Source organism: Pagrus pagrus (assembly GCF_965226575.1).
Source record: "Pagrus pagrus genome assembly, chromosome: 7".
Lineage (NCBI taxonomy): Eukaryota > Metazoa > Chordata > Actinopteri > Spariformes > Sparidae > Pagrus > Pagrus pagrus.
This window is the reverse complement of record NC_140191.1, coordinates 16,205,623-16,345,927: the sequence shown is the minus strand read 5'-3', so window position 1 is coordinate 16,345,927 and position 140,305 is coordinate 16,205,623. Positions and strand designations below refer to the sequence as shown.

At 42.0% G+C, this 140,305-nt stretch overlaps 10 protein-coding genes across 20 annotated transcripts; 6 read left to right on the top strand and 4 right to left on the bottom strand.

Annotated features, from left to right (window-relative positions):
- Positions 1-236: 236 nt before the first annotated feature.
- nkd2b (NKD inhibitor of WNT signaling pathway 2b) lies at positions 237-25,048 on the bottom strand. 2 transcript variants are annotated; one of them, XM_084356963.1, is made up of 10 exons: positions 24,743-25,048; positions 24,611-24,637; positions 24,434-24,525; positions 4,645-4,705; positions 4,018-4,145; positions 2,739-2,834; positions 2,402-2,543; positions 1,835-1,892; positions 1,583-1,710; positions 237-1,406 (listed from the first exon to the last, which is right to left on the bottom strand). In XM_084356963.1, the coding sequence occupies exons 1-10, from the start codon at positions 24,765-24,767 to the stop codon at positions 787-789; spliced, it is 1,377 nt and encodes a 458-aa protein (XP_084213089.1). In that variant the 5' UTR covers positions 24,768-25,048; the 3' UTR covers positions 237-786. The 2 variants fall into 2 exon arrangements, with proteins under 2 accessions (XP_084213089.1, XP_084213090.1); XM_084356964.1 differs by having other exon boundaries at positions 1,583-1,707.
- Positions 25,049-30,754: 5,706 nt separating this feature from the next.
- Positions 30,755-36,978, bottom strand: trip13 (thyroid hormone receptor interactor 13). The gene is made up of 14 exons (XM_084358040.1): positions 36,865-36,978; positions 36,569-36,652; positions 35,562-35,712; positions 35,327-35,453; positions 34,357-34,412; positions 34,163-34,253; positions 33,987-34,059; positions 33,844-33,907; positions 33,657-33,743; positions 33,374-33,480; positions 33,038-33,191; positions 32,058-32,170; positions 31,857-31,926; positions 30,755-31,773 (listed from the first exon to the last, which is right to left on the bottom strand). Exons 2-14 carry the CDS (start codon positions 36,640-36,642, stop codon positions 31,678-31,680), a joined length of 1,263 nt encoding a protein of 420 aa, XP_084214166.1. The 5' UTR covers positions 36,643-36,652; positions 36,865-36,978; the 3' UTR covers positions 30,755-31,677.
- A 48-nt stretch (positions 36,979-37,026) lies between these two features.
- On the top strand, positions 37,027-44,358 carry brd9 (bromodomain containing 9). 2 transcript variants are annotated; one of them, XM_084358039.1, is made up of 17 exons: positions 37,027-37,176; positions 39,000-39,220; positions 39,315-39,443; positions 39,537-39,681; positions 39,780-39,837; positions 40,635-40,779; positions 40,886-40,996; positions 41,564-41,751; positions 41,883-42,015; positions 42,144-42,219; positions 42,323-42,418; positions 42,559-42,691; positions 42,796-42,907; positions 43,042-43,098; positions 43,182-43,287; positions 43,719-43,884; positions 44,060-44,358. In XM_084358039.1, exons 1-17 carry the CDS (start codon positions 37,128-37,130, stop codon positions 44,094-44,096), a joined length of 1,962 nt encoding a protein of 653 aa, XP_084214165.1. In that variant the 5' UTR covers positions 37,027-37,127; the 3' UTR covers positions 44,097-44,358. The 2 variants fall into 2 exon arrangements, with proteins under 2 accessions (XP_084214165.1, XP_084214164.1); XM_084358038.1 differs by having other exon boundaries at positions 37,028-37,176; positions 43,719-43,889.
- A 551-nt stretch (positions 44,359-44,909) lies between these two features.
- On the top strand, positions 44,910-50,622 carry zdhhc11 (zDHHC palmitoyltransferase 11). The gene is made up of 11 exons (XM_084356592.1): positions 44,910-45,174; positions 46,519-46,737; positions 47,203-47,381; positions 47,747-47,848; positions 47,955-48,079; positions 48,188-48,343; positions 48,448-48,566; positions 48,651-48,700; positions 48,789-48,849; positions 48,940-49,018; positions 49,856-50,622. The coding sequence occupies exons 2-11, from the start codon at positions 46,519-46,521 to the stop codon at positions 49,993-49,995; spliced, it is 1,230 nt and encodes a 409-aa protein (XP_084212718.1). The 5' UTR covers positions 44,910-45,174; the 3' UTR covers positions 49,996-50,622.
- Positions 50,623-52,636: 2,014 nt separating this feature from the next.
- tppp (tubulin polymerization promoting protein) lies at positions 52,637-69,916 on the top strand. Of its 3 annotated transcripts, none has more exons than XM_084358538.1 (5): positions 52,637-52,731; positions 61,008-61,088; positions 61,627-61,962; positions 67,528-67,681; positions 67,765-69,916. In XM_084358538.1, exons 2-5 carry the CDS (start codon positions 61,075-61,077, stop codon positions 67,972-67,974), a joined length of 714 nt encoding a protein of 237 aa, XP_084214664.1. In that variant the 5' UTR covers positions 52,637-52,731; positions 61,008-61,074; the 3' UTR covers positions 67,975-69,916. The 3 variants fall into 3 exon arrangements, with proteins under 3 accessions (XP_084214664.1, XP_084214665.1, XP_084214663.1); XM_084358539.1 differs by lacking the exon at positions 52,637-52,731 and adding an exon at positions 60,173-60,277; XM_084358537.1 differs by lacking the exon at positions 52,637-52,731 and adding an exon at positions 60,356-60,480.
- Positions 69,917-70,493: 577 nt separating this feature from the next.
- Positions 70,494-75,247, bottom strand: cep72 (centrosomal protein 72). Of its 3 annotated transcripts, none has more exons than XM_084358536.1 (14): positions 75,145-75,247; positions 74,787-74,914; positions 74,382-74,574; positions 74,195-74,303; positions 73,002-73,159; positions 72,844-72,893; positions 72,718-72,760; positions 72,281-72,484; positions 72,007-72,188; positions 71,832-71,925; positions 71,560-71,738; positions 71,346-71,472; positions 71,154-71,265; positions 70,494-70,692 (listed from the first exon to the last, which is right to left on the bottom strand). In XM_084358536.1, the coding sequence occupies exons 1-14, from the start codon at positions 75,218-75,220 to the stop codon at positions 70,620-70,622; spliced, it is 1,728 nt and encodes a 575-aa protein (XP_084214662.1). In that variant the 5' UTR covers positions 75,221-75,247; the 3' UTR covers positions 70,494-70,619. The 3 variants fall into 3 exon arrangements, with proteins under 3 accessions (XP_084214662.1, XP_084214660.1, XP_084214661.1); XM_084358534.1 differs by having other exon boundaries at positions 72,281-72,481; positions 75,145-75,230; XM_084358535.1 differs by having other exon boundaries at positions 71,346-71,738; positions 72,281-72,481.
- A 295-nt stretch (positions 75,248-75,542) lies between these two features.
- On the top strand, positions 75,543-89,858 carry LOC311260368 (kinesin-like protein KIFC3). Its single transcript, XM_084358102.1, has 22 exons — positions 75,543-75,852; positions 76,014-78,535; positions 78,977-79,262; positions 79,466-79,583; positions 79,830-79,926; positions 80,082-80,239; positions 80,326-80,578; positions 82,637-82,809; positions 83,787-83,852; positions 84,138-84,275; positions 84,385-84,582; positions 84,687-84,860; positions 85,411-85,558; positions 85,979-86,109; positions 86,216-86,327; positions 86,399-86,580; positions 86,654-86,758; positions 86,847-86,977; positions 87,069-87,189; positions 87,934-88,063; positions 88,353-88,582; positions 88,665-89,858. Exons 4-22 carry the CDS (start codon positions 79,485-79,487, stop codon positions 88,788-88,790), a joined length of 2,772 nt encoding a protein of 923 aa, XP_084214228.1. The 5' UTR covers positions 75,543-75,852; positions 76,014-78,535; positions 78,977-79,262; positions 79,466-79,484; the 3' UTR covers positions 88,791-89,858.
- On the top strand, positions 75,763-76,553 carry LOC311260127 (transmembrane protein 276-like; the record flags this gene model as incomplete). Its single annotated transcript, XM_084357642.1, has 2 exons — positions 75,763-75,852; positions 76,014-76,553. The coding sequence occupies 2 exons, from the start codon at positions 75,763-75,765 to the stop codon at positions 76,551-76,553; spliced, it is 630 nt and encodes a 209-aa protein (XP_084213768.1).
- A 616-nt stretch (positions 89,859-90,474) lies between the features above and the next one.
- ccdc12 (coiled-coil domain containing 12) lies at positions 90,475-98,313 on the bottom strand. The gene is made up of 7 exons (XM_084358103.1): positions 98,178-98,313; positions 95,101-95,174; positions 91,987-92,066; positions 91,691-91,752; positions 91,569-91,603; positions 91,403-91,479; positions 90,475-90,931 (listed from the first exon to the last, which is right to left on the bottom strand). Exons 1-7 carry the CDS (start codon positions 98,295-98,297, stop codon positions 90,852-90,854), a joined length of 528 nt encoding a protein of 175 aa, XP_084214229.1. The 5' UTR covers positions 98,298-98,313; the 3' UTR covers positions 90,475-90,851.
- A 1,861-nt stretch (positions 98,314-100,174) lies between these two features.
- On the top strand, positions 100,175-139,935 carry nbeal2 (neurobeachin-like 2). 5 transcript variants are annotated; one of them, XM_084358080.1, is made up of 55 exons: positions 100,175-100,526; positions 108,419-108,507; positions 108,741-108,905; positions 109,535-109,616; positions 109,990-110,102; positions 110,368-110,450; positions 111,236-111,321; positions 111,435-111,738; positions 111,873-111,979; positions 112,619-112,705; positions 113,610-113,693; positions 114,154-114,252; positions 114,427-115,052; positions 116,078-116,210; positions 116,570-116,689; positions 116,788-117,121; positions 117,283-117,365; positions 117,485-117,577; positions 118,406-118,577; positions 119,278-119,411; positions 120,767-120,926; positions 121,226-121,328; positions 121,478-121,628; positions 121,869-122,024; positions 122,143-122,302; positions 122,633-122,721; positions 122,841-123,551; positions 123,644-123,825; positions 123,944-124,100; positions 125,886-126,029; positions 127,313-127,636; positions 128,559-128,708; positions 128,812-128,969; positions 129,321-129,445; positions 129,548-129,665; positions 129,806-129,963; positions 130,052-130,185; positions 130,285-130,392; positions 130,490-130,585; positions 130,687-130,811; positions 130,967-131,107; positions 131,193-131,323; positions 131,474-131,583; positions 131,827-131,944; positions 132,102-132,199; positions 132,364-132,477; positions 132,572-132,658; positions 132,787-132,896; positions 133,781-133,953; positions 134,049-134,143; positions 134,229-134,345; positions 135,613-135,774; positions 135,873-136,021; positions 137,086-137,221; positions 137,422-139,935. In XM_084358080.1, the coding sequence occupies exons 1-55, from the start codon at positions 100,452-100,454 to the stop codon at positions 137,527-137,529; spliced, it is 8,427 nt and encodes a 2,808-aa protein (XP_084214206.1). In that variant the 5' UTR covers positions 100,175-100,451; the 3' UTR covers positions 137,530-139,935. The 5 variants fall into 5 exon arrangements, with proteins under 5 accessions (XP_084214206.1, XP_084214202.1, XP_084214205.1 ...); XM_084358076.1 differs by having other exon boundaries at positions 123,641-123,825; XM_084358077.1 differs by lacking the exon at positions 100,175-100,526 and adding an exon at positions 107,149-107,272 and having other exon boundaries at positions 123,641-123,825.
- Positions 139,936-140,305: the final 370 nt, after the last annotated feature.

Sequence of the window (140,305 nt, the reverse complement as noted above, 5' to 3'; positions counted from 1 at the left end):
AAAAGACTGTCGCTGATATAATATAAATGAACTATATAACGTTTATTAAAATATATAAAAGACAAAATACATATATGCATAATTATATCCATGATGAAATATGCATATACAGTATAATAATTATACAGTAAAATGTGTTTACATATATAGATTTTTTATACATATAGCGAGATATTTTTGCATTAAAACTGGCAGTGGTGATTTCATACCCTCCCCCCTCCCTCCCTCCCCGACAGGAAACCCCTCAGTCCACATCAGGCCTCCCAGAGGAAGCGGCCTCTGTGAAAAGCTTGAGAGCAGCAGCACCTTTACACCTGAGATCCATGTTTTGGAAAAGGTCTCGCACAGAACAACACACCTACTCTGACAAATAGCTTCTAGGGACTTGAGCCAACGGCATCAGGAGGAAAACGATGTTACGTCAAAAAGAAAACCTCTGATCTGTTCCTCTCTGGCATCAGTACCCTAACTGAACATGGGTAACGATCGCAGCAGTCCCAGCAGAAAATCTACAAAAACTTCAAAACTGTGCCACGCGTCACTTTGTTATTACACAATAACTTCAGAAAAACATCCTTCCGGTCCAATATCATCTGCAGTCGCACTACACGATTTCCTCAATACGTCTAATCTCAGGATATATCTGTATAGCTTGTAGGAGGAGAATAAAAAGATCCTGGACAGAGTGTGAGAAACTCCTGTGGGATGATGTTAAGTCCTTCAGACTGGTGTGGTTGGTTGTGGTTGGTCCTGTACAGTTTCAGTCACTGCACACACTAAAGGCGGTCATGTCTGATGGTAATGATGGTAGTGGTGGTGGTGGTGGTGTTCATGGTGATGGTGGTGCTCATGACGCTGGACCACAGGAACCACAAACCCTGGGCTCCCGGGTGGACCAGACGCCTGCTCTCTCTCCAGGCTCGGCAGTACAGAGGGCACAGGGGGCTGCTGGGGGTGGGACTGAGGGGACAGCGGGGTTTTGGATGGGGACATGGCCTCTCGGGCTTTTGCCCTCAGGCGTTTGCTGTGGCTGTATTGCAGCGGGTGCTGGTGGTGGCTGGAGGATTGGGCTTGGTGTGGCAAGTGGTACACATCCTGACCCCCATGTCCTGCTGCGCTGCCACTGTGCAGCATGGTCTGCAGAGGCGGGTGGTAGCCGTGGCATTTAGTGGATTTGCCACCTCCGCTGCCCCCGTTATTCCCTCCACTTCCCTTGTAGGTTCCTTTGGGGGATTTGAGGAACTGTGTGCCCTTGCTTCGAGACTCTGTAGGGTTGTAGCTATCGCTGATGACTTGTGAGCGGCGCTGGTGCACAACTTGGGTTTCTGGTTCTTGGGAGCGTGAGCGGCTCTGGCTCTGTGAGCTACGACCATGAGCCTCCTGAGGTGGGTTGGAAGGGTTGGTTCCTGAAGGACAGGTGAGAGGCACAGGGTCAGTGGTTCATACAGATATGATTTATAACATGGAGCTTGAACTGTTTTCACATGCATAGTCAACGTTCAACTTGCCGTTGTCATATAATAATGCAAATTTGAGTCTACAACAACAAGCCGGCTGTGAAACAGAATAAAAAGACATTTACCTTCAAATCTGGAGGTGTAGTTCTCTATACCAGCCAGGTCCAGGTAGTGATTCCTCCTCTCTGTGTTCTCATCCACACAGTAATGCTGCCCTTCAGCGGCTGGCGCCTCATTGCTCTGCCCTTTGCTGCTAAAAAATGTGTAAAACCATCATGATAAGTGGACGAATGCACACAGGGGCCAGCCTCAAAGCAAAATATACTTTGCTAGAAGAGATTACATTAGAGAGATAGGGTAGATGTTGTTGTACTAACCTGATGTAGGAGGAGAGCCGCTTGTCAGCTGAACGCCCCTCTTCCTGATGACAGCGATCTGAAGTGGGAAAGTACAAGAACTCAGAGCAGGAAAAGTGCTCAGCAACATCTATACTTACAGACTGAGGTGGATGTACTTTTACAGTTTGCTACTTCTGCTGATTTACACAATCCATATGATGGGAGTAATTGTCATTTTGAGTGTTATGAAATCTACAATTTAAATGATTTGTTTGCATTTTATAGATTAACAAGTATTTAGCAAGTCAAGAAATATTCATAGACTGTGAGCATCTGAAATATGCAGAAAAATACATTGCAGTAATAGCTGCACTGTTTGACTGACAAGTGCACTGCAAAAACATCGCAGCACGAACACTCGTTTATCATCAAAGATGCTGCTAAGACAAGAACAGCTTGTGAATTATCACTTCAAACTGCATCAGTGATTGAACTGAACCAACAATTGACCCAAAGAGAGCGAATCTAAGTGTCAACAAATATGCAGGAAACACTAAGTGGGCTCACAGCATTCTGAGGCTCGACGCTGCTTTTGTTGTCATTTACCTGTTCCTGTTTCTCGTCGGTGGCACCGGGGCTCTGGAGTGACGGTCAGCTTGACACGCAGAGTCTTGCTTTTGTTATGGCAGGAGTGATTCACAGAGGCGTCCACCACATCATAGATTGTGTGCATCAGACTGGACATGTCCTATAGTGACAGATAAAACACGCTCAGTACAGTCTGCAGTCCTACCGTACGACTATATGTATGTTAAGGAAAAGCCCGTAGCCAGTACTACAAGTTCTTTAAATGAAATTATTGAATTCCACCGTGGAAATTACGAAGTTACGAAGACATAGCACAGATAGGCACGGCAGCTAACATACACACACACACACACACCTCTTTTGTAACTTTCCCACTGTTGTCAAAGTCGTAAAGAGTGAAGATCCACTCCTGACGGTTGTCATCTTCCACAGAAACGTCACACTCCAAGTCCTGTGAATACAAAGAATTGAATCATACTTAATGCACATCATGTCAACAACGAGCAAAGCAAAAGTACATCTGCAACAACCGAAACAAAACACAGCAGCGTTCATGACAACAGGGGGCAGCAAAGTACGTCTTATTTAATTGGCTCGGTCACTGTCTTCAGTGTGATTCATGAACATTTTTCAAACGGATCTGAGTGTCGTTTTCCTTCATTCTGCATGGGAACCTGTTAACAACAGTGATTCATGACACTATCTTCTCCGATCACATTCAACTCGAACGTTGCATGAATCAACACGTACTTTATCAGAAGGTACATTTAAAGGTTGCAGGGGAAAAAAGTGTAGGAGCCTTAAAAAAAAAAAAAAAAACCTATTTTTTTTAATAATTGAATACATCTTAAGAAAACTAGAACACAGCCAAGTGATATCCACGTTTCTTACATGTAAACTGATCACTTCTCAGCTGCCTTTACATTGTGTGGGGGAGTCAGAGGGTGGACCCTGCCTCTGTGACCTCGTCTTTGTACCTTCTTCCAGGAAAAATGAGCGCACCCACTATTCTCTGTTACAACTTTTTGGCAGGAACCTTGATTCAGATGTATCTAGTAACACGGCCATAATTGGAAAAATAAACATCTGGAATATAGGCTGTGCTCCAGGCATGGTGGAGAGCTGACACTGTGCGAAAGGCAGCTTGCATTGACATGGGAGGAGACCCCGGGGAGAGAGGCGGCCCTTTACGGTTCTATAATATCTCCTCAGCTCACATAACGAGGAGTGATCACCGAAGGGCAGATCTGAGCAGTTCTTTAAAACATGCAAGTCTTAACATCACAATCTATTTATTTTATTATTTTAGTCCCTAAATTCAATCAGGATGTGGTCTGGAGCGTCAGTGTCAACATACAGACACATGTTCTGTGCACAGGTTGAAGGCATAAAGCGGTGGCCAGCAGGTTACCCACCATGAATTTATATTCTAACCTGCATTTGAATCCTTTTTAGTCACTGGAACACAAAACCATTTCAGCACTCTTAAGAGAGACCTTTTTCTGACCCCTAAAAATCCTTGTCAAGTGAAGCAAAATGTGGAAACACCACATTCAGGTCCACAGTTGTGAGTTGAGATATATTCATGTTATAAACTCGGGAGAGCAATGTTGCCAGGTAGTTAAAGTGCTTACATCCAGACTGATGCGTTTCTTCCCGGTAGCTTTGGTCGTGTCTCTGAGTATCTCCCGCTCTCCTTCCTCTGAGTGCAGGTACTGTAGGTAGCTCTCACAGCCCTCTGCCTTCTCCGGAGGAAGAACCACTGACGACACAAGATGACACGTTCAAGTTAGATTTCTCACACAGAAATTAGGCGACATTTTTATGTATTTCAATCAAGAAATTTCAATATGTAAACAGAGATCACAGGTTACAGAGAGATTTCTAAACGTGAATGTGATGCTCAGGCTTGTTCGTCACAGTTTTACAGGTATTTGGTTTGTTTTTGGTATCACGTGGCCTGCATTTGAATTTGGCCACTACGTTAAATATCAGTCCACAGAATGGTGTCCATGAAGTTTGGTAAACTCTAATGAAAGCATGGTAATAATCCAAAATGTCTGCCACACACTTTTTGCAGAATAAACATCAAATTGAAGACTATAATCTAATTCCACTTGACTTATAAATCAACTAGAGGAGAATCATCCATCATGCAAATTCAATATGAAAGTAGCTTGTAGCAATAAATGCACACAGTGATAACATACATCATATCTGTCATACAGCTTTAGAGTGCAAACACATCCTTCTCAACCTACCCTCTAGGGGACAGTGTTGATCTGTGAATTGTCCTTCCTTCAGCTCACCATTTGGAAACTCCTGAGACAAGAGAGAGAGAGGGAGAGAGAGAGAGAGAGAGAGAGAGAAGAGGAGGGGAGGGGGGTCAGAGATGTAAGTGAATCTACAGTTCAGACCACAGACACAAAGAAAACAAACAGTTCCAGCTAAAGCATTTCCTACTCAGATGAGAGGGAGAGGGCTGGAGGCTCCAGCGCGGCCAAACACTTTGAACATCTGCACGCTTATTGTGTTTCACTGTCTGGGACACAGCGAGCGCGGGCCACAGCCAAGCTTTCAAGATTCCTCCAAGCCCTTCAAACGCACCCCTTGCATCCATCAAAAACCCCCATAATGCACTTCATCATCTGAGCTCGCTCTCTCTCTCTCTTTCTGGTTTAGCCAACCTGTTTATTCTCATCCTGCTTGACAAGGAACCCAGTGAGGAAAGTTTGATGGAAGAAGCCCAGAGTTTAGGGGAAAGGTTTTGTTGTATTTCATCACTGAAAGCTGGACTCGCAGAAGAAGTTTGGTTTATATAAAACAAAACCCCACAATGAGCTCTCAGCAACATGTGTGTATTTATTTTGAATGGAGAATAATTGCCAGATGGAAATTTCCATGCAGATAGGATGGGGCTGATTAAATACACAATTCCATAGCCATAAAACAAAAGCAGGACAAAGGCGGCGGAAGGGGAAAAAACGCTCTCCTGTCATATGTGAATAATCTATATCCTGCATAAAACAGAACCGCAGTGTATTCATAACCATCCCACACATGTGCTAATGCAGAGGCACACAGGGGCAAAGGCAACAGGGTGCGCGCGCACACACACACACACACACACAGCCATTCTTTAATTACAACTGGATTGTGGAAACAATGAAAATTAAGTGCAGCACAGGCCCTAAACCACAAGTATTTAAACAACAAATGATTCATCTTATTTACGTCATTCTCGGTCCTCTAAGCTGCTCCACACACACTTTGAAATAAAATCTCACCAGATTGAATCAAGGAGGCCCACTGAAACGAGACAAATAAAAAACAGATAGATGCTCGAAAACAAAAGAACTCCATGTACCTTCAACAGAGCCGAGGCTCAAGCGAGAGTCTGAACATCTGCATGCGTTTAGGTGAACGAGCCCCCCTTTCCTTTACCCTTCCCCTTCTTTCTCAGAGTAATGACAGCGCCAGGGCCTGTGGTTCTATTTAACAATCTCAGAGAACCGTGATTATTCCTCACTTCAGAGGATGATACCTCCGGCCTGTAATCTGGTTCTGACCTTCACCGCTTGAAAAGGTGGCGGTGGGGTGGAGCCGGTTGAGTGTCAGGGTCAAGGCTCGGACACCCCCCTGCAAATTGGCCACCGGAGACATTGAGAGAAAACAGCGGAGGAATGGGAGTCTTGGGGAGAGGCGGAGATGGGAACAGGAGTGTGGCAGGAAGTGAGCGGGAGGAATAAAGAAGTCAGAGAGGAGCGGAGGCAAAGAGGGCACAAATGAGGGAAGGAAAGATAAGAGGAGAGAGGAGAAAAGCAGATAGAGGCAGAGGAGGATGTGGTTTGTTAAAGAGGAGATAGGGCCTATCTCGTCTTACTGGTGGGGGAAGTGGAGGTGGGTTTTTACAGACGTTGGAAGGCTTCTGGGAAAGGTGGAGACAACTGGTACCGCTCCCTGGGCTCCAAACAAGCTGCAAAAACACACGCGAGAAACCAGGCGAGTATAAGTGCACCCCTACACACAGTTTCCATCTTTTGTGGTTTCAGCAGCCAAGTTGTTGATTCCTTTCCGCAGTGGATGCTTTTATCTCCCCGCTTTGTACCGCAGTCCCTTAATGAAGGGCAGTATGTAAGGAAGAAGGAGTTCACACAGACACACTGCTCCGCAGCACAGAGGAACATCAAAGAACCATCGAGTCTTTCTCATCCTCGGTCCCATGAGGACGCAGAGCAAGGTATAAGCACCTCTAAATGAAAGACCGGATTCGACGTTAAATATCATGAAACAAATCAATCAGCCAGCTGCCAAAAGTGAATCTCGTCTCTAATTAAAATTCAGATATCAGGGGACGTCTTGCTGAGTGCGCAAGGAGGGGACCAGCAGGGCTTGTGTTGAACACATGGCTCCCACCCCACCACCGCTACCTCCATGCTCATTACATCCATCGGGGGAGCTAATGAGAGAGCAGGCTGGGTCTGACCGCAGTCTGCAGTTTAACGTCTAAACACATGGCATCTCCATCCACATCGCCCACGGTGTCGGGCTCAAATCTGCCCACCACATGTGTAATTAACTGCTTTCTGGCATCTAGCAGCTCTCATTCCTTCACTATCAGATCACAAAGTGCTCTGCAGGCAAATGTGTTAGCAGTTTTGGAGCAGTTTTTTTTTTTTTTTTCGACCAGCAGCGGTGTACACCTGAAACCCGTGATATACACATCTACACCATCTACTCAGTGTGTGATGTTATGTATGAGGAAGACAGATGGGAAACAGCATGTGTGGGACAGGAACGACAAGGAGATGATAACGTATTAGATCTCCGTTGTCTTAAAAGACAGTGCATTGGAAATATGTGCTGTCAGTGTTCCATGTAAACAGGTTCTGTCTCCCAGATGCCTTGACATAAGAGACAGACAGAGAGGTGTGTGATGTTTGTTCCTGTTTAATGCAGCACTTCTGCCAAGCTTCCCTAAAGCCTCAGCCTACTGCCAGACTTTTATGTGGGATAGGGTAACCAGGGGAAGCTTTCATAGCTCCCTACCAGGTGACATCAGACATCCCCCAGCAGTCTCTCTCCCTCTCTGCCTGCCTACCACCCATCCTCCCGCTGGAAAACACTGCACATCTTTGTTCTCACACCCCCCTCCTCAAGCTCAACCCCTAAATATAAGTACACGCGCTTCTTTTAGTCCATTCTTCAAACCGTACGATGCAACACTGATTTTGAAAATCGCATCTTCAAAAACAGGGGAGGCTAACATGAGGAGTGTTTACACAGTTCCTCTGGCCTTGGGGTATGAAAAATGGCGACTTGATCAGATGTCTGGATGCGTATCCAAGCACAAACATATGCTGGAAAAAGCACAAACACAGGATGCTGTCTGGATGCTTCTTCAGATAGCTTGTTTTTGATATAAAGTCATAATTAGTTTACAGAGAACTTTTAGAGTACAATTTAATTCTGAGTTTGTGCCTCTACTTTTTTTTTTGTGAGATGAGTGAGTGAGATGTGAGATGGTGTATTGTACTGTTCCTCATCCAAACCAGACCAACAATCCCATTTAATTTGATGGAGAGAGTGTCATGGGAGACAATTAATGAGCGGCTAACAGTTTGAGCTCTCCAGGATGTACACAGTTTCTAGAAATACAAAGTCACCTGGAACTGACATTAAAGTAGGGCGCCAAAGTAAAGCCTTGGTGACCACCAGCCGACCAGCATTCCCGCTCCCGCTGGCCATTAATTGGGGATGATTGTGGGGTTCCCCGGTGATGAAAATGAGGATTGAGTAGAATCAATACGAAGAAAGGGACACCAGTCCGTAAACAAACTGCATACTCTTCACCGCAGAATGAAACTGGAGAGGGAGTGGGGCCATTGAGAAATAAAAGCCCTCCATTCCACAAGAAACCAACCTGGCCTTGACTCAAAACCAGATGTGAGCGGTTATACTCAAGAGAGGCAGAGTAAAAAAGAGAGGGAGACGAGGGGTGGAGAGAGAGAAGGGGGAAGGGGCTGTGGCTGAAAATATGGGGAGCTAGAGAGAGAGAGAGAGAGAGGGCCCGTTGCACAACTTCTGTCTCTTCTCTCGCAAGACAGTAAAAGAACAATATGTTGGTCTCTTGGCTCTCCATCCCTCCGGTTCATCGGGCCTCAGCTTTCAGTCCAAGTCAGGGTAATTATGGTGCTCAGAGTCAACAGAGCAGATTGGCTTCAGCTAGTATTGAGTAGCAATATTAAAACAAACAGCACTGCAAATACTGCTGGATTTGAGTTAGCCTTTGTCAATAATGCTTATCATGATCACAATAAAAACACAAGCTAAACGCATGTTTTTATTGTTCAGTTTCTAACCATGCACTGTTATCATGTCTGAGCCAAGGACCCTCAAGGACCCTTCCTGATACCGATTCCGATACCGTCACACAGGTCTACGGGACACTGCTGGGAAGTAGCGTTAAATAAATAATGTGGTATTGGATTGTGTAAAGTTTCGGGCATTTTACGCCGTATCAGAGGCATTTCTGACACTGGTACCAGTATTAGAACCAGGGATAGACTGATTATTGGCTCTAATGCAACATCTTCTCACTCGTGTCCTGCCCACAAGACTGTCTGACTGACAACGCATCACAATTAATAGCCTATAAACAATAAAATAACATGAATCTGCAAACTACAGCAGTAACTAAATGTAGTGGAGAGAAAGTATAAAGTTGCAGAAAAAGAAAATACTCAAGTCAAGTACCTCAAGATTGTACTTCAGAACAGTACTTTACTGCAAATGAATATTGGTTTCAAATATCGGTTATCGGTCTCCTTGATTTCTAATAATTGGTATCGGTATCAGCCCTGAAAAAGCCTCAGCGGTCGACCCCTAATTAAAACCCTAGTTTGGAGCATTTTTAAGTTCATCCTCAAAAAACACAACCTTACTCTTTCATGACTCTTGTCATTACTACACAGCTAAAACATGCCTTTGTCCACTAATTATGCTATTTTATCTATGTATCAGGGTGCCATGACATGCCTGTCTATGAATGGAAATAAGATCAGAGCAGAATGCCAGCCTGTCATCTGGACTGGTCCCATGTGGCCAAGATGGCCCAGATACGGCCCTTTTCAGGATAGCGGGACTCTCTCTGAGGTCAAACAAGAGGCAAGACCTCTCCCTTGGCAGGACATGAATCACAGGGGCGAAGCCTCTTCGGTGCTAGTATAACAACAGCTGTGGGGAGAGATGAGCATGCTTGCCTGTCTATGTAAGAGCAGCACGTAAACCACTGAAAGTCACCCGCTCCCCTTCAATCAGGAGAGACTATCTCCTAAACTCTGCACGCCCCTCCAGCCCCCTCCTCAGCCTCTCGCTGATCTTTCTCTCACTTTGATTATGACCCGCTGGATGGCATAAACAAAGATTAGCATCACTGGCTGACCACCCTGCATCTGTCACCAGTGCTGTAATCAGCTTGCCTTCATTAAAGTGGGCTTTGATAGGAGTCTGATGTAATGTGGTGCCCTCCTCTCAGCTGTCACACAGGCAGCTACTGTAGGGACTTGGAAACCATGTGCTTCATACCAGTCACTGGAATCACGCTCATGAATCTGGGTTAGGCAAATGTATTAAATTATAGAGGTAGTAGGTCATAAGACCGTTAATGTATTTTATTAGTTACTGGAAAGAGAAAAACACAAAGCGCCTGTCATGATTCACTATATTCAAAAAACAAAAAAGTGAGTTTAAGGTTAAAATGTGGTGCCACACACATTACGACTGCACCACAGAGAGCATGTTGCTTTAATTCAGAGCTAACAGGGCTTGCTGGTGTAATGCAATAGTCTCTGCATGGACTTTTATACGACCAATGCCATGTGTTATTTGCACTCAAACATTTAATGATCTACTTGAACAAAAGTACAATAAAAAGTGTTCTTTTAAGAGTCAGAAGTGGTGCTGTCTTTTTACTATTTTGTTGAGGGATTTTAACAGGTAAAAACTCAAGACTTGAAGGTTTTTACTTGAAAGTTTTACCTGAAAGGATAAGCCTCGTAGTGGCCACTTCAATGTCTCAAGTATGGCAAGGTATAAAGAATTAAAACTATATTAATATGTTGGATAATTGCAAAAAAATAAGTCCAAGTCCAAAGTCCACACCAACGCTCTTCTCTCCCATAGAAAACACTGATCCTGAAACGCCTCGTCAGTAGTCCACCCTTTAATTTTGTGACTTTGTGACATCACACTACATCACCATGTCAAACATTTGCATCATTTATACCTGCCGCTTAGTTTGGCACATAAGAATTGATTTAACACAGCTGATTTGTTGTTGTTAGCGGTGCTGGGTCAGGTGAGCTGACCAATCAGAGCAGACTGGAAAAAAGAAAAAAAAAAACAGACAGAGGAGGAATACAGTGCTGCAGCACTGGACAGTATGAGAAAAATGATGTGTTTAAGTATGGAAACTTATTCTAGTAGTAACCCAAAGAAATCTTGTGAACCTTAAAATGAGCATAATACTGTACGTCTCCTTCAAAATGTCTTACTGCCTAATCAGCAGTCCAAACCCACAGATATTCAATTAACAATGATATAACACAGAGAAAAATAACAAGTCCTTGCATGTGAGAAGCTGTAGCCAGGAAGTGTTTTGATGAATATGCTTGATAGATTGCTTAAATAACTAATTGATAAATTCCTGAATCATTTCAGCTACAAATGAAATACACCATGCAGCACCAGGCGTCAAAAGAAAAGACAGCACACAGAAACTCGACAGAACATACACAGTCCAGATTTCAAACAGGCACGCACAACCTGACAAACAAGAAAGAGGCGAGTGCACAAGGCGACGGCATATCAAAGCGAGTGTGGGACAGGCGGTTAGACTCAAACAGGATGTTCCTCTGTTTCTGGCCTCCATGTGAAATTCTGTAAGCTCCCGCGCAGGCCCCTGGCTCTTAAGCCCAGCCAATGGGGAGCGCGCCCAGGCCGATAAAGCTGAGGGGATTTGTTCCACATTCCTCAGGCCCTTTAAACAACACACTGGATCTCAGAATGCCAGGTTGTGGGTGAGGTGGCTGCGACGCCAATCCCATCTCACGCAGTCATGTACCGCTCTCCACAAGTGTCCAGCTGAGTATTTTGGAAGCGATCGGCTGAACGTCACGTCACCAGGGGTTTAGTATAAATCAGCTCTTCAAACTGACTGACTGTCAGGTACAGTCAACGAGGCTCTGTAAGAACCTTTTGTCCGCCTCGTCTGCTCCTCCTGGGTGAAAACCATTTCAACACAATTACTCTCACCTGTGAGGGCGCTTCTTTTTGTGCACTGTAGTTCGTGTCAGGTTGCAGCTGTCTGCCTAGAATGGAGATGTCAGTTATAATTGCTCTCACCTGTGAGATAACCACCAACACCGCTGTTTTCACTGCTCGTTTTGTTAAGCTGTAAGGGATTTGAGTCACAGCTTTTGAAAACCAGGCCTGGCAGTTCATAGGGGCGAGGCTCTGTGGTTGGAGGCTGGTGGAGCTACAGGCGTTACAGTGCTCCTGTGGGTGACTGAGAAATGTAAACAAACCATGTTGGGGAAGGACAGCTGCACGCCAGTGTGGAAGAGCCGCAACACTGGCCGAACTTTAGCGGATCCTGACCTTTGTAGTCTGATAACCCCACAGCCCCGTCAGGTGAAGTACCTCTTCATCAACATCACATCAAGAGCCTACTTTTAGCGAAGAATCTCAACCGTTTCTATATAGTTAGCTAATTATGTCACTATTTATCCATTTACTCTTTGCTATTTCAACAGTTTAGCCAGGTTTCCTATTTCAACTTCTACTTTTCACTTGTGAACTGGCTTTTATTCATTCAAATGTGATATAACAAAACATCAGAACCACACCGAGGCTATTTTAATCCTAGTTGGCTGATTATTTTACTCCTTAACAGAAATATGTGGATATTGGCTGTATTTCTTGACCAAATTACAACTTCTACATTTCCCCAATGTGTGACCATTGGGGTACAAGTATCAGGAGTACACACTTGAATGATGTCTATCTAATCCATGACTTTTTGCTGCTCACTTAAATCTGAGGCACTCCTTCTCCTAAGGGCTAGTGGGTAAACTGCCTGCTGGGTTTCCTGAACTCGTCTTCCAGCAGGATAAGAACATGTTCAGGGTCAAAACCACAGCTATACAGTCCACTAGTTACTGCTCCCTTTGGAGAACTTACACAGAGAAGTACAGATCCATATGACTGACCACGATAAGAGGAGCTTTGGCTGCCGTGACCAATCAGCCAGTAATGTAGCATGAACTCTCAACGCATCCATCTGGGAGGCATATTGAGCAAACAGAGACGGACGGCTGTTGTACTGTACTATTACTGCGTTCAGCCCTCAGGGGGAACACAATACAGAGTTCCTTGCAGTTCAGGAGGATGCAACAAATATGCACACAGGCAGAGCCCCTAATAACTCATCTGCTATGTCCTAACTATTCTCAGTGACACTTGCCAAACCTCAGGTCCTGGGAGAAACCACTTGTTTACATAATTGGTACTGTTCTCCTTTCTATGAATTATTTAAGGCTTGAGGCGATCCTGCCAACATTGTTTGGGGAAAAAATGTCTTGGCTTTGCAGACTGATGCAGTTTTTGACACTAAATATCCTAAATCTGACATGGGCTTACAGAAAAAAAGAGCTGCTGCATACCAGTGTTCAAAGTGGCAGCAGCTCATTTTATCTCCTGTCTCTCTCTGTGTTGTTGTATAACTCCCTGACGGTCCGGTACCACTGCCACTTCCAGCAGATAGGGATTGCCAGTCTCAAAGACCACGCGAATTCTTGACACTGCAAGAACAGGCTTAATTCCAAGCTGTGAAGTTCCTCACAGGCCTGGAACTGGACAGGGGGTCATCCCAGGGTCAACACCAAGCGTTTTCCTGAGGATTCCTCAAAATACACTCACGCTGGGCTCAGGAAGCAGAGGAGACTCCACGATCCTGAGACCATGTGAAGAAAGTCTGGATATGTGAAAAGGATCATTGCTAAAGGGCCACTGGCTGTAATGCTTCGGCACATGAGACACAACTTCCCGTGAAAAAGGGGACAAAGTTGAAGAACAGATGAGACGGAGAAGAAAGAAAGTAGCACATGGGCCAATTACTGATGCACCAAAATCATGCAAAGCTCATTCATATTTCTGTTGAATTATTCTCAAAGGAAATTACTGGTCGAAAAAATAAAAAGGATGTGGGGGTATGCGTATGATGAATTACTTTTGAAAACGCAGCTACAAGACAAGAATTTTAAAGCCTTGTGGTGCAAACCATGAATTATAATCTTTACTTGTGACACATCAGACACACAGAAATACGGCCAGTAGAGATTTTGAGGCCACGGTCTGCGAGACTGCAACATCTGTGCTTCTTCCTTTTGGACCGAAGCCGCCATGTGTGCACTTTAGTGACCTGACAGACTAGCTGTGTGTGTGTCTGAAACACTGTTCCCCAGTGTGAAATTCTGCAACGTAATTCATCCATGGCACAAGCTGAGATCAAAAGGCTATGGTGCAGAGGGCAGCTCAGCAGAGCGCACAGAGAGCTGCTGCTTTCACAGCCATAATTACTGGAAACCACGGCTGCGAGGCTATATGAAGTGAGTGCGAGTACTTAAACATGAGCTGAGTTAGCTTAGCTCGGCTGCTTGTGTATTCTTATCTTATCTCAGGTATTAAGCTACAAGTCTGATGGAGTCTCGCTCTCTATCACACAAGTCTGGAGTCCACTTGAAAGCACTAAGTGTGGCACTCGATGTTCGATAAAAGTCCTTGAAAGACGATTTATGCTTCAAAAGGCAGAAGGGGCTGATGTACAATAACACCTTAAATGCTATGAGATAATCAGGTGCTAGAGAAGTTCTCAAAGCTGAGCACATGACACTGTGGGTCAAAGTTCAGATATTCTGATACACTGGCATTCTTGAAGTGATAGGATCAGTCGGCCCCTATCAACACGAAGAAGTAGGCGCTGGTTACAGAGAAAGAGCTACTATATCTGAGAAGATGGCAGGTCACATATATGCAAATCTTTTACTTTCAGCTTTCAAAAGCAGATTTTTTATGAGCTAAAGGCGTTTCTGTCTTAATTTTTCAACAGCAATCTCAACCCTTTTTGCTTCACTGCAAGGTGACTACTATTTTCTAAAGCTGCATGCTGCAAAAGTCACTCCGCGGCGATATCGTGAAATAAAATCCTGATTTAGAAAAGTGCGCCTTCTTTGTGAAGCACCTCCTATGAGCAGATGGTGTCTCTGAAAGGCTCTCAGTGAGGGGGGCAGGCATCACAAGGAGAACTGCTGTTTATTTGAAATGAGCCTTTAGGTAAACATGTTACACGGCACACAGGGCCAGGTCAGCTTTTGAAGTGGACGGGCTCAGGAAAGAAATGGGTGGGGGGAAGAAAAGAAGGCTGCCTTCAGAGGAAATGAGAACAGTGGCCTCTTTCAGCACTGTTTCATCCTCTCCCCTCCCTTTCTGTCACATATAGAAAGAGCACAAAAGGTGTTTGGGTATATAAATACACCAGCGCTGAATGCGAGAACCACTGGATTTCTTATTTCCTCTGCACACATACGTTGGATCGTTCCACAGTCATTCTTTTTCCCGAATTAAATCCCCCTGAAAAATTACCACCCGTGACAAAAATAAACCACTTCCTTTCAATGGAGACTCATTGAGGGTTTTGATGACGGGAACAGGTTTGTGTAACAAAAGCAAGTTTGCAGCCATTCCCCATCGGAGAGGAATGTGATGTGCAGAAGGACGGCCAGGCCTGCGCTGTCTGCCGAGCCTGGATCCAAGCTTTGAAGCTGCGAGTGTGTTTCAACGGCTAACCACTTTCAGATGGAACTGTGGCGTTTTATGAGCTGAGTAATAGCGATACCTACACATGTGCAGGCTTGGGGTCCCAAAGAGGGGGAGGCTCAGCTCAGAGCAGAGAGAGATGCCTAACTCCTCTGGGGTCTGGGTTTTGGGTGTGTTTGATAAATCCCATGCTTTGGCATTCTGTGTATGAAACTGGAGGACAGGAAGATGGATGTTGTGTAAAGTCCGTTCACCTTTGAACACATTTCTGCTATAAATTCCACATTTCTGTCAGGGTTCACGGGCATAAAAAGAGCTTAAGATACTGAGTCCTTCTATGGAATAAACACTCAAAATCATGGCAATGCTCCTAAATCTCACGAGGGACACCTGGAGTGTACACTATTAGCGAAGCACCCCCGCGGACTGCTTGATCTAGATGTAAAAAATAACCACAGCATCACAACAGTGAGAAACAATGCCAGCAATGCCCTCTGTCTTTTTTGTTTTTTTTGGATACAGGAAGCCAGGCTTTGTGGTGTGTGGCGTTTCACTCTCCAGTCTCAAACCTAGTAGGGCGTCAGGTTCAGGAATGTGGAACAAGGATGAAGTTTCGAAGCATTCAGGGGTGACTCCAAAGTCCTTCTTTTTTTCTAACACAGAAAGCAAATGTAATCTACCAAATGGCACGTGGCGTCACAACATGTGTGTGGATGAGAATCGCAAAAAACACCAAACTCCAGCTAATATTTACACACATTTAGCCGATAATTGGCCTTATTCTATTCTGTCCTCACGCATTTGTTTCTTGTGTTTTTCTCACGCTACCTACAGAAGTAGAAGAACTCACACCACAGATTTATGTTCCGAGTCATTCATAGCTTGCAGTGTATTGTGCCGCACACTGCTATTTAGTTTCCACTGTGCTTGTATTGTGGAATATATGTCAGGTCAGCATCTGACCTCCGTGGAGACAATCTCAAGTTTCCACTGGCTGAATTCATAGGATAACAAACTTGTGTCCAGAAGAGGAATCCCCAATCCTCTTTAAACAAACAAGCAAAACCTCTGTCTCCCTTTCAATCTGCAAATATTTAAAAGCAACCAAATATTGAACAGAATAGATCTGTAATGTCTCTTCTCGTCATGTGTAAATTAAACATTTTGAGTCTGAAGCTTCCTGTGTCCTCCCCGAGCTCCTCACATGAACTATGCTCACTGAAAATGTCATTTAAACAATGTAATCAATTAACAATGGTTGTAATGACAGCATATAATAACACCACCAACAACCATAACTGAAAAAATATGATATTCCCCTGGCTGGTCTAAGGCTTGCGAAATGAAGTCCACTTGGAAAAGAGCTAAAGCTTTCTAAGGGGGAACAGGGGTTTATGTGGAAACATACCTTACACACTAAAATGTAATAACCTTTGAGTCTCCCGGTGTTTTACTTGGCTGGGAGAAGCATAAGATCAAACACAGACTTGGATCCAGCAGCCTTTGCCAAAAATGTCAGCGCTAAGCACTGGGCTCCAGCTTCAGGTATTTTCTTTCCCCTGGCAGGGAGCGAGTGCAAAGACACAGACCAGTGTTAACCCTCGGCAGGGCTGCCCCGAACAGCCACCAGCACGCTCGCCGATGAAGGGGAAGTGAGGTCTCCCTGCTGTCATCAGTGACCACGCATGTCTAGGTCATGTAGTGTCCCTGAAAACCTGGGATGGGCTCCAGTCAGGAAGTTGAGATATTCACTGAGATTGCATGCCTGATGAGTCGCTGCAATCCGGTCCTGTACAGCTACACTGATGTCTCTCAAGCACACAAACAGATATCTCATAAATATCTTTGAAAAGCAGAGACTTCAAAGCGGCGATGACGGGACTGAGATAACTCCAAAGGCGACAGAACTTCATTCTGTACGTCTGCAGATAAGAGCTCCAGTAATGAAAGAAGCTGAGCGTTTGCCACTTCCCTTGTCTAAATGTATACTTTTCTCTTTTGAACTGTAGGAGGAATTTAAATTGTTATTCATGACATCACATATGTGAATTAAACGCTATATGGTACAGCTGTCGCAAGGTTGTCTCTTTAAAACCAAAAGATCCAAAGTAACCGCGTATAGATATTTTTATGATACCCTTGGCAAAACGAGTATTGAGTATGCTTTTTTCATGCTTTCAGGTTATTGATTGATTGAATGTCATGTACAGCAGATATGAAGCCAAAGCCAAGACCTGAAATTGGGAAACAGCTAGCTTGGCTCTTTCCAAGCGTAATGAAATCTGTGTATTATCACCTCTCGCTTGGCAGGGACTATTTTTTGGCAGGGAGCAGTGACTTCCTAAACAAACAAGATATAACATGTTGAGTTGTAGCGGGCGTTCAGACCGAAATCAGCCCTGTGTTAAAACGATGCGAGAGGCTCCATTGGTAGGGGCGTGTTGCCTCAGGTACTGGTGACGCATGAAATCCAATCCAAGAAGTCCAGTTTGAGTAACAGATCTGTGAATGTGAAGGTTTCTCATGCGCCAAAACACTGCAGGATGGTTTGTAATACCAACAGGATTTTACAACTCATGTTGCAAAGGAATCCACAAAACATATCTGATCAGCCTTGTCATATGACTTTGCGTGGCATCAAAAGTTGAGCGGGGTTCAACTTTTTTGCCAGACAACCCTGAACGTGTTGGCACCTTCACTGCATCCACCAGACTGGAACGTTTTTTTCACGCAGGAAAACTGTCAGACTTAACGTGCAAGGCTCTTTGCTGCTGCCGAGTTTATGATGGTCTGTGACGATAAACAATGTTTTTGATTGCAGTTGGCAAAACTTGCTTTAACAATTGTGTCTTAGCTGCACGATGAGATTATACTAGGTGGATCATGACCTCTGATTGGCTTCTGTTGGTTGCTTGATTAGGGTTGGATGGTTAAGTTAGATGATGGCAGTGCAGTTGCGGGTCATTGTGGAATAATGCAGGGAATCTGAAAAATGGGCTGTTGGAACAATGGCATTGGCACCCTGCTTCCAGTAAGCCTCCAGGGACAGCGCCAGGCTTTAAAGCCAAATGTCATAGTGGCCAACCGAGCAATTACAACGTCACGTGATGCACTGGGGCCCAGGAAAACCATTTCCCATACAAACCCCATGAAATGACTCGTTTCACCATCAGAGTTGGAGCCATTTGGTCAGATAACATTTGGGAAGTCTAGAAGAGCCGCACGATTAAACAATTTTGTCCCCATTCAAGTTAGGAGGGGTCTAAACTGGAAGTTAGCCTGCTCGGTCAGCCGAAGTCTCTAGTGCGCACGCTCTATAGGCCCCAAAACACAGAAGATCCAGGTAACTTTAAACCCAAGAAGTCAAGCTTTTGTGGCCTCAAGCGCCACTGAACAGCTTTGCCGACAATGGTGTATCCAGATTTCCCTTGTTATATCCATGGTTTACAGTCTTTATGCTGAGCTAAACTGCCGGCTTTGGCTTCATATTTACTGTACAGACATGAGAGTGGTATCCATCGTCTCATCTAACTCTCAGTACGAAGGCGTATCAGTGTGTTTCCCAAAATGTCTTACTATTCCTTGAAGAGACAGACTTAAGATTCCTAACTGGGTTAAATGGACAACTGCCCTCAGGCTAAATGCCTCAGGATCTCTGTGTGACGTGCTATGGCTCTCTGATTCCTCCTGATGGTCAGAGAGAGGCCTCGCTCCCTCCATGAGCGCAGATCACGGGGGAATAAAAATGAGAAAGTGAGCAAACTGCTTCAAAGTACTTCAGACAGTATAAATATCCTCAGGAAAATAAACATTTAATCTGCTGGCAGTGTTCTAATGTCTTTCTCCAATAGGCGCAGGCCACACAAACCACTCTTTGCCTCTCACTCAGTCATCCACTCACAAACACACAGACAGCAAGAGAGGGACTCGACCTCTGGCTCAGAGGTGAAGCCATGTGGAGATGCACGCTGAAACCCTCCGACATGAAAGAAGGGATTACAAAGAAGCATCTCGCACTTGTGACGAGTGTCGAAGCCGACCAGGTGATGATGTTTACACTGACAGAGAAGTGAATGTTTGTTCTGGACAAATGGAAACTAACGTAGAAGAAGAGTCCCAAGAGGAGAGGGGTGTGATTTGCATGTTCAAAAGTTAACAAGCAAGTTAATGTAGAGGGAAAGGTGAGATCAATGGTCAGCTCGACAATGCAGCGGACAAGGCGGATGAGGCTCTCCATTACGCCCCCTCCCCCCACTACCTTTAAAAACCCCTCAAATATCTCCCCCATGAAAAAAAACAACCCCTCCTCCTCTTTTCCTCTTCCCCGCCACCCTCTCCCACCCCATTTCCACCACAGCCCCTCTCCCTGCTCCAGGATTTTGCTGTACAAACCAGGAACAGATGTCTGCCGGGGCCGTGCTGAAAGACCCCGCTGTTCTGGATGCCAGCCACATGCTTTTCATTCAGAGATGAAGGCTCACAGCTCGCCTTCTTGTGAAGCCAATTTCAAAAAAAAAAAAGAGAGAGAGAGAGAGAGAGAGAGGGAGAGGTGGAAAAAAACAAACTCTCCAAATGCCTTCAAGTCCCTTCAAAAGCAGTACATATATGAGCGCACCTTTTTGTCTCCTCTCTGCAAGAGCCGCATCAGCGACAGGCTCTTTTTTTTTCTTTTCTTTTTTTGTCATTTGTAAGAGAGGCGGAGGGGAAAAGTGACGAGATGTTGTTGACGAGAACATTTCTTGAAAGGAGCCTTCAAGTGCTCCTCAGGAGCTTGTATCCACACACAAGTCCAAACTCAAAAGAAATGACCTCAGTTTGAAACTTGTGGCTGTGTACTGAAAAATAAAATGTCATTTCGGGTCGCAGCCTCATGATTACACAGATATCCCAGCCTGAGATCCAAATCAAATACTGCTCACTCAAAATTAACATGGTGACTCGAAGATATACCCGAATGCCCAGCGGCGAAATTGTCCAAACATAACATCCATTTCGAGCAGCGTCGCCAAATGAGGATTTTTATATAAGGGGAAAGTCTTATTCACAGATTCCAAATGAATGTTAAAAAAACATTAGCTTACAATTAGTTTAGTGAGCTGCTTGGGAACTCTGCTCTTAAACTAAATTTATTATTGAGGGCTGAGTGCTGTGTAACTCTCCGAAAGTCAAAATAAATTTGCGTCTCGGAGCTTTTGGCACATCATTACACCCCAAGCTGAATCCCCTAACCGAGCCCTTTTTACTTCGAGTGTGATATTATTAACCTTTCAAGCGGGAATAATAAAGGCCTTTGTTGTGTAATTTAAAATGTTGACACACTCGCTCCTCACGGGCCAAGTCTGCGGGAAGTTTTGAGACAAAAGATGGTGCTGAAAGGCTGAATTAGCCTGTCATTATTTGGGCATCCAAGCATGTCTGTTTGAAGCTCCAAAATGAAGCACTGTGGGTGTGTGTGTGTGTGGGTGTGTGTGTGTGTGTGTCTGTGTGTGTGTGTGTGTGTGCAGGTCTGGACTGTTGATGTGTTGATGTTTCCAGAGGTGAAACACAGTGAACCTTCACAGAGCTCTTCAACTAATGAACACAGGTTGGGGGGATAAGTACAGGGTAAGGCGTTTTCTGCATTTTACATATTCAATAACTACAGACTAGCCTCATTTTTCTGCGGGGGCGGGGCGGGTGACTAAGCCTCGGAGTGCCACTTTGATCCCCACTGCAATATCTCTACATTACACCAGGTGCTCGGACAGGTAAGACTTGTCTCGAACACCTGCATCTAAGTGTCAAGATCTCGATGACTGTAGCCGGGATGAGCCAAGTCATCCTGCTGAATCACGCACTCTTTGTCCACTCAGACCACACTCATTAACTCCTGAAGGATGACACGCAGAAGGCCGGCTGCCAGCTGCGATCTTGAATCGTGTTTTGCAGCAATATCAATATTTAAACAGGTCTTCGCGTCCTTTGATCTTTTGTTATTTCTTGCGAAAGCGCGGCAAAGCATTCATAATTTCTTGGACTGCTTTATTGAGGAGATTCGCAGGTTTACACGAACCCATCTTGGGCTATGTTAGCGCTTGTCTCCCCCCTCCCTGGTTGTGCTCCATCCCTCAGCCCATCCCCCAGGACAGGGCAGGGGGATAGAGGGGTGAGGGTTCGGAGGCTCCACTGATATCAGAGCCCTTTTATAACTCCCAGCTCTGCGCTTTGAAGTCGCAGCCAGACAGCTCAGGAATCCTACTCCCCCGTTTGACAATGAGGAGGGGGATGGTCAGAGCTAAACAGTGAGTTTGGCCAATCTCCTCCTGTACCAGATCATAAGTCATCTTAACTGTCCCCGCTGCTCATCAGCCAGGAGGAACTACTATCTGTTGAGAGCCATATGCTGAAAATGAGGCTGAAATTGATCTAAAAACTTCAAATCCCCTTAAAAAAAAAAAAGAAGATATAACAACTGCTATTTTCTATTCGACTTGCACTTGTTTAATCTTGGTCTAAACCCCACACATCTAACAAGCCATGATCCAATAATTATATCTGGAAATGTGACAATGTAATCCGATCCCAGCGAAGAATTAATTAACAGTGTGGGAGATCAAACGTGGAAATGGTGTTATTACTGTCTTGCAGCAGAGATAAATTCTATCTGCACTGAGTCAGTCTGTGAGATGGGAAACTATACGGCATGAAAAGCGTCTCCTGGGACCTCATCCATCTCTACATTAATGCAGGCACAGGCTCATTTCAAACAGCATGAATAGAGCTGTCACTGCATACGAGCAGGCAGTCACATATTGCCTCAGCGATACAATCGCGAGCATATAGGCAACGAAACGTCATCGCATCAATTTCATTCACGATGCTGTATTTCCATTATTTGGCTGCAGCTAACAAGTATTTTATCAGGTAAAGGTGCACTACGTAGTTTTGGGAAATACATTTTAATCGGAAGAGAAAGATCTTCATTGACTGATCAAACCCTCTTTGTTTTTATGACTGAATAAACTGAATTAACAAACTGACCTTAAAGGATACTTTATACTGTTTCACTTTGTTTATATTTGGCGGACCCTGCCACCTCTCTAGCTTCAAAACAGTGTTCTGGGGACCTTATTTTCCTCTGAGAACTGCTTGTTTTATCAGTTATGGAAAAAACAAATATTTGAGTTGTATTGTATTGAGTATTATTACCTCAATCATATTGTAAATATCAAAACTTTGAGTTTTAATTTCTTTCCAAATTGATGTATTGTCATTTTGGTCTATAAAATGTCATAAAATACAGAAAAATGCAGAAAGCAACGTCTTCAAATAGCTTTGTTTGTCCAACCAACAGTACCAAACTCAAAGATATGTCACACTGGATGAAGAAAAGCATCAAATCTTCATGATCGAGAAGCTGGATGTAGAGGATGTTTGGTATTTATGCTTGAAAAACGACTTAAACATAATAATAATAATGATCAATAGACTAATCGTTCCAGTTTGCATCATGCTATCTTATTATCACTCCTGGAAACATGTGATGTATAAACATTGCTCCTGGTTACAGTCACATACTTTGTTTCCCCAATACAAGAATTTGGAAAATGCTTTGTTCTTTCTTACATACTAGAGCTGCAAGTCAAGACTATATTCACTATTGATTAATCTGAGGGTTGTTTTTACAATCAACCAGTATTGCTTAGTCTATAAAGTGTCAACAAAATTGCAGAAAATGTTCATCACAAGGCCAAAAGTGACGTCTTCAAAGTCTTCAAAGTCACGTCTTCAAGTCTAAAACCCCCAAACTCTTCATTTACTGTCATATAAGACACAGAAAAGCAGCAAATCATCACATTTAAGAAGCTGGAACCAGCAACTGTTTGACACCAGAATACGCTGTCACAGATGTGACTGCAGTGCGGTTTGTCCACCCCCTCTCATCAATCAATCCTACGTTAGTCTCAAAGGAAGCAGGAAAAGTTACGGGCTGGTTAGCTAAAGGCTGATAGTTATCCACTTCTGGTCTGTGAACGAGCCTCTAACGCAGCCAACCAATGACGCAAAATAAATCAGAAGTGAGGGTGGGGCCCTACAACTAATAAGTGTCAAGCGTATGCCTTTGGTGGTTTCCCTTCAGGGGAGTGTGAACTCAGCCTCCTCTGAAGCAGAGTAAAGTTCTCCTTTAATTTGCCATGAGTGGGCGGTTTATGGCCCTGATATAATCTATAACTCTTCCACTATTACAACCACCCACCTCACAGATCGTCAGTGCCTCTGCGCGCACCTCTCGCAGTTTGTGTCTGAGGGCTCGCGGGCCCTCGTGCCCCTCAGAGCTAATTGAAGTGATGTAATGTTATGCCACAGAGGTCTGCCCGCTGGGAGCTGCGCTAGAATGGGAGGCATTGAGGAAAAAGACACAGCCCAGAGTCATGATGCCAGCAGCCACAAGAGCAAACTTTATATCCCTCAGTCTGAGAAACGACTACCTTTCCATCCAGTCTGTGTCTCTGAGTGTGTGGGTGTGTGTCTCTGTGTGCGTGTGCTGCCTTGCCAAGCCGCTTCACACACGGGGCTCATGGCTGTCATAACCCCGTCCAATGATGCTGGCAGGGGAATAACCGCTGCAGTGTTGTGCCGGAGCCAGACATGACAGAAAGAACAACAACCTACAACTCGGCAAAGACATCAGCATGTCTTCACACATGCTTCGTGAATACACTTGGCTTCCCCTAAGATCTTTGAAGCGCCTGGCAGACTCATGCCATCAGCAATGCAAACACACACACATATACGCACACCTGGCACACTTTTTTTTCTGATAATGACTTAATGGTAAACTGTTAAATAAACATGAATACAGCACAGAAAGAGGTGATGCAATGATTATTTCTAAGAGTGTTTCACCACTTAGAAAGAGCAGGATTAAAGAATCTCCTCTGCCAAAATAAATCAGAGAGCTTCTTTGAGTTTTTATTGAATCCATATTTTCTTTTTTGTTTTTTTTTGTTTGACTCTTGAAAATGCTTTGAAGTCAGTATTTCGAGTCATTAAAGGGAAAACTCAATAGCCTCGCAGCCTTTTCATTTAATTTTAATCAAAACGGGGCATCCGTATGAGTTGATTTTGTTGTCAGCGAGAGGAAAGAGGGAAATAAAACGTGAAGCGGAGACGTGAGAAAAGCCTGAGAGCTACCTGCATGTTCTTCAGCTTGTGATCCGTCGCGCTGTACCTCTCACATTCCTCCATCCCTCTCCGGAGGAAGGCGTTCACGACGAAACTGTCTCCTGAGACGTGGAGAAAACACACCGATCAGCAGGTGCTTTGTCAGATTGTACGTTTTTAAGATTATGCAAAATGATCTATGCTCACCTTCGGGGTTTTCTCTGCGCTTACACGCTGCAGATCCATCACAAACAGGGATGCAAAGCACACAGTTAGTTTTTCAATCAGAATACTTTCAGATCGGCTCATTCTTTGCTTTCAGCTGCAACATTTTCTTACCATGTTTGGACTGAAGTTTCCCCATTGTTAAGTCCCTCTATCCCTGGATCAATACAAGGTACTCCGAAATCGGACAAGGATAACACAGTCACTGACTCAACATGGTCACATTGTGTTTGCTTGGCGAGAAGAAAACTCCAACTTCGTCCAGAGGAAGGTGATTAAACCGCGTGTTCATTGAGGCATCAGTCGTCTCTGAGCGGGAGCGAGATAAGTGTGTGAAAGTGATGCGCGAGGGAGACAGGACGCGCTGTCAGCCTGTCTGTCTGTGTGTCTGTCTGTCTGTCTGTCTCCGGGCTTCCCTTCACTTCAACTGACTGTGGGAGCGCGGTGAACACAGCAGAGATCACACAGTCAGTGTCAACACCAGGCAGGACATGTGCGGTGCTTCCGGTTAGTGCTTCTACAAAATAAAACGTCTCGGTGAATGATTCAAGATGTTTGTTGTCACTGGTTGTACACTCGTGTGAAAATATTTTGCTTAGAGACTCCACTAATAATAATAATGATGATAATAATAATAATAATAATAACAGTAATGATAATAATAATGATAATAAAAGCTACTAACAATAGTAATAAGTATACAGAATAAAATATAGGACAGCAGGGATGAGGTGCATGTGTATATACTATCTGTACATGTATGCAGATGAGACACGAATATAATTACAGAATGTAAAGTCAAAGGGTGTACTGTTGTTGTGCAAAGACAATAAGTGCAAAACGGTATAAAAACAGCAATAAAAGTGATCACAGTGTACTGATTGTTTGATTGAAGGTGCAGCAGCGACGGTGGCAGTAAGGTGCATGATGTACATCCATTTGATATCAATCAAGTAAAAAAAATGTTTCATGTAATGAAACATTCAAATATGTATGGAATATGTGTAAAACATGTATGTAATTAAAAAAACAAAGCATCTAGAAATTATAAAGTTTGACCAAAACCAGACAAACACATCTGGATTTAATTTTGCCCTCTCTGTCGACTACAGGTTGAGGTTTTATGAACACCACATATTTATATTCTTTTTTACTTAAATCAAAATTATTTAATAATGAATCTACTAAACAATAATGAAAGATTCCAGCATTATTTTCTTCATTTGATGATCGTTAATCTCAGCCAATTGATTGTTTTTATTAATTGATTACTCACCAAGTCACCAAGAAAAATAGCAACAAATGTCGAACACAATCTTCCAGATTTTTTCTTTTTTTTCATTAGCCATTATTTAACCAGGTTAGTCCCAGTGAGATTATGTTCTCCTTTTCAGGGGAGACCTGGAGTTACGACTGCAAATTAACAGAAAAAGCACATTGAAATGATCAGATGAAACATTTGCACACAGACAACCTGGAATCAATGGATTTCACCATAGTTTTAAAATTGTTCAGTCGTACATTATTCTGAAGTTTGTGTTCAGTCTGGTTGTTCAATGCAGTGGGTGCTGAAACCCTAAAAGCTTTCTTACCCATTAAATAGACAGATAGACCTACGATTAGTCTTTAACTTGTTTATGGCATATTATAGGGGAACAAACATTGGAGTAAACTCACTGTTTTATAACGTTTAGTAGTGCAAGTCTTTGCAATATCAAGGTCAAACATAATGATAGGCCATCACTACTAAAGACTGCAAATCAGTCAGTGTGCTCCTGAATTGTTTTTCCTCTAAAATTATTGTCTTTGATTTGAGAAGTGTCTAATTCAGCTGGATGATAGAGTACTACCCAAAATCTTTAACCAAGTAAATAACAGTAATGTATTATAACCTCTTAATAGACTATTTAATCTGGGATTTATTCTGCTTCACCTAATTATGGTTTTATCTGTAGTTTTACAAACTGTACTTTTATTTTGAAAAGCACACTCGTTCATTTTCCGGCTGTAGGTTCGTTAGTTTGACGCACTGAAGTCTGGTTTGGCAGCTCGTGCGTCGCTGAACGTAAAACCGCGTCCTCTGTTGGTGTAATTTTCCGAACAGCTCCATTCATGGTTTTCAAAGTAGATTTTAGATTTATGACCAAGACACTTTTATTATCTTGTTTTCCCTAATTCATTTCTCAGTCGCAGTATTTTGTGGGCCTGTTTGCATCACAAGTTCTTCTGAGTCAAACTCACATGAAAACCAAAAGTTAAAGGTTTGAATTTATTAGAAAACAAAACATGAGCCCACGATCAAATATAAACCAGAATAACAGTAACATGATTTGTGCCCGACCGCTGCAACCCAAGTTAGAAGCTGGTTTGTTAAAGAACTGAAGTTCCCCACATTTTCTGGTGGACAGGAAAAAAACACACAAGGTGCAATTAATGACATGGCTGTTTAATGAATGATTGTACTATTGTTCTGTGTGCTGACCACACACTAACAGGCCGCCCATTGTCATTTCAGCTATTTGTTTGAAGTTTCTTCCCAACAGATGCTGAAGATAAACCTTTGTTTATAAAAGAGAACCAGGAAGAACATGCTGTACTTTAACCCAGCAGACATCAAAAGCTCCTCAGCAGTTTTACAGTTTGTTTTCTTTGGCAGGGTGTTAAAGCAGGGCCCGGTGCACATGCCAAGTGTTATGAATATTCATTTACACAGGCAACCTTATGAAAACATGAGTGTGATGGTTGTGTTTTGTACATATTCCACTCCTGCTCGGATTATATTCAAAATGCTGAGAGACGTCACTTTGATCTTCTCGTGTTATCAAGGCATAAAACTGTTATTACAAAGTCGGAGTCAATCTCTCACACTCTCGAAGTGCTGCTGTCACAGAAGAAATTACAGTCCGTGCACTAAACCTTATCTTTATCCTTTATTACCTAAACAGAGGAGCTCTGCCTGGAGCAACATGGGAGACATGTATTCTCTGTGCTACTGGAAGAACATCTTATTTTCTGACTGAATGGTACTACATGATAGTGTCCCAGTTTCACTGCCATACCATGAGGAGTGCGTAGTGCTGCTATACTGCTCTTCCTGTCAATTTGTCTGCTGTTTGACTTCTCATAGACACAGGACCCTCAGATCACTGTCTGTGGCTGACAGGATGAGCAGACATTTGCATAGCTCGTTGATGGCAGCTTTCTTTGATCCTACTTGCTGTGCCTAATTATCACCACCTCTTTATGCAGACTGGCTCCCAGGATTCTGCCTCTTTACAAGGTGTCTCTCCCTCATCCTCGTCCTCTTTCTCCCGCTCCCTCTAACATCCCGCTTTAATAGATGACATACATATGGGCTGCAAAGAAAAAAGATCTCAGAGCTCATGCAGAAAAAAAAAAAAAAAAACCTGCTCGGACAGTTTCTGACAGGATAGTTTAGACGGGGAACGCAGAGAGAAGAGAGGGAGCTGGAGCTGTCTTTTAAGGGCAATGTTCACTTGGATAAAAGTCCTGGTTTATCATCAAAGGCTGTCATGTGGATGAAGAACTGAGACGCTTTGACACAGCACAAGTTTTATGGGCTCTTATTGCGCATTTGCACAGAGGATGCAGATCATTATACTGATGAAAGCGCAGGGTTTGCTAAACCTTAAAATCATCCCAGAGATAATGTCGATGTAAACCTCTTTAAAGCTTAAAGATCCTCTCTATTGAGGGATGCATTCAAATGATTTTATATGTGTGTATGACATGGTTTTTGCAGAAAGAAGTATAATTAACTTAAGTAGATTGGGATTTGTTTTAAAAGGTAAAAAAGTGAAAAAACACACAGATCATCTGGCGTAATCCAACTCTGGAAGCCGTAAGATCCCAAATTCTTTTCAAAAGTCGTATTTACACCTTTGATGCGCGGTTGAGCTTGTGCACCCACTTCAGACAGGCTGTGCGCTATAGCTTTTGGCTTAGCAGCTACAGCAAAGACTTTGCCTTTAAAAAGGGTGTAAGTAACGTATTTTCATATCAATGTGGGATGTCTAGGGCTTCTGGAGACTTGGATTACGCCGGAAGAGCTGCATGGAGCCATTTTTCTGATGTACAGTTTTTTTTTTTTAAGGTTTTAAACGAGTCCTTATCTTTTGTAGACTCATCTTAAACTTCTTCTTTAAAATACTTAAAATGGCACCAGTCCCTTCTCCTTCTCCCTTTACAAGTTTAACTTCTGGACACAAGATGCCTCCTACTTAACTGTAGAGTCAATTCTCAGTGTATGAGCACTGGAGGCTTCAAGTTTCCACATCGCCCCTGTGTTTGCTGACCAGGATTGGCTTCCATCACTACTAGTGATGTCACAAATCGTGCTTGTAGGCCCGCCTCTTGAAATCAGATTTTCGGTGCTCACAGAGAAACTTTATACTTAGAGCAATTAATGTGAAAACAGCCTTCTCGTGTCAAACTCTGCACATTCATCATTGTGCACAGTGAAGCTCAAACATTCAACTGCAGGAACAAGAAGAAAAATCCGCCTGTGACTGGAGGGGGACTTTAAGTTCAATCTGCAATTTTATACTCAGAGAAATGAGCGATAGTTTCCATGGTTTTGTGCGCAGCTCTGCTCGGTTTCTTCTGAACATGCCTATAAGTACGTGTGTAAGTTAATTCCCCTCTCTATGTGAATCACCGTTGGCACATACAACGATATTCCATTGCTTCCTGCCATGTACCTGAACAACGGTTGAGAGGATAAACATCAGACTGTTTGTTTTGTTTGGAGTTTTCTGACATTTTCAAGCTGCCTGAAACTGTGATAAAACCCTGTAACAATAAGGCTTTTGACTTTTCTTCTTTCTCCGTCTTGATTGCCTTTTAACAGCCGCTTGGTTTTGGACCAACTACAGTCAAAAGAAAAAAGGCCTCCAGACAGAGCAATTATGGTTTTATTTACTATGCCCGTTCTTACAGCTCTCCCTTTCTCTATCTTCCTTTTTTTTCTCTCCACTTTGTGATCATTGATCAGATTAGCGAAAAGTACAGCTTCCTTGTGCAATTCATCTCACATAAAAACTTCATTGACGTATGAAAATAGCGGGCGCCAAACAATTAGGTGTAAAAAGATACTGTGGCATTAAAGGGATAATTCAAACAAACAACAGCCATGTTTCTTTAATGAAATGGGGGCTTTATGTGGAAGGGAAAATCCAGTCAAGGTTTCTTGTAAAACCCAATACTTATGAAAAATCTGCCCTTGAAGGTCTTGATTAGATTATAAAGAGAGTATTTTTCTTTTGCTTGATCTTAATGACAGACTTTAGACGGCAAAAAATCAAATCCAGAAACATTTCTTGTGAACCGTGCTCAACAAAACACCCACAAAAGGTCATTTTAAGGGTGACAGTGATTATGATTGAGCAGGAACGAAGCGTGTGAATGGAGATGAACTCGATGTTTGCTTTCCTTTTACATTCAGGAACAGCCTACAGAATCCACCTTTGAAGTGGAGTGAAAAAGCTGTTGCCCAACAACAAACAAAGGGCACATTGTCTGAACCCGGCAGCTGACATGCAAAGCGGCAGAGCATTCACAGAATGCAAAACATGTTCATACAAACAATGGAGCCACTGATCTGTCCATGTAAACTGTGCGTATGACTGATAAAACTGAATCATCTTTCGACAATTTTGATTTTACGTTAAATTAGTGGCAGCGACAGGCAAACACACACTGTCAGATGGTATAATCATACATCACTTTGAGTCCCCATGCAGGGGCTTGTTTCATAAAGGACGTCTGTTTTAGCTGCACAATTGCACTCCAAGTATAATCTGAGAGTCCTTTTGACTTCCAGATTGGAAAATGTACATTTATTTAACAGCTGTGAGGGTTTCAGGTTTTACTCAGGAAGGTGATTTAGATAACTGAGCTGAAATGTGCTCAAGGTTAACTTCAATGTGGTTTTATCGCTGTTGGGATTTTCACTTACCGCCCTTATCACCATTATCATGTATCTCATAAAATACACTATATATAATTCAGTCTTTCCATGTGTAAAACTGTGTGACAGCATCTGTACGCCACCAAGTGGTGGATCAGAGGCTTTGTTAAGATCTCAGGAATGCATCTACAAACAAACACACTACAATAGTGTTTATTACAACGTTATATGTACACAAATAAAGTTGTCACGAACATAAGTGCGATAGAGGACTTACTGTTAGCATAAATAAAGAACTGACAATATAACTGAACATGTTCAACTGAAGGGGAAGGAGGAACATCCATTTAAAACATAAGAGACATGAACAGAGTACAAAAAAAAGCATGTTTAAAAAAGGGACAGTTCACATTTTTTCAACTTAAATTGGTATTGTACATGAACATTAGCTTATTCTACAGATCCTGTGGATGGAGGTGCCTGTGAACAGCTGGGCATACTACAGAAGATGAAACCAGTCCACAAAACACCAAAAACCACAACACAACAAAACCAACTGCATGTTCTTTACTGTATTTCTGTTGCTTCATTGTCCACTGAGGGACCGCTTTTAATTCTGTCTGACGAGCTGTGATTTTAAAAGGGAAATTTCCAACGAAATCCACAGGCTGAGCTAATGTCCATCGAGTGATAAACACAAAAAGTAACTACAGCCAAAAATATATGCTAAAACAAACCTGAACTCTCCCTTTAAACATGCGAACAAAAAGAAGCTGGTACTGTTAAAGCTTCATGTTATATAAAAATAACACTTTGACACCAAGAACAGAGTAAACAATCGGGTTAAACACGTATAGAGAATTCAAGCACCGGGTACTCCATCTTAAACCAAACTATTTTGGTCTTTAAGGTAGAAGCTCCAAGAAAATTACCTGAATAAAGAGTTATGTTAAAGAAGGTATTTGTTAATTCCTGACAATATATTCAACACAGTGCTGCCAAATTAACTGAACAAGCTTTGTAAAACCATTGCAGTTGTTGTTTTCCCAGCTACAAACCATTTATGGGATGTGACAGCTGATAAACAATCATGTGTCACGCTTTGGTTATTGTAATAAGTTCAAACACCGTTGACCAGGTTAGCTTTTTCCTCCTTCTGTTTATCCACTGCTTGCCCCATAGCCTCCAGAAACCTCTCAAGAGTCACTGTCGGTGTCTGCAGGCAAACAAACATGCATTAAAAAACAGCATGACTCGTTTTTTTCCTACACTCACCGTAGAAGAGAATAAAATACTCACCTTAACAAACAGTGCATGGGCTAGAAACGGTAACTTCCTGAGCGCTCTTCCACTCAAACCTTTGCTTTTTCTGGGAATGAACAGAAAAAAACAAAACGTTAGCTGCTGGCTGTTTCAATTCTCACCGCCAATTGAGGTTATGATTAGAGCACGGAGACAGTGTGGTTTGATTGCTATTGCATTGTGGGAGTCTCTACTCACAGAGCAATGTTCCTAAGGTGCAGGCTGTGTTCGGACACCTCACTCTCTGCAAAGCCCATGGTCTTGAGCTCAAATATGGTGAACAGCTGCTGCCGGGGGTAGATGATCTGGCACTGCACATCACATATCATGAAGCACAGATATAAAGGACACTGTAATTTATCTAAAACCATGCAAGGTGCTGGCCCAACTATCCAGAGGAATTTGAGTCACGCTTCTTGCTCAAGGACACTTCAACATGTGGACAGGATAAGCTGGGGATCAAACTGCCAACCTCCTACCCGCAGAGCCTTGCAACTCATGGCCACCATAATACTGTCTTGCGTCAAGATATTGAACCTAATTATTAATGGTCAAGTGTCAGTGTCAAAGGAAATAGGTACTTGTCTTCATATATTGTGGGACTGTTTTTGTTTGTTTCTCCTTTCTTATAAAGAAGTAGTCAAAAGTACTGGAGAGTGGTTGCATAATCCATTTCCAGAGTCCCCCAGCTATTGGAAGACTGATCTCTGAGCTTTAGTGGTGCTTCAATGATTGTTCCTCGCCATTGGAAGAGTCCTACAAAGCCTGTTTTAGATTAAAGGTTAGAGGTGATAACAGACATTGCCTCTTTCAAACTGTTAATTGCAAAGGCCAATAATTACCATGGGAAGTTTAATGACGTCTGGTCTAATTTTTTAATTTACGTTAAGACAGAAACAAAAGGAATACCAAGATTATTCTTGTCTGAAGGAAAATGTGCTACTTCACTTATGTTGTACTCATGTGGTATGTTAGTTTAATTACACTTTGAATACCTTTTAATACATTTGAAAACTTCAATTACAAAAAGTTCCCCAAACAAAGACAAACTCCTGTAAACTAGTAGAATCATCATACCCACACAATGAGCCCCAACATTTCAACATGCAAGTAAAAGACTTGTTAAGTCACATATGTTGACATCATAAATGCAAAAAGTTGCTAGATTATTCAGTCACCTTCATCAGCTCCTCCAGGCAGGAGAGGTAGATGCTGTAGATGCCGTCTGCTGACGGAGGTCCGATGTATTGCTTGATATCAGCTCTGTCAACAAACGCCAAGTCTATCTTTTCCGTCACATTGGAGGTCGTCAGGATCACGACGTTGGAATGTCTGAAATAAAAGTCAACACAAAACAAACCTCAGTAAACAGGACAAAATTAAAGTCTGATGATATATTTTCTAGTGAAAACAGTAATTAAGAGTGGTTGTATAAATACAAATTAAGGCTTCTGGTGCCCTATGTTATAAGAGAGAAGTTTTAAAATAGTATAGAGACTGCTTTGCTTCCTGACCGTTTGATCTGGTCCAGTTGAGTGAGAACGGAGTTGACCACTCGGATGGCGTCGGAGGGCTCCGTTCCCGCCTGGGAGGCATTTCTAGCTGCTGTCAGACTTTCCACCTACGCGCCGTAAAACAGTTTCACATAAGGACAGCGGAGACACTCCTGATTATAGGTTAATTAAGGTACAACAAGTGCACAAGAAAGTCCTTTTTTATTTAGTGACTCTGGAAGCAAATCAATGACTGAATCAACTCAAGTTATAATTGATAATGGTTCATTTCCAAGATTTTTACCTCATCAATCAGAACAAACACAAGAGCATCTTTGTCATCAATCAGTTGTTGGATCTTCTGAAACATCTTTGTGACCAGCTTACCGCTCTGTAACAAAGAGCCATTATTTAATTAGCGGCCAAAATGTTATCAGTTCAATCTAGAACCTCCTCAAACTCAACACTTTCACATAAAAAGCCAGGTGTACCTCTGAGAACCACTTCGAGAACAAGCTGTGGCTGTTTATCTCGACAAATTGCCCATAGGAATACCTGCAGGGAGAGGAGTGTAGGTGAGAGCAGAGCAGGTGTAACTGCTAAAGTGGTTTCGCTAAAATGAGGATTGTCTTACCGACTCGACAGTCTGATTGACAGCTTCTGGGCAAGAGCTTTGCAAAGTGACGTTTTCCCTGTGCCTGGAGGTCCTGAATGCGGGCATACACAAAGTGATTACTGAGTTATTTTACTCGCATCTCTCTGACAGGCTCATCCTTGAAATGTTATTATGATTGATACTGTGATAGTTACCATGAAGCAGAACAACACGGTTCCATGAAATCAGGTTGCTGTCGACATTTTTGTCGGAGAAGTAAATTGTTGTTGTTACGTAATCCAGGAGCTAAGGAAGGAAATGAAAACACTGTGCAGTTCAGCAGCGTGAAAAGGTTATGTAATCATTTTCTTTCATCTCTTAACTGCCATTACATTTTTTTTTTTTTTACCTGAGTTTTGACTCCAGTGTCATACACCAGACTCTCCCAGATGCCGTGGAATTCAACTGTTAAAACAAACAGGTCCAGTCATTTTTAGGGAACATTAGGCCAAAATAAAAGGTTAATGAGCCAAAGGGAAAAGACGGTCTTTAGAGTGGCACATGAGAAAGAGGAAAAAAACAAACCCATACAGGATGTTGACTATGCTAATCAAAATCATTTGTCATTATGTTAACTGTGCCTTGACCCAGCCTTGATTTATCTTTTGGTTATATAATACTTATCCCTTGGAAGCTTAAAAAGGTGGTTATAAAACAAGTGGATTTCTCTAATACAAAGAAAGGAGGCTTTGGTGAGGAATTCACAGATGTTTAGAGCTGCAATAAATAAACAATTAGTTGTCAACTATTAAATGTATTAATATTAATAATATATTAATATTTTGTTAATAAAATAATCAATTAGAGTAATATCAAAGGAAGAAAGTCAAAATTCTGATCCCAGCTTCTGAAATGTGAATATGTTCTGGTCTCTTTACTCCTCTATGACAGCGGCCCTTTGTTATCTCGACAAGTTCATGCATGAGGACTGAGACAGAGGCAGTGTATTGACAGTTTGTTACATTTGAGCATACAGATGGAAAACATGAACACATGAATCCATCTTGAGCACAGCGTCTCTTCTCTAATAAGAACTACAGTCTTTTTACAGCCACCTTTGAAGTCAAGAGGGAGTGTCAATTGGGGTTCATGTGTTCTGAGAAGCACATTGCTGGAAGATGTGCAGAGAACTCCTTCTTGTCTACAGTGGTTTGTTTAACACTCAAAGACATTTTGGGTTTAGTGTCACATGAAGCAATACTAAAAAATATACTGTATGCCTAAAAGATATATATACATATAAATTAAACTAAGAAAGAAGGATTTTTGCAATATAATGTTCTACTCAATGTGCTGTCCTCCACAATGTCTGGTGTCACCTGCTGGCAGCAACCAGTGGTTAGCTGCTGAAAGCTCCTCATCCTCCTCCAGACTTAGCGTGCTGGGCCCGTCCTCATTCAGCGTGAAGATGTGAACGGACAGAGAGCAGCTCTTCAGATCAACGGGCTGAGTGATGAAAAAGTTTATGAAAAAAATAAAATAAAATGAGTGCATGTCATTATTTTTTTCAATTAATAGAACAAGACAAAAAATAAAACAACCACAATGTGTTACCATTTCATCGAGATCGACCAGAACCACAGATTCCACATGCTTCTGTAGGAAGTCTTCATCAAACTCTGTCCATCTGTAGTTTCCAAAAACCAGGCTGTGGCGATTCAGGAGAGCCAGAACATGCATCTTCACATCAGACTGTTTAGCTGTGCTGAAACATGAACAAGAATAGGAAAACAAAGAGGTATATAATTATGTTATCATCAGGATAAAAACTGATTATTTGAGCCTGTAATGGCTGACACAGTATCAAATCAATATGAATCAAAATGAGTTATGGGCGACATCCAAATTGCTGAAGCTGCTTTTAAATAAAAGGTGAAATGTGTGACAAAACAATATTATAGTGAACTGTTGTATTGCTGCAGAGATGCCCTAGCCTATAAATGTTGTCCTCCAGATGTAAGAAAACATCTTTGTTTGGAACAGACCCCAACAAATGTCACATAATCATAATCTAAATGGACCCTGTGTGTAGTTTTGGAGAGATACCCGTTCAGAATTTTAATATTTACAATATTAATAAGGTAATAATAGAAAATCAGAAATGATTTTTTTTTTCAATAACTGAATAAACAAGCTGATCTCAGAGGAATGTAAGGTCCCCAGAACACTGTTTGAAGCTAGAGAGGTGGCAGGGTCCGCCACATATAAACAAAGTGAAACAGTATGAACTTGTGTTGTCCTTTAAGGTCAGTTTGTTTATTCAGTTTCTTCCGTGGAATAGTTTTTCTGATTAAAAGTCCCTCCCAAAAACTACATAGTGGACCTTTAATAGCGTTTTTCGGTTAATTTGTCAAAACAATCGCAAAAATAAGTTTAACACGTACACGTACATGTATATAAATGTTTAGAAAGAGGACCTTTACTGACAAAAATAAAACAACTCAAAAAACATTTTATTCATTTGCATACTCCCTTGAAGGTTGTGGTCATTTAACTGCACCTGAGCGTGTGTGTGACTTTTCTGCATACCTGTATTCACTGACATGTTTTGAACTCCTCACCTGTGAGATTTAACATGGACCTCCACATGGATGTTTGGTTTCTGGTTTCCCACCTCCATTCTGTCACCCTCCATGCCGTTAAAGCTGCGGACAACACAACAGCATGCATCACGTATAACTCAGTCGATAACTTAGCTAATGTTCAGTCCGGTAAACAACGGGTAAAGACACTTTTCTACTTCGTTAGCTAGGTCAGTTAGCGATGTTGTAGCTAGCTAACATAGCTGGCTAACGTCAACATCCCTCAAAGAATAAGAGAACAGCTTGTTCCTTCATCGACAAAACTGCAACCGTACCTTACACCATCTACGTTATCAGTCAGATTACTTGAAACAACCAAAAGTCTGGTTCCCGAGAAACTATCGTGAGTCCGCTGTGCTGTCAGAGATCCGACAATCACTCGAATTCACCGCGCTGATTTGTTACACCGGAAATACATCATTTATTTTGGGGAAGAACTTCCGCCTGCCGCGAGCGTTCTTGTTGCGGGGATTTGCTACAACAACCAGCGACAACATTGTCGAAATAAGCACAAGACCTCGGATATAAACACGGAGAGATGGGGAAAAAGCACAAGAAACATAAACCGGAGTGGAGAACAGTCGATGGTACCTGAATGCATATTTTACTTTTAGCTACTGCATCGCTTTTGTTCCAGGTATCCTCTGTTAGCTGCGTTAGCTTAGCCTAGCTGGCTCGTTCAAAGACAGCAGTTTTGCACTGTGTTTTTGTGAAACTGAACCAACACGGTGCACTTTCCTCGGCTCTAGTTTCCATATGCCACTGGTACCTTGTCCTGAGTTAATCAGTTAATCAGTTTAGTTATATATTAACAAATTGCGTATTTGTTTGTTCTTTGGCTGTGCTAGTAGGTTACAGTTAGTTAATAAATGAAGTTGTATCTGATTTAAGTTTTGTAGTTTTTGTGCAATTTGGGTTGTTAGTAATTACTCTTACTCTACAGTAGAAAACACAACTGCAACATACAGTAACTACAGCCTTTTTCATGGATTCATAATAATACACAACCTCTTTGTTGTGTGAGGTGATATCACTCAAAACACACCATAGTCCTACTATACTTGTGGTATGTACGCAACGAATCAGTAGAATTTCTGTTTTTTTATTTTTAGGTTTTTCAATGTTTTATTTTTCCTGTTGTTCAACTAACTGGTACTGGTATGTTAATTAATTGCCAGGTGATCTTTACTAAAGTGAAACCTACTTAAAGAGGTTGTTCCTCATTATTAAGCAAGTCTCAGTTCTCATGCAATATGGAGAGAAAGACAAAGATCTCTCAGATGAAAAGAGTTAACATTACTATTACAAAAAGCATGAAAACAATTGATGAGCAATCAAACTGTTAAAGGATTTGTGTGTGATTCAGAGTGCAGACAAATTCAGTCAGATACTGAACCCCAAAACTGCTCCTGATGTGCTGGTCGGCACCTTGCATGGCCATCAGTGTATGTATGAATAACTGCAAGTCGCTTTGGACAAAAAGCGTCTGCTAAATGTGTCAGAGGGGAAGTTTTAAAAAAGACACTGTTTTTTAATCTGTTGGTGTCTCTCAATTCCCCAAACTGGATCTAGAATCCTCCAGAGGCTTGCAGTTTTGCTTAGAGCTTTGTTTTGGCCACCCCTGACCAATGCCTCATACAGAGAAACTATTGCACTGAGCTCTGAAATACTGAGACTAATTTTAAAACCATTTTATTCACTGATGAATGCTGTGTTACTCTGGATGGTTGGTGAATGGTTCGTTCTGTTTCAGCAAAACTGCAACATCACCTGGCAGAGTTTTGGGCTGGAATATTAGAAAAGAGACGGAAAGCCCTTTAGTGTCCCTGAGAGTGTCAAAATGACATCTGCAAAATAAAATGAAGAGCTCCTTACCAACTGTTTCCTGTCATGTTATAAAAGGAAGAGCAGTGCCTTTTGGAACAAAATTATTGTCATTCAGGACAACAAACCATCCAATACTGCAAAAGCAAAACAAGATTGACTGCTTAGTTGCCATGGGCATAAAGGGAGAAAAAATAATGGTGTTGCCACCACCATCCCCTGACCGCAACCTAATTTAGCACCTGTGCATCCTTTAAAGGAAGATCTATGAGTGTGGGTGGCAGTAAAACAGCAGGCCTGGGAGGTAATACTAGCATCCCCAAATGAAAAACAAGCAGGGACTGTATATGGACATGTACATTGATAATGAAATTTTCATGTAAAAAATACAACAGATTTTTGTTTCGAATTTGCTCAGACCTCTTGACCGGTTGTTTTCAGACTGTGTTGTCCATAATCATCTGGAACACAATGTACTAATGGCAACAAAATTCCACATGCGCACGTACTCCTCTAACAACCTTTCACTTTGTGCCACGATTCCCACCTAAGCGATTGCCTTCATTTTGTTTGTTTTGTATTGTAGACTACGAGGACAAGGCTCTTGAGAAGCCCCTGAAGCTTGTGCTCAAAGTCGGTGGAAGTGAGGTGACCGAGCTCTCTGGTTCAGGCCACGACTCCAGCTACTATGATGACAGATCAGACCATGAGCGGGAACGCCACAAAGAAAAGAAGAAGAAGAAGAAGAAAAAGTCTGAAAAGGACAAAGACAAATATGTGGATGATGAGGAAAGAAGAAGACGGAAGGTTAGTTTACAAAACAATAATCTACCTTATAGGACCTGTCCTTTTGCCACTGTAAGATAAAAATTGTTTTTCATCTTTTCATCCCATCCTATAGGAGGAAAAGAGGAAGAAGAGAGAGCGAGAGCAGAATGAATCGGAGGCAGCAGCTGCTACAGCTGCCACTAGTGCTACTGGGCCTGTTGAACCTTTCACATTGTCAAAAAGCATAAACATTGGATTAGAGGTGAGTAAATCTAAATTCAACCTAAGAATACGACCAATAGATTCTTAATGATTTTGCTGACAAGTCATTCAAATGTTGACGGTGTCTCATCAGCCTGAAGAGAAGAAAAAGAAGAAAGAGCGAGAGAGAGAGAGAGATTTTGAACTAGAGCCAGAAGTGGACGAGTTTAATTCCGCTCTTAAGATGGAAATGGACCCACAAGGAGACAGACCAGTCCGAGCATGCAGGACGCAACAAGGTAAGAATGGCTGTCTCTTAGGACAACATCAGCTTCTTTTCTCTGAGTGACTGTCATTTGTAAATGTGTTATTAAATATCCATATTTCCTTTTTGCAGAGAATGAGTCCACTCCTCGACAACAACTGCTGGAACACTTTTTGAGGCAGTTACAGAGGTGAGGAACACTATTTCAGTCTAATTTCTGCATCCAACTGTGTTGTTGGCCTTCTGCTCTTTTAATGCCACAGTGCTGCTCTGAAGACTTAATACTTTAAAGATCCAAAAGCTTTAAAGACTAAGGTTTAAATAAGGGTTTACGGTAAGGCTGATATTTATTTCTGACAATCAGTTCTATTGTTTTTGGGGACATCCTTTTTCTCTAATACAAATACTATCTAACACAAAGTACACAACAAATATTATAAGTTAATCAGCATATAACCATGAAATTTACTGAACACAGCTACTCTGCCCACAAGATAAAACCTTTCCATTTGGGGCATTCTGAGCTTGCTGTTTTGCATCACCTTCCACTGGCTGATTGACAAATCATCATCAAACTAGCTGAGCACACATTATCCTACGGGGACAAAGACCTTTTTTTCACGACTCTAAGAATAGCAACATTTGCATTTGTCATTCGTTCCATGCAACACCCACGTACGGAATATTATTTGGTGCAATAAATATCACTGCTTCTACATGCTGTTGGCATACGCTCTTTAGTCTATTTGAGCATGTATTATTGTGACTGGAGGACAGACATGAGCCTTTATCATGCACTATTCATTCATGTCATATTGTGTGTGACTCTGCTTATGTATAAGCCATAAATTGCTATCAAGACATTCATATTGATCATATTGACCTGACAGATAACATGCCCCGGCATGATCAAACAAGAACACTAAAAAAATCCAAAGGTTGATGCTTACCTGATTAACACTGACTGTTCATCAATTTTCTTCCTAGGAAAGACCCGCATGGATTCTTCTCATTCCCAGTAACAGATGCGATTGCTCCTGGCTACTCAATGATCATCAAGCATCCGATGGACTTCAGCACCATGAAAGACAAGATTAGAAACAACGATTACAACACAGTTACAGAATTCAAGGTGAGCATATTTCTCAACAAAAAGGCAAATTTTTAATTATTTTGACTAAGAAAGTCTGTAACCACGGTTTGCCCTCATACCTGTGTGAACACTTTTTGTCTTTCAGGCGGACTTTAAACTGATGTGTGACAATGCCATGGTGTACAACCGACCAGAGACTGTCTATTACAAAGCTGCTAAGAAACTGCTTCATACAGGCTTCAAGATGATGAGCAAGGTAATGAGATCAAATGGAATAAAAATAAACACATTTCTTACACTTACACCATCCGTCATTTACTGAGACACTGCCACTAGTGCTTTGCTTCCCTTTGTGTTACCTTTTGATCATACATTTTACAGGTAACGTTTCACTATGGATACATGTTTTGACTTCAACTTAAAAACTTAAATAGAAGTCAGATTGTTAGTGTTATATATCAACATCTAAAGTATTGCTGTGTGTCGATTGATAAGAGAAATCTATCCTAAAATATATTTCCATAATTTGTACTCGAGTCGGATCATGGCTCTGCTCCATATGCAGTGAGTAATGGAATATATTCAAAGCACTATGACATTTTCTAACTCCTAGCAGCTGAGCTGTAGACGCAAATCATTTGTGATGGATGTAGTAACCGAAAACAACGTCAATAACATTGGTGTCATTTGACCAAAGGTGGAAGACTGTATCATCGACAATGTTCTCCTGTCCATTTCTATTCAATTTTCTTTTCGTCCATGATTTGTGAATTAAGCAGGCAGAGTTAAGTGTTGCCCCCTTTTTTCTCTGCTTTGTGTTCAGGAGCGGCTGTTGGCTCTGAAGCGCAGCATGTCTTTCATGCAGGACATGGACTACAGCCAACAGGCAGCCATTTTGGGAGATGAAGACCTTGCAACTGATATACCTCCTCCAGAGATAATCCCCATGCCAGTGGAATCGGCTAAGAAGTCCAAGAAACAACCAGTTAAAGACATGAAAGAAGTCATCAGGTATTACTGATTTGTAATACCTACATTAAATGTGACTGGGAATGAAATGTAGTCAGAAAGGCCAGTAGGGACGTCCTGAGTGCTTGATGTCGGTATAATGACTGTTAACACTGTCAACTCTGTTATTTCAGTTACCTGTATGAACCAGAGGGAAACGCTTGCAGCTTGACTGACAGTACAGCAGAGGAGCATGTTCTGGCACTCGTTGAACATTCTGCAGATGAAGCTCGCGATCGGATCAACAGATACATGCCCAACTCTAAGGTGTCCAACTTTCGACATATAAGTCCAACTTATATATAATAATTCTACTGCCTGCAACTTTATTTTTTTAAATAAAATGACAAAGCAGTGGTAAGTGGTAATGTTTTTTCTCTGTTCTGTGTTTTCAGATGGGCTACTTGCGCAAGGAGACAGACAGTTCTCTTTTATATACTGTTGTGAATCAGCTGGATCCTGATGCAGAAGGTTTGTTATCATTTTTTAGTCTTTTAAACATCTTTTAGAACCCAATGTTCACACAAAATCTGCACTACATTTAATTAAGCAAGTTGTTTTTTGTTTTTTGCAGAAGAGGAGACTCATAAAGTGGACCTGAGTTCTCTGTCAAATAAGCTTCTGCCTGGATTAACAACCTTGGGTTTCAAAGATGACAGGAGACACAAAGGTATCTCATGTGTGCAATTTTGTTGATTTAATTCATATAAGAAGCTTTAATTAGTCTCATCCAATTAATAACAGTGATTTAAATGTACCATTTAATGTCTTACAAGAGATTGTGCTTTTTTTTCCTTCTCCTCTGTGTAGTAACATTTCTTAGTAGTGCCTACAACATCCAAACCCTTCAGAAGAACTCAGTCTTCCCAGACCTGCTGCCTGATGAGGTGGACACACTCTATTCAGCCTATGGAGATGACACGGGGGTACAATGTGCTCTCAGGTAAGGGGACTTTGCTGTCACAGGTTAAATTTTGATTTGAAATGATCTTGTGAATACAGGTGTCCTGGTTTTCAGCTTGTAATTGTGTTCACTTTCACCCTCAGCATACAAGAGTTTGTCAAGGGCTGTGGAGGCATCACAAAGCACTGGGTCGATGGGCTTTTGGACAAGATGACCGCTGGCGATCACGTTAAAGCTGTCACTCAAGTCCGTCAGGTATCTGACTTGTAGTATACTCCCATGATTATATCATCCTCTGAGACTCAAGGCTTGTCTTGACCAATTCTACCACACTATCACTGTCTGTGGTTTAGGCCTGTTGTGTTTATGATGCTTATATTATGTTTCAGAAAAGAAACATAATGCCGAAACCTGATGAAACCAAATCCAACATCTGTGACATGCAGGTATGCTGTAGTTCATGTTAAAAGTGATGGTACATTTAAATAGCTGCTTAACTGTCTTACTGAAGCTATGTTTTGTTGTTCAGATGGCAGATGGCACCGGCCTGGGAGAGAGTGGTTCCGTCCTGGACTTCATGTCAATGAAGAACTATCCTGATATGTCGCTAGATATATCCATGTTGAACTCATTAGGTGATTATCCCCATTTACAAGTACATCAGTAATTCAGTCATAACCCAATTAAGGCAGTAAGATGTGTAAGGTGGAGTCCATGTAAACGCTAAGCTTGCATTATGTTAATGCGATAAGGCTCATAGTTGCAGTTGTGGCAACAAAAGTAAGATGTGAGGATTCACAGTATTTAGGGGATAAAGCCCAGGTAAACACCTTAATCCCATGAAAACTCTTCCACTGTAAAGGTTGTTGTTAAACAACTTTCTCTGTAAATACATCTTTGTAATGCTAAATCCTAAAGCTAGTTTATTATTACTATTCACCTTTCCCCTCTCTTCTTTTGTATGTACTTGTGAGCCAGGACCCTACTAGAATAGATGTGCATTTTGTTCCTCAGTTTGTTCATTTCATTTCCTACACTGATCTTAGCATCTCTCTCTCTTCATCAGGTAAAACAGTGAAAAAAGAGCCAGGGAACGAGGAGGGCCAGCAGCACTTTGACGATGCCGACAAACTCCTGCAGGAGTTCCAGGAGGCCCAGGTCGACAGAGTTGGCTCCAGACCATCGTCCAACCTGTCCTCCCTCTCTAATGCCTCAGAGAGGGACCAGCACCAGTTAGGTATTTGCAACAGAAGGGAGGCTAAAAAGCCAATGCTAATACATTTTAGTTACATTATTAAACAGCAACTAAATGTTAGACCTCCACTTTTCTGAAAAACTTTCATTGATTCCCATGGAATAGTAACACAAGTGCAACAACATTAGAACTATATTTTCTTTTATCCACAGGGAGCCCATCACACCTGGGCGTGGGGGACCAGTCTGAAATGGTTCACGATCCCTACGAGTTCCTGCAGTCTCCTGAGCCAGAGGGCTCAGCAAACAGCTGACGACACACACTGCCTTTCTGTAATCCTGGTGTTAACAGCAAAGGGGTTGTCAGCTTTGGACTGTTTGAACACTGTGGAGACATCAGGAGACTCTGACCTGTTTTAAAAAAAATGATCAAGATTGTACATAATGTTTGTAGTGTAATCGTATGATTTTGTATAAGTGCAACACTTGAAAAATAAATTCTTACACCTGTATTTATAAATGTGTGTTGTTCAATAAGCAAATGAAAAAACAGTTATCAGCTGATGCATCCTGTGGGGACAGCTGTAAATGTAGGAAGTGTCTGCTAGTAATACTGATCCAAATTTAGTGCATTTGCAGAGAAAGGATGTTCTGACACTGCTGAGTCCTCAGATTTCCACACAAAGGCTTTAATTGAGCAACTTCGGTTACTGATTTCCCGGTATGTGAAGACAATGCAGGGAAGTGAAAATGAAATGCATGCATGCAGTATACATTTACATTCAGCATAGCATTACATGAGTAAGTTAAGTTGAGAGAGTGGCTTTACTTCTGAAAGCAGAAGTATCGTGCTTATCTGTTATTTGCAGTTCTCTCTTGCTCACATGGCAAAAGAGCGGTGGCTATTTTTGAGGAGCTTGTATTCTCCAGGGCATTATAGGATGAGAGAGCATCGTAAAGACTGTATATGTGTATTCAGTCAGTGAAGGGTCACAATAAAAAAAACTGGTCATCTAGAAGAGAGCTGTAGTGCGCATGCGCAGTGGGACAGTTTCCATAGCGCTGCGACGACCTGCTGAGTGAGTTGATTCTTTAACTTCTGACAACAAGGACGCTGGAGCATCTTTATCCTTCTATGCGAGTGTTTTTGTAGTTATTTCGTGTTTTCCTGGCTGTGTGTGTTGTTTCGTCATGTGAATTTTACCTCTTGAAGCACCTGCCCGGCTGACAAACTAATAATGGGATATCAAGCGGTGGAAATCTGCGTCTGTACTTGAACAGGAGCGTATTGTTGGACATTTTATGGTGGCTGTCTCTCACCGGCTAAAGTAAGTAACTCTTCTTTAATTAAAGCGGTGTACAGACCGAATATCCTAAAGGTTATTGTTGGCATGAGTTTACTGTTTATTTTAAGTCGTAGAAATGTTTTAATAAATCCCCGAGTGGGCGGCTTTTAATTAAATGCAAAATATGTGGGGTTAGCCAAAACAGATAACCGTTAACTTCAGGTTAGCTAGCAGCTTCAGTTGTCAAGCAAAACAGGCAACAACTCACCAGGAGGACAAGAGGTTTAACTCACTATAGTATCACCTAGCTATACATTTTATTCATGGGTCTAATGCAGTCATGAACAGAAAGTATTATTAATGACGTATTAATTGAGTGTTTCCAGGTTTTTAGCTAATTTGTAGAACTTTTTGCACAATACAAGTGTTAAGGCCAGGAGCAAAACATGTGATTATAAAGCCTTTTTGACGAGAAAAAAAAAAAAGGAAGGGATATTTCACTTTGAGTAAATCTTTACCCTGGATCAGCTGTTTCTGTAGGCTACGTAACAAAACCCTCCTTGTTGTTTAGTGTTAAGATTGCTACTATCACACAATAGTCTGTTAAGTAAATGCTGTTTAAGAGAACAACAGAGCGATTAAGTCCACCGTGATGAAAGCTGTAATGTTCAGTTTGTGTGGAAACAGTTGTTGTTGGCACTTCTGATGAATCACACCCCTGAGAGGTGTTTCTGATATTTTGTCCACCCTATTTATACCCATGAAGTAAACGTAACTCCCCAATTCATCGTAAATACTCCATTTTACAGAATAGACTGCTTTCCTTTTCTTTCCTTTTTTTCCATGAATGTAGCACAGAACCCTTGTGTTTAAAAAAATGCTAATAAATGCACCTTGTAACCTCAATGTTGTTGTAATAGTTGCCAGTGTATCAGGAACCCCTAGCAATATCTAGGTTAAGCGTAGGTCCATAATGGGTGAGCAGCCACTATCATAACGCTCAACTCATTTCCCTAACTCATTTCCCCAGCAAATGCGGCTGCAAACTGCCGGAGCCACACTTGCGTGTAGTGTGTGTAATGTACAGATGGATGTTTTGAAGACATCTGGCGGAAGCTTATTGTTATCATTATTTTATAATCAACATATATAAGAAATATTGTGATTGTAATCTGTATATTCTGTGATTTTGTTGGTCTGTTCTGTACCCAGACATCCACTGTGTGCCTGTAGCTCTTCCTGAAGGTTTGGGAAGTTTTTCCTCACTCAAATCACGGGTCTAAGGACATAGGGTGTTGTACACTGTACAGGCATTGTGATTCTGGGTTAGATGCATATAATTGACTCGACTGACTGTGTCTAATCTCCTCCTCTTGTACTGTCTAGATGAACTGCTTCAGTCAAAGGCTGCGACGCACATCTCCCCTGAGCGGCAGCAGTCGAAATGAGCTGGTCCCATCCAAGCCTCCCAGGATGAACGGATGGTCTTGGCCCCCTCAGGCTTTCCAAGTGGTTGGCTGGCTTTTTTACAGCTACCTCGCCATAGTCAGCTTTGGCATCTACATCCCTCTCCTGCCTCCACCGTGGAACCATGTGGTTTACGCTGTATCCTTAGCACACAGCTGAAACCATTGCTTTCATTGTAGCTGAGTGTCAAGTGTGAATTTTTCAGATTTGAATATGGAGCAAACATTAGTCTCTGCTACGGTTTGTTCATGCTGCTGGACAAGACAAGGATTCAGTTGTGTGTGCTGTCTGTATGGGCCCCAGTCACACCAGACGTGACTCGGTCTCTGTTTCTGTGGTCTCTGTTACGCCCAAAAGACATAGTCAGTGGGGTTTTTGTCACATGTTGAATGCAGCATGATGTCAACACTGGTTTATTTAACTGAAACAGTTGATTACTTCAGAACTGACTTTATTTCTCACACAAAAGATCCACTTGTGTGCAACAGTTTGCTGTTTCTTGTTCATGTATACTTACTATTCTGCACTTTATTGCACGTTTATCACATCTTGCAGTATTTTTCCAACATTATTGCGATTTTCCTTGACTCTTGTTGTGTACAGCTGATGGCCGTAGCATTTATTGTGCACTTTATCACCCATATTGCTGCTGTGACCATAGACCCAGCGGATGCCAGTGTGAGGGCCAAACAGAGCTATTCCAGTCCAATGCCGCTTTTTGACCGGGCAAAGCAGCCGCATGTTATCCAGGACCTGCGCTGTTATCTGTGTGATGTCAGGGTGTATGTATCCAAAGCAGTAGTGTGGCATGTGATTTTGCTTTTAATAGAGAAATTAAGTGATATAATTTGGTCAGGGCTGCAAATAATGATTATATGTTGTATTAATATTAGTTGTTTGGTCTATAAAATGTCAAAAAATGATGAAAAATGTCACCCAAAATGTCTTGTTTTGTAAATAAATTCTTACATATGGCACCTTTTCAGAAGCTGTAATCAGAGAATTAAGTCGAACAGTCAAAGCTGTTTAATTTGTTATCAAAGTAGTTGCAGATTGTTTTAATAGTTGACAACTAATGAATTAATCGCTGCAGCTGTACATTTCGTTATCATGAAAAGTGACATTAACATACTCAATCTTCATGCAGTGGCCCGAAAGTAAAACACTGCGGTGTTTGCAACAAGTGTGTGGAAGACTTTGATCACCATTGCAAATGGCTGAACACTTGCGTGGGTGGTAGAAACTACTGGTAAGATGGCATTTTCGATGAGTTTGTGTAGTTCCTGTGCCTGATTTCATGAAATGTCTTGTGTCAGCTTCATGAATTAACATCAGGTTTTGTGTGTTGCCTTCAGGTGCTTCTTTGTGGCACTGTGCTCTGCTACAATGGGTGCTCTCCTGCTCATTGTTGTCATCTTGTTCATATTTATTCAACATTATCTGGATCCAAACAGCCTACGGACGGCCCCACAGTTTGACAGTGAGTCACTATAATGTACTGTTGAGCTTTCTTTGACTGAATAGAAATGGCCTTGGGAATATTTTAGTCAGTTGCATCATTAAAAGCTCTTGTTCCTTCTTTCTGTAGGTATGCTGAGGAATAGCACATGGCTGGTGTTTCTACCTTTAGCACCCATAAAGACCAGTTCAGCTGGTCTCCTTATATTAGCCTTCGTAACAGTCATGCTGAGCGTCATCTCTCTGCTGCTGCTTGGACATTTGCTGGGCTTCCACTTCTACCTCTGTGAGTCACACACCTCACAACAAACATTTGACAGCGCTTTTTTCTCCTCATTCATCAATCTTCACTATTTTCCTGTGATATGTGTCCTCCTCTTGACTTTGCAGTTTATAAAGGCATAAGCACATATGATTATGTAAAGATGAAGCGCCAGAAAGAAGCCAGAAACCGAGACACCGAGGCAGGAAGTCCACATGATGGGAAAATCAATAACAAGGCCACACAGGTGAGACCTGTTCTTTGCCTCTTACTGGCAGTGACTTGTTCATGCTGTCATGTGTCTAAAACATTTTTTTTTCTCCTTTAATAGAATCCAGACAGCTCAATTGACTGTGAACCAGCATTATCACAGAGTTCAAGGTTAAATTAATTCCTTACACTTCCTGTTATATGATTATTAAAGCTAATTTTGTAAAGGAGGACAATGTATCCCACTCTTTGCCTGCAGTACCTGTAAATTTGACAAAGGCCCGCTCTCAAGCCGACTTTCAGAGTCCATCTGCACTGAGGTAAGCATGTCGACTAATAGTTAACATCCTTTGAATGATGTCACATGCAGCCGATTGGTAATACTGCATTAAAAATCTGTTTTGATCTAGTTGGAAAACTTTAAGAAATCAGCAGAAAAGGAGAACAGTTTCCATTATGGCACAGAAAATCCCACAGAGAACCCAGGAAGTAAGTATTTGACTGCACTTATCACTGCTGTTCACTTTTCTCCATCTCCATCTTTTTATTTAGAGCAACAAACAAAACACAACAAACTACGGCCTAGGAAAAGTTTCATATTATTCTCTGGTCACTAAGGAATAGTCTACATGTAAGAGGTTATTGTTTTAGAAAAAGGGTTTTAAAAGTAAAATGAGCATTTTGGCACCGTTTCTGAAATAATCTCAGTCCATCTTAACACACCTGAAAAGCATATCACATGCACATTCACGTACAAAGGGCATGCGCACAATGCCTGTGTAAACAGGAAGAAGATTGTATAGTCCATGGTTAGTTGCTTCGTTACAGAAAGTACTATGAATGAGGCAGGGAAACGTGACTGCTGTCACAGAAACCTGCTGGATAATGCTCATTTATTAAATCATTGTCGGCAGTCGTTTGTGTATGTCTTTTCCATCACTGTATATTTAATGTATGTTTGTGTCTTTCTAAATGTAGTCAATATGACATTCATTCTGTCAAGTACAAACTCAAACACTCCAATATCATATGACAAAACACACACTCAATTTTCATATTCTTCATGCTACATACACTGTCAAGGTCCAATTAAGAAGCAACCGTGGGTGACCAACACATAGAAAAAGATTTGTTTTAAGAAAAACCTGTGTGTGCGTGTGTGGACAGGGGTTTAGTTTAAATTAATTTGTAAATAAAAGTATGCATATAAATTCATTACCAACAAATTATGGGACTGTTACGTTTATTAGTATGGATTACCAAAGAATATTATTCTTTGCAGTTTGTAAGTATTACTATTCTCTCACTTTTTCCTTTGTGTGCTAGGTGAAATATGTATGAACAACATGGAGAGCTGGAAGCCAGGCGATGAAAGGGCTCAGAGCGCCAGTGTGAAGTCGGTTAACAGTGTTCCTGAAGTGCAGGACCCTCTGGGCAGCTCAGTGATGACTCCAGATGATACTTAGCAGTAACTGATGTCTGTGTGGCAGTACATCAGGATATGCTGCTCTGAGGAACTATTTATTATGAAAACTGAGCCACACAACCACAGACAGATAAAGACGGAAGACGTCTCTGACTTGACACCACATTTTGATACACAACATGGAACTTTGTACGCAGTGTGAATTAACTGTCGACCTGTAATTGTGTTTTGTTTGTTTTTTATCTACGTTATGTGTTTTTATGATGACGGTTTAATTATTTAAAACATAGTTTTATCTCACTGACCTGTACAGAGAGCCAAAGTCCAGCCCCACTTCCAGGTTTGGCTGCTGCTCCACTAGCCTGAGTCAGATAGATGGATTTTAGCACATTCCTGAAAAGCTGAAAACATGATACTAGGATTTACTGTTCTAAGCCAAATGGATATTGAGTGCTGTATTGACAGTAACATGTTAGCATCTTGTCATTTTACCTTTTGTGGTAAAATACCGTCCTTAAGTGAAAGTATTGGAGCAGATACAAGCTGGAAAAGGGGACAGGACTTCAGCTTTTTATTGCTGTTCTATTAACTGTAAATTTCACAGAGCTGGCATTGTTCAGTCACTGTTTTAGCTAAATTTGATATTAAATAATAGAAATGTAAACTTCTTCTTCGTCTTTAGCCTACTTGACCGCACAGTAGCACTATGAACAGCTGAGGTCCCACCACCTCCAGCTTCTCCCCGTTTCTGTCTGTATACTAAGCTGAATCAGAGACTCATGTTGGGCTTCAGACAAAGCACTGAGGTCCTGCTTGTTGACATATTTATTTCAGTTTCATTTCATACAAGATAGAAAAAACACCACTGCTCAGATCAATGTAAGAGGCTACCTCTTTAACCTAAAAATATAGTTTCGGGCAATTGAAATGAAATGGATTTTCTTCCCGCTTACCATGGTATGACTGACAATTGATGTGTTGTTGTGTCACAGTTTCACCACTAGAACACGGTTGGTGCCTCATGGTCAGGTATCTAAGTTGATAGAAGAGGAAATTGTGGCGTTTGAGTGGAAATGAAAGCATTTTGTCTTCTCTCTTCCACAGTCACCAATATTTTTACTGCTGCCAAGAAGGAAATGTTTTCACCCGAGACTGTTTGTCGGTTGGTTTGTCAGCAGGATTACACAAAAAACTACTGAACAGATTTCCACAAAATGAGGAATATTTTCTCACTTTTCTTCAACATTGTGAGATAGAGTGTTTTTCAACATTTTAGTTAATTTCTCAGGGAATAATACAGGGATCATGATGAAAAAAACAGGTATTTAGGTGGCTGGTTACTATGAGTGAGTATAAAAGGGGACTGTTGGGCCTTGGCTGAGGTATGCGCTCTACTAAGTGCCATTCTAGTTTCAGAGTGGACTGCCTGTGATGTGAACTACCTTAAAAGAGTGAAAATTAAGTAATTTCTCGTAATGAATTGAATTAAATATGGTTCTACAAATTTTGATATAGTCACTGCCAGCTGTGTGAGTGTGAAATGGGCCACATGTAGGCGTCTTGTACTTAATTGTAGAGTGTGTTTTCCCTGCAGTTATATTGTTTTTAATGTTTGCTGTGTCTGAAAGAAAGTTTATCAGTATGAGTTAATGAAATGTGTAATTACACAGTTGCACACCTTGCTTGTAAGTTTTAATGCTTTCACTTGTTTGAAAGTGTGTAAGGTTGATTTGGACAAGATGCCACAAATTCGATATCAGAGAACACATTTTTTATTAGTAACTGAAGTTTTCTAAAAAACTAAAGATGATGTCTTTGTTTTGTTTCTTTTAAGCACAGTGTGTAGGGTTTCATGACCATTCTGCCAACTGTTGTAGTAGCTCCTTCTGACAGTAGAGGCAGCTTTTAACCACACAGTGGCGCAATTGAAGCAGCTTGAGACAGACCATTATGTCACCAAGTAAATTACACTCAGTGCAGGCTGCTTTCATCATGATGAACTCACTGTTCTGAGCCCTTTCGTTTGCTCACAGGCATGCGTGTTTTTACCACTTGTCTTTGAATTACACATCTCAGAGCTGAGTACTGCTATTCCATTTGAATCAACAGCAAGGCCAGAGGTTACATAATGTCCATCCAAGTCCAGCCATTAGGCCACTACTAGTTGTGTAACACATTACTACACTGGACATCACAGGAGAAGGTTTCAGAGGTCAGCCTGGGGAAGAGAAGGATGTGACAAAAACTTGATTTAATTGTTTTAACATATAAAAAGGTCACATCATGATCCCTAGAGTCAGTTCCCTCTGGCCACCATCAGGACATTAAGACATCCTGTGCACAGAGAAGAGCAACAAATATTTGTGTTGCTCCTGTTTGTGATCACTGGCCTTCCTACATGGCTCACACAGACACTTCACCCTGATTGTTTATGATTACTGTAAATGATCCTCCAACCAAAACCATCCACGTCCTTTGTTGACAGCTCCGTTTCCCAAAGCACCAAAAAGATGCTCGGAGCTCAGACTGCCTGGTTATGAGCGCTCCACTGAGCACCGGAGGAGCTCCATCACAGCCCGCAACACAGAGGAAAACAAGCTCGTCTCAGGCGGCGGCAGCCAATCAGCGGGCTGGTTTCTCTTCAGCATCTCGGAGGGACGGAGCCGTCGAGCGGACTTGAGCTCAGGCAGCGGGGAGGAGAAACACTTCAGCACTCCGCGACGCGCAATTATGGTTTTGTGATTTTGACAAAGAAGGTGGAGGATTTCGACACCAGGTGATTACAACTGTATTTGGCGTTATTGGTTGATTAGTTCTGCTTGGTTCGGCTGATGGTGTGGGTTACCTGCATGTTTTCACATTATGAAACATGAAGGTGACAGCCTACACAGCTGGTGTCTGAGGGTGCATTTTGTTTTGTTTCATGTCTCTGCATGCTTCCTTTGCACTGACACTGAAATGTAAGATGCATTTGAAGCTGTAGCCTGAGGACGTGTTGGTGCATGCTTTGTCCAAGAATTTAAAAAAGGAATTATGTTTAGGCTATAATGCCATATATATATATATATATATATATATATATATATATATATATATATATATATATATATAGCATTGGCAGACATGCCTCAGAGGCTGATGATAACAAACTGATCACGTGGACTGTGTGAATCTGGAAGATTCAAGTTTATGTAACATGTTTCGCTCAGACACTGTGGTGAAAAGCCAGCAGCTGCAGCCATATCCACTAACATAAACAAGAGCTTTTCCTCCTCTGTTTACCTTTTAAACGTGGGCTCGATGAGAGCCAGAGTGGAGGGCTCTCCAATAAGCACCATTATTGGTTAGAGAGAATGATTGACAATGCATTTGGCCCGTGGCTGCAGCCTTCATGCCAAGCTGTTGGGTTACATGTAGGTAGTTACATAATTAGGCATGAAAAAGAAAAAAAAGAAAAAGAGTATGCCCTCTTTTATTAGCTTCCTGATTCTGTGTGAATTCAGCTCTAAGACAGAGAAATAGGAGGCAATTTGATTGCATATTGATTGCATATTACCATATTAGTGTGTTGTATGGCTGCAGCTACCTGGTATTTTCATTGAGTAATCTGCTAATTATTTTCATGATTAATAGATGAATGGATTAATTTATAAAATGTCAAAGAATTATGAAAAATGCTCCCAGAGCCCAAAGTGGTGGCTTCATATTGTGTCTTTTGTCAAACCTACAGTCCAAAACCCATAGAATCTTCATTTAAAATCAGAAACGACAAAGAAAAGCATCAAATCTTTACATTTCAGAAGCCGGATCCTGCAAATATCTGATATTTTTTGCTTGAAAAATCAAAACGATTAATCTTTCAGCAATTAATTTTAATTTTATTATGCGATTTTAGGAAAATGTGATGAGGGGGATTATATAGGTCAGAGTAGATGATACAAAAAATCCATAATGGGGCATCAACATTCGTTTAATCTCATATGTTAGTTAACATTTCTTGATGCAAGTTAATTTTAAGCACATTTTTAACTAATTATGCTTTTAAAAAGTGATGGGGGACAAAAATGGTAATTTCAAAAAGTGGTGGGGACATGTTGCCAGTGTCCCCAGTGTAAATGACACTGATGAGTCAACTAATCACCTAATGGAAATCAGCTCTACTGTGTTGTATTTATTGCTTGCCAGCAAATAAATAACCTTCAGGATTTAATTAGATCGGTGTGGACGCTGGTTGCACCAGTAGAAAATAAGTTATCATTACATTATTCTGTTTATTCACAGACAGCACACCTAAGGAAGGTATTATCAGTCAGTGAATGGTTTTGTAGCTGCGTCCTCCCCATAGGTTGAATTAGGTATGCATGAGAAGAAGACACAGTCAGTGAGTTTGTCCCAGATTTCACTGTTCTGGGTTTCATTGCACTGTTCCAAGAGCCTTTGGGTTCTGTCATAAACAATTAACCTCAGAGTGTAAATAACCCTATTTTGTTTGTCATGACTCAAATTTGGGTCAAGTTTACGAAATATATAGAATGCTTCTGGGCAAAGTGAAGTGTTGTAGTCGGACAGCATTGTCTTTACCGCGCAAAATCAAAGGCAGAGTTATTTTTTTGCTTTGGCCTTAACATTAGGGGATAGTTGCCGTTGTGTGTTTGACTGTGTTTAATTTTCAGCCGCTGACTAGAGACTTATATGTCTGCGAAATTACAGAGACTTTAAAATCTAAATAAATTAAGTGAGACATTATGCAACACAACCTGGCTTCTAAAAATCTTTAACTGGACTCAACTCAGAGCTAATTTGCTGCTGGCTCGACAGGCCTCGCTCCATCTGAGCCACGTCAGGGACACTTCTGCTGTCTCTGGCATCACATATTCCTCACAAATGTCGGGTTGTATAAGGACCCCCGGGCTTTCTTTACACTGCCTTATACCTCTATTTGGCTTGCTGATGCTGCCAACAATAACCGCTGTAGCTAGTTTCAAACATCTTGTTTTTCTACAGCACAATGCTTGCCAAGATGTTTGACTCATAGAGTAGTTAAAGGGTTTAGGGAGGCGAGGACTGACAGACACAGCGTGCTGGTGACCTCAGCCCCCGGCTACAGCATGCTTATGTCATGTCCTCTCTGTATGTGTCTTCAGGGGGGGACTGTGGTCAAACTGGGAAATGGTTAAGAGGTTTCTTATTTAGAGGTGTCAGGTGGTGCAATCCTTAAACAATGTTGAAGGATAGGGCTTTTATATTTTTGTCATTATAAACCAAAATCTGCAACGCGTTTGTCCAGTTTTCACTGTTTTCCCAACTTACCCATGATGTCTGTGGCAGCAACAAACCAAGTGGTTTCTACAGAAAATGTAGATCTTTAAAAACAGATTTACAAATATATTGCTTCATTTGTAAAGGTGCCAAGTAATTCCCCTAAACAGCTGGGCACTGTGGTTTTTAGCAAATGTTACTCAAACATGAGTAAATAGAGTATTTGTTGGGAACTATTTTCAGCCGCGGAGTAATACAGCCTCAGTGCACTGGAGAGTAGGCTATTTATTTAGTAACTGTTGTATGTTTTTGCCTTTAGTAGTTTACAGTGGAGATGGAGGGAGGAAAACTGATATCAGACTGGAGACGATGAGAATGAACATTGCACTTCTTATAACACCATGACACACAACACACTCGTCTCCAATTGGCTGCCTATTTCAGGCGACCAGTGGCCAGCTGTGTGTTACTGTTTTCAAAATCCTTGCTGCTACGGGAACCAACAGGAACAATCTCTGAGCTAGCAACCTACATGCTGAAGATGGCAAGTTACCTTAACACCACTAGTCTAGTACGCCAGGCTCCCTCTAGTGGTACACAGAGGAATCCCACAGATGTTTTTTGTAAATGAATAATTATAATTAATTTTTTAAAAATGAACACTCAAAATACTGCAAAGTTTCCAGTTAAAGTTGGGGTACTGTCCTGTAACATTTTTGGACGTCGCACATGCGTAGGCCATCCATGATTAGCTACCAGCTAAACTCAAACTGTGATGGCAAGATAATCAGCAGAGGTAAAAGGAAAGGTTCACAAACACTACAAACATGGCTCCAAACAAGAGAAGTGTGGAGCTGGAGGGCAATATTTCCTGTTGTCCTGTTGAGACTGAAGTTGACAACACTGAACTGAGCACAAGTGCTAGTGGCCACTGAGGCGTCCACAGCACCAGCTAATATTAGCAGCAAACGGCGCTTCCGCTACTGTATTTCAACGTCATATTGTTTTTGAGTTGTTACATGATGTAAAAAGTTTGAGAAACACTGCCCTAACAGTAACCTGGTTGCTAACAGTAGCAACCTATACAAGCTAGTCCCCCCAAGACTATTTTGCCGGGGCACCATCCCTGCATTCTGGGTTTAGCATCGCTCAAGATGAGTTTGACTGATTTAAAATAATACACACAAGCCAGAGTGATATTTTCCCAGAATGAGAATGTGTGCAGTCAGACCTTTCAGCACTGTGGAGAGAGGTCTGTCTATGCAGAACTACCATGAACCCAACGAGGACAGTGTATGTGGGATGGGCTCAAAATAAACTACCACTCTGTTAATTACTCTCATTGTTCATTAATCGATTAATTAAAGTCTATAAAATCTCAAAGTGGTGAAAAGTGTTGATCAGTGTTTCCCACAGCCCAAGATCATGTCCTTAAATGCCTTGTGTTGTCCTCAACCCAAAGATGTTCAGTCTACTGTCGTAGAGGAGTAAAGAGACCAGAGAATACTCATATTTAAGATGCTCGGATTGAATCATTTTTAAAGAAATTTTCTTCATCAATTTCAAACTGATTAATTATCAAAACAGTTGTTGAGTAATATGATAGTAGACAACTTATCGATTAATCTTTGCAGATAAAGTCTATAAAACCTGAGAGAACAGTGAAAAATACCCATCATTCTTTCCTTGAAACCAAGGTGAGGCCACCTCAAAACCTTCAAATATCAGTTTATTATACACTAGGTCTTTAATTCGAGGAGCTGGAATCATTTTTCCTAATAAGTTCTATTATTATTATTTTAAATAATTCATTATCTTTCAATCGGCTAATCGTTGGAGCTCTATGATGTGTTTAAATAGTTTTACGGTCAGTGATGGAGGTTTATGGTCCAGTGAAGTAGTCACTATAGTAGCAGAATGGAGGTCAGTCTTGAGTGGAGTGGGGGGGGGCTCGGCGTAGTAATGACGGTTTTTACGTTTTGCTAGAGTGACACTGTCACACTCCGGAGCAGCAGCCTGGAAAGGACACTGATGTAGATGGAAAGCAGATGGGATCTCTGCATGCCCACGCACCATGATGGCATGATGGAGGAGTAGGCTGCTGTTAAAACACCTTCCTCTCTCTCCCAATAACACATTCGCACATACACAGACAACAGTGTCATCATTCTGTGAGTTAAACACCGTCTGCCAACCGAACAGTTAAACACAACATTTGTGTTTTTGGTATTGCAGCCTGCATGTTGTCCACTGGCTGAGCTCCTCTCTTGAGAATGAATAGAATGTTCCAGCCGTGGCAGCGTATTGTTGCTATGAATAGATGCAGTGCAAAATGGGTCAATTTATGGTTAAAGCACTCATCTGTGCAGTGTATTGCCAGAAGGCGAGTGTATGTAAGCATGCTGTCATCCAGTCACAGATTTGTCTCTGGAGATCTGCCCTTAACCAAATGGCTCCTCGTTTGTATGTGGGGCAGAAAACAGAACTGTTCTACATAGATGGCTGTAGTCGCCTGTTTTTTTTTATATATATCAGAGTAGTATTTTGTTAAGGTAGATCTTTGTTGTACCAAATGGCCTCTACACCCTACTGTCTTCACAGTCTGTAATGACTTGATTAAAAAAGCATTGTCAGAGCACTACACTTCCTTTCATCTGTGCTCTACTTAATGCCACTGAACTGCAGTGTTAATGACCTCGCTCTCGTGTATTGAACATGATGTGGTTTGAAGAGGCCTGTTGTACTGAAGACTCGAGGCCCCTTGAAACTACTGACTATAAATTGGAAGAGGAGAGTGAAAAGATGCCTTTGTTTCTCACAGATTTTGCTGCTGTCGGTGAAGCACAAAGGAGAACAGACAGCAAGTAGCAAATCTATGTGAAAGGATGTGGATCCCCACTGAAACTAAAGTTAAAAAAGATGGAACCTCAATGTGGGCATCACAGGAAGCTGCTGCGAAAATATGAAAATGTCTGCATCACATCGAGATACAAAGCGGATTTGACTGGTTTGTGCTCCTCTGTAGAGTAGGTTAATAATTTTAATATCACATGTTTCCCTTTCTTTGCATTACAATATAATTCTATATTGTAATTTTTTATAAATGACAAATGAGGAAATCCCCAACATAAACTTCTGTACTATTCTACACCCTGATTGTACTTGAACTACTTCATTAAAAACCATAAGCAGGAAATATCCGTTTAAGTCATTTATCAATTTTATGAATTAAAGTGTGTTTACAGGTCTTGGGGAGTACAACTGCAGGTGTGAAAAAGTAGAGTAAAGCCTTTTGTGGCTGCAGAGGAAGTTGCGTAATCAGAGAAACTACCTCCAGTGATGTCACTCAGTGGCTACGTTGCATTGTGGGTAATGCAGGTGCCAGGTTATGAAAAGGAAGAAGAATGTGCGAAATAAAAAAGGTGATATCTCTGCTTCTGCTGTATTGATTTTTATCATTTGTTTTGATACTGTTGATATTGTGTCCAGCAGTGCAATGCTAGACTGGTGGACAGCTTTTCAAAATCTGGAGCCTATATTACCCACAATGCAACTCAGTCAGTGAGCCTTTACACTACTTTTTCACTTATGCAGCAGTACTCCCCTAGACCTATAAACACAATTTAATGTGTGTAATTGGTGGAGTTACCCTTTAAAGGTGCAGTGTGTAGGATTAAGCAGCAACTAGTGGTGAGGTTGCAGATTGCAACCAGCTGAACACCCCTCTTCTCAGCCTCCCCTACGGTGGCCACTAAAAGTGCAAAAAAATGCAAAAGGTCCTCTCTGAAAGTCAGCGTTCGGTTTGTCCATTCTGGGCTACAGTAGAACATTCCCTGCCTGTTGTGATAACCTCTGGGAGGGAGTCAGAGTGGGGAAGGAAGTCAGTGAATGTGACTAAACACAAGGTGAATAAAACTTTAAAACATGACCCCATCTGCAAACATTTCTGCCTGAGTCATATACCAAACTACTTGCGTCTTTTGTTTTGATTGATTGAGGGCTTTTCAAGGAAAATAAAACTGTTCAAACCATGTGTAACCATATTACACCCATAACATTTTGCACAGATACAAAGATGGGGTATCACCACTTCTCTTCCCAAGTTTGAGTATATTAGATGCATTTAAATAACTTTTGAGGTTAAAATAATAAGTATTTCTTTCTTTTCTTTGTAAGTGTAAGGAATAGCAGACATGTGACTCAAGCCATTTGTTCTCATGCAATCCCATCTAATTTTTCCTTGGGCAAGTCACAGGTTGTGTCAAGCCAAGTCAAGTTGAGCAATTAAAGCTTATTAAAGTCATATTTATTTCTTAATTTCTCCTCAATCAAAAAGGATTCATTTGCCGTCACTTTTTAACAGTGAAATAAAAACCTAAACTGAGAAGATAAAATGAATGCAGAGAAGTAATTGGAGTCATGAGTCTTTAACTTCCAAGTCCTCGTGGCGTCTCAAATCATTTATTTTATGTCAGTTCAAGACAGTGACTCGAGTCACAATGTCACCATGACTCTAGGCCACGTCTCTGCTCAATAGTGAGTTATAAGTGCAGCAAATGGATTCTGATTTTCCATTAACACCCGAACATGTTGATGTGTAAATTTAATTTACATGTGTGTGCATTGGTAATATTTAGTTGAGAAATAAAAGATTGACGCTTCAACAACCTCAATAATTCTATCTGGATTGTCTTGGCCTGAGTCCTCGATGACATATGACTACATAACCATGAATAGTGGTGCTCTGCGATGTCACCATGTGTGTGAAGAAATGGGCACGGGTCAGACAGAGAAGCCACTGGACTTGGACAATAGGTCCCCAGTGTCTGCTGCTCTGAATGCCATTATTCATACACATTAATAATCTCTCCTTTTTCTCCCCTAAGAATTGACATCCTGATTATAATGGCTTTATGCAGTGTCAATCTTGGGACTTTTGTACCCATTTAAGTGTCGACTGTACTCAGCGAGGTCACAGTTGTGATTGTTGGCCACGGGGTCGTGGAAACAAAACCCCTCGCTCTACACTGTGCCACTCGGGGTGAGTGGAAATCACATTCTTGGTGAGTTGAGGGGCTTTGCTGGCTGGAGCATACGGTTTAGTCCATGGGACATCTCGTTCGGGTTTGCATCTTGTTTGTATCTGTTAAAACTGTAGCAAGTGCAGCTACTGGCAGATCATTTTAGAGACTTTGTTGGGCTGTACTTTGCCGTGGCAACGCACTTCCTTCAAGGATGCTGAGCTAAGTATGGGAACAGCTGAAAGGTGAGCAGAGGGTTAGAGGATTACATTATTTCTTTTGTCAGTAATTTGATTTTCCTGCATCTTACTAAAGGAATAATGACTAAAGTAAGCAGTTCAGATGTCTGTGAGGCTTCTTGAGAGGGTGAAATGCTGCTGCTCTGTACATAGAGGATGATGATGTGTATAGAGGGGATTCCCTGAACTGCTCAGCTTGCAAATCCAACCTTTAGAAATGTGTCACAACAAAAGATAACTAACACACAGACGTTGATCTGGAAGGAATTCGGTGGTAATGATGATAAAGAGGATTGAGATGTTCCTTTTGAAGTTGTGGTTCTGAAGTTTTGCCTTAAATGTAGTTGTGTGTGTGTGTTTCAGGCTGGATTAGACATTATGTCATCAATAATTGTGCATGATTAAAGAGGAGTATTGTATTTTTAAAGCCGTGCTGCAGTAATTGCTTTAATTTTATTATTTTCTTTGTTATGTCCTCTACTTTTTGGCACTTCCTCTCACAGTATTCACCTCCGTTCTCATCTTTTCCACAGCACAAAGAGAAAACACAAGTCAGCTAATCTGAGCACTGCACAGACGGAACTGAATTCCTGCACGAGCATGGCAGACCAGAAGTAAGTTATAGAAGTCGTCTACAGTATTTCTGAGCCTTCACCTCACATTTTGTGTGTTAGTTCAACATCCATCTGCTCTCCTGCTTCTTGATTTGTGTGCGTTTGAATTCCTCAGAGATCTATTTATATCCTTAACCTCTGTGCCAGAACACGTAAGACATCTGCCCATTCACAGGCAGCGTGAGCACAGAAACGCACCTCTGGAGAGTCTGATCTTGCCCATTATACACAGTAAAAAGGAACAGGCAGAAGGCAAACTAGCAAGCTGTGTCTTGACCTCAAGGCATGACGCATTGTTTACTTGCTTTAGAAGAGTGTCCGTTGAGAGTCTTGCAGAACTGGCTTACATCAGATGTAGTTCTGCCAAAAATCTTTGTCCTCCTCCTTGGTGTAAGAGCTGATTAAATGTCTTTTTCTCTTGGATCATTAGCTTTTACTGTAAAACTAAACATTTACCATATTAACTCAACCAAAAACTGCCACATATACCTCATACATCACATAGATGATAAGATAATGTTGTATTTTTCCCTCCCAGAGACAACATAGATGACTTTAAAGTCCAGACAGCCAAGCATCCCAACATCGCCTCGGCCCCTTTACGGCCGCACACTGAACAGTCTAAAGACCGGGCGTCCAAAAGGCTTTCAACTGAGTCCAATGGGACCAGTGAAGGAGGTCAGGGGTCATCCACGCCGGTGGAGTTGACCGCTTTGGAAGAGGCGTTTCGTCGCTTCGCCATCCACGGTGACACTCGCGCTACCGGCAAGGAGATGCACGGCAAGAACTGGTCCAAGCTCTGCAAGGACTGCGGCGTGATTGACGGCAAGAGCATCACCCTCACTGACGTGGACATCGTCTTCAGCAAAGTCAAGTAAGGAAGGCGCCAGATGTGGTGTGTAATGTACTTCAGGCTAAATATTGTCAGTTCATTTTGAGCTTCTTATCTTTCATTGTCTTAAAATCTGTTATTGAATCTCCCAACGTCTCAGCCAGCTAAGATCTCATAACAGGCGTGCCACTACAGGATTGTGTTCTTTTACAATATAGTGTTACTTTACTGTTGCAGCAGTGGAGATGACTTAAGGCTTAGTCACCCAGCCCAGCATGCCTGAAAGGCCACTAGAAGTTGTGCAGACACGGTAGCACTGTGGTTGTGAGGACACAGAAATGGAGATGAAAGCTGTCTCCGGACAAAGGAGGTTCCCTTTGTATTTCGCTCAGAGAATTGAATCAAAGGCATCTTCTGTAGTACACATTTAAGGAAAACAGGCACCAACTTTATTGTACACTGATTTACCAGACAGAAACGGCAATGAAAATTGACTCTGGTTGTATCGTGCAAATTAATTTAAGATGTCAACTGTCTAGATACCCTCCACACTTCTATTAAGGCGTAAAAATAATCTCTTGTGTGTCTGACATGGTTTTACAGGAAAAAAGTATCATTATGACATTAAAATCATTAAAATGGCACCCATTGGAAGCTTCAAGTTTCCACAAGTTTTGCTGAATATTGGACGAGGATTGGCTTCCAGACTATTTGTGATGTCACAAATCATGCTCATAGTCCCGCCTCTTAAAATCAGATTGTCAGTGAGGACAGAGAAAATTTACACTTTCAGCAATGAAAGTGAAAACAGTCTTCTAGTGTCAAAGTCTGACATGTTCCACACAGCAACGCGCAAATATTCAACAGAGGAAAAACACATTTTTGACTGGAGGGGGACTTTAATGTGGACTGAAATTAGCATCCTCTTTTATATTTATTGAATTTCATGTTTTCAGGCAGCATTTTGGAAGATGCCTTTTGTTTCTTACGTTAAGTTGACTCAGTTGAAGCTGTCCCTCAGAAACAGCAGCAGAGCATAGGTTAAGATGGCTCATCCCGTGTCTCCTCAGGCCAGACTGATTCATCCTTTACTGCTTGATTTAAGTGGAGTCTAATAATAAGCTGTGACCTCAATATTATTTCACCAAAGGAGAAACATTTTTCATCTGTACAGCTGTGCTTATGTTTAACAAGGATACGAAGGGTCTGCAAACTATGTGGACTGATAACACATTGACAGATGAGTGTAAATATCTTCTTCCACATTAAGTGTTGGCCACATACAGTGAGGTCCATTCAGTGGCACAAAATAAATCTGGTGTAAGAAAGGACAGGGCTTTTACAAAGTGTGTTTGTAGGATTTTTGTGCTCGGTTGTTGATTTTCATTCATACACAAAGCAGCTTTACATTTCTTTCTCTCCTGGTTGGATGTTTTGAATAAAGATTGTTCTGCTAGACAGCACCAGAATAGAAGAGTATGGCCGGGAGCCACTCATCATGGAGTCTTGCCGAAGGAGCGGAGAAGCCACGAAAAATGTCTGCTTGGGAATCTCGTATTGATTTAGTAGATTTTCCGTGTTCTGCCTGTGTGTAATCACAGCTCAATCTCCGTCACTTTGTGTACACACAGAATCCAAAATGGTTTTTAGTGTTATTTTTCTGTTTGAGACTGTTTGTCCCTGTCTATGTAACAGAGGAGTGTGCAGGAAAGATGGAATATTTTAAAAAGTAGCTCCAGGAGTATTCAAGTCCTAAAAAAATTGAATTACTAAACTAGGACTTATTAATATTAAATGTGTATAGTGCAGCTTAAATTAAAAGTCTTTATTTTTATTTTGGATATTTCGTCTATCAAGTAGAAAGTTGCACAGAAGATATTTGAAATACAATATTCTACTCTGAAATCTATTAATTGCACCGGTTATTTGTCTAAATTAAAGACCAGAAAACTCACAAAACACAAGAAGGCTGTGGAAGGATTCCCTCCTCAACTATATCAAAGACCATGCATGTGGCTCCAGATGCTAGAGACTTACCTTGACTGTAATGCTTTATGTTGTTGTCCTTGTAATAAGTGTTAGTTAATAGGTAATAAGGCCCTTATAAGTCATTATAGATTCTTATTAATATTATAAGCTTGACTGTTTTAAGTGTTCGCACAACCCGTGTACCAAGGCCGAGTGGGAGTCCTTAAAGCAGCAGCCACGAGTTCAATTCCAGCTACGTCATCCCCTATGTTGTACTATTCAACAAAGGCAAAAGCTGCAAAAAATAATCTTTACAAACTGTGCATAATAAAGTATGTTTTTTAATAAGGCATTTCGAAAAACCAGAGGCAATCCAGCCAAAAAAAGCCTTTATTGTAGTGGCTGAATCATTTAAAAAACTAACATGTTTCGACCATCAGGTCTTCATCAAGGCTCCAAAGGACTTAATTTGAAGACCTAATGGTCGAAACATGTAAGCTTTTTTAAATGATTCAGCCACCATAATAAGTTATATAATACTTTCCTTGTTTGGAGTGCCTGGACTGCCTCTGGTTTTTGAAGTATTCTTTTTCCTGTTTTCTAAGCTCACCCGACACCAAATTTTGTGTACATTGTGTAACATAGATGCAACAAGTCATCCTCTTTTTCTTAATAAGGCATATTTCACACTTTAGATTTAAAGTTACTTTACAAGTAGCTGCAAAAAACATAATTCACTGCTAATAAGTGCATAATAAAGTAATTTTAATAAGGCAACAAAAAAAGCTTGGTAGAGACTAACAATCACATGATAGACAGGTGATTAACATGATTACTGTGCTGTTTTTAACACTCATATAATCTTATAACACAAAATAATGTTAATAAGCATCTTAGACAGATTTATAAGGGCCTTATTACCTATTAACCCTTCATACAAGGAGCTTTACGTTTCTGTAAGTTTTGCCATACACAATTATTAGCAGTTCTACGACCAAAGAGGCGGCAGGATATAACAATGCAGAACGAAATATGCAAACCAAAGAATTGAAATGATTACTTGTAGGCTTCACATTTTAAGGATTGGCAATTTTTTTTTGCAAATACTGGAAATTCTCTGCCAAAAGATAATAAGCCAACAAATTATCCTTTATGTGTCATGCAGGTTAAAGAGCTCTGTAAAATGTAAGACTGAAAGCAAAAGAAGTACTGTAGCCTTGTTTTTCTGGACTTTGAGTCACCCATATGAACACCTTCACAGTTGGCATGGCAATGGGTGTTCGTGTTCACTGCTGTCAACATTTTTCTTGGCAAGACAAGAGTGGGAACTTACAGCTGACTGTGGGATTTAAGCTTGTTTACATCACGCTCCATTGGTGAGCAATATTTAGAAGTGTGTAAACAATATGGTGCAACCACTTTAAAGATTTAAGGACGAGTAGTTCCCTGTCATGTGTGCTTTTCGTGGTGAATCTGTGCAATATTGTAGGGACCTGGATGTGTGTGTCTGGCATGCGACTTTGCAGGCTCTGTCGTCTGAGCTGCCTGATCAGAGAGGATCGTACTGTAGAATCAGTAGAATCTGATAAGGCGTGTGGTGTCCTTACACACCACAAGCAGGTTCAGACTGGGGGAGGGGCTCATTTTCATGTAGTTTCTGACTCCAGGCATGACTGAGCTGGGGAGGGCTGCGATGCCAAGATGCAGATCTCCACTTTCCCTTTAATCAGTGTCAAATGCTCTTTGCTCACACACGAAAAATTAAACATCTTAATGAGCACTGACTAATCATAGCATGGCTGAATGAAGCCTTATTTATTGTGGGTATGGAGGTCTGCTGCACCACTTTGAGTCTCTGCTGTGCTGTCTGCCTGCTTGGAGCCAGAACACCACAGTATAAACTATGGATGAGGTAGAAATCTGGCGTGGGCTAATTAATTACAAGCATGGTCTTATGGTGGCTTCGGTTGTATTTCCTCATCAGTGAACATGATCGTAGGCGGCGCAGGAGCATTTTTGCATTAAACAGATTCAGACAACCACTGTGTCAGATCCATATGGATCATGTACTGCAGATGGTTGAACTCTGTAAATAAACAGCAGGTCAGCTACCGCAGTGTGCCTAATGATAATAAAGTTCCACTCGCCTCTAACCTTTCTCCTATTAACCCTTATGGCAGCCTTCTCAGATTCTGATGGGCTGCTTATTTACGGAGCTTAACTATTTGTATACTTTGGAGGATTTATTGGCTCAGTGTGGAGAGATTTGCCGAGGACACACAGTTATCTTCCTCGGACAGCTGGAGATCCAGTTTCCCTCCTGACAATAGACAGCACGGAACAGGCGCAGAGGAATGGAGCTCTCAAATGTTCAACACTGATAGATTGCCCAAACAAAACAAAAAAAAGGGTCACTGGATGAGTCAAATTAATAATAAACCCAAACATCCCTGTTTACTGGAGCTTGTTGCTATGACAGCCGGTTGCCGGGGAGACTTCAGGCTTTATAGGCTGTTGTTTATGCGATTTATCACCACAGCAATGGCTGTTTATGTTTGTGTTACTATGCACTTTTAACATGGAAGTGAAACGGGCATGTGGCCAATTAAACAACTAGAGCACTCTCAGAAGGAGTGATGGATGATGATCTGTGGTCTGGTACCGACAGAGGTTACACCAGTTTGATCTTTTTTACATTTTTATTTATATTTGGAAATGGCAAAGTCACAGAGAGTAAAGAACTTTTTTGATATTTTTTCAGTTATTCATATATAGTTTTTATATATTAATATGCACTGAAAGGGGTATTTAAAAGCCACATGTGGGTCATAACTCACTAAGTAAATTGGGGTTATACATTTGACTGATTTATCCAAATACAGTACAATTTTTCATTTTTGATGTGATGTCACAACCTTACGGAAGTTCTGACGGCTCGTTTTGAAAGCACAATTTTCTGAATATATGCAATACAATCATAAAAGACGTGGAAATCTCCCTTTTCTAAAATATCTGAGCTTTACATTATTTCTAAATTATTCCATACCAATCTTTCATTGTAGATTTGGCCACTTTCGAGTGTTGTTTTACTTGCCAGCTAAAGGGCCTGCAGCAGCTTTGTATCCCTTCTCCGTTTTAAAAACACAACCAGATGTAGAGTTTCCAAGTTCAGGGGTATATAAGTCTTGAATATGGTTCTCAGTCTGAACTTTTATATGAGAATACAGAGATTCAGCAGGTCTAAATGTCTCGAGCTGGAATGAAAACATCAAGCCTCTGGGTGCTGACTACTGCAGCTGAGCACAATATGATACATGATATGAAGAGACAGTCACATATACAGCCTACAGGTGTGTGTGTGTGTGTGTGTAGTTGCTCAGACGACAGCTGAGTACTGAGACACACTGAGAGACGAGATCCAGCAAAAGTTTTCTCATTGTTTATCTCAGCGGGATACCATCTCCGTGCTGTCTTACATCTGCCATGTTAAAGTGATCACACATGGCTCTGTGTACACTACCGCCTGCTCTCATTTTAAGCTTTCAGACACTACTGAGAGATTTTTTGTGGGTTTTTTAAGAACCATGCTGTGACAAGTGTTGATCTCATACTTAAGCTCCTTTTCCACCTACATTTCAGGAAGAAATCCGCTCGCAACATCACATACGACGAGTTCAAGACTGCAATAGGAGAGCTGGCCAGGAAGAAATACAAAGACAAGACTGGAGAGGAGGCCGAGGCCGAGGTCTTCAAGCTGATTGAGGGGAAGACACCTGTCATTGCAGGAGTCACGGTGAGAATCAAAGCGTGAATATTACTGACATAATATCTGCAGTCAAACATTAAACTCAAATGCTTTTTAACGCTTCCTCACAGAGAGCCGTGGCCTCCCCGACAGTGAGCCGTCTCACGGACACCAGCAAGTTTACAGGGTCACACAAGGAGCGGTTTGACCCCACCGGCCGCGGGAAGGGTAAGGCGGGACGAGAAGACATAGTCGACACTTCGGGATATGTCTCGGGATACAAACACCGAGGGTCGTACGAAAAGAAAGTGAATAAACCCACCGTGGGCAAACCCATGTGAGGGCGAGGATGAGGAAATAAACATTTGATCAACTACTAGGATAATTTTCTATTAAAAGAGTACTCAAAGAAAGCACAAAAGAATAGGATTTCATATATTTTCCCACCCATCTATTTTGTGTGTGTGTGTGCGTATGTGTGAGAGAGATGATTTTGAGTTCCTCTCTTTGTGAAGTGTGAGAACTGGAAAACTGTTTACATCTATTTTTACAAAGTCATCACCAGCTGGTACATTCCTGTCTGATAGCGAGTTACACTGAAGAGAACAGACGACAGAGAAACTGCTATGCTATGAATATTGAAGCTTTGTTGTTATGATAGGGCCTTATAATATTTATTGAGCACAATTGAAACAACATGCCAAGAAAAACAAAAGTGGGACAGGAGTTTGAGGAATTAACAACATTGCACTTTTTAATGGAGGCTTTTCTATTCCCATATTTAGCTGAAGCGATGCATTTTTAATTTGTTTCGCAGAGGTTCAGTGACAATTGGCACACATTTTTAACATGGACATTATCAGTTTGTTTATTTTTGAAAAGTTAAATAGTTAATTCCATCCTCAGTGTTATTTGTCCGTCTGCCGCCCCTACTTGTCAAGTCTTTAGGAAAGTCTGCTGTTAACTTGTTTTCATTTTACAAGCTCACACTGTCATTTCAATAATTTGCCTTCAGCTCAAATCAAGACAAATATATTAAGGGTTTTGTCAACTACAATTTAGCTCATCAGGAGACTGAACATTTCTTACCACTGCCATATCTTTTTTGCTTTTGTGAATATGTAAAACGTAAAAAACAAAACTCCAAACGTTTTAAATAAGCCTGCTTACAACACTTAAACAAAAATAACGTAACAGGAGTTCCTTATTCTCTCTTACACTTTCGCCATTCAGACCCTATTGTATCTACCTACATATGAACCATTTTGCTGACATGCTTTTTGAATTTTAAATTGGTGAATTCAGCTGAAGGACGCTCTAACTACAGTCGATGAGCTCAGTTGTACAAGATTGTATTTTTAACATTTTACTTATATTTCCTCATCAGATTTCTATACAGTAATTCTAATATATTTGTGGTAAGATTGTGTATATTCTAAAAAGTTATAGCCACATGGCTTAATTTATGACACTGGCTTTATATGTTGTTGTTTTTTTCTGTATTGCTGTACTTTGTGCATGTTATGTATATTGCATTTGATTCAGAAGCATCTAGATGACAGTAGGAGTTTTGTCATATCTTATCTGAACTGCCGTGCCTGCTGTGAGGACAGACTACTGGACAGACTTCAATATTTTCTTGCTAAAAAAAAATATTAAGTGATGAAATTGTGGGATCATGATAACATTATGTATTGCTTGAAATCAATATGTATCAACCTGTACATGTACAAAGCCAGCTGCACTCTAATGCTATTATATTTGTCTTTTGGTAAAAGATTTGGAGTACCTTTTAGGTGTGGTACTGTCATCCAAGGCACAAATTCAACTGAAAACAAAAGCAGGGTTTTACTGTTGTATCTGTATGAGATAAAGGGAAAAATGCAAACAAAGTGATATTTTGTAGAATATTTTTCCAACACTGTGAGTGTTCGTCTCACATTACCTGTAGCCTCAGCTGATGAAGAATCATGCATCGAGTGCAAAACTAGCAGCTATCAGTGTGTTAATCTTTTTCTGCTGCAGTATCTTGAGTAAGATCTGTTTTCTGTGCTTAATGCCAAATACTGTGCACCTTTAATGTGGAGGAACAATATTGTCTTTTTTTTATCTTTGAAAATAACTTTTAATGTACTATTGTGCCCCGGTGCATGCAGCGTGTTTTTGTTCTAGTTCTTTAGGCCTCTTAATGTGTGTTCATGATTTGTAGTGCATTCTTGAAAATAAAAAAAACACACCTTTGAACCTTGGCTGAGTAGGTTACAAGGTGTCAGTCAAAACACATTGTTTTCTTATGGCTTTTTCAGGACCACTGTGAAACTCTCCACCAGTAGCACCGACCAGTGACCTGTAACATTCACATAAAACCAAAAGCTCCGTTCACTTCATGCAGTAGCATCCACATCCTAACCTGCTTTGCCAGGTCTTGCATTAGTGTTTGCGAGAGGAAAGTGCATGTGTGTGCGAAGTGTTCCAGCCCTAAGGCAGAGGTATAAATAAAGTCACAGTGCAGCTGGAATCTAGATGCATTCATTCCACTGCAGCGTACAAAGCAGATGGAGACACGAGTGACCTACAAAAAAAAAAAGAGGGAAAACAGCTAAGAGAGACACAATCTTGCCACTGATCCAGGAAACACATTATGACCTTCTCACTAACATTTTCCCCCTCATAATCATTTAACAGAACAGTGCTGTCACACACTTATACACAAACTTTCTCGAATGAATTGCCTTTCCCCGTTACTGTTTACATCAAACAAAAGCAGCCTATACATATTTTTCTAAAATAACAAACGCAATAATCTAAACACACAAGGGCTGTGAACTTAATACACTGAAAAAATAAATGTACACTGCAGTGATGTGAAGTAAAAATGATTTAAAAACAGTCCATAGTTGAAGGCCTCGTGCAGCGAATGCGAAACCATTATGATGCTCTGCGTGGTCTTGCTTTGATATTTTCATCCTCGTGTGCATCTTTTCAGTCAAATTCTCCTTTCAGTTTCCCCACTTCCCTTCAACTCAGCTAGCAAACACTCGTTGGTAGCCACCAGGGACCTGCAGTATGTACACAAATCACACACAAACAACCAAGTAGCACTGATTTGTTGTGGGCATGTAGATACAGTCAGAAACCATTCCAAATCACATACTTTTTAAAACATGTTTAGTACGTTCTGCAGCTGCTCTTACAAAGTACGTACTGTTGCATGAAATATGCAAACAGTTGGGACAAATTCACGCCAAATTTGATGTAATTAGAGATCTATGCGATTTGCAATGCAGCCAATCATCTGTATGTGCTCTCTTAGTGGCTCAGTCAATGTTACATATCTTCCACTGCAAAGGATTGTGGATCAGAATAGCCAGAAACACATGTTGCCTTGCATACTGACCGGATGCATCCTGATATTTTTGGCATACTGTATTTGACATGCTATGTATTGGGATGTACTAAACTGTCTTGCAGTGCAAGTGTTGGAATGAGTATCAACACTAGGATGGCCATGTCTTCTTACCTGTGGCTTTCTTGCAGCATCTCTGACAAATCCTTTACCTTCTCGGCCTCCTGCACTTTCTCCCTCAAGCCCTCGATCTCTTTCCTCAGCTCATCCACTTCTGTCTGAGCCTCTGAGCGAGAGCAGAGAATTTTGTAAGGCAACTAGCAAAATATTCACTCAAATGTTTCTCCCACTGGCATTTACACCCACCTTTAATCTGAGTAATAGGTGAACTTTTCATCATAGACTTGAGATACTGTCGTTCTAACTTGATGAGCTGTTTCTGTAGAGCCACGTTTTCCTCCAAAACTATCCTCAGCTGCTCATTTAGTTTGCCCTGTGTTTGAGTGAAAGACAATAAATACAGCAAGCTCATCCTGATATATGAAGCTGGACATTGTTTTCTTGTGCCACATCCACTCACAACTGCACTGCGAGCCTCCTCCAGCTGAGCAGAGAGGTTACGGACTTCAGTTTTGTGCTCCTCCTCTTGTGCGGCCGCTTGAAACCTCAGTGCATCGGCTTCCCGTCTTAAGGTCCTGACCTCAGCCTCCCGACAGGAAATATCATTTTCCATCATAGAGAGGATCTGGACTGCCTGAGCTGGAGCCAAATATAGAAATGATGAGAAGACATTCATTATCTCAGGCTCCTCTAATCAGATACCACATTCCCCAAAACTGAACTCCAACTCACACAGGAAGTTGTTGTTATGATGCAGCGATCTCTCCCCCGTCCAGTGTTTGTCCACAAGGTTGAGGAGCATCTCCAGGGGTTTCCTGTAACTACCCTGAGATGGAATTCAGAGATGAGTTGATATGAGAAAAAGAACAAATGCATAACGACTTAGAAGACTGAATTAACTTCCCACCCTTTTTTTCTTTTCTCCTTGCTGCGGCAGGCTGGAGCCCCCTTCAGTCTTGTTGAAGGTAGAGTAAGTCAGTCTTGGAGGATGTAAGATGGGGTTGGAGGGGTCAGACAGATTCAAACCAGGACGATGTGGACTGGGAGGCCGGATATTAATAAACAAAGAGCTGTGACGGCGACTTTGATCTGAAAAAATTAAGCATAAATTCAACAGCTTGCCAAGAAAGTGAAGATTTGGTATCTGCGGCCGTTTATAACTTCTGACATTCAGCTCTTACCAGGATTGGGGGTATAATGTCCCTTGGCTTCATGTCGAGTTTGATCAGGAAGGTCCTTTTGCTTTTGTTTTCCAGACACAGGTCTGTGTTTCTCTACATAAGGGCCAAAGGACACCTTCGGTCCGTCAGTACCTTTTAATGAGGTAGAGCTTCTTTTATGAGATGGTTCCTTTGTGTGTGGCACTTTGGACTCTGTGTTATCTGCTAAATTACAAGTGACATAATAAAACACTGAAATTAATTGACCTTTGAAAGACAGTGTTGTGTTCATGATTAAAAAATAGGCCTACATAAGTATTGCCTTCTGTCGCCACCTAGTGGTTGGTTTTACACAATTTCATGTCCATTATTTTATTTTTTTTACTATTCAAAGAAAACATATGTAATCCTGTGTTCAACAGCTATGATTACCTACACAAAGAGCTGCAAAAACTTACCATATTTCATACGTGGATACCTGAGGATGGGTTTAGCAGTTTCCTAAAAATAAAAAGCACATGCAGCTTTTATGATAAGATATGTTTTATGATGATATGTTTAACCGACTGTGAAATAAGAGTCACCTGTATGGGAGTAGAACTTCTCTGTTCTGTAAAATCTCTTGATTTTTCCCCTGGTGGTTGAGAGACAGAAGACAGTTTGACATTAATAGACTCTTGAAAAAACAACAACATTTTACTGGTTTGCTTTTGATTTGAGAATTAGCTTTTGGACATCATACCTTCTGCCTCCTTCTGAACAGAGTCAGAGAGAGGCGGAGCTTCACTTTGGCCTCCACAATTTGTCACAACAAAATTCAACACAATATCATCAGTGTCAGTCCTCAGAGAGAGCCTCTTGGTTAAGCGGTCGACTAAAGCCAGTCTGTGATCACTGCTTCTGGAAACCACAAGCAAGACAGTAATTTATTTTGATGGTGGAAACTTTTTGTGGATGTTTCTGTCAACCAGAGTTACTACATTTTTCATTCAAGACTTTACACTGACCAAAATGAAGCACCTGAGTCACTCACTTTTTTCTGTAAACTTAATTATTGCAAGACTTCATCTGAGTGATGAGTATTTGTGAAGTCTGATATGCAGCCAGAATAATTAACCTCTTAATTAATAGTTAATTAAGAAAGATTTCTGGATTTCTAATTGGGGCACTTTAAACCCAAGAGGGTGAAAAGAAAAATTAAACCTGAAGCCATTTCTGTCGAGTCCATGGAGATATAATTGTTCTCCATTAACAGGATTTCTTTGAGAAACACTGGAAATGTAGTTCTTGGATAGATGTGTTAAGTTCAAAGGTAGAAAGACTTTGATATTATTCAGTCTTATTCTTTATTATAAAGTGAGGTAATGTAAATACACCTTCTTTCATAACAGTAATTTGAATAATTAGGTTGAAATTTGTTTACTTGTATTGAGACGTTTATGTTATTACAAATTTTTTTTACCCACTATTGAGTTAAGATGAAAAAGTGTATTTGTTAGGGAATAACGTGAAAAGTCGATTGTCATGTTTTTGTATTCATGGTTATAGATAATATAGTTTTTGTATAAACTTAGGACAATAATTTTTCTGAAGCATTTTTGAAGAAAACAGAAGTGTAAAGTTTTGTATACATATTAATGACATGACAGATCTATGGCACCACCCTGATGAAGGCAAGACAGTTTAAAACCTTTAGTTAACATAGGATGGTGTACTGAAGAAGAGTTGGGCAACATATTTTAAACTGGAAGAAAAATGACCCAATTTTTTACCAAACATTCCCAAAGCTTCTTTGTCCTTCTTCCTACTGTTCTAGACCCAATATCAAAATCAGTTTTGCTGTGTTTTCCATGTTCTCATGATCATTGACAGACCTATCGAATCAAATAGGGCCTGAAACACACAAACTCATTACTCATCTGACAATCAGTGTACCTTTGGTCAGCAGACTCATTCAAAGCTGAGCTCTTCTGCTGAGGCAGAATGTCAGAGGAGAACTGCATAATGGCAACTTTGCGCTCTGTGTCTCTGACTGCACAGCCATCTAGAAAGCAAAGGAGGAGACTCAGTTATTCTGAAAACTGACGTGAGATCAGCGCAATCTGAGTGTTATTGCTCTCACCTAGTTTGCGCAGGTTGGGCATGTCATGCACCAGATGAGGGCGATAGTGTGGGTGACTTTTGGTCACAGGGTTGAGCCTGAGGTCCAGCTCTCTCAAAGCTGGCAGCTCATACAGCTCTTTCAGCTCTTCAAGGGAAGGTATGTAGTTATTGTACAGGATGAGCCTCTCCAGCACTTTCAAATGTTTAATTCCCTGATGGGGAAATAATAAAAGGGGTCAGTCAGCGGTTAGTATCAGATCCTTTTTACAATCTTAATGTTACTTAAAGAAGAAATAAAAGGGGATAACTGGACATTATTAACCCTTTTCAGATGTTTACAGTAGTTTTATGGTCAGGAAATTTAATATAACATCTACAAACACGTTTACAGCTTGAAAAGTGTAAGGGTTTAAATCTACTGTACCTCAACAGAGACAAGCGCATTGTAGGACAGGTCCAGAGACTTCAGACGGACAAAGTTATTCAGTGCGTTTCCCAGATGTCGGATCTTCTCCTCACGAGTCCCCGGGAGGCTCAGTGAGCGGACATCACCTGTTTATAAAGTATAACACGTTATAAATGAGACGGCACTGCATCTGGTTTGCAGCAGGCGACAGTTATTGTTGATGACTATGTTAGCATTCGTTAGCTTAGCCACCGGTGATGAAGCTTGGGAAAGTGACTAACGGTTAGCTGCAATAGTTTTACGTTGTTTCACGCCACGGGTTGTTAGCTGGTATTTATTCCTGTATAATGTTTGTATAACCATGAGATAATATTACCAAGACACGGATGTTTTAATTGTAACCTGTCCCGTATCCATTGCTCTGTTACTGTTGTCAAACACTCCGCCGCCATGCTTTTCGAACTTTAGCTGCGTTCAGGTACCGTCAAATGAGCGTTGAAAATTATGTTTCACCTCGTTCACATAAGATGCTAATGCGGTCTTGCATGTTACAATGATCCGAAATCAGATGAAGCGTTTTACTGAATAGAAATATGTTTTCAAACTGTTTGGCTTATCGATATGTGTGGGCTACATCACGTTTTAAAACTCATAATAATTCCTTTTGGCCAGCGCTGTATCCAGCTGGAACAGCGTCAGAGATTACGACCGGTTTGAAGGCAACTTGCAGCGCATGCGCACTGCCCGTATCCTGCTTTGTCACATGTCAAAACAAACGTTTAAGTGTTCTAGCTGAAGTGTGGTCCTCTGTGCCTCTGTGTTTGCAGGGTATTGACTCAATAAAACACTAACCTACAGTCAGATTTATGCCACAGTTGTTTAAGTCTAGTTCAGTTAAAACACGTTCATTTGAACTAACCTTCTCTGTTGCCCTTAACGGTATCGTTGGTAACATCGCGGATGTTTACAGCAGTGTCACTCGCCCTCAGGATAAATGGCGTCCTGTGTAACAGAGTTGATCACATCCTGCTCCAACATCATGTTGTCTGTGACAGCACTGCACTCTTCTTACAGGCTCTTTAAGGTAGGTATCATCTAGTGTAGTGCCAATAAAAAAACTTTAAACTTTAATGTATGTGTTCTGAACACTGAGATCTTTATCACTTTTAGTTAGAAATGAGGTAATCAATAAATCCAAGTATAAAAACTTCCAACTTTGTAATATGTCACTGTTTCTCTCTGCAGGATCACAGGGCTCCCTCAGTCGGCCTCTTCCTGCTCGGACTCTCTGCAGCGCTTTGCATCTTCTCCCCCTCCAGCTCTTACTTCAACTCTATCCAGAGAGAAGCAGAGTGGGCTGGCGAGGTTCTGGCTCCAGCGCTGGTCTCCTTCGACTTCCTGTGGCTCAGTGAAGACAGAAACACTGCACATATCCTCCTGTGTGGCTCCTGTCTGCTGCTGGGACTGTGTGACTGGATCTCAGCAGATGCTCTCACATTATTGACGCGCTGCCTTGGCCTCTCTTCCCTGTCCTGCTGCCTGACCGTGTGTCTGTTTGCCAGTAATGCTTTAGGGGCCTTTGGCGGTGTGGCCCTCAGCCTCCCGCTGCTTATGGCTCCGAGCATCGAGACAAACACTTTTGTGACGCACATTTCTCCGGCTGCAAATGAGGGTTTCACCAAGTGGCTTTTAAAGGGATCCATGTCTCTTGGCTGTTGGGCCTCCACACAGGCCCTCAGCAAGTTTCTGTTGGATGTGACTGACCAATGTCATATAGGCATTTAGTACAAGAGCAAAATTGGACCTATGCAATGTATGTGCCTAACTTAAAAGCATTTCAGGACGTTTTAAAGGAAGATTTGAGTTAACTTTCTTGCCGTTATAACAGATGCTGTGTGGAATTTGCCTTGTTGAAGCAACACCTATAGTGCAACAGAACATATAGGACAACCTTTGACACAGGATACTAATAATAAAATCATCAAGAACATGCAAAATAAATACAAATACACAAAGTACCATTTAAAAGTACAATATGTGAGAATTGGCCACCTGTTGAATTCATACTCCATACAAAAAGGGGGCAGCATATTACTTGCTAGTAACTGCTAACTATATTCTTTACAGTACATCCATGACTGTAGCTAGCTGTTAGCTCAGTTAGCTCAGTTAGCTGTGCAGCTAGTCAGAGTACTGGGGAACAGGAGGTTTGGACCGCCAGCAGAAAGATGTTTTCAGGCCCAGGGCTAGCTAGTTAACATGCTAACCTCAGTAGATATCTCTGCAACACAATACACAAAGTTAAAACTATTTCTTCACATTGTGTTGATAATTCTAATTAATTGTAATTTAAATGTAATGAACTAAAATTCTTACATATTGCACCTTTAACTTGTATGTTAATGTTTCCAGTAGTTCTGAAGTGATTAGTTGATTAATCATTTTAGTCAATCAACAGAAAATAAAAAGGCATCAATTCTGATAATGGATTAATTGAGCAGTTATTGATTATTGTGCAAAAATGCCAACAGCTGGTGTCAGCTTCTCAGATTTTTGCAATTTTTATGTCATGAATACAAGAACAATTTGAAGACAGCACGTTGGGCTCTGGGTAATGGTGAGCATTCTTAACTATTTTCTCAAACCTTAGAGATTAAATAAATAATTGGTTGATCTAAAAAGTAACTGAAGGATTATTAAGAAATAAAAATAATTTGTTGCAGCTCCAGTTTCCAAGTTGGGGGCTATATGCACTTAAATACAACATGTGTTTATATACATACAGATGTTCAAGGGCAGAATACAAGAAATGACTGCCAAGCAAAACATCCAGGACTAAAATACATGGAAAAAAGGAAATGGCAATAACTTTGTTTTAAAAGTGAAAGACCAATTCAATTCATCTGCATGGTGATAGAAAGTCAAACCGGAGGTGGAGTTTCCAAGTATTTCAGAAATAATTCAGAACTCTGATACAGAAATTTCTGTGTATTACCACTTCCTGTCCTGCATCAGGTGTTTTCACTGGAATTTAGAGTAGCTGCTGTACCAAGAACGTGGCTGAACTTCATATGAACTTAAGCACTCGATTAAACAAAACACAGACACCACTGAGGAACCTCATTTGCATGAGAGTACGTGGCCATAATTTACAACTGATAGCTCTTGGTGGCATTCTGCATCACTATTATATATTGGAAGTGCCTGGTTGACATTTGATAAGTCAATTTACCTATGATGTAGCCAGCATGTGTGCATTTTAATTTATTCTGTGATCATCTCTCAGGCCGTTGACATCCTCCTCACATCTCTCTGCTTACAGTTTTAGTGTTGTATTTTCCAAAAACAGCCAGCTGCCTCAGAGTCTGGGTGCTGTTTGTTCTGCAGCCTCAGCAGTATCACTGTTTAAATATCTGCAGTGGTCTCAGCTCTTGGCCCTGCTCTTACCTCATCTTGCCCATTTGATACTTATCAGTGCACTTTTTTTATTACTTCCTTGGTTTTTAGCAGTTCTAATGGTGACATAAAATGACCTCATCTGTTTCACTCACTGTTGCTTACAGGAGGTTTGTCCACGGTGGTGTCCTTGTGGGATATTGATATTCTTTAAAGAGATTTGTAGTGGACACTGCAGATTCTCTCTCAGGATTTCAGGAGTTGTGAGCAGCTGCATCAGCAGTTTTGCTGCAGTATACGTGCAAGCATATGTCAGGCAATGCCTTTGTCAGACCTCCGGGCACACACAGGTGACCAGGACTCATTTCAAGGTATTTAATAGTTTTGTGCAAATGTCAAATGAAAACTGTTTTTTTGTAACGATTCATCATTCAAGTCATGTCTTTCTCTGACAATGTGGAAACATTTAAAAAATGTCATATTTTTCCTTTTATTTGTTACTATATTAAATTGCTTTTGGTTAACAAAAGGTGTTAATAATCACTAAAGGACGTCAACATAACTAAAATAAATTATGTAATGTTTCTAAGATTTCTTGATTCATGTTCACCTGTGTAATGGTTATACCACTTATAACTGTTGTGTCACAAACATCTCAATATTTGCAAGTGCACTATGCTGCAGTTCTTGATCTTTATGATCACCTGGAACCTGGCACATCTCATCCACCTCTGCCTCTGGCCACTCTCATCAGCATCTTTCTTCCCCCTCAACTCAGTCTCCATCCTGTCTCTTTCTCTCCACCACTGCAGCGGCTCAGGAAACTGCACTGAGCATGCTCGCCGCAGCTGCAGCCTGTAGATGGAGCAAAGTGTCGAGGAGGAGGAGGAGGAGGAGGAGGAGGAAGGGGTGGAGAGTGGACAGCGGCGAGGGAGTCACACAGGAGCTGCACACAGCACAGGGAAGCTGTTGCAGCTGTGAGAACAAGGGCTGCATGGGAAGGTTTGTCATTGACAGCACAGATGGAGTGTGAAGGGGGGATACAGAAGACTGGAATGTCGGCTTTTGATCACCAAAGAGAAGAAGATATGTGATAAGGTAAAGAAGATGAAGCTTAATGCATGATGGGATGAGGGGATGTTTAAGAGAGGAAAAAAATGTTGAAGCTCTGGACAAGTCGAGACCAGCATCATACATTTAATTGTGTTATAATTCAAGTAGGGTAAGAAATATAATTGTTTTTGCTTTTCTGCATAATGATAAATATGTATGTGATTAGTGAGTTCATCTCTCATTTACAGGGACTGCGACGGTGTGGAGATGTACGCCTTCTACTCCCTTTTAGTCTACATCTTCTACACTGTCTTTAAGAAGGAGGAGGAGGATGACTTGGAGGGGGCGTGTGGAGCTTCCTCAGACGTATGTCTAGCCACATCATATCCAACCTCGGGGGGTTCTCTGAATTTTATTTGTTTCTGCGAGGAACATGCATGCGTCACCTACAGTACACCTACCTGCGCAAAAATACTAAAGTCTGTAATCCTAAAATAAGTAGAAATTGGTGGTGTCATATTTCTGCCTTTTGTGTGTGTCCTGATGTAAAATATGTGTAAATATTATGTGTGTGTTTTACTGTCTGACCCTCATTTTCTTTGCTGTGCTCAGGAGCCAGGACCTGTTTCCATGGAAACAGGGAGAAGGAGGAGAGATGGCCACACCTCCAAAATGGGAAAAAAGGCTTGTGCTCGGCTTAGTGAGTCAAGTGAGTCCTCAGATAGCTTTTCACAACATTTACAGTCCAGCAGAAAGGCTGTTGCATGATACAGACGAATGAAACAACACTTGTGATGTGGATGGTTTCTACTAGTGCATACATTCCTTTACTCTTTATTGCTTATGTGATTTGTTGTCATCCAGGCAGCAGCAGTGACAGTGATGAAATGTCTCTGAGTGATGAGGATGAGAAGGATAGCCCTGACATCCCAGCATGCACTCCTCTGGCTGCGTTTTTGTCCTTCAAGCAAGAGTCTGAAAAGAGGAGGGCCTCACAAGTTCAGCTGGAAACGACAGGAAAGGTAATAAAAAAAACTGAAAAGTGAATTAGAAGTTCCCCAAATAGGAGCTCCACTAAACCGTGTGTGTGTGTTTCTGTGCTGCCCAGTTGTCAGAGTCTCCCCTGGTGGCGGTGATGTCCCACTTGCTGACTTTTCTGGAGCAGTACTCCCACTTCCAGCAGCTGCAGCAGCAGGCCGACCAGTATCGGGTCCAGCTCAAGAGGCACCGCGTCCAGCACCGCCGCCAGATGAAGGCTCTGCGGGCGTCCTACCGCCAGCGCCTCAGGGACAAGAACAGCATCATCAGCAGCCTGGAGGAGGCCATCAGCCAGCAGCAGACGCCCAGTCCACTGAGCGAGGGTGAGGGAGAACAAGAGGGCCGCAGAGGGGGGAGGAGAGAGGAATGAAAGGGTGGGGGAGGGTGAAATTAAGGTGCAAGAGGAGGTGGTAGGTGTGAGGATGATGAAAACAGAGAGAAGTGGAGGTCATGTGGCTTTTTCAATAACCACACAGAGGTAGGCGGTGTGAAATGGTGACTAAAGGTGGATTTAAATCGATACCCCGGATTGGATGAGCTCATCTGATGGATGGAGCAAGATGAATTAGGAGGACTATAAATACAGAGCACTGTCATACAGGCTTGTCATAATAGGTGTATATCCACTGGGTAATGTAATATGGATGAGAAGGTTTTGTGCTCCATTTACACTTGTGGAAATCCAACAATTTCCCATTACTGTATACAAATGTGAGCAGGATTCGAGAAGGAAAGCTTATTCAAAAGGAAGGATTTTTTCCACTAATTTCATAGAAGTCATCAATTCTTAAAACAGTGTCTCGCGTAGTTCACTTCAGTGTTTTTCCACTGACAGACTGGATGCCCTTTTATAGACGAATACAGTCATCAGAAAGGAGCAGAATGATTAGATTTACTCGGGTGATGGTATAAGTCAAGTCGGCCAGACTGACACTGTACAGCTGCAGTTGACCTCAGAGCTTTAGATGTCGGTGTCTGCTGTCTTTCAGATTTGACCAGATGCTTGTTTGACCTCATAGCAGACGGTTGGATGCGCCAGCTGCACTGTCTTACATCACTTCTCTGTGCATATGTACAGCTTGTTAACAAGTGCGCGACTCCATGAAGCTGTAGACGGATCAGATTCCTGTCCTCAGGCTGACTGACGCGTTCTCAGAGAAATCTGTCAATATGTATGATAACCAGACTGATTTTTATATGAATCTCAGTGTGTAGGTGTGTTTAAGGAGAGGACCTCATGCACACTGACTCTCATTAGTCACAAGACCGAGATACATGATTACACGGCAAGTGTGTTTAGTTCTCGGATAGTGACTCTCTGACTCTCTGTCGTGAATAAAACATGGCTGAGAGTGCTGTTTTATTCCCTGCAAATGCACTTACAAGGTTTGGCACATGCAAGGTGCCACGTGCACTTGTGTTGGACTAAAAATAGGCAAGAGTCCGTGTCCCTGTGTTACAAGGCTGTTTCATTTGTTTGTTTACTGTAGTGCAACGTGCAGGACTAAGTGGAGGAGTGGTGCTGCGCCTTTTGGATGTCCACCACTTCCTGTTTTGTGTTTTTGTAGTCCGTATTTGATTTGAATATATGGCTGGCTCTCCCTCCAGCAGTCATTCATCAAGAAGAATTTTACATTTAAAAAAAAACTGCACCATATTTTTTTCAGTTGTGGGATGATCTCAGGCTGCTGTTTTTAAACTGTGATCTCAGCGCCTCTGTAGACCAGACCAGCTCACAGGCTTTTCACGTTTCTTCAGAGCACGTTTCCATCAACACCCCTGATGCACAGCTGTAGCCTCCATGTTTTTCTTTCTTCCTGGCACCACCATCCTTGCCTGCACCATTGTGACACTGCAAACCTGACATGGCGTGTTGATAAAATTAGCATAAGGCCCTGCAATGAAAATCAGAGGTGGCAGAGCGTGATGAATCATTGAGGAGGAGGAAGAAAGCGATTAAAATGCTGTCGGGCATGCTGCTCAGGTTCCTGATGAACGATAGAGGAGTTTTTTAAGCAGGTTGTTGCATCGGATATAAAAATGTGAATCTTGGTTCTGCACGTGAGAAGCTGCAGTAATCCTTTAAAGGTCTGTGCAGTCGCCCTCGAGAGTTGAGATAGGAAACACGGCAACGATAACCTCCCTGCAATGCACGCTGACTACACGGTGTTTAAAAGAGCTTTACGTGCAAACTTAATGTTCATTAATATTACACACACCACTTGTAAGCATTCAAGCGTAAAGTAGAAATTTGTCATAGCTGAAAAGATTACATATAGAAACAGGTCAGAGGAAGTCCAAAGGATAGTGGCTGGTGTGATTTCTGTGTGGGGCCAAAGATGACAGCATATGATGAAGTTTTTTTTATTAATGTCTCCCAGGTGAATCCAGCAGTGACGCAGGGACACAAGCTGGGGTTCACATGCTGGTGGAGTCTCTGTACGGTCTGCAGGGGGAGAGGAGTAAACTGAGAGGAGAGCTCCGTCTGCTGCACTCACAGCTGGAGCAGAAGGAAAAAGACAGACACTCGCGCATACAGGCCTTTCAACAGCAGGTATGATACTGGATTTTAAAGGTCATATATCACACTCATTTTCAGGTTCCTAATTTTATTTTGTGTTACTGCTAGAATAGGTTTACATGCTTTAGTGGTCAAAAAACACATCAGTTTTCTCATACTGTTTGAAACACTCTTTAAACTCTTTAAACCCAGTCTCCTCTGATTGGTCAGCTCACACACACCTGAGCCAGCACCACTAACAACAACAGAGCGGCTGTGCTAAATCAGCTCATAGCAAACTAGCTGCTAATGTTTGACATGGTGACATAGTGTGATGTCACAAAATCACAGATTTAAAGGTTGGACTACTGACGAGGCGTTTCAGGAGCATTGTTTTCTGTGGGAGAGAGGAGCTTCTGTAGGTGTGGACCTTTTTAACTTTCAAGATCTTTCACACAAGATCCTATATTAAACACTGAAGGAAAGGAAAAGGCAAAAAAATGTATGACCTGACTAACCTGAATTACATAAACAATTAATGGAAAATTCAGATTCCTTTGTTAAAATGTGAATTATTTATTGCAAAATCCCCCCCAATATGACTCATAACTTTTAGAATTTATATAATGCCTTTATTATGTTATGTCCGTAAGTATTTGGTAGGAAAAGGTGTCACTCTTTCTATATAATGTGTCATGAATTATAGACATGTAATTACTGTACATGTATACCTTCATAAATGTAGGATGGCTCTTGGGTCCTGTGTCATCGTGCATACTGTATATGTGAATGTTTTAAATTATATATGTGACTCTGTGTAATCTACCCTATGCTGCCATTTTGACCAGAGCTCTCTCTCTCATGCAACAGAGATAGTGTATCTCAAGAGACTTCCTGCCTAAAAAAAAATGCAGAATTATATAACTTCACATTGTGCTACAAATAAAGGAATTAAATAAGGAGTTGAATATATGTCTGTATTATGAAATCAAATGTGTTTGTAACTTTAACCGTTCTAATGTCCTCCACAGATTGATGAGCTCAAGAGCTGCATTGAGGAGCGTGAGGAGGAGCTGTCAAGACTGAGAACAGCCACCGTAAGCGCTGCGAACTATTGATTGAATCATTTGTCAAGTCTTGGTCACTTTGCACATCATCAGCAAAGCTGTCACAGTGTATTCCCACACCCACTGACTAAAATGCCATGGTGTGAAAATACCAAACGACGCTCAGCAAGTCTTTTATAACACTTTAATTATAAATCCATGATGAATAAATAGTCACCTGAGATGATGTTATATAAGGAAATCACATGGCAAAGAATTCTGTTTTTGATGCATCTTTGTTATTGTCATGCTGAACCTCATGTTTCATTTCCTCAGGGGGCCACGGACTCAGAGAAGCGCGTTCTGTGTCTGTCAGCAGAGAACGAGAGTCTGAAACAGAACCTGAGCCTCACCCAAGGCCTCCTGCAGCAGCTGACAACCATCCCCTCCCAGTCCAGCACCATGCTAATCAAGGTGAGATGCACCAGCACAGCGCAGACCTCACTGATGTGCTACCAAAGAAGCCATTAGTAACCTCAAACACTAATGCTCATAATTTACTTTGTTTTATATGCTTTTCCAGGAGAATGAGAGCCTCCGCAGCAGAGTGCAGCAGCTGGAGATGTCTCTGCAGCAGCGTGCTGAGCAGCTGTCACACCTGGAGCGACGGAGCGAACAAAGCGAGTGGAGGAGAGGAGAGGAGCTGAGGAAACGGGAGGAGCGAGTGAGGGAGCTGCAGCTGGAGTTGGACAGAGAGAGAGGCAAGGAGCCGGTGGTGAAGGTGCGTCTTATCTGAGAGGAACAAAATGACAAAAGCATAAACATTGCCTCCTGTTTTATGTAATTAGAGTAAATGACACCAATCGCATGTGCGTTCTCTCTCAGTATGTCACCCAGACTGTGGAGGTGGAGTCACCTGCCACATTAAAGCACCTGACTAAAGCCAGACAGAGGAATGAGCTGCTGTCTGAAAAGCTGGCCAATCAGAACGAGCGGTGCAAACAGCTGGAGGAGCAAATCAGGAAGTCCGATGAATACAGCTGTAACCTGCAGCACAAGGTACCAGAGGCCGCAGATTCAGGCTGAACTAGTTTGGCATGAATTATTTTCTGTCTTATCTGCTTTGAAGTAAACATACAGTTATACACACACCCACACAATGATGTTTTTAGAAGTAAATAATTGCGCTCCAGCAGTTTCTATCAGGCTGGACATAAACTGTAAGGTGAACCACCATGTGGGCTTTTAACAATAATGCTCCATAATGACGCCAAATATAAATCAGCACACAAATTACTTCTGCTCGCCACTATAGAGGCAAAGAAAGTGTCAACAAATCCCAGATGGTCCTCCTGATGCCATCAACTCTTAGATCAGAAGAGACAGTCGACAAGGTCCAGAGGGGTAAATAAACCACGCTGTGTTAAGAGAACAGACGATCAAAGGGGAGAAAATCACGGCAGAAGGAGGAAGTTTCCACTTTCGCTGCCGGAAATTCACAACCTGGATCGATTTCATTGACAGACGAACTCATTACTGAGCTGAACCTGCACAGCTTGGACCAGTCGAGCTGACAGGTTGACAAACTGCTGTGCTGAACCCTTTGCAGATTGCAGCATATGAGAGAGAGATCAGTAAACTGAGAGAGGAGCTGCTGAGGGAGATTGGCCACTTGGAGGAGAGGAAGGAGGAAGCTGTGAAGGCTGCCGCCAACTGCTCCGCCGAGCACTTTCAGAGCCTGCAGGACCAATTCTTCGGTGAGTTACACCACCTTATTAAACCCGCACACAAGAAATTTAAAGATATACTTCAACATTTTGGGAAATAAGCTTATTCATTTTCTTGCTGAGAGTTAGATGAAAAGGTATAAAAGTCTCATTTATGTACCCCCAGCAGGTGGTTAGCAGGTGGTTAGCCCCATAAGATTGTCAGGCTAACTTAAGTCACAGAGCCTGTCCAAGTGATCATCTGACATCTTTTGTCCTTCTTTCCAATCATTATGCTAAGCTTAGCTAACAAGCTGTATCTTATATTTAATGGACAAAATGAGAATGGTATTCTCCTCATATAACTCTCAATAACAGCATATTTCCCAAAAATTCAAGCTACTCCTTCTAAGTAGATTTACTTAGACAGAACTCCATTTGAACACGAGTCTACATTTTAATCTTTATCAGGCTTGCAGAAGCGTCTGACAGCACTCCCTCCAACTTTACGCTCCATGAAGACAGACTACACCAGTCTGAGGAGCCAGGTCCGAAACTTCTCCGACTTTTACGGGGCAGCTATCAATGATGCAAAAAAACAGGTAAGCACAGTGACATCATGTAGAATTTGTCCTCTGTATGTAGCAGAACAAACCAATCTGACCAATCTGACATGCCTAATGAGGTATTTTTGCTGTCTTTTGGCAGATTTCAGCAGCCATCAGTGAGATGTCTGAAGCCAACAAAGATCTCATGGAGAAATACAGAAAGGAGGTCGCACTGCGCAGGAAATACCACGAGCAGCTGGTGGAGCTTAAAGGTATGCAGAAAAATAAAAAAGTCACTGCAGCTAATGAAATCTGTGCCACTAACTGGGCGTCCTGTTTTTAGGCAACATCCGCGTGCTGTGCCGCGTGAAGCCCGTGCTGAAGGAGGACCAGCACGAGGAGGGCCAGTCTGTGGTGGTGACGACGGACTCCAACAACGAGTCCTCGCTCAATGTGCTGAACAAAGGAAAGGGTCGCATCTTTGAACTGGACAAGGTCTTCCACCCTCAGGCCACACAGGAGGAGGTATGAAAATGAACAGCATGTGCAGGAAATACAGTCAAACAAGAACTCTTAACCCTTTTTTTAATTTCATCAGGTGTTTCAGGAGATTGAGCCTCTGGTGACGTCGTGCATCGATGGCTACCATGTCTGCATATTTGCGTATGGACAGACTGGCTCTGGAAAAACGCACACCATGGAGGTATACTCTCTAGTTCACAGCGTTTTTGTAGCCATAGAGTGATGATACATAATACAGGTTGCAGGCTAAGTGTCGTTAAATTTTTCAGGGCAGTGTGGAGAACCCAGGCATCAACCAGCGAGCCCTGAAACAACTCTTCAGTGTGATCGAGGAGAGGAAGGACATGTGGTCGTACACTGTCACTGTCAGCTCTGTGGAGATCTACAACGAGGTGCTAAGGTACAACATGCTGCACTTTTCCTCATATTGCGTATTTCACAGCGACTAGACGTTGCTTGTTTCATTGTTAGTGCTGTATGTTGCTTCTCAGAGACCTGCTGAGTAAGGACGGAGAGAAACTGGACATAAAGATCAACCCGGATGGAACGGGACAGCTGCACGTACCAGGCCTCAGGGTCATCGAAGTTAGGAACTTTCAGCACATCAAGAAGGTGAGACTGTTCATTTTAAGAATAAAAGGAAAACAAAAAAGCTTTACAAAGACAAAGCAAAACAGAAAGAAAAACACGAGTTTCAAATGTTACATACACAATTAAAAGGTTAATTTCACCCAAAAATTAAAATGTAATCATTGTCTATTCACTTCCATTCTGATGAATGATGGAAGTCCACAAATCATTTCTGGAGCTTCAAAACAAAACATTGTTGCAGTAACAAAACATCTGAAGGGGACAAAAAAATGATCAGAATCACACCCGACAAGCTGCATGGTGCCATTTTATGTTTGTTTTTTTTCAGATTGTTTTGTGAAGTTTTAAAACTTTGACAGTCCCCATTGACAACAGTTGTTCAGGAAATACTGCGACGCAGTTTTACTGCTCCAGAAATGTGTTGTGGAAACTTCCCTCGACTTTCCATCAGCATGAGGCTGAGTAGATGGTTACAGATTTCATTTTTGGGTGAACTGCTCCTTTCAGATCATACCTCAGTTTGATGGTTGCTTGCCACCTTATTTTAAAACAGCAACACCTTAAACCTCTCTTCTGTAGCATGAAAATTGGATAAGTATTGTTATGTGTGGGTTTCCTCATACCTTCACACAGTAGGTAATGCATGGAATTATGAGGGAACAACACAGTATATATATTGATTCTCATACTTTAGTATTACATATATAATATTGCAATATTGGTTCTAGACATATCATCACACTGATGGTTCTTGGCCTTGTCCAGATTTTAGCCACAGCCCGAAGGAACAGGATCACCTTCGGCACCCAGATGAACCAGCACAGCTCCCGCTCCCATGCTCTGCTTTGCATCACCGTTCAGGGCACTGACCTCGCCACCGGGTCCAAAACCACCGGTCAGTCACACCTGCATTTCTCTTTCTTCATGGACACTGCCAAAAAAATGCTGCTTCCTAATACCTACATTTGATTTGGTATTCCTCATTGAATCTGTCTCTGTTTTATTAAAGCTGAGTGCAGTCTAGTCATGAGGCTGAATCAAAAACATTTCCCGAGGGATACCACTGTGAATATCTGTAGTCTTAAAGCAGAAGGAAGGTGGAGACAGAGCTTCTGATTAGGATTCAGTCAGAGACTGTCTTCATCGCTTCAACATTAACTCTGGATTAACATTTCTGTCCTCAGGCAAGTTGAACCTGGTGGACCTGGCTGGCTCAGAGAGGGTATGGAAGTCTGGCGCAGAGGGAGAGAGGCTGAAAGAGGCCCAGAATATCAACCGCTCCCTGCTGGCACTGGGGGACGTGATTCAGGCACTGAGAGCTCGGCAGACTCACATCCCTTTCAGGAACTCGCGCCTTACGTACCTATTACAAGACTCCCTGGGAAAAGGCAGCAAGACTGTCATGGTGGTGCAGGTGAGATTACTGGTTCAGATGTATAGATTTTTAAGTCTTTGTTGATGGTTTCTTATGAGCCTTGTTTTGTTTTCTACTTAAGGTGTCTGCTCTGGAGAGTAACGTGGGAGAGACACTGTGCTCACTGAAGTTTGCCCAGAGGGTGTGCAAGGTGGAACTTGGTCCTGCAGCCAGGAAGATCGAGTCTGGCGGCGGACAGTGCGACTGACAGCCTTGAACCAGCCACCTCCTGTTCCCAGTGATCACCAGGAAGCCATGAATGCACCAGTCAGATTATCACCCGCCCTACCAACCAGTCATACAGTTATCAACCAGATCAACAGCAATCCTGCTCAAGGGCTAAAATCTGTGGAGGCACCTGAATACTGATCTTTCATTGAGGTTAGGTCGAGGATATTTCGGCCTCCTCCGTGCCATTTTCTGCTTCTGACATGAGACAACCATTTATCATTAGATAATCTGCATGCAGGAGTATTTATTCTTCCACTCTTGAGTGCCAAAACAACCCCTGACTGAGCCACAGTCTAAGATTGATGCTTCCTTAGGCAACAATATCTCAGTTTCCCTTTTAATAAATACCAAAATCCAGGATTTATCTTATCAGCCTCTTGAGGCGTTTCTTGCAGTATCTTGTTCAAACAGATTTAATAAGCTTCCAGAACCACAGTATCAACACTTCAGTTTTTGCAGTATTAATCATCTCGCTATAAATGTAGTCTGTGAGCTTCATCTCCAATGTGGTATATTTTTGAAGGTTGTAGTGTGTAGGAGAGTCTGTTTTGTAGCTAAAGAATGGGCTGTAAGCATTTCAATGACACTTAAGTCACATGTTAGCGTAGTTTGCGTGAACTTCAGAAGAGCACTTTCCGTTTCTCTTTGGAGCCTTGATCATTTGCCTTTGAGGGAAAGAAGAAAGCTGTTGAAGGGAGCAGTCGGCCTTGTGTTAAGAGTAGTAACTGTGCAATATCCTCTTTATCGAGGAGACAGTTTGGGCCTATGGGGACAGAAGATGCACTTTATTGTGAAAGGAGTGTTTCAGTTAAGAACAGGTATTTAGGTGCTTGCAATAGATATCACTTGTGAATGTCATACCAAAAGCCGCGTATTGTTATCCGTTCATCATTGTTCCTCTATTTATCACCCGTTGAATCAACACTAACTTTTGATTCAAGCGTAGCAAAGATGTTCATGTTGCAGTAACTACAGTAGGGGTCACTTCATGATGATTAGAGTGAATTTTCAGATGATTTTCTGAATAAATATGATGTATTTAAAATGTGTCTCGTCTCTTATTGGATGCTGAGAGAACAAAACAGAGTAAGTAACATAATTAGGCCACATCACCACAACGTCAATCATTCAAACCCAGCAGGATTCTCTACTGTACTCCGTCCAGAAGGTTCTTGTTCCGATTGTTAGGGGTGAGAATCACAGAGTAACTCACGATACCATACTATCAAGATACAGCAATTCTGCGACTCTTGATGCATTGCTAGACAATCTACGATACGTCATAACCTCTGCGTAACCAAAGAAGAAAAAACCTCCCTAAAATTGCAAGAGGCAAAAAGCAAGAATTGTGAATCATTTCACTGTTCTGTGCTGTGTGCAAGAGACTTCACACACAGTGCAACTAGTTTACGATGCAGACTGATATAAGCAAGATAAGAGCGCCTGCATGTTTTGATTAAAATATTTTAAGATATTTGTCACCAGTGTATCAATAAATAATGAGATCTATTCCCATATCGATATTTTGTTCCACCCCCGTCGTTCTGGCAGGACTACTTTAGGAATATTTTTATAAAGATTCTTATAATTTTTGCATCACTGTGATGAAGTTTTTTTCCACAAAATGTATTATGTCACAACATGTACTTGACAGCATGATGTAAGGTTCAAATACCGTGATAAAGGATTTAGTTTTAAGTAAAAGAAGGTAAAATACATAAAAATTATCAGGCATTTGAAAAATTTACATTATTTTACTTGAAAATATAAAAAATTACAACAAAATATTTGATGGTTACGTTGACAATACACCTCAATACACCACATAACGTCAATGTACTACTACATATTTATGTAATAATGCAATGACACAACGCAGGACTCAGAATGGAAGTGTGAAGACCTGACAGAACATTACTTTACTCCCTGCGGAGATGAAAGTCTCTCTGAGCACAACACTGATGTGACAGTACAGTCGCAGTAAACCGTGGACATCCCTCTTGGAAGTCTCCTTTTTTAAATCTGTCACATCTTGGGTTCAGTCCGAGTCTCCCTCCTCCACTCCTACTGCTCCCACCGCTCCGGCCAATTCATCCTCGCTGCCTTTGAGACGATCCCCTGAACAAACACAAACACACACGGTCAGTCTGAGTCATTCATTCACTAAATTTTTCAACCAGTAGTTACATTCATCAAAGAAGGGACTTTTTGTTTTGGTTACATGCCGATACAAACTCATTAACTGAGTAATTGTGAGTACATGTTAACAAAAAACATGTCTACCTGCACTCTTAATGTTAGCAGATATGGGGAATAGTAATCACGGTGACACATAAAACAAGGGACAACCTTTCAGTTTAAACCCGTTTAGCGTTCTCCATGAACACTCATGTCTATTTTTAGAATGTGGATCACACATCAGTGGAAGAATCACACCACTGATGTTATCAAAAGGCTTCGGGTCTCAGTGGAGTCGCGAAACCACAAAGCAATTAGCCTAATAATTCACGCCTAGCTGAGACGGGCCTGTCTCTGTGGTGTCAGGAAAACACTGATAAAATGTGAAAACATGAAGTGGGAAATACTAACGGATGAGCTCAGCGATGGCTCTCTGTGTTCTCCTCTCCAGCTTCTCCAGTTTCTTTGCTACGTCACGCTTGAGATCCCTAGAATGAGAATCAGAAAGTCAGAAGGAAAATTATTTTTGATTATACAAAGATTTTTATGCACCGCACAGGTCGGAGGAAGGTCTTACCAGTCTGGTTTTCTTGGGGCAAGGTTGGCTAAATCCTGAGGAAAGAAAACAGTTAAATTTGGCAACTACAACTTTATTTCTTCAATAAATTAAATCCCGTTTAGACAGAAAGGATTACTCACCACTTCTTCAATTATAGGCTCTGGATTAGCGGCCTCTAACTGGTCTTTTACTTTATCCTCCACTGCAAGCAACAAATATAATCAGTCAAAAGTGATACATGATAATAGGAGAAGAATGTGCTCTGATTCCCTGGAGGCAAAGTAATATCTTCTTTTAAATGATTAAATCTTAAAACGTGAACATGAAATGTCTATCATTTCTAGCACCATCTCATCACCAACAGAAAGGCACTGTAATTTTAAAATTATCCAAGTTTATTTTTTTCAAAGCTTATCAATGATTGACAAGTTATCACCTGATGCAGGTTTGGCTTTGGGCACCTGCCTCTGCTTCAGATCTTCATCCTCTGGAGTGTAATTCCTCAGCTTCAACTCTCTGAGGACAGAAATACAGATAATCTGAGTTTAACTTTAGTGTGAGGACTGATGAGGAATACATAATCAGTCAACAACGCTCCCTCACTCTTTCCCCACTCTCTTGGCAGTCCAGGAGGTGGCAGTGTAGGCAAATATATTCCACCAGAGATTAAAAAGACCATCTGCACACCCTACACAGCTGCACATCTAATGTCTAGAGGAGCCTGGGTATAATGTCCCTCTTTATTCCTATGAACACGTCTGATTAACATGTTCCACCTGCTCCTGGGGAGCAGCAAACAGCTGAGGAATGCACTCCTTGATGTTAAATTACGCAGTCTTTCATCACATCTCCACACAGACTAAATTCTTGGCAAGCTGTAGCTGACATATCTGCAGATTATACACAAAGTCCAGGGGCAGCGGTAAACTATTGTCTGACCAGGCAGGGACCAAGAGAGTTATCAGCTGTTGTGAGCTTAACATGGATTTGTGAGGAGGCTTGAGAGGGCCCACCCTTGATACATTCATCACACCCCTGCTGCCAACAGACAGACCGATGCCTTGTATGGGTATGGGCAGGAATGCTGGTCATGTTCTGCCTTTGGCTGACTGAAGGCCACTCCTAGTTCACACATCTCTCTTTCTCTAGGCTTCCTGACTCTCCTGAAGAGGAATATGCTGTAAAGCTGCAATGATTGGTCCATCAAAAAAAAATTAATTGCCAACTATTTTGAAATTCGATTCAACGTGCCAGTCATTATTTTAAGCAAAAATGTCAAACATTTGCTTCTTACATGTAATAATTTCCTGCTTTTCTTTGTCAACAATAAGAGCACTTTGGGCTCTGGGAAAGTTTGGTCTTTTATAGGCTAAAAGATTCTTTAATTAATCGTAAAAAAAAAAAAAAGGTAGATCAACCAAAAATTAATATAATCATTAATTTATCTTAAAAAATTTCAATAATTTTGACAACTTAAGCTTCACAGTCACAGGACAACAAAGTCCAGATGCCTTGACAGCAAATCACTCCAAGTTTCTAAGTGTAGTTTGGAGAAGTCAGAAGGCTCCAGTCCAAGGCTAACTAAAGGCCACCATTTATCCACCTTCAGTAGATCAAACTGTGATGACATAAAATAAACGTTTAAAAAAGGGTAGTGTAATGTGTCATTGAATCACCACACTGAAAAGGGTTCTTCCTCTAGGAAGCAATTATTAACCATTGCTTCATTTCTATTGGGCAGCATTATGCAATATATTGAGTGAAAGTGGAAATTTTGGTATAAGTGTGGCACTTGTGCAACGGCACTGGGAATCACAAAAATCAACAAGTGTCATCATTTGAGAGCCACAACATTCAAGAGAAAATGTGATGGCACTCTTGCAGTTATTTATCTTTGTACAACATTTCTATCTGGATCTAAATGGGAGTTGTTGTCTTCAGTGTGAAACAACTACCACTGCTGAAAATGTATCTGATGTGACTCAGGTAGAATTGTTCACTGACAAGGTAATGTAATGAAGCTTTTTGCTAGCCTGTGTTGTAAGCCTAATCCTTCACATAGTCAGGTTTGGATCAGGAGGTCTCAAACATCAATAAGTATCTTTGTCTAGGGACCATTAATATCAAAACTGAATTTCACGCCTCCTTGGCCGGTAAATGTTGACATATTTACATTACAGACCAAAGACTTGGGAAGAAACATATTGAAAAAAACATCCCTCTTAAATCCCACAAGTAGCAGGACATAAAAAAACAGAATAAACAAACTGTACATGTAAATTTGTTCTCCCTTTAAAGTTCAACACCACTCTTTTTTTTCCTGAACTGTCTCTTAGTTGGATGCGTCCAAACCTTTAGAGTGTGTTTACACATTTCCACTTCAAGCACACTGTGGCATCAAAGAGAGCCAGTGATAAATTCAGAGCACTGACCGGAGTGTGGCCCTCTCGAAATGTTTAGAGTGAACTGTGGCGGTGGAGGAGGGGGAGGAGGAGGAGCAGCTGAGTGTTCAAATGTTTACACACCGATATCAAGCTACCTGCTCCATTCACCAGAGCAAAAATAACCAGACAACGATCAGCCAGAGATTGTAAAAGCCAACATGTCATTAGTCAATATCTTAGAAGATTTTGAATCTATAGGAGTCTTGTTTGCCATTTCCAGTTATGTTAAATGTACTTACCTGTCTGTCTATCTAAAAACAACAGCACTAACAACACCTAATAAGACATAACAGGAAAAGCTGCATGGGGCAGTTGGTGCCTTTTGTAGAATAGGCTTGGAGGAATGTACAATAACACACAGGGACCCAAAAAACTTTCAGCCCGACATTTTAAACTTGAGGATCAACAATAACTAAAGGACAAACATGTTGATTGTTGTGTTCTTTCATGCCTTTGTTTGGCAATTCGATCTCCCATGAAATTTTAATACCAATCCCAAGATACATTACACTCACACCCTGCTACAGATGTGTGTCTTTGACTGAGCAAAACACAGATTAAAAAAAAACCAGAGCACATTCAACCCTGGTCTTTTCTCTAAAAACAAATGTCTAAACTAGGCCTTTAAACTCTGCAGCTATTTTCATTCTCATGAGAGAGATCTGTCCTGTCGGACTGGAGGAAACACAGCGACACTCCCTCAGAGCAGTCATTAAATATAAACAATGGAAAAAAAGGTCCTGTAGGACAGGAAAGATGGCTGCTCCTTCCTACCGACTAACACACAAAGTTGAGCAACCTGCAGGATATTTGAGCAGTTAATAGCACGAGGCTGTGATCCAGTTCAGTGTAAACACTGCGTCTCATGACCTACACTGAGACATGCATGGTGTTACAAGAAGATGGTGCTCAGATAAGGGCAGATAAATGCTCTGATGATGTACTTCCATATCAGTTTCAGTTCCGTTTGTGCTGCTTAAAAAGACTCAGCTAAAGGGGAGAGCAACAGTGAGCAACAATTGAAGAAATCATGATGTGCTTTAATTAAAAATAATAAGAAAAAAAAACAAATAACAGCTGTTTTGTTTGAGGTGTGATGAACCTACCTGTGCCTCTCTTCAGCAGTCTCCTCAAGTGAAGCTTTTTTGCTCTCTGGCTCCCCATCCTCCTCTTCTCGCCCCTGTTAAAATATCACCACAACATCATTAAAATAACATTAATTTAGCATGTATTATTCTCAAAGTAAAAGGATTACTCTTCAGTCAATGGATTGTCCAGAATTAGCATTGATTATCATTGTATTCTGCACTAAAGAATCAGTGAATTATTAAATAAAACCTGGCAATGACATAAGAGAAAGGCAAAAAGATGACCTCTTTTAGAAAAAATAATCTCTGCATTAGCCAGAGATCTGGAACAGTAAGAAGATACATAGTACACTCGGGCTAACGTGTGTTTTCTGCGTTGGCCCATTATTTGGGACTCAAATAACAAATCTACATTTCACTTCAATTATTACTGAAGGCATTGTCCTATTTAGGAGATGCAGAACTTTGAAAACTGGACCTAATAAATTAGTAAAATCGGATCACTAAGTTGCTCCAGGACTAGCTGCAACAACAACAGCCTCTACTGAACTACCCTAATTTAAACAATGAGGAAAACAAATTATGACATAGGCTTGCTGAAATTCAGACAAAAATAACATGAACCCCCAGTGAAAATTGGGAACAAAAGAACACTGAACTCCTCCCAACTTGCATTTTCCTGAAGAGGCTTCCTCTCCACCTGCGTGAACAATTCGGTGCACTGACTCATTCTTGAAGTGTAGTGCAAAAGGAAAACAACCCCCAGCTTCAGGAATGTCAACAATCGTTTATCAAACATTGTGAACCAAGCCAGTATGCCTCTGTCCAAAACCAGCTTAGTGAAACACATTGTGGTCTAAATGCCAAAACGGTGGCTTACACACCGAACAGGGTTTCCTGTTGAAAAAATTATTAATATCCAGAACTGAAAGACTGTCATACTGGAATAACAGTGTCATGTTTCCATATATAAACACAGACAGCCTCCCTACTGAAGTACAACTGAAACCCTGCTCCGACAACCTGCTCTCAATCCAGTATGTGGCTCAAGACCAAAGGTGTGCGTTGATCGGGAACTTTAATGGTAAAATTATCATGGGGCAATATTTGCTCAGCATACAATCCCATCTTGATAATTACTGATATGAAAGAGTTCTCAAACACTTCTTACGCATAACTTAAATTTTACGTTGCAGTGTGTGGTAGTGGCCACAGAGATCTGCTACTACTTTGTTGGGTTGCTTCCTTAAAACATGTTTTTACAGATTCTGATCTGCACGTTTCATGCAACAGAAGACTTAATTCAAATCCTCTTTTACAGCTATGAAAGTTTCAGTTTCTCTTCTGTCTTTTGACCTGTGGCATGCCACAGTGGGCAGTTTATAACTGTGTGGTGTAGGAGAGTCTTTCTCTACTGTGAGTTTCTTTGGTTTTAAATCTATCCTTTAACTGGAGCAGCAATTATCAATTTTTTGGATTACCGAGTAATCTGCCAATTATTTGCTATAATTAACCAATTGTTTAGTCGATCAAATGTCCCAGAGCCCAGAGTGACGTCTTCAAATTTCATTTATTGTCATAAATGAGAAAGAAAACAGCAAATTCTCGCATTTTAAAGGTTAAACCAGCAAATGTTTGACATTTTTGCCTGAAAACTGACAGACATGATTAATGGATTATCAAAATAGTTGGCAATTAATTTTATTTTGTTTGGCTTATCATTGCAGCTCCTCCTATAACTATGCTATGACTTTGCACAATTTAGAAATTAATCATATCATATTAATCATTTAGAAAACAAGATTTACTGCTACATCAATTCTTCTCCCGTCAAGAATTCAGCTATTTGCTAAAAAATAAATGGGTGCAAGACATGCTGACCACAATGATGAGCATCATTTCCTCTCTGAACACAAATACATAAAATCAGACTTGGTTCACTCACACTGTGGCACTGACCTCAAACATATCACCTATGAGTGAAAAATATCTTACCAATAACCTGGTTAGTTGAAATAGTCTTGATATCCTCAGGCTTCGCCAATTATTTTTCACACATTCCCCCCATCTGAAAAATATCGCTCTGTGTTCCATTATAATCCAAGACCTATCTGACTAGTCGTGGCCCTATTTATCTGCTCCATGTTAAACTTTAATGACCGATTGTCATTAAATACTTATCAGGCATAAAAAATGATTCCCATCACTGTGAGGCAGCAGACATCCTTCCACAAAGAGAGGGTCGGGGCTCTCATCCCTGCATCCACCATCTATCCTGTTCCTCTGCTTGTCAACATGATAGAGGCCCTATCTGTTAAATGCGGTGCTGAATATCTGCTAAATGTCTTAAATGCAAAGAAATACACCTTCTGCTTCAGCTCTGGTATTAAGAAACATGACCGGTGAATACAAAATGCCATCAGGAGCATTAGAAGTTGAGATTCCTGTTTCGACATGTGACTTCTGTTTGATTATAGTATTTTCAAGGGATCTTAAAGGCTAATTGATTGTGGTAATTTACTGTAACTGACCACTTCATGTGGTAATCAAGCTAATCATATTCGGCCAGAGGTGCTGTTTTCACTGTAGTGGCAGCAAAAAACAGCATTATACCACCAGCATGTTATAAACACTGTGCAACGTGGAACCAGTACATGCACAAAACAGAGAGCTGTTGTTGTAAACTAGCCATGAACTCTCACTAATTCTTACTGACAAGCTAAGATTCAGCTAAGACATTAACTTTGACACATGACTAGAGGATGCACTACTTTGTTACTGTCTGAGAGTCCAGGCTAGCTTCGGAAATTAGCTGCACAGGCAAAACAGACAAAGCTTAACTATAACCACAAACGCATTTAACAAATAAATACTTGATTTAACTGGATCTAAACTATACGTCAAAGCCTGCATGTTCTCACAGCACCACTGAAAAGACGAACCAAGTGTATGAATGATTTGCTGACTACCCCTGAGTATGCTAGCGTTAGCTACAAGCTAAGTTAGCTAACGTGACCTCACTAACAAAATGAAGCGTTTTATACCGGCTGTGTCGCATTTATCAGAAACCAGACATCACCAGACAAGATACTTACATGAAGCTGTTTGTCTCTTAGTGCTTTTAGCCTCTCTTTTCTCTTCAGGGCCTGCTCCTGTAGTGACCCAACATTTTTCTCCATGTTTATATCTGCACGCCGCTCACTTCTATCTGGCATCCATCGGCGGGCCTGGCTGAGGAGGTAAAAACGACCGTCGAGCACATCGATCGCGGTGGCCTGTTGCTCGCTCATATGATATTTTTGTGTTTTCTTGATACATTTCTTCTGAATTTTAAACTATATTGACTGAAGTAGAAATATTCTTAATTAAAAATCAAATTCCTATTTAATATAATAAGATTTCCAAAAATGCAAGCACAAGCAAAAAGTTTATGTTAAGGTTTATATGGATGTTTTGGCACATGGAGTGATACTTCCACTGATTTAACTATCAGAGGCTCACTGTGAAGACTAAGAACTGAAGAAACTTACTTTTCCACGATGAACACATCTTTACATTAAGGGGGATACATAGGACACAGTGGCACATTGTCCTGTCTGTTGATGGTCACACTGTCAGGTCATGGTTAGGAATGTAGGCCATTGCCATGGTAATACAGCTGCCTCCTCTCGAGCTGCAACGTTAGTGTGTGACAACACAAACCTGGTTGTGTTGAGGATGCAAGGTATTTAAAAGCATCGATAGGCTAAATCAATAAATTACCCATTTGTAATACATGTTAGAGGCAAATGAAGAGACACATTAACTCCTGGACTGATTACACACTATAAACAGTATCGACTACCATAGCAGATAGGGAACAGTTGTCTATACTGCAGACTATCCACTCAGTGCAACAGACACACTGCTTCTCTTGAAAAAAAGATGCGTTGGCTCTGCTTCAATAGCCACAAATTTGAGCAATTGAGACACAAAAAACAACTCTAAGGATATGATTAACTCGTAATATATGATGTTTTTTTTAGAAAAATCACCAAACTGCATGTAGTAGTTGGGCCCTTAACCTGACTACTCTTACAAGAAGTGTCTGTTTCTTTATATAAATTATGTAAAACAAACACAACTGTTCATAGTCATACATACATGTCGTATTCAAGAATAATTAGACATAGACACTTTATTTATATATCTCACAATTCATGCATAAAATGCACCACAAGGTACTTAACATTGAAGCAGGTGATCGTAACATTTATGATGAATCAAGAGAGAAATAAAATCAGACTGGATTTAAACAGCAGGATAGGGCAAGATAAAGCAAGATAAAACAAGCATCAACTTTTACTGGAGTAATATTTTGAACACATTCCTATATTTTACTCTATGTAGCACCTCTTTTACTAATGAAGGTCTCTCGGTTTATTTTTTCAGGATTGTTGATCAGTTTTCATCAGGACATAATAAAATGTTGGCACTAATTATTTACTACCTTACCACTGAGGCACCATGAACCCTCATAAGTAGCTGTTAGAGTCTTAAGTCCAGTCCTGTATCTGTTTATGTGTCAGTATGTTATCAGTTCATCATCCTCTGTCTCCAGACATTGCTCAACAAATGTTTTTTTTATTCAGAAAACCATGATCACATGCACATATTCAAGCACACATTTTGATATTTTCCACCTTCTTTATGATCACTTAATAAAACAAATATCTGACTCTATCTTTGCTCGTGCATACAGACAGACCCCAGTTGTCTGAGATGTCATGAGGAGGCTGCATCTGTGTGTTTATGCGTGCGTGTGTCTTTAAGAATATCAGCCTACCTGTGAGCATGATCTACAATCAACTCTTCACTGTATCTCCTGCCTTGTGTTAATAGAGTCACACACTAGTTGATGGTGATTTTGCCCCTTGCTGCACAGGGACTGGTCACCTCTCTCAAACTGGATCCTCGCGGCGCACAGCGCAGTCGTCTCTCGGCGTGGAGCTGGATGGCATCTGTCGCTTCCGTGGGAACTCTCTCCAATAGGAATCATACAGCAACAAGCTCGCTTTAAATGCGGACATGGGTGTTTCTCCAGACATGCATTTCCACGCATTTGTGTTCCTGGTTTTACTATTTCGACAGTGATCGCAGCGTGGCCACATCCACACCGTCATGTTTGGCTTTTTCACGCCGCTCTGATAACTTTGCGTGCCGAGACAGAAACAGCACTTTTGTCTGGATTATTGCGCCCCGAATTTTTTTTTATTTTTTTTTCGCAGGAATGGTTCACAGGAGCGTGTCGCGTCCTCCTGCCTTTGGGAAACAACTTCAGACAGCCCTGGCTCTTATGATTAATTAAAAACAAGACGAGGGAGAGAATAATGAGCAACCACAAGGGCGGCGGGATGGCATCGAAGGAAAGGCTGTATGAGCTGTGGATGTTGTATTACACAAAGGTGAGTGCGAGTGCGGAAGACCTGACGGTGACACCTGTTGTTGCAGCAGGTCCTCAGCCTGAAGTTTACAACATGAGCCCACACACACACACACGATGGTAGCCTCTGTGTCGTTTGTTGTGATCGGTTTTTATGAGGAAGTCGCCTGTTTGTTCTGTTGCTGTTTATTTACCTAGGCTGCTATAAGCGCACACCACAGAGGGGTATCATGTCATACAGGCTGTCATGTGTCTGTTGTCACAGAGGCATTTGAGTTATGGAGAGCATTTGGTGATCACTGAAGCAGATTAACTCACTTAACCAAGTGTGTTTGATCGTGTACCTGTCATGCAGGTGTAACTGAGGCTACTTCCTGTTCCTGTTCCTTCCTTGTTTCTCTTCCTCAAATTAAACAGTAATGGGATTAAAGGATACATTCAGCCAAAAATGGAAATGAAGTGGTTGTCTACTCGCCTCCATGCCGATGGAGAGTCAGGTGAGGTTTTTATAGTTCACAAGACATTTCTGGAGCTTCACAGCAAAACAGCTTTGCGGCATTCGTCCCTAAACAACTAAACTAGATGGGGGCTTGTTTTAAAACGTAAAAAAAACGACAGAAAGAAATCACAAGATGGTTCCATACAGCTCGTCGGGCGTAATCCAAGTTTACCGAAGGCGCGAGGTCCCAAATTGATTTGAAAATATGTTATTTACACCCCGTTTTAAAGTCGCCGCTATGCTAAAAACACGCTGTCTGAAGTGGTTGCACGAGCTCAACCATGCATCGAGGGTGTAAGTAACGTTTTTTAAAATAATTTGGCATCTCTGTGCTTACGGATATTTCTATTACGCCAGATGAGCTGTACGGCTGATATTTGTTTTTAGTTGTTTAGGAGACTGCTACAACACCGTTTTGCTGTGAAGCTCCAGAAACGTTTTGCTGACTAGGAAACCTCACCTGACTTTCCATTGACATGGGGGAGACTAGATAATAACTGAGTAGTCATTATTGGGTGAACTTATCCTTTAATATTTAAACGGAGCCTGTTCGTGTTCAGGAAACATCTGTTTATGACCTGGTGCCAGCAGCACATTGCCTGTTACTCATACTGTATAGTTCAAATAATAAATTACAAACAATATTAATGTGAAAGCCGACCTAATTAGCAATATCCTAAACTGAGTGTCACATTGTACAGTGTGATATTTTGGTCTCTAATGTTGCTCCCTGTGGGTGTGACTGCAGCTCATTCCTTTTGGTTGTTCATTAAGGTGCAATATCTTGGTAATAATGATGAGAACAAATGAATAGTAAAAGGAGACTGCACATGCCTTCATGTCATGTCTCCCCTCGAAGGAGGAAAAAAGTTTGGCTGTGAATAAATTATTACTATTTAATGCTGGTGCAATCTGCTGCCATGCCTGAGGACAGAGAAAACAAGATGAGACTTCTTTCCAAGTTTGCATGCACAGTACTGTATATTCACCGTGGGGCATGAAGACTCCCCTCCTATCACCACAGCTCATCTTGACAACGATGATGTCAGGTCATGGACAAGGACATTTTTCATTACACATGTATCTATTGAAAATTGGTTTAATTTCAGACTGGGCTTAATCCCTACTGGGAAATCAGCCAAAGGTTTCAAAGAGGGCAGAAGTCAATACTGGAATAACTGCAAAAATCCCCTAAGTGAGCAATGAACGCATCACATCTTACAGCGTTTACTATCAAAGTAGCCATTACGGTCACTTTAGGCACATCCCAGAGGAAATACGTTTCTAATCCGCCCTGCTCGTTCTTATCTGGGCTGCTGCTGCTGCATGTACAGCCGTAGATTTACTGAACTTTACATCATCTTCGTCTTTAACAAACAAAATAAGACGTGTGTCTGACTGTGACAGCTGTCGAGCATCTCCATGTGCGAGACCACTTCCTTATTAAGCTGCCTCTTGGCTCTCGGTTATCTCTCGTCAGCTGCCCTCAAGGCTAAAGGAACAAAGTTTATAATTGTCTAATTTCTCACCGGAGAATGACGCATGGATTTCTGAGCCTTCTTGCAAGTATACCCTTTGCATGTGTGCAAATGACCTGCCCATATGGTTAGCTGCGGTGAAGGATGGCAGTGGAAATGGATTTCATTGAGCCCAGTATTAAACGTCACCACCTTATGTGACTCAGAGGGAAACAATAGGCTGCAGAGAGGCGGCAGAACCACTTCAGAGAACAATCACTTAGCCTCTCCTGTAGACATCAACATGCCACTGTTTGTGATGGTTTTGTTCTGTGCCTGTTTGGCAAGTTGTCACCTACAATATCTTTTCTTTAGAGGAAGGACACATCCCATTTAGGACTCACAGGCCTTGTTTTGTGACTCATCACACATCGAGTTATGACTGTTGTTAATGAATCAAACGGGACAGGAGACCTGAGCTCGATTTATTGTGCTTTTTGTTAGTGCTGTAAACAAGCTTTACCTGATGCTCTCTGTTTGAGTCCCAACAAACACACCCCTGCAGCTGTCTTTACAGCCTGTAACAGGGCTGAATTTAGGACTGTAAATATTTCAGCTGATGACACCAGACTTATTCATGTAATAGTTGCAGACTTCTTTTGAGTTTTTTCTGCATTAATCTACCTTTGTGTGCAAGATAAATCCTGACGGCATCAGTGCATGTTTGCACAAATACTAAGTAAACTTATATGTAAGATTATGGGACTTTACAGTATATAATAAATCTGTGATGAATCCAAACAATTGATTCCAGCATGTTTGAGTACATACAGTATCACAGCCATCGTTCTGCATCTGCAATAAGAAAGCAAAGCCTGCTCAGGCTTGTCGGTGATAAAGGAGCTCGGCTTCCTCCGATTGTGCAAGAAATCACACGCCCCTCGCAAGACTTTCAGATCAGCTGAGGTCTGAGGACTGATGTGAAATGTTGAAAAGTCACTGTGATGTAATTTGCACTAAAGCTGAAGTTAAATAAATACATCCTCTATACAATTGATAGGCAGGGAATGATAGTTCAGTAGATGATTTTCTGGAAACATTTTCCATTATAGACCAGAGGGTTGCTGAAGTCGGGACAGAATTATATGGACACAGTATATCATCATAGTCATGCATTTATTTCATCATATAAACCTATAAACAACTGTATTGTGAATGTACAAATACAATGTTTATTCACTAAATGCTTTAGTTTTCTAAAGGTTTTAAATGTGTTGAGAACGTGTGAAGCCAAGTGAAGCTCAGCGAGAATCAAGATAATCTCGCAATGAGCTAAACATTCCCGTCTCTTTCATTTGCCGGAGTTAAAAACCACCTTAATGGCCCAATCTCAAAGCTCCATATCTCATATCTGAGAATGTATTTCAGACCATCATCAAATGCTCATGCCTGACAGATATGGACGTACACAGAACAGTCTGATCTAATCTCTGAGGGAGTAACTGAACTTGTCAGATCGTGTCCAGGGACACCCAAAAGGCTATTGTTTTTGGATGTGCTCATTCTCTTTACCATGTCAGAATACATTAATACTGCAACTGCTGGAGTTTACTTTGACGACAGTTTAACAAGTTTTGTTTTATTACGTGCCAGTTGTAGTGCTGCAACTATAGGTCGTTTTCTGAACTGACAACTTTGAGGCTGAATTTCGTAACTAATTTATTAGTTCAAAACTGTGACCAATGTTAGAAATAAGTTATGACTTCAAGTTTATTGTATTGTGCCAAAACTGCTAAAGAACCCAACTGTGTTCAGTTTACAGTAATATAAAACAGAAAAACAATCAAGCCCTTATATTTTAGAAGCAGGAACCAGAAACATTTGGTATTTTAACTGGATAAATGGTGAATTGCTAAAATAGTCATGTTTTTTTCCCCTGCTAAGCGTTTTATTGACTATTAATGTAGCTGTTGATGGTTACAGCAGTTCAATTAAAGGGACAGTTCACGGACAAGAGGCTCGTGTTCGTGACAGCGGGATGTAAACATTAATGGCGTCCTCTTCGGCTGAGCTGTAACATTAGCTAGCATAGTTAGCTTAGTTAGCTCGCAACTCGTCCATGAGTAGATGCACTCCTCCTTCTGCGTGGTGATAAGGTTGGCGGATGACCTACATGAGGTCCTACATGAAACTGTTCGCAACAAGGTCCGTGGATTATCCATGATTGCTAGAAACAGACATTGTTGTTGAGTTTTTCAAATTTTTTTTTGAAAACTGTGGTGCCATCTAATTCATTGTATTCAAGAGTAGGCAGGCATCTCTACGGCCAATATCTCCAAAACACGATGGATAAGTAGCGTAACAGATGAGAGGAAAAATATATATTTTTTGTTTTGGGGGGCACTGTCCCTTTAAGTATTATTTCTTAAAAAAAGCTGGTTTCGTGTTTTGCAAAAGCATCCATCAACTTGGAGCGTTCAGGCAACTATATTGACAATCTGTTCACTGTTTCATCAAGTAATTTTTCAGCCAGAATATGAAACAAGCTCTTTCTGTCCCTGCGCCTCAGCTGTGAGAGTTGGCTGTTTTTCTTTGTCCTGTGTGAAAAGCATATTGATCATTTTTGGAAGGTAAACAAGCTATTTCTTTTGAAGACATCAATTTGTGCTGTCATGACAATTTTGTGGTTAACAGGAGGAAGTGATCTCAGTGATGCAGTAATAAAGTCTTAATATATGCTAAAGCTCCCTGACCCAGGACTCACTTAGGTTAACTACCCTCTAGATGTCATAATTCTGGATGAGAGTGTGAAAGGAAGAAGCATTTCTCCCAACCGCTTCAGAACAAGTTGCCTCAGTTCCAAGCTGATGAAGAAAAGTGTGTGATTATCCTGTGATTATTATCTTGACGGACCGTTGGAGGGACTAATTGAGGCCTGCAGTGGTAGAAATGGGCCACAGTGACAACCCAACTGCTACCCATCCACACAGCTGCGAAACCACCTCCCCTGACTGCTATGAAGAAAGAACAAGTCACACTTCCTGGCTTTTGTTGTCATCAGTCACCCTACTGTCTCAGTTAATGATCATGCTATGATTCACATCAACACACTGCAGTGAGTGCACAACAACAGCAGCAGCACATCCCTGCAGCTCACGATGACGATGTCCTGTGAGCCTTGTGACTGAATTCCCTCGTGTGCCTCCATCTCCCCTGTTTACCAACAGAGGGGCCAACCAGGAAAATCAAAGTGCTCTTTGCTTTCACTTGTGCAGGAAGCTGGAGCGAAGCTGAATGCCAAGCAGCAGAGAGCGGCACAGCTGCTCGGCCATGTGCAGAGAAAACAGAGATAAATGACACAGTTTATTAGGGGTCAGTACCTCATGGTTGGTTTGTGACATCTGTTTAATAGTGGCTTTAATTTGCCTTTTTTCTCTTTCAAACACATCAAACAAAACTGCGAGATAGTTGCTCGGGGCGATGTTGAGGAAAAGAAGCCGATAGAACTGAAATCAAAGGGTTTGAGTCTTGAGAGATCAATATTAAGTTTGTACGGGATGATTTTTAGGGTTTGTTAAGAGTACAGACATGAACCAGGTGTCTGAACCAATTTTGCTGCAGTAAACCACAATGCATTTCACCTGGTTTTACTTCTCATTGTCAAAGCAGATTCACTTCCTATCTCTGATCTCATTTTTTTATATTATACACCCAAAAATCGAGCTGACAATCTAGATGGGGAACAGAAAAAAATGATGTTTCCTTTCTCATAAAAGTAGAAAACGAAGCTGCATTTAGTGATGTTCAGTTAACGCCCTTTTACATACAGATGTACGATCATAAAATCCAAATTGCATCACTTAATTAACCCCTATCACCGTGTTCCCAGTGAGCAGAAAGAGAGATGATGACGCGCCCTGTGCAGGCTATCATCATCATCATCATCAACACTGGACTATTAAGTGACACCCTAAAAAGCCTGTTATTATATCCTCAGTAATGTTAGGGAGGATTCATTCATTCAGATTCTCGTTGCTGTAAAATAAAGCAAAGCTAAAGGGGTGTTGCAAATATTTGTCAGTGCCGTTGCCTCTCCTACTCGAGTGTTGAATACCTGATTGTCCAGATGTCGAAGGCACAAAACAATAGGTTGTTTGCAGTTTCCTGTTTTCAGAGTACATGCAGAGATTTTATTAAGAACTTGTGTCATTTTATTATGTTTTTTCAATAACTTGCTTGTCAGATGCTGCATACAGTGATGAGGTAAATGTATGTGAAGTAAGGTCTCTCCAAATGGAAATACAGTATTCCTCAGATTATGCATTCATTGCTCCATCTTGTCACATTTTCCTCTGTTTGTGCTCCCAAACAACTCAGTCAGTGACACACACAGACAGCTGAATTGCAATCTTTCTCCTGTGACATATTTTTGTCATGTTACATTTAGAAACGCATAAACGCACTCCTGGCGCTTCATTGTTGCTGTGGGAAGTTTTTATAGAGGCCTCCCTTGTACGGTATCTGCTCATAGCTAGAAACAAAAGAGGAAGGGGTTTGACGAGGAGGCAGAGCATGAAGGAAATTAGCCTCGGTTAAAGTGACATGTCATTTCCTGGTTTGCTTGCTTGGCGTTGGAAGACAAGAAGGGAGCGAGTCAGACGCTGGTGCTGGTTTGAAGTGATGTGCAGCTTCTGAGCTGCTGGCTGAGGACTACACTGAAGGCTCATCTGAGACTGGGTTCGCAAGAACCTGGCAACCCTGCTCAGCCACATACAATGAGAGATGGACTGGCTCATAAGTCAATGCCAGTTGGTAATGTACATTTGACATTAATGCAGCTTAGAAAAGTCGTGGATACATAATGTTTTCAGAGTTAACCACATTTCTCTTTAGCAGAGGAACTGTGGCAATTAGATGCAAGGAGCTTGAGCGTGTAGTTAAAGTATGTATGTTGGAGCTCTGTATTCAGGTTTAGCTTTTAAAGTAACCTGCATCAACTGCAGCGCACTTTACACGGCTCGTTTTTGCATGTCCACTAAGGGGAAGCACCTGAGTGATTGTTATACCATGTGCTCTTTATGGTATTTGTGTACAGTGAGTCAGTCAGTCTAAAACAAATCATGTCTCCCTGCATGCTGCCTCCTCTACAGAAGCTGCATCAAAAATCACTAACTTCTTGCAGACTCAGCTAATTAAAATGTTCAGCTTGTTCCATCACACGGCGCACCAGGGAACATTTCTAGATGTTCTGTGTTTTGCAATTAGGAACAGTGGGTTCTCACGAGGAGCACCACATTTCCCAATCATCAGGATTCCTTAAAGATCATTGGGTTTTTATATACAGAACTGTTCTTCTGGAAAGTTGACCTGTTTATGTTGTTTGTGTTATTTAGTCTATGTGAGATTAAGAGACTGATGTGAGGAGGGAAGAGTGGCAGGATATGTTGCACTGCAGAGGCTGATTAAAGCCGAGATAACGACTGTTGTATGTAAACATCCTCGACAAATGAAGCCGTCTTAAGTGACAGTAAAAGGACACAGTGATGCAGGAACATCTTGTTCTAGACGGTGGCCTACAGGGGACAGTTGTTCTTGTATGCTACCCGTTGTGTACCAAGTTAACTTATGACTGTGAACTTAAAAAAGAAAGGAACGTGTTGATTGAGTTTTTCTTTCAACCCTCGCTGTTTTGAAAAAGGAAAGAATTGGCTCATGTGTTCCTCTCTGTGAGTTGCATCTCTTCGCAACATCCTGTTACAAAAACAGGTCATATGGTTTAGTCAGTGCCATGTTTTCAGCCACAGTGTGTCACAGATAAAGGCTCAACCTTTTTACTTAGCAGTACAACATCCAGAGAGCATATACCATGGATGTGTAGCAATAGAAATGTTTACGTACACTGTGCATATCCCTTGAGTTGCCTTTATTGCCTCACATGCTCTTTCCTCCCTCCTGCAGAAAGATGTGAGCTATCTGCAGCAATGGTTGGAGGCGTTTGTGGCGTCCTTTGAGAGGCTCATAGATGTGCAGTCACTGGGGCCTCGCCGGTGAGTAGTAACACTTGTGTATTTTACACACACTACATAGCCAGCAGCTGCCACTGGTTTCTATTCCCCAAAGCAGGATGACCTTTGACCCTCTGTAGAGATACCGTTTTGACATGTTTATGTTATGTGTAAACGCAGCCTCTATTACAACGCCCTTTGCCTCTTTGCCACTGCCTCACCTCCCCTCCCCTCTCCTCCCACATCTCTCCACGTCCTCCTCTCCCCTCTCGCAGGCTGGAGGAGTGCAGCTCGGAGGTGCCCTTGCTCCCCAGGGAGGTCCTGGTGTTCCTCAGTACGCAGCTATGGGACAGTGCAGTGCACCTCTCCGGCGTCGGCGAGCACCACATCAACACCCCGCACCCCCTGCTCCTCATCAAGTTCTTCATCATTGTCTGCAGGTGAGGGCCCACCCTGCAGTGCAAACGCTTCATCATCATGACTGTAAACATGGTACATAGTGGAACTGTTGTTGTCACGATAATAAGCAGCAGACACCAGGTTAGTGCTGGACTACATCTCCAGATGAAGGTGATTTAACATTTAATCTCTGATGCGTTTGAGGAGTGGTGTATTCTGTGGGTGAGAGGAGCTTCCATCAGTGTGGACTCACAAAACCTTTTACATGCACAAGAACACATGAAGGAGAGGAAAAAATGAAAAAAGCGCGATACGTCTCCTTTTAAAAGTTGTGGTAGTACTCCCACTTGTAGTAAGAGACATTACACAGTCAGTTGCCTTCATCTACAAGAGTTGACTTCTACAAAATGAGCTCATTTGCTCTTATCTCTCTTCAATTACTTTTATTCAATATTAAATCTGTACCGAGGGAACCAGATTATTTGCAGTTTTTGTTTTCCTCTTCCAGAAGTGCGATGCAGGTTGTGCAAAGCAACTGCAAGCCAGTGTCAAGAAATTGTACATTCTCTGTATTCACTTTATTCGCGTTCTTACCTAAGATTGCCATATTGGGTAAACGTTAAGCTGATTTTCTTAACACTAAATTACACAAGTTTCTCTCTGCTTCCAGGAATATGGAGAACATTGACCCAGACAAGACCCCTGGTTTTGTTTTCGAAACCATCAAGCTTTTGAATTTCTGTTTGGATCAGGTAAGGCCCTTATAAACTGTAGCTCGAACAGGACACGGATTTCAGTGATTCATGATGGGGCTTTGCTCAGTATATCATGCATGGATAGATTATTTAATGCCACTTGAGCCAAACTATACAGAAACGTGACGTACAGTATAGAGGCAGTGAGCCTATGCAGGATTTACTCTGTTTACAGTACGTGACATCGTCACACAGAAGTCACAGAACTAGTTCAGAGTGAAAGGAGAAGTGGGTGTGTTGCTGACCTTCTATTCATTCTACTGGAATGTGTTGTATCTTTAGCACGTGCTAAAAAAAATTTCAAAAACAGGTGTATCTGTGCTGAGGATGAGTTACAGATGAGTGTGTGTCCAAACTTCTTTTTGCACAGCTGAAGACGGGCGAAGGAGAACAGTCATCACTGCAGCTGGTTGTGCAGTATGGACTTGTGTTGTGTGAGAGTCTGTTTGACCCTTATCAGACATGGAGGAGACGCCTGGCAGGGTGAGTGTGTGCTGTGTAACCCTGTTCACATGAATCTCCTGCGTAAATGTGTGGGTGGTGGAATTTAGCCACACAAAGACCAAAGACCATCTTATGCATTTAACATGTTGCCCAACCTTTTGTGATGTGTAACACCCAGTCTTGTTAGCTCTAAGCCTTGAAGTCAAGCCTCATTGGTGCCGGCAGTATTAGTGGCAGTCACTGACTGACTAGGCGTGATGTGTGTAGGAGTCAGTGCGGTGACTTGAGGCTTTGTGTTTTGCAGGGAGGAGGTGAGCTTGCTGGAGAGGAACAAGTATAAGTTCTCCCCGCTGGCGTTGCCAGACGAGCTGCCCGCGCTCTTCCATGGTGAGAAACTCCCTCTCGTCTGCTCTACCACTCCGATCTCTGTCAGACCTCACATACCACGAGAATCAAACTGATCCCAAACACAGCTTAGATCCGTCATCGTTGACTCCAAAAACTGGGACCTTTTGTTTTCCCCAAATCTCCCACGAAATCATCATCCCTGCCCTGCTTGTCAGAATTTTAGTTTTGGGCTAAAAACTCAATTATTCAGCGTCTAATTATCAGGTTATCAGTCCAAGCATTTCTAATTATAAAAGCCCATTTGATCAGCGAGCACTAATCTATAAGCCATGTGGGAAATCTCAGGCGGGCAAGTTACAGTATGTCCAAATAGGACAAATTTAGGAAGATTATAGCGTAATAGCATGCTTTAATTAGAAACATTAAGAGCTAATTGTGTAATACCTGGCCAATCAGCAAGGCTGATGTTTTCCTGAGTCGCTGTACCATGAACACTTGACATTTATTTATTGTGAATGTATTTTAGGGACAGTGACAGAATTTAATTAAGTACATTTACTCAAGTACTGTACTTAAGTACAAATTGTATGTACTGTAATGTATGTACCTTTATACTTCTACTCCACTACATCTCTAAACAGCTAAAACAGCAAAAAAAAAACTAGTAAGAAAAAAGCTGCAAACAAAAAATGTGTTCTTTTTTGTATTTGTATTTGTATTTGTATCTCTGTATTTGACAGCCGATGTTGATGTTTTCTGCATTGTGGTTAAGTGATGTCTGTTCCTGCCTAACATTGTTTCTTGGCTCGAACACACGTTCACAGTAAGTCTCCGGAAAAGCGAACAGATCCCAGAGCCCCTCACACTCAGATTGGTTCAGCTCCAGGGTGCTGTCATCAGTGGAGGAAAGGTCTGCTCGCCTATCTGTCCTCTTCATCAGTGATTATTCTGCAGTCTGTGAAAACACTACCAGTGCACATTAGACCTGATTGCAGAGGAGTGACTTTGTCGATATTTTTTCAGAAGAATGGCCTTCTCTCCATCACCCCTCACTCTGTTGAGGACCTGTTCTCAGTTCTGCGAGCGTGGTGCTGCCGGACCTCCCCAGAACCCAAGGGCACGGGGCTCCCGCGGCTGACCTTGCAGTGCCTGACGGCGATGATCCACCTCCTGCACTCCAGCAGCCCTGCGGAGCGGCAGGTGGAGATCAGGACCATACTGGAGAGCTACTTCCAGCTCCTCAACTGGAACCGTCCACTTAGCAGTGAGGAGCAGGACAGGCAGAGCTGGGAAGACAGCCTGATCACCCTTCAAAGCCAAATGTTAAGTAAGAGCGTGTCCACAAGGTCTCAAGTCTAGCTGAATAGAACGAATTCCTTTCTCAATCAGTATGGAGGCCAAATAATTGATTTCCCCAGTGTCTGATAAATGAGTCAACATCCTCCTTGTTGCCAATTTTAGCTGCTGTTCCTGAGATCCTGCAGTGCTCGGACAGACCAGTCCTTCAAGCTGTGTTCCTAAACAACAACTGCTTTGAACACATCCTCAGGCTCATTCAGAACAGCAAGGTCAGACCTCTGTCCATCTAAGATGTGTTTGTCTCCTCTGTCAACTCTTTATATGTCTGTCCTTCCGTCATTTGGCCTCCCCGACAGGCTGTCACCTTTTTTATTTATGTCATGTCTATTTCCTCTTTCATTTGCCTGAGGTGCCACATCTGCTGTCATCAACATCTTTCTATTTTGTCAACGTGAAATATCAAAAAATGTATTTGCTTCTAGTCGTCCGCGCAGAGCTACAACACGTGTCCCTCTACAGCTGTAGGGTATGGAAGCCAATTTCTGCCATTGTGATGGGAAAAAAGATCATTATAGTGACTTCATATCTCAAAATAATGACTTAGTATCTCAAATAATGAGTGAATGTCTCAAAATAACCCCATGTTTTGTTTCCCCACATGATTATTTATCTCAAAATAATGAAATCTTTTGAGATACTTCGTCATTATTTCAAGAAAGGTTCTCATTATAATGACTTACAGCGTCATTTTGTCATCATATTGGTAGATACGAGCTTCCATCGTAGGAAGACATGACCACTTGTGTCGTTTACCTCTCACAGATTACCTTTTGTTTTGCCTAACTGTCTGCCTTTTTGTGTTTTGTGTGTGTGTGTGTGTCTCTGTGTGTTTGCACCTGCGTGTGTAGCTCTTTCAGAGCGACAGGCGCAGGCCGGAGCGTGAGGTTATGTGTGACCTCACTACATGTTTACTCTCAGAGGTCGAAGTGGACCAGGTACTTTCCCCAACTTGGTGTTGATATTGGTCTGTCAGCAGGAAACTCAGCCTTCTCTCCACTCGTTCGCAGCTCTGATCTATTTAAACAGGAAGCTTTAGACAGGAAGTCTGGCTCACACTCATTTGTAAATAAAGCAGGTAGCGCGACATTACATGATAATTGTCTGGGGTTCCCTTTTTTATGTGTCTCATCTGCCCATCTAGAATGCAATGCTACTTACAGTCATACGTGATTGCTGTTACTGTTAGCTTTGTGCACGATGGAAAGTTCAGATTATTAACTGGAGGATTAGTCTTTGCCTGTGTGGGAGTGTTGATTTATACCACGCTCATAATTAGAGGCTGAATTCCCTGTTGACAACACTGGGCAAGAAGAGCATGCTGTGTTTTTCATGGTGCATGAAACGGTCGTTTTTTTTCTATGCATGTCTTTCCTCCTTCTCCTCGTATTTCGGCTGTTCTGTCGTGTGACCGGTTGTGCTTGTATGAAAGATCTGGCTCGTGTCCTGGGGTTTGATGTTGCCTCATTTCCAGCAAGAGTTGTGGGGTTGCCTCAGTCTCTTTTTCTTTTGGTGGTTGGCTTTGGTTTTTGCATGCTGGGACCTATCAGTAATTGACAAAGAGACGATTGTTTGGTGACTGGTACAGCAGTTCACTTACTTTGAGCCAGTCTGCTCCAATAACTGTGGAAATGTGCTGAACTTCCTCATGCATTTTACAGATAATCAGAGCAAAAATGCCTCATTCATTCATACGGTGAAAGATTTCCTTTACCAATTTATTTGTCTCTATTGTGCTGTTTAAGTGTTCACTTTTTGGGGGGGTTTGGTTTTGACTCCTGATGTTGCACATTTGAAGCTCTGCAATGCCACAATCAACTCGAACTCCTTATTTTGATGTAGGTTTGGGAGAAAGGAACAGACAGTATTACAGTCCATGCTTTAGGAGTCCTCACAGCTATAATGAGCAACTCACCAAATGCTAAGGTAAGGCCCTTCTGACCTTCTGTGATCAAATCATATAACCCTAAAATTTCTGTGCATTATGTGAGAGTAATGTCAAACATTTGCTTCTTAAACGTAAGAATTTGCTGCTTTTCTTTGTTATTTATGATAGATAATAAAGAGTTTTTTGGTTTTAGACTGTTGGTTGGACGAACGGAAGCAATTTGAAGAAATTGTGATGAACATTTTCAAAAAATCTTGACACTTTATAAACGACTGATCAATTAATCATGAAAATAGTCTGCAGATGAATCGATAATGAAAGTAGTCGTATCATAATAAGCATGTTATACTATAAAGCCTACACTGCCAGCAAAAATTAGAGCCAGATGAGGAACGCTGTTTTCTTATTGTATTCCTCTCCAATGTATGGAAGTGTGCCAACTAGTTATCCCCTGTGGAGCAGCTTTCTCTAGCCTATTTCTGTCTCCTTCCCCCTTAGGAGGTTTTCAAGGAGAGGATTGGCTACTCCCAGCTATTTGATGTGCTGAAGAGTCAAGGTCAACCCACCAAACGGCTGCTGCAGGAGCTGATGAACATGGTAAAACACACTTCCTCATTAGCCCCACTCAGTGCGGAGACAATAGAAGTCAATTTGCTCTTCCTGATGATGACCTTGTTCCAGTTTAAATTGCGTTGCTAGTTAACCTGTGACCACGTCTATATCTTATCTTCATTCTCTGTCTTCTCTGTTTCCGTCCCTCTCTGTGTCCAGGCGGTGGAGGGTGAGCATGCCCATGCCCATCACCTTGGCATTAGTAACGAGCAGCCTCTGCTGCTGCTCCTGCAGTGGCTGCCTGACCTGTCGGGTCAGAGGGACCTTCAGCTGCTGGTGGCCCAGTGGCTTGCTGCTGTCTGCGGTGGCTCTTTGTCCTGTCGCACCGTGGCTGTGGAGGCAGGCATGGTGGGGGCTCTGCTGCAGGTGCTGTCACAGCCCCAGAATCTGGACAGGCAGTGTGCAGATGCCCTGCTGGGCCTCCTCCAGGACCTGGGGTCCCTGTGTCTGAGGCCAGAGGAGCTGAAGAGCCTGCTCAGACTGCTCAGGGTGGATCAGGACAATGGCGCAGTTGTGGGGAAGGTGCACCCCTACTGCACTCGCATCATCCGGGTGCTCTCGGCCATGGCGGCCAGAGAAGGTCAGGACAGTGCATTGCAGTACTTCGATCTTACGCCCCCCATGGCAGGTATTATGGTGCCCACAGTCCAGCGCTGGCCAGGCAGCGGGTTTGCCTTTCACGCTTGGCTCTGCCTCAACATGGAGTTCTCCAACAACCGTAAACCTCCTGCCACAGGGGCTCAGCACGACATGGGGAAAGGACCACGCAGGAAACAGCTCTACAGGTAGAGAGATACATTTTCAATGTTTAACATTAGGGATGAGTGAGTACAACATTATCTGTATCTGTTCAATCAACTAAACTCTCTGTATACGTGTCCATACTTGAAATGGGTGAGGCTTCAACCAGATTTGGTTAATTTAAGCCTGAAAATGATATGGGTTGACCAGAAATGTCTGTATTTATTATTTATTAGAAAACTGTTTACAGATCAGCCTCCGTATAGAGCTTCAAATTACTGTTTTGATGTGATGATATCCATATATTGTTTTAAAGGCATGTTTAGCATGCTAAGCAATGAGGCCCGACCCACCCTGGTCCAAAGCCCTCGTGCTAGTGGTGTTAACACTAAAGGGTCCGATATACTACTCCGACTAGTAATACGTAATCCGACTCCGTAACCACGGAGACCCCCCTTCGCAGTTCTCCGTCGTGGTGCCGGATACGCAATGCAATTTCCCCCTCGATACAAGCGTCCTTGTATGTCTTTAAGGAGGTTACATAAAGGTTCTCGTATTTTTAAAAATTTCTTCGGCTAGGCGTTCTTCGATCGGATTCATTCTCGTCTTGATTGCAAACGGGTCAAACTCTTTCGAAAGTAATTCCAGAAATGATGTTTTTAGAGGACCAATCACAGCACTTGCCGTCTCCGTTTCCCCTCAACGGAGTGATGGACACTTAAAAAATCTTTCATGCACCCGGAGAGTACAGAGAGGGTCTCTGACAGGCTCTCCGGCGATGGAGAGGGCTCTCCGTGTCCGTGTACAGCACTTTATGCAGTAGTATAAATTAGGCTTAACACTGCCTTGGTGCTCTGAACTGCTAGTCAGGACCGCGAGCTGCACGGCTAACTGAGCTAACTAGCTAATGGCAGCTAGAGTTGGCTGCAGTTAGCGGTTACTCTGGTGATATGCTGCCCCCTATGTGTTGAGTCTGAATTCAACAGGTGGACCATTCTTACATATTGCAGCTTTAACATATATGACCGCGTTTTACAGTTTTTGACAGAATGTGTTTTCTTTTGTAAAGTTTCTTCACAGCGAGTGGAACCGGGCTGGAGGCCTTCTTCAGCATGGAGGGTGTGCTGGTGGTGGCTGTTTGCACTAAGAAAGACTACATGGCTGTCGCACTGCCTGAACACCCACTAGCTGACTCATGCTGGGTGAGTTTGGACACAAATAGTTCAGCTCGGGTTCTGTTCAACATTTGTCCACATTTAGCCTGTCCCAAATAAAAATAGATTTGATTGAGGAGAAAACCAAACATCATTTTTCTTGAGCGGTGTTGTCTGGGCCTGTGACCTTGGGGCATAATTATTGTGCATCTCCCTGAAGAGACAAGTCGCTGCAAGAACCCAATCCATATTGTTTAATTAAAGCTGTCAGACTGTTTTGCTTCAGTTTCTCGATATAAAAATGCACCCTTTTTTTTTTTTTTTTTTTACTGTAAGCTCAACCACCATTGTCCAGTGTTGACACCAGCAGAAAATCTTTGTTCTCTTTACTATCTTCCTCATTGCAGCATTCAGTGGCTATAGTCCACATCCCGGGCCGTCGTCCATTTGGTCAGAACCTGGTCACTGTTTACATCGATGGCGAGCAGCGTATCACTGCTCAGCTTCGCTTTCCATCCTTCAGTGAGGTGACTAATATATCTAATGTATCCATGACTATTATGATATTATTACCCTGTAGTTCCTCTATCAACCTAACTTCCTCTGTGTCTCCTGACTCCTGAAGCCTTTTACCTCCTGCTGCATCGGCTCCGCAGGCCACCGTACCACTACCACCACCACCTCCCCCAACTTGCCCATGTCCTCGTACTCCAACCCGACATCACCTGAGTTTGCCTTCCCCAACCACGCCCCCTCCCTCCTCCGCTCCCAGTCCTTCCCAGCCTCCTTCGCAGGAGGCCGCTGGGGGTCTATGGCGGACTCCCCGGTGCACACCATCCCAGCAGGACTGCAGGACACAGAGTGGGGAACACCCACGTCTCTGGATGGGCTCCTGGGCACCGCCTTCATCTGCCATGAGGCTCTGCAGCAGGCACAGGCGAGAACTCTGCATGCTGCAGGTGGGTCATGCTCTGCTGCAATGCAAATGTTGATGCAAATGTCACAATGTACAGAAAACTTGTAGTAAAGAAAATCAGTAGAAAGAATACTGTTAAAATATTCAAGTGGTTTCATGTTTGCTCATTTTATGACCTACATTGGTTTCTGCTCTCCATCACAGGCCCCAATCACGTGTCCTTATTCAAATCAGATGGAGAGTTATCTGATCTCAACAGCAAGCTTCTGCTCTACTACACTCCACAGGTGAACCACTAAAACTCAGGAGAACGTGCATATTTTACTACACTGCGTTTAATATGTAAATTCTTAACAAAACCAGGAAAATATTATTGCTCACGCATGTGTATGTGTGTTTTCTTCAGGCCTTCAAGAGCCAGATATGTCTGGACCTGTCACCCAATCACCAATACGATGGCAGGCTTACAGGACACAGGGTGGTGAACTGGGACATCAAGGTTAGATATGAGACAGTTTGATTTTTTTGTTATTATGAATTTAACTGTGATGTGTCCTTATTTTTTATCTGCTGATGACATTCATACTAAACTGTAAATGCTGAGACTGCTACTGAAAGTTTAAACACTCGATTTAAAGGAGACCTGTTATGCTTATTCATTTTTTCCTTTCCTTCAGTGTGTTATATACGAGAGCATGTAAAAGGTCTTAAAAGTTAAAAAGGTCAAAGTCTGCATCAAACGGGAGCTCTTCTCTCCCACAGAAAACACTGCTTCTGAAGTCCCCGAAATGCCTCGTCAGTAGTCCCGCCTTTAATTCAGTGACTTCTTGACATCACTATGTCACCATGTCACACATTTGCATAATTTAGGCTACATTCACGGTAGAAGTGAAGCTAACTGGAAGCTGAATACACGACAGAGCCGACCAGAGACATGAGGAGCAATGCGTGCTCAGGCGTGTGTGAGCCGACCAATCACAACAGACTGGGTATTCAGGAGGGGGGCCTTAAAGAGACAGTAGCTAAAACAGAGCATTTCACACAGAGGGTGAATACAGAGCTGTAGCAGTGGACAGTATGAGAAAACTGATGTGTTTTTGAGCATTAAAGCATGTAAACCTATTCTTGTAGTAATTAAAAATAAATGTATTAACCAGAAAATGGGCAGAATATGTCTCCTTTAAGTTGTTTTTATAAATTCTTTTCTACTGTATATAGTTTTCATGTTGTGCTGCTGGGCAGATCCCCTTTGTTAATTTCATTTCTGATCTAAATGGGACTAGTGTGAAAGGTTACAGAACATTGTATGTTTTTTTTCCTCCTGCAGGATGTTGTAAACGTGGTGGGAGGTGTAGGGGTTTTGCTGCCCCTGCTCGAGCAGGTATGTGAGGCTGAGCCGGTTTACAACGGCAGTCAGGAGATCTCAGACCTGCTGGGGCCAGAGCTCACCTCCTCCAGAGGCCCCGCTGCCATGCTGCTGCCACTGAACAAGTCTGCAGGTTAGCTCTTGTTGAGTTAGCATGATTTTTAGCATGTTGGTAAACCTAAATTACAGGGACATCGGTCTGGAAAGAGACGTTGACATTGTATAAATGTAATTCATAATTCACTTTTCAACTCTTCAACTATTTTCATTTTTCATTATGGGTTGGAGGTTTAGGTATCATGAGGACATTTTTTTCCTCATTTTGAGGACTAACTATGTTGTTGTTCCTGTTTCCTTTTGTTTAGTTGTAATCCTACCCTTTGTGCATAATGCTAGGTATGATTTTCAGTGTAGCTCAGACTCAGAAGACGTTTTGAGTAGCAGTGAGTCAGAGTCTACACACCGTGCATGATGCAAGGACAAACAGGAAGTGCGAGACAGAAGAAGCACATACGATAATATACAGCAGACAAGCAGAAAAGATTGTGAAATCAATGCTAATGAGTTAAATGTCAGAGGCAGCATAATGAGTCATAACAGTTTATTGAAGGATTGGAGTTCAGCAGCCCGGTGCACATCGGTCTGCATAATTTCTAACATGAGTTAAATGAGACAAGTGGAACAAACAGTCTAACAGAAGTGAGACAAATACCCTGACACATGACGAGTGAGTCATCCTGAGATATGATAATGTCTATAAAGTGCTTTGTAATGTATAAACATGACTGTGGGTAACACAGGAAATCTTAAATGTTGTTTTTTTTTTCACTCAGAGGGCAGACTAGAGAGAAACAGCGTTGCTGCCTTCCTGCTGATGGTGAAAAACCTGATACGTCATCACCCCGTCAATCAGGAGAGCCTGCTGCACAGCCACGGGCCGAGCATCATCGGAGCCATGCTCAGCAAAGTAAGTGCCCCGCGCTAAACGTCACTTTGCTTCAGCAAGTGGGAACTATTCGCGGGAAGCCAATTAGCATCCGAAAGTGAAGACTTGACCTTTTTCATTGTATTGCTGCTGTGTAATTGCTATGAAATGAATGGGTTTGGTGTTTTAGAAACAGCAGCGGTTCTTTCAGAATGACGGTATCACATGCTTGTGTGGGGGGATTTATGCCGAGTTGGTGGTTTGAGAACAAAGGATATCAGCTGTGAAATCTGCTGCTTGAAAATGCTGAATCCATTTCTAGGAAAATTATATGCAAATTCAAACGAAATCGGAGAAAAAGAAAATCATATAAAAGAAATGAAAGCCACAGTGAGTTGTGATGTGCTGTTCTGACTAATATTTTGCAGGTACATTTCAGTTTCTAAACTGCTTTGTGAGTTTATCTGATATGACCTGATTGTTTCTACAACATCATGATTATTATGTTCACACAGGGAGCAGGTCGTGGGGGTTGAATGGGTAAATCACAGAACGTTCACGTAGGAAATCCTTGGCCTTGGAGCAACATTTATTATTTTAACTTCCATCATGGTGATATTAGATTGTGTCTCAAGCAAGCATAGCTGGTCTGGATCCTGTTAGCTTTTTACTGCTGCTATGAACTGAAATAAAAATTGAGTACATTTGGGAATTTAGGACAAAGGTTGATATACACAGTACTAGTAGCTGTATTTGACGCTAAGACAAACTTCTATTGCTTTGTGATTCACATCACAGTTCTTCTGCTATTTGATTTAGAGTGATCAGTGTTGAGCCTTCTAAGGATGCAGTAGGTCTGTTTCAGTACAGCGTCTGTGGTAGAACTGATTTCTTCAGATTCATGATGTGTTTGAGTTCAAAAGTAAAACTCGGTGTTAGCTGATGTGATTCTTGGACAGTTGCAGCCAATCAGCTGTCACATTTCTGCAGCACAGACTTGCTTTCTGCCTGACAGGATATGTTGAAATATGACGTTGAGGTGGAGCATCCTGTAAGGAAACTATGTCCTAATAATCTCATGGGGTTGCCAGGTTTGGTAGTAGAGAAGGCAGACACACACTTACAGCGTAGGGCTGAACCACATGCAACAACAAATCACATTGTGATTATTTTGACAGATATGAGTCAGGATTTAAATGAGAATGGTATTTTTAAGAAATGATGATGATGTGACATTTTATGGGGTCTGTACCAAACAAACATGTTCCCTTACATCTCAAATGAATGCAACACTTCATCAGCCACTAAGTGTTACCAAAATAGAAGCCATACACGTAAAAATCAAAATGATTGGAACCATAATTAAACTCCCCTCCTCTGTGCTTCCTCTCCTGCAGGTTCCCGGCAGTATGATGGACATGAACGTTTTAATGGCCTGTCAGCTGCTGCTGGAGCAGGTCTTCAACGAGGGCAACAGCCCACTGCTACAGCAGCTCTACCAGCACCTGCTCTTTGATTTCCGCATCTGGACTAAAAGCCATTTCGCTGTTTGTCTGGGTAAGTTCACAAGCAGCCCTGTGTTGTCAAGTAATGCACCTGCGAACCTTTTCATGTCTGCCGCAGCTGTTTTTTGTCCCTTTTATGTGCATATGCAGGCTAAAAGCACCGTAGAGCAGAGAGAGAATACATTAATGTTCAGAGTTCAAGGATTAAAAGTGAAACTGTGACTGAGGCTGCACTTCAGTGTGCTGTTTTGTAAATTGATGCACTTCTTCGGTACAACCTTGCATATTGGCGTGACATTTCTAAATGTCAAACTGAGGGGAGATGACAAAAGTATCCTTTTTCTTCCAAAGCCCACGTGCAGTACCTGTCGTCTGTGATAAACAAAGGCAAGCAGCGCCTGAAGAGGAAGTATGGGGTCCAGTATATTCTGGATACCATTCGCACGTACTACAGGTGAACCTTTGACATCCACAATAGATTTAATAAATATTAAGACAATTAAAAAAATTGTTAAAAGTTACTTCCATCTATTTTAAACCATGATTTTGTCTGCTAATAAGAAGGTTATTGATGTATTTATTCATTAACCTCTTTGGTGACAGTGCGGAGAAAGATGGCAGCTCTCTGTCTGATGAAAAGCAGACGATTCAAACTTCTCTGTTCGCCTTGCTCAAAGACTTCCTCAAGTCTCCTTCACCAGAGGAGCTCCACAGTGTCCTCGCCTACATTCTGACTGTCGGAGAGGAGCAGCAGGTTCGTTTTATCTGTGTTTCTGTCGGGAGTTCAATTTTGTTATCATTTGACCTTTTCAGCGAGATATTTCACTTTCAATCCCCCAAATGAATTCTCTCACGTCCTTTGTTAGTCCTGTGTTTTGATTTCCAGACTCCCATTGTGACCACTTAAAACATTTCTCTCCCTAATCCATATTTCTTGGTACATCATCCTCCTACAGTACTTCACCTCTTTCCTTTTCTCTCCTCTGTCGATCAGGCGGTGAGGGCCTTGGATGTGCTGTATGAACTGTTGAGGAGCAGCCCTCCTCGTGAGCAGGTGCAGGCTGTGCTGCTGGAGTGGGGCGTGGAGCAGCTGTACTGCTTGCTGCTCACACCGAGCTTCGGAGACGAGGCCAGAGAGAGAGTCTTCAGGGTGAGAACAAGCGACTGGATCTCTTCTTAACTTACTTCAGCTTCACTGCCCGTGTGATATATTATCAAAACGGATTTAACAAAAAAAACATAACAAACTTTCCCTTTTGATTTTGCAGGTTTTGTACAAAATCCTCAAAAGCGAGCGAGTGTCTGAGCGCAACAAGCAGCGCATTAAGCTGAAGGATTTCGGATATCTCGGCCTGGTGTGTTTCCTCGAAGACATTCCAGTAACCATGACCACCGTGCGATGTCTGTACGAGCAGGTCCTTGCTACAGGTAAGGCCGAACAGCTCTGTGCTCTGCGGTCCAGTTACCTTGAAATGGATGAATAAGAGACCTTTATAAATGTTAAAGCACCTGAAAATAGTTGATTTTAAGCTTCTAGTATTTCTAGTATATATTCTCCATAATATGAAGTAAGCAAAAGTCCAATTTCAAGATACAAGTAATGATTAGAAGTAACACCCAAAAACATATCTGATTAATTAATTATAATTATTCTTATTTTGGTGGATAAGATGTGCCTTTATGAATGTCTACAACAGAAGCTAATTAAAAAGCAGGTTTCCAAGGAATATACCTTTAAAATTGGCTGCTGCTCCACAGATGCCAGCCCAAACTTCAGAGACCTCCTGGCTGTGGTCTGCCTGTCCCATCGAGCTGAGCTCACTGTCCGCTTGGACGTCTGTCGCAAGGTCAGTCCGTCACATCATTTATACTCAACTAAATCTACCAGTGCACTTTGTGTGAAATGTCTTCATAAGCATATTTATCATCTCGGTAATGAAAACAAGCTCTCCGTCTGTTCCCTCAGCTCTTTCATCTGATCTACTCCAATGAGGATTATGTGAAGCAGCTCGCTAAGCAGCCCGGCTGGCAGGATGTGCTTACAAAGCTCTATGTGAAAGAGTCGTACGAGTCCCACGCTGCCAGCATCGCAGACTCCAGCACCCACAGCTCCTTTGAACCAAACTACCGGCCGCCGCTGCGCAGGGATCAGGCTCTGGTCATAGAGGACGCAAACACAGACATCTTCCTGAGCTACCGCACCTCGGAGGACATCGAGGATGAGGAGGAGGACGAGGGTGGTCAGCGGGACATCTCTGAGGGATTCTCTGACTTATCCCAGTCACCTCCAAGTGGAGGAGGAGGCACGCTTAAGAACTTCACCGGCTCCCTTCATTTCAAGTCGTTTGACTCAGTGGACCAGGGGAGCCACTCGTCCTCCATCTCCAATGCGGTTGATATCACCTCGCCTCGCCCCGACGAGGAGGGGAGGGACTACCAGCCCCTCTCCCCCTTTGGTACCTCACCCTTTGATTTGGAGCTAGGGGTCATGGGGGAGACTGGCCCACACACTCCTGCAGGTAGTCTGACAAACACACCATCTCCTCTAGAGCATTGCAAACCCTTTCCACCACTCAGACCAAGGAAGAGCTCCAGTCTGTCAAACGTGCTGGATGATGCCAGCTACGGGACGGACCCTCCGACCGGAGATACCATCTCCAACACCTCCAACCCACAGGTAGGACCGCTCCCTCAGATGATGTGAGAGTCCATTTTGGGAAAGTTAAGTGTTTTGGATCTTTTCTGTAAGTGTTGTTTGCGTTACAGCAGACCCCAGAGGAAGAGCTGTGCAACCTCCTGACCAACATTGTCTTCTCCGTCCTGTGGAGTCGCAGCGGGGCGGATGGGGCAGAGGACGTGGTGTGGAGAGAGAGAGGACAGGTCTTTTCTGTTCTCACCAAACTGGGCTCCTCCTGCCAACTGGTCCGCCCTCCCGATGACATCAAACGCAGGTTAGTGACGAAGATTTCACATGTTTTTGCCAACAGAGAACAAACACTGCCTCACAGTGGAAAAACAAACTGAGCCACACCTGCAGCTGTGTCACCTTTTTGCCACTCTGTGTCCCAGTCTGTTGGAGATGATGCTGGAGTCGTCTCTGTCAGACCTGAGGGACGCCCAGGGAGTGTTTCTGCCTTTCTGTCCCAGTCTGGTTCGGCTCCTCAGGCTGCTGCAGGACTTCCTGTTTGCTGAGGGTACAGACAACCGCACGCTGTGGAGTGAAAAGGTATATCTCAAATATAATCCCACCTAAAACATACTGTATGCACCACTGATGCATTTTGTTCAGACTCTGGGTAATACCATGATTATCGTCTTCCTCCGTCGTGATTAAGGTTGGTTGACTGTGAAATCCTTGGGGACGATGAAGGAAATAAGCCCAGGACGTTGTCATATTAATAAGTTTTTTATCATTGTCATATGTTGTATGCTTCAGCAATATAGGTACGTTGTCAGTAAATCAAACCAAAACCAAAACCAGCTGATGAAATTTCAGCAATGTGGACTCCATAACATCTAAAACAGCACAAATAATCTCAAGACGTTACATTTCCCTTGGATTTCCCTGCCCACTTTATCCAATCAGGACCGAGAGCTCCATAAAGATGCTGGAACAGGGAAAGCCACCAATTCCAGTGTTCCCGGTGACGATTTATACTACCAAACACCCCGAGCGCAGAAAAACGCCTGAAGAAAAAGAAAGAGGCAAAGAGAGCAGTGTGGTGACGTACAGAGGAGGGAGGAGATTGCTAACCGCAAAACAGAGAGGGAGTTAGCTAAAATGATGACAGCGCTTACAGCAGCTTTAATATGAAGCTGCAGCAAGCAGCCAGTTAGCTTAGCTTAGCGTAGAGACAAGGGGCAGCCTCAGTGCCCTCTGACTAAAAACTAGTCCTGCACAAAAAACCTTGTCGTTTTTAAACTTCAGTTTTTGAATAGCTTACACTAGTGGGACAGAAGCAGTTTTGTGACTTCACTATCTCTGCTAGGCCTACGTACCAGTTCAAGACGGGGTTCACGTTTGCTTTCTATAAATACTCACCAGTGGAATTTAGATTTCTGATGAATTACAAATGCTCAGTCCTCAGCAGCAATCTGTTTCCTCTTCAATCGAATATCTTCTTGCCAAAAAGCACTGCAGCAGGTTAGAGCTGCAACAATTCATGGATTCACCGATTCACCGATTAGTTGTCAACAAATATTTTTTTTTGTCACCAATTAATCTGATTTAGCATTTTTTTTTAAAGAAATAAAAGTCAAAATCATGTTTCCAGCTTCTTAAATGTGGATTTTTTCTAGTTTCTAACATCACTTTTGGGTTGTGGGCTAATCAAGACATTTGAGGACGTCATCTTGGGCTTCGGGAAACACTGATCGACATATTTTCAACAAATCGATTAATCTAGACAAACATCAACAGATTAAACGACAACAAAAACGATCATTATCTTGCAGTCCTACTGCAGATTTCTGCTGAGACTGAGCTGCTGGCACACATTGTGAAACGTTGTGTGTGGAACAGTCGAGGGTGTTGTCTTCAAAGAAATGGGTTTCACTTGACTGTAGCATTGTTGTTGTTACACATACTGCAGAACCTTGAAGACAACTGTATAATATTTATAAGTAAACTATCACATCAGTGTTGGGGCTGTGACGCACAGTTATGTAAGATACACAATAAAGCTTTGAGTGTCAGGATGTGATGATGTCATTTTGTCGTTACATTAGAGGAGTCAGGGAAAAATCAACTTGTTGATATTAAAGGTGTTAGCGACTTGAACTGGGTGTGGTTCTTGTCAGTTACTGTGTCTAACGTCATGCGCTTGTCTTACTGGAGGGTGGAGAGTCATTGTTGGGTGAAGGTAGCATCTGAATCACCTTTTCAAATGCACGTTAAGCTGTGTTAAATATACTGAATGGCTTTATGTTGTCGTAGATGCTGCAAGGTGTGGGAACAGGTCTAGCCTTTTTGTTGCGTACTCTGTTGACAGTTGTTCTCATTGCGTTGCAGATCTTTGAAGGGGTGATGAACCTGCTGGACAGGTTGAAGGCCTGGCACAGCACCCCTGGCAGCCCCGGGAACACCGAACTGAAAGAGATGGCACAGATCGGCCTGCGTATCATCACCGGATACATCCAACAGCAGCACTCACCGGTCAGCAGTACAGTTTCTCGTACATGTCTCCCACAGCCCAAACACCTGACTGAACTTTGCAGGAAATAAATTTAAATGGGTTTACAGTATTTATTTAACCTGATAAGAGCCCTCTCAGATAAAGCCAGCTCAGAAATACCAGGCCTTCTATGGGTTTCTTTTCAAACACATTGCAGTCATTCCTCTTTCAGGGAGTGTTCTGTATGAAAGGGCAGCTCCTCACAGAGTTATGACTGCTGCTCTTGCTGTGGGATTGTGGGATAGAGATGGTGGTCATAAATGAACTGACCATAAGGCTTTTCATCCACATACTGCTGATTATGTTCATCTCCAAAGTGGCACAACTCCCCCCTTTTGTTTTCCAGAGTGTCTTGTTTGAAATAAATTAACTTTAATTGCATACTGACATCACAGCTGTGGGTCTCCTGGAAATAAAACAAGCCTGCTGCTACTTAAGTTGAGTGAACACAAAATTAAACCAAAAGAAAAAGAAACACTAACATAGCTATCTTAATTCCAGTGGTGGGATGTAATTAAGTACATTTACTCAAGTGCTGTATTTAGGAATAATTGTAAAGCACTTCTGCTACTTTGTTCTTCTACTCCACTACATTTCAGAGGGAAGTAATGTACTTGTTTACCCCGACAAAGAAACTGATTCTGACAGCTGAGCTGCTGCTGCAGACTGTATTCTGTTTATACATCCATAACTGTAGCTACTGTTAGCGTGTTAGCTCAGTTAGCCGTGCAGCTAGCCGAACTACCAGGGGAGTGTTGGTGTTTACACTGCAAGCACAGGAGCTTTTGGACCGCTGGGGTAGTTGCTGAGGTTTTTGGGCCCGGGGCTAGCTGATTAGCATGCTAACTTCAGTAGATATCACTTCAACACACTACATGGACGTCTTTGACATAACGTCAAAACTGTTATTATTCCTCACACTCTGTTGATACATTTCTGAATGTTTTAAACATAATTCTTACACATTGCTCCTTTTTAAATACATTCTAAATTATATGGCCATGACATTGTTCTATCAACATATACTAGGCAAGTTTGCATGATGAGTATGCATGATTTTAACTAGCAACAGTATTTCTACACTGGGGTATTACTACTTCTACTTCAAGATCTGAGTAATCCGATAATATCCACATTAATAACAGTCACAACAGTACATGAGTGCTTTTATCTCTGACACTTTTGAGTACATTTACTGTTTGTTTACCATCTCTAAATAAACTGTATGACTGGACTCAAATATTTGCCTCCCTCCCCCCTTCAGGTGTGTGACATGGCCTATGTGAAGCTCCACAGCCTTCTCCAGACGGTGCTGTGTCTGAGCTGGGAGGAGGTGTGCTTCCTGCTGGGGCAGCTGGGCGCCCCCCTGTGGCCAGGAGGTGTAATGGACAGCACCAACTGTGAACATACAGAGGCTTTCCCCCATCTGGTGCCCATCGTGCGGACGCTTCTCGACCAGCATGCCGACCCCATCACCCTCCAAAACCAACTACCCAACCTGCCCATCACCAACGGCAGCACCACCTTCGCCCAGGACCTGAAGGCCTTCTGTCACACGGTGGAGTGGCAGAGGTTTTACCAGCATCAGGTCTGTGTTTTGGTTGACGTTGTCTATTTCATTGTCATTGAGCTTGTGTTTAGGGAGTTTAGAGAGCCTCCCCTCCAGTCTTTGGTATGACTCAGCAGATGTAATCAACAATCCACTCTCAGATGGCTGGCTCTGTTCTCTGTCACATTATTGTACACTCAGGAGTTTCACAATCTTTCCTCCTGGTCTGACCAGCTACCTCCTGGTGGAAATCTAATCCATGTTTTAAAGACGTTATCACAAGTTTAGAAAGCAGAAAGAAACATCCCCCAACTCCCAAGTCTTTTCTAGCTGACCTTCAGTGTATTTTAAGCAAAGATCAGTTTATGCTCCAACTTGAAGCTGAGATATTTTATGAACGGATGCCAGACACACTAACCGCTGGCTGAGAAGTGGATTTATCATGGCTGTGTGTGACAGTGCATGTTCATAAATCTGTTTTGTTTAGATTGCTTCTGTATACGGATCCTGCAATACATTAGCCAGTGTGGCATAACTTTGGCTGCCGTGAGAGTTTTGAAACTTGGCCCATGCTGATTTCTCAAGTGTGTATGTGTCTGTATTATAGACTTGATCTCTAAGTGTTTGTATTTTTTTTTTATTTTTTTATTCAGCTTCATGTTTTTAGCATGAAAGAAAACCAAAAGAAAAAACTGTCATGAGATTAAACAGTAGAGTAGTTGCAAAGATATCTCTTCTAATATAATAAATAAATAAAGACTAAATATTACAGACATAGGGTGGTGTGTTTCCACTCCTGATTCTCCTTTGTGCAGGAAGAATCGTCCTGTTTTATACATCCAACACACAGTAATCTTCCTTTAAGGGTTGTAAAAAGTAGCCTTTACATATAGAAAAACCAAAACAAGTCAAATATAACAAATATTTATATATATTTCTAAAAAAAAAAATCCACCTCCAGGTTCAGCCCACCATGGAGCAGTATGAGCAAGACATATTTGGGAGGAGCCACGACATCATGTCCAATTTCTGGAACTCCTGCTTCGACGACCTGATGAGCACGGCCTTCAGACGGGACAAGGACAGATCAGACAGCAAGTCCAAGTTTCAGGTTATAAAACTTTCATACTTGCAACAAACGCTGTCATACAACAAAAGAGCTTGCTTTCGCATACAGTAAATGATCTGACACTTGTGTCACTGTGTGAAAGCAGGAGGTGATCGTGGACCCCTACCTGAAGCGAGTCCGGAGTGAGAACAGCAGGCACTTCAGCTGGCAGAAGCAGATCTCCAGCCAGCAGGGGGTGGTGTGGCAGCACTGGAGAGCTCTCCGCAGGCTTCTGGCCAGTGAGAGAGGAGCATGGGCCAACAGGTATGACAAAATATGACTTCTGTTTCTTTCACACACACATGCAGGTGTCTGTGCCAGTGCATAACAATGGGGAAGTGGTGCAGTAGAGGGACCTGCAAGAGCAATGGAGCACCAAAGATGCTTTTTTTTAAATGAAAGAGTCTGAGAGAGGAGCAATTTAGTAATCTGTAGGGGCAATCCTGCGGTCTACAATGTCTCTTTTGTTAATAACATGCTAGAAGAGGCTAACGCACATGACAGAGATATAATTGGGTGACATGTTGACTGCCAGTGGCCTCCAAGTGGTGCATAAATATAATTAAAAACAAATTGTCCTTTTGCTGAATTTCTCTCTTTTTTCCTTTTCCACAGAATTCAACCAGAGGTGAAACTGAAATTATCCGGTGCAGAGACCTACTCAAAGATGCGTCTCAAACTTGTGCCCAACTACAACTACGATCCTCACAGTGAGGCCAGTGCCCAGAGGGACAACATGGGTATGTCACTGTGTATATAAACATATTCACTTGACTCTTTTGTCAAATAAGAAATGTACAGGAACGGCACTCTAAAGATGTTTTTGTTTGTGTGATTTTTAGGGGCCGACAGCCCTCGGAGCTCTGAACCCCTCCCTTTGGCAGTTGCAAAGGAAGCAAAAGTGAGCGACATGGAGGACGATCAGTTAGGAGAAGAGGACGTCGTCTTTTTGGATGACAAGTGAGTCTCCATAAGTTATCCATGGGTCATGAACACAAGGAAAAAAGTCACTTCGCATTTTGACACACTACATTTCACCAAACAGGCCCTAAAATATTTAAGACACTGTAAATGATTAACTTTTTTTCCCATGCTGTCAGGGTGGAGGGAGAGGATGAGAGCCAGAAAGAGAAGCTGGTTCTGTCTGAAGACTGTGAGCTTATCACCATCGTGGCGGTTGTTCCGGGTCGTCTGGAGGTCACCACACACCATCTTTACTTCTATGACGGCAGCAGCGAGAAAGAGGAAACGGAGGAAGGTATGAAAATATGCGATCATGAACATCACACCTAACTAGTTCTTCAAAGGATCCTTACAGAAGTCAGTGGATATCCGTGTCTTTTTAGGTATCGGGTTTGACTTCAAGAGACCTCTGTCTCAGCTCAGAGAAGTCCATCTGAGGCGCTACAACCTGCGACGATCTGCTCTGGAGCTGTTCTTCATAGACCAGGCTCATTACTTCATCAACTTCAGAAAGAAGGTGATGCACAGTTCAAATTGTACTCCTTCTTCTCTATAATTAGAATGAAAAAGATTTAAAAGTGAAATAGAAAATGAAATTGTTTGTCTGCCCCTACAGGTACGAAACAAAGTGTACTCCAGGATCCTCGGGCTGCGGCCTCCCAACCTGTTTTACTTCGGCTCTCGCTCCCCCCAAGAGCTCCTGAAGGCATCGGGGCTCACACAGGTGTTTATTTATTCCATTTCTCTCTATCACGCCGAGTCATTAAAATCTGAAGTGTGCTCATTGCGCTTAAACAAACCGATGTTGGTGTGTTGAACAGAAATGGGTTTGCAGAGAAATCTCCAATTTTGAGTATTTGATGCAACTGAACACCATCGCTGGACGCACTTACAACGACCTGTCTCAGTATCCTGTGGTAAGGACACTCACAGTGTAGCCTGCTCTTCAGTTTCTTTGGAAAGACGATGAACTTACAGTCAGAGGAGGCCTCATTTTGTGGTTTTTATTCCTCTTCAGTTCCCGTGGGTCTTGTGTGACTACACCTCTTCCGATCTGAATCTGGAAGACCCGGCAGTTTTCAGAGATCTGTCCAAACCCATCGGCGTGGTCAACCCCCGCCATGCACAGAATGTCAGAGAAAAGTAAGCGCTTAGATAATAGCTTTTAGATTTGGGTTATTGTTACATCATGACATGGTATATATATTGTCTTTTAATGCTTTTTAATGGCTGCATTACAGAGAGATTTTTTTTTACTCAACTTTACTCAACAAGCTTTTTTCTCTGTTTGTCACCAGGTACGAGAGCTTTGAGGACCCGACAGGCACCATCGACAAATTCCACTATGGCACACACTACTCTAATGCAGCAGGAGTCATGCACTACATGATCCGCATGGAGCCATTCACGACTCTGCACATCCAGCTGCAGAGTGGCAGGTGGGAGCGCTGACTAATATGTGATATTTTGATAAATGTCCTGGTATTCTGTGGCGTCGTGTTGATGCATGTCGTTGTTGTTAAGGTTTGACTGCGCAGACAGGCAGTTCCACTCGGTGGCAGCAGCCTGGCAGGCTCGCATGGAGAGTCCAGCTGACGTCAAAGAGCTCATCCCGGAGTTTTTCTACTTCCCAGAGTTTCTGCAGAACATGAACGGTGAGAGAGACTGTACCTTTTGGGTAAACTGACTGTGTGAAAGCAAATTAATCTGCTTTGTTTTATTGTCAGATGCAAAGGTTTTAGTCATAAAGTTGTTCATGTGCTAATATTCAAACCCCATGCATCGCTGCTGCTGGATTGTTGCAGGCTTCGACCTGGGACATTTGCAAATATCTCAGGACCCAGTGACAGATGTTCTGCTGCCTCGATGGGCCACATCAAGAGAAGACTTCATCAGGAAGCACAGGAAAGCCCTGGTGAGTAAAAAAATAAATAAAGTTGCCTGTAAATTGATTACTGTAGGGATAAAGGAATTCTGTTATTTGCATTTATAACAATATAGATGATAAAGACTTCGAGATTTTCAAATTTTTGGTCAATATACCTTGAAAGTGCTTGAAAAGCGCTTGAATTTTACTCTTAAGAAGGTGAACAAACCCTGGACTTAGTGTATTAAGACAACTTTTCCAGATGACAACCACTTGTATCTTAAACTCCAGGAATGTGATCATGTGTCCAATCACCTCCATGAGTGGATCGACCTGATCTTCGGTTGCAAGCAGAGAGGCGAAGAGGCAGTGGACGCCCTCAACGTCTTCTACTACTGCACTTACGAGGGTAAGGAAAACATGTACACTCTTTCTTCCTAGTGATGAACTGAACCTGTTGATCTTTTAATTTTTTCTTCAGTCGTCTTGTCTCCTACTCCTCATGTCTCAGTATCCTTCGGTCTTTATGCATGAACAGTGTTGTATTGCTTTCTGTTATTCTGCAGGTGCAGTAGATCTAGACGCAATTGCCAATGAGACGGAGCGTAAGGCCCTGGAAGGCATCATCAGCAACTTTGGTCAGACTCCCTGTCAGCTCCTTAAGGTACAACTACTGGGCTAAATCACAGCTACTTTTTCACCAGTTGCTGAATGTGAGCCTGAAATGAGAGAGAATCTTGGATAATTGTGTTGAGATACAAACTCAAACCCTTTATTATTAACAAAATGCTGTAAAATTCTCTTCATCATGCTCCTGTCTCCAACCAGGAGCCTCATCCTCCTCGTATGTCCGCTGAGAATGCAGTGAGGCGGCATGCCCGCCTGGACACCGTGCCCCCGAACATCTTTGAGCAGCTCAAAAAGCTCCGGCCATTTGTGGAGGTGAGTTCTAACAAGTCCTGTCGTTATTCCTCTGAATGAATAATCATGTTGTGTTGGGTCGCGTGTATGTATTAACATGTGTTTGCTGCCTCAGGTGGTAAGCGACGGCCTTCCTCTGGTCCAGGCAGTCGTACCAAAGAACCAGAATCGCTCCTTCATCATCCAGGGCTCAGATATGTTGGTAAGGCTCAGTTGGACACTTTCACAAAGGCAACATGTAAAACTCGAGACAGTCATGAGAACAATAAGACGTGAAATTTAAATAATAGCGCTTCAGCATTTTTGTATTAAGGCACTTTTTCTCTGCAGGTGACTGTGAGCTCCAACGGGCTGATCGGGACACACAGCTGGCTGCCGTACGACAAAAACATCGCCAACTACTTCACCTTCACTAAGGACCCCACCATGACTAATCCCAAGTGAGTGCCCTCAGAAAACCAACACCCATATCAACCCCATACTTATGTTTTTTTTTAGTTTAGGCCAATCATCCGACATCCAGAATTACTGATTGTTAAATATCAGTTTACCAAAATCTCCCGGATATGTCCCGACCACACGGGGCCTCATCTGTAAGGTGATCAGTGTGTTGTGTGTCTGTTAGTTTTTCCAGATGAATGTTGCTTGTTGCTTGCTTGTTTTTCTGAGAAAGAAATATGATATACATCACTGGTTCCAAAAATTCGGGGTCCTGACCCCCACTAGAGGTCACCAAAACTTCACAGGAGGTCAGGAGGCCTTCTTGGTTTCAAGGGACGTATGAAAACTTTAAAATAGTATCTATACAGTGGGAGTATATCTCAGTACAGTTTATCTGTTGTTCTTTACTGTTATTGTTATGCATTGAATACAATATCTAATATCCATAACATACATCATTAATCATGAGTTTACTCAATGATAGAAAAGAGTACCCTTAAGGAAAAAGGTTGGGAACCACGGTTATACATCATCCTCATCTGCCTCAAAGATGCATTAAACTTTCCTGACAGTTGGATTCACTGAAGCAGAACATCTGTCCGCCTGTCCTTCTTTGTCTGCGAAGCTTCAAAGCCTGTTAAATTAATTGCAATTTGTTTTAATGGATCTTATTTTAAACTGACCTTGAACGCGGATCACATAAACACAATATAAATCAGAATGAGAGCCATCTGAGCGCCGGGGTTCATGCAGGTTGTAATTTGCAGATGTCATGACAGTTTAATGTGTAGATTATAAATCTCCTCCACATTTAGGCCGCCGCTCGCTCTCACTTCTCGTTTCGAACTCGCTTTGATCTTTCCGACCCTGCTTTGTGGTTCAGAACGCAGCGCTTCCTGAGCGGACCGTTCTCACCCGGGGTGGAGATCAGCGCTCAGGTGCTGGTGGTGTCCAACGACGGCCGTCTGCTATTCAGTGGGGGACACTGGGACTGCAGTCTGCGTGTCACCCAGCTGGGGAAGGGCAAGCTGGTAGGCAGGATCTGCCGGCACATTGGTGAGCTCTTATTGCCGAATGTCTAGCTTGCAATATATATATGCTTTATTGTAAGTGTTACATATTTATTTGTGTATTTTTTGTGTTCTACAAAGACGTTGTTACCTGCTTGGCTCTGGATCTCTGTGGCATCTACCTCATCTCTGGTTCAAGGGACACATCCTGTATCGTGTGGCAGGTTCTACAGCAGGTAAACATCTCGGCTCACTCACATGCTTGTACACATGTGCATAATTTTAAGCTGCCGTAGGAGTAATGGCTGCGTTGTCCTTCAGGGTGGCTTCTCCAGCAGCCTGTCTCCTCGACCGGTGCAGGTTCTCTGCGGACACGACCAGGAGGTCACCTGTGTGGCCATCAGCACTGAACTGGACATGGCCGTCTCAGGGTCGAAGGTCAGAGATAACTCTTGCTATGAAAAAACTCACATATTGCCCAATGAGTAACAAGGAAATGCAACTTATTATTTTCATCATTTTGTTTATGTTTTGGTGGACGAAAGATCAGAAAATAGTGACTATTGCCCAAAGTGATGTCTACAAATGGCTTTTTTTTTCTTTGACCACTTGAAAAATTACTACTTCTAGTATTAATCAATTATTAAGATAGTTGCAGAGTAATTTCCGAGTTGCTCGACTGACTGATTGTTGAGCTGAGTTTCCACCGCAGGAACCTTTGTAGGAACACAGTGCATTTCAGCTGCAGGTACCAGAATGTGAATTAAGTTCCTGCAACATGTGTGATTAGTTGATGAAAAATCTGTAGCCACAAACCATTTGTTCATTATGTCTTGACACATCACTATGGAGTTACAGAAGAAAGGAGAGAAAGACCTGCTACAAAGTCCAGGCATTGTTGTTGTAAAGTTGTAAAAACAGCCACTTTTTCATACGTCAGCAGACTAACTTGCCTGTTCTTCATGGGTCTTTAGACCGCAGTGGAAACGCGGACAACAGGATGAAGGAACATTTATTTTAGTTCCCGGGACTCAAAGTTCTGAGTACTTTGGATGAAAACGCAGCTGCGTAAAGCTATATGTCAGAAGACTTTTTTTGAATTTTCCCTCTCACTAAGCTCTTGAGCTCTGTAGGTTTGTGCAGGTGTGAAAAATGTTGTTCGACCTAAATAACCACAATAGGCTTTGAAAAAAATCCTAGTTGGATGTTCTCCAAGAAAACTGTGATGTGGTTCATTAGAAGTGAGAATGTAATCTGTACCAGCCACAGGAAACAACACCAAAAACACACACTTTTTATAGGTTGGAAGAGACAGATGTTTCTAACTTATAGCCAGCAGTTGTTTAATACATGGAAAGCTTAACGTAACAAAATGAGGCACAGTTTCGCCTGGTCTGAGCTATTTCTTTCAAGTGTTCCTTACTAGTATTAAAATTATTGGGAAGCACATAATACAAATGTTATGCTCCGCCTTAGCTTTAAGAGCTTTACATTGATCATTTTCGTCTCTCTGTTGCCAAAAGTTGCAGCATGACATGTTGCCAAATATTCCAATAAACAAGCTACATGTGAGTGCACGTGTCTTCGGTTTAAGAAAAATGTACAATGCACAAAATGTAGAGAACGGTCTGCATCATAGAAACAAAAAAGTGTTGGTGTTACTGCATCTTTACTGACCCCTACTTGCCGTCCACTGTGTTGTCAGGACGGGACTGTGATAGTGCACACTGTCCGACGAGGCCAGTTTCTGCGAACACTGCGGCCTCCTGGTGATAGCTGCGTACCAGCCCAAATCTCTGAGCTCCAGGTGGGCATGGAGGGCCACATTGTGGTACAGACCTCGCTGGAGGAACGCTCTCATAGAAAGGTACCTTCACACATACCGTCAGTGATTATTGAAACACACGCTCAAACAAGTTTCTCAACTCGTTTATGCCAAAACCACAATCCTGCTTGTTCCTACAGGGCAAGTACTCCATTCATGTTTACTCAGTAAACGGCTGTCTGCTGTCCTCCTTCACCATGGAGGAGCAGGTGACTGCGCTCCACCTGGTGTCTGAATACATCATCCTGGGGACCATGCAGGGCAGCCTCCACATACGGGATTTATGCAGGTAAAGACACTGAGAGCGTAATTTGCAGCATGTGTACAAAACTTTGACGGCACAATACGCAGGATTTGTTCGCTTCTGTGTGTAAACATGCCATTCAAAGATGCGGTAAGCACGAAAGATGGTTTATTGTTGAGTCTCGTTTGGGTTAGTGGCTCGCCAGCTCAAAGCATTGGTATTTGACGACGTGGGCGTGAGACTTAACAATCAACTTTATTTCCCTGGGGTCTCCGACATTGAGAAACGCCCCCAAACACAGCAAAATGATGAGGAAATGCAGGCGGAGGGCAGGGTCTCTGTAGAGTTTTGTGAACACAATGTCCGTTTCAACTAAGCATTGAAATGGAAACTGTGATATCCCCAGTCTCTCTCACAGATGGTGTCCTTTTAAGAGTTGAGGTGTGGGGACAAATGTGACAAACTTTGCAAAACTGCTACGGCAAATTCTAAATGATTGGCACATTCCTGTAAATTTGGCATTAAATCCAATACATTAAGTTTTTATTGTCTTTTTAAAAAGTGACACCTATTTCCGTGTCTAAAGTGCTTCTTCCCTCCCAACAGCTGTATGAACACACAACAGATTTCATCATTTACACAAAATATCCTAAAGAAGAAAGCATTTTATTGACAGTAAACATGTCAAATTTAATAAATACAGTAAACAGTAACATTTGTAAGCTACTTCTTTGATGCCTGTGGAGAAAGTCCCCAGACTCCCTTAAAGAATTGCTCAATTTTGTGAGTCTTTGTGTCGGGGAAACATTATAAACTGTGTTAAATGCTGTCTACAACACATTTGTAAGTATTTGGGCATACTTTTTAATTCGGCAAATGTTATACATGAGGATATTTATTTCTTTTTGTAAAAACGGGGTATTGGTTTGTTCCAGTGATGCATGCGTTTATTTGCACATAGAGTAGGGAAGTGAGATCCAATCACAAGTGGTCACAAGAGACGCATGGTTACTCCCGGTTTGGACATGAATCTATCCACTTGTGATCGGATCGCTCAGGATGCATCTTTATGCCGACCTCAGTGATGCTATATCTTCTCTGTTTGATAGCCTGGATGCTGCAGTAACGCCCCTGGCCTTGAAGGTTGCCGTGAGGAGTGTTTCCGTCACCAAGGAGTGCAGCCACATCCTAGTGGGACTGGAGGATGGGAAGTTAATCGTGGTGGGGGCAGGGAAGCCAGAAGAGGTGAGAAGTGAGATGCAGGAGTGGGGCGGCGGTTCATGTTTGTATGCGTGAGTGTGTGAGGAGGAGGTGGTGGTGTTGGGTAATCATATGCTAAGTACTTGTTAAAAACCCGTTTTTTCAGATGATAATTGAGCGTCTTTACTCTAACATCTCCACTTTAGCCCTCGAGTGAGGATTTACATGTTTTCTCCTGTTCCCAGGTTCGCTCAGGACAGTTCCCCCGTCGCCTTTGGGGCTCCACACGCCGCATCTCTCAGGTGTCGGCGGGTGAAACTGAATACAATCCCACTGAGAATGCTGGCAAATGAGATGAGCAATGAGCGGAGGAACTTCGCCGCCGAGATGCTCGCCACACTCCACTTCCTATACATGCTGGGAAACTTTCCTCCCCAGCCCCTGATCTCTCTGAGAGAGCAACTATACACTGAGCACTTTTTTTTAAAACTCTTAAATGATTTGATATTTTTATTGCATATTTCCTTTACAGTTGTGTACTGTTTTTAATCAGCATCATTCCAAAGAGTGGCCTTGTTTTGTGGCTGGAGAAGAGCTCGATGTTTGAGGTTGTGAACTGCTGTTGAACTGTATATCCAGTGAGTCATATTCCAGGGATGTGACGCACGCTGATGCAGCCTCAGACACAGAGAGAAGAATCGCTGTGAACACCCCAGACTCCATGTTCTTGGCTTCTACCTGCTGTGATCCCTTTGCTGTTGAATGTCCCAAAGCCATTGTTTGGCAATGGCACCTTCTTAAAACTCCTGGAAACTTGAAAGCTATTGTAGATGTTGCTCGAGATTTCCATATTGCAATACTGGTAAATACCACCAGAGGGTTTACTTTGTAAAGAAAGACACGGGGGTAAACTGCTGTTTTCTGATCTTGTTGATGATCCAGATGTGCACCACAATACCACAGTGTATAATTCTGCATTCCTCTCGGCTCTAAGCGATGTAAATCTGTTACAATTAAAGCAATAACTGCTTTAATGGTCAAGTACGTGATATACATTCACTCTTTTTGTCATGATCTTGGAGCTTGGATGCAATGAAACTCCAGAGGAGAGCCTTCCGATGCCTTACACACAGCGGAGTCAAGATCTTTACAAATGTGTCTGTGCTAGTTTTGTTGTTTTACACGACTATATCCCTGTTTTATTTGATCTGAAAAGTGCCTTTTTCTGCTTGAGCCATGTGTAAACACTGAATTCCAATCATCTGTTTTTATGTACGATCACTATTCCCCTGCTGATCAGATTCAAACACACCTTACTACTCTACTCTGACTCAGATGTGGATAAGATGTTGTTAATGAACTCAGTAAACTGTTGGTTGGCTGGATGCTTGCCTGTACTGGTATTGTTGCTGTTTATGAGGCGCTGAAAATGTCTGATGACTCTGAAACACGTGAGCTGAGAGTCTGTGAGTGAGCTTCAGAGGAATTCACTTCCTGCCAGCTTCTTTTACTGCGGTTTGGAACAAAGTAGTTGTTATGCAGTGTCATGATGGGAGACAGACAAAGGGAACTATTTGGGCAAATGCAATACCCGTGACACGGTGCACACGTACAAATGAACTTGCGTTGTAAGTGATGCCCTGAATAATCTTGTGTGTAAGTATAAAAGAAACTATATTTGAAATGTTTACTTGCTCTCCAACCCTGGAAATACACAAAATCAGTACATTCAGGCTTTGTGAGATCACACTTTTATTCACTGTAAGGTGAGTCTGTGAATATAAAGGATTTGTTTGGATAAGCAGCTGTTCAAGTCTGATTTGCTATCGTGCATTCTGATATCAATTCATGTAACACTGCTCTGTATTTCACCTGATTAATGATGCAGTAACGCTCAGAGCCTTCAGTTTAATCGAAATGGAGGCTTCCTTTCAGAATAGACCATTCACATTCACGCATGGCGGCCATTTTCCTCATTTGCCATCGCACTCATGGTGGGAAGCTCAAATGTCGTACGGCTTTGTTCCAGAAAATCTGAAATTATTATCATTTCACTGCTTCCTGGTTGATCAGCAACTGAGATGATGGTGGATAGTGAAAATCTGCAGCATATTTCAAGGTTAAACAACATATTCACAACATATTCATAACATATCCTGTTAGCTTCCGTTAGACAATAGCTAATGCTAGAATTCAACCGCTTCCTTGCTAACATTACAGTTTGATGGCGTTAGACGATACAGTGAGAAAGTTATAAATTAACTCGACACACATGTTGGACACATTTATTTAAAAGCCTCTGAGTAAAACGCACTGGATGGACTCGAACAGTAATGTTAGCTAGGAAGTGGTTGAATGCTAATGTTAGCAAATATGTTTTAGCCTAAAATATCGTCCGAAATCCCTCCAGATTTCCACTGTCCATCTTCTGATTAATTGCTGATGAAGTGACAAGTTGTGAGATTGTCTACAAGTTGTCAGTTTCCCTCCCTAGCATAACATTATCTCAGCGCAAGCTTCCCAGCATTTCAGTGTGATGTCAGAGGAAATGGCCGCCGTGTGACTATGGTTTATGGGGTTAAGTCATGCTGCATAAAATGTATTTGTTGTTCGAATGTCCTGATTTTTTCTGAGTCAGAGTGACACAAGAAGCCTTAACTGAAGGCCAGCACTGCCTTGAATTTGTCTCTTCAACCACTATTATTTAGCCTTTGTATTGTTTCATGGAAAATGTTGAAAATACACTTTTTAAAAACCAAGCAGCCTGTGCTCCTCGTAACTAAAACATTACAACAGGAATCATGATTGTGTGTTTTTCTCTCTCAAGAAACAGTCCTAATATGGCAGTTAATCGTGACTGCACACTTATATTCAGGAATCCTCTCCTCTGTGAACCGCTGCCCATATCCTGAGGATGATCGCCCCATTACTGAAAAATGAGCTCTGATTCTTCTTGTGTGTGTGAACCACAGCAGGAAGGAAACTGATCCGCTGCCACGACGTAGATCATCCAGCTCCTCTACTGTAATCCCAGCCTTGCATGCGTCTGTGATGTTAACCCTATTAGAGTTGAAAAGGTCACAGCGAGCATCGGCACATATACTCGGAGAGGAGACTTTGATCTCCTGG

What these genes read in the sequence shown, in the direction of transcription:
- tppp (XM_084358537.1), top strand. An exon ending in ATCGTCTTCAGCAAAGTCAA is followed by an intron (nt 61,963 to 67,527) that starts GTAAGGAAGGCG and finishes CCTACATTTCAG; the next exon opens with GAAGAAATCCGCTCGCAACA. An exon ending in CTGTCATTGCAGGAGTCACG is followed by an intron (nt 67,682 to 67,764) that starts GTGAGAATCAAA and finishes GCTTCCTCACAG; the next exon opens with AGAGCCGTGGCCTCCCCGAC.
- brd9 (XM_084358038.1), top strand. Translation starts at nt 37,128, where the DNA reads ATGGGGAAAAAGCACAAGAAACATAAACCGGAGTGGAGAACAGTCGAT. An exon ending in AGGAAAGAAGAAGACGGAAG is followed by an intron (nt 39,221 to 39,314) that starts GTTAGTTTACAA and finishes CCCATCCTATAG; the next exon opens with GAGGAAAAGAGGAAGAAGAG. An exon ending in CCAACATCTGTGACATGCAG is followed by an intron (nt 43,099 to 43,181) that starts GTATGCTGTAGT and finishes TTTGTTGTTCAG; the next exon opens with ATGGCAGATGGCACCGGCCT.
- trip13 (XM_084358040.1), bottom strand. Translation starts at nt 36,642, where the DNA reads ATGGAGGGTGACAGAATGGAGGTGGGAAACCAGAAACCAAACATCCAT. An exon ending in TCTCGAAGTGGTTCTCAGAG is followed by an intron (nt 33,744 to 33,843) that starts GTACACCTGGCT and finishes TCTTTGTTACAG; the next exon opens with AGCGGTAAGCTGGTCACAAA. An exon ending in CAACTGGACCAGATCAAACG is followed by an intron (nt 33,192 to 33,373) that starts GTCAGGAAGCAA and finishes CTTTTATTTCAG; the next exon opens with ACATTCCAACGTCGTGATCC.
- nkd2b (XM_084356963.1), bottom strand. Translation starts at nt 24,767, where the DNA reads ATGGGGAAACTTCAGTCCAAACATG. An exon ending in GAAACTTCAGTCCAAACATG is followed by an intron (nt 24,638 to 24,742) that starts GTAAGAAAATGT and finishes ATGGATCTGCAG; the next exon opens with CGTGTAAGCGCAGAGAAAAC. An exon ending in CTACACCTCCAGATTTGAAG is followed by an intron (nt 1,407 to 1,582) that starts GTAAATGTCTTT and finishes CCTGTCCTTCAG; the next exon opens with GAACCAACCCTTCCAACCCA.
- zdhhc11 (XM_084356592.1), top strand. Translation starts at nt 46,519, where the DNA reads ATGAACTGCTTCAGTCAAAGGCTGCGACGCACATCTCCCCTGAGCGGC. An exon ending in GTGGGTGGTAGAAACTACTG is followed by an intron (nt 47,849 to 47,954) that starts GTAAGATGGCAT and finishes TGTTGCCTTCAG; the next exon opens with GTGCTTCTTTGTGGCACTGT. An exon ending in TCAATAACAAGGCCACACAG is followed by an intron (nt 48,567 to 48,650) that starts GTGAGACCTGTT and finishes CTCCTTTAATAG; the next exon opens with AATCCAGACAGCTCAATTGA.
- nbeal2 (XM_084358076.1), top strand. Translation starts at nt 100,452, where the DNA reads ATGAGCAACCACAAGGGCGGCGGGATGGCATCGAAGGAAAGGCTGTAT. An exon ending in GCCACTGAACAAGTCTGCAG is followed by an intron (nt 118,578 to 119,277) that starts GTTAGCTCTTGT and finishes TTTTTCACTCAG; the next exon opens with AGGGCAGACTAGAGAGAAAC. An exon ending in GCACGCTGTGGAGTGAAAAG is followed by an intron (nt 124,101 to 125,885) that starts GTATATCTCAAA and finishes ATTGCGTTGCAG; the next exon opens with ATCTTTGAAGGGGTGATGAA.
- ccdc12 (XM_084358103.1), bottom strand. Translation starts at nt 98,297, where the DNA reads ATGCCAGATAGAAGTGAGCGGCGTGCAGATATAAACATGGAGAAAAAT. An exon ending in ACTGCTGAAGAGAGGCACAG is followed by an intron (nt 92,067 to 95,100) that starts GTAGGTTCATCA and finishes TTCTGTCCTCAG; the next exon opens with AGAGTTGAAGCTGAGGAATT. An exon ending in CAAAGCCAAACCTGCATCAG is followed by an intron (nt 91,753 to 91,986) that starts GTGATAACTTGT and finishes TGTTGCTTGCAG; the next exon opens with TGGAGGATAAAGTAAAAGAC.
- cep72 (XM_084358535.1), bottom strand. Translation starts at nt 75,220, where the DNA reads ATGGCGGCGGAGTGTTTGACAACAGTAACAGAGCAATGGATACGGGAC. An exon ending in GTATCCACGTATGAAATATG is followed by an intron (nt 72,482 to 72,717) that starts GTAAGTTTTTGC and finishes GTAATTTAGCAG; the next exon opens with ATAACACAGAGTCCAAAGTG. An exon ending in ACCTATTACTCAGATTAAAG is followed by an intron (nt 71,266 to 71,345) that starts GTGGGTGTAAAT and finishes GCTCTCGCTCAG; the next exon opens with AGGCTCAGACAGAAGTGGAT.
- LOC311260368 (XM_084358102.1), top strand. Translation starts at nt 79,485, where the DNA reads ATGTACGCCTTCTACTCCCTTTTAGTCTACATCTTCTACACTGTCTTT. An exon ending in GCAAGGAGCCGGTGGTGAAG is followed by an intron (nt 84,583 to 84,686) that starts GTGCGTCTTATC and finishes GTTCTCTCTCAG; the next exon opens with TATGTCACCCAGACTGTGGA. An exon ending in CCTGCAGGACCAATTCTTCG is followed by an intron (nt 85,559 to 85,978) that starts GTGAGTTACACC and finishes AATCTTTATCAG; the next exon opens with GCTTGCAGAAGCGTCTGACA.